At 40.7% G+C, this 144,179-nt stretch overlaps 2 protein-coding genes and 2 long non-coding RNA genes across 5 annotated transcripts in view; 1 reads left to right on the forward strand and 3 right to left on the reverse strand.

Moving 5' to 3' along the window:
- The window catches only part of raver2 (ribonucleoprotein, PTB-binding 2), a 93,893-nt gene extending 90,159 nt beyond the window's left edge, over nucleotides 1-3,734 (reverse strand). For both annotated transcript variants that reach the window (XM_082511902.1, XM_082511903.1), the window contains exons 1-2: nucleotides 3,541-3,734; nucleotides 2,209-3,447 (exon numbers count right to left, since the gene is read on the reverse strand). In XM_082511902.1, coding sequence (XP_082368028.1) covers nucleotides 2,209-2,481 — 273 coding nt within the window. In that variant the 5' untranslated portion in view covers nucleotides 2,482-3,447; nucleotides 3,541-3,734. The remainder of the gene's footprint in view (nucleotides 1-2,208; nucleotides 3,448-3,540) is intronic.
- Nucleotides 3,735-11,779: 8,045 nt separating this feature from the next.
- On the reverse strand, nucleotides 11,780-113,136 carry cachd1 (cache domain containing 1). Its single transcript, XM_082510092.1, has 27 exons — nucleotides 112,504-113,136; nucleotides 77,591-77,653; nucleotides 68,129-68,277; nucleotides 57,085-57,191; nucleotides 45,744-45,870; nucleotides 43,139-43,283; nucleotides 42,832-43,045; nucleotides 42,594-42,743; nucleotides 39,584-39,853; nucleotides 38,552-38,701; nucleotides 35,866-35,989; nucleotides 35,657-35,774; nucleotides 33,552-33,720; nucleotides 33,317-33,459; nucleotides 32,363-32,544; nucleotides 31,472-31,582; nucleotides 30,362-30,484; nucleotides 29,649-29,748; nucleotides 29,426-29,542; nucleotides 28,810-28,970; nucleotides 28,433-28,519; nucleotides 26,087-26,203; nucleotides 22,762-22,913; nucleotides 22,074-22,235; nucleotides 21,318-21,395; nucleotides 20,049-20,150; nucleotides 11,780-15,224 (listed from the first exon to the last, which is right to left on the reverse strand). The coding sequence occupies exons 1-27, from the start codon at nucleotides 112,750-112,752 to the stop codon at nucleotides 14,974-14,976; spliced, it is 3,921 nt and encodes a 1,306-aa protein (XP_082366218.1). The 5' UTR covers nucleotides 112,753-113,136; the 3' UTR covers nucleotides 11,780-14,973.
- A 5,690-nt stretch (nucleotides 113,137-118,826) lies between these two features.
- LOC309691994 lies at nucleotides 118,827-121,435 on the forward strand. The gene is made up of 4 exons (XR_014272187.1): nucleotides 118,827-119,133; nucleotides 119,492-119,644; nucleotides 120,011-120,101; nucleotides 120,684-121,435. It is a non-coding gene; the product is annotated as an uncharacterized lncRNA (long non-coding RNA).
- A 5,723-nt stretch (nucleotides 121,436-127,158) lies between these two features.
- Nucleotides 127,159-127,763, reverse strand: LOC309692953. Its single transcript, XR_014272533.1, has 2 exons — nucleotides 127,424-127,763; nucleotides 127,159-127,335 (listed from the first exon to the last, which is right to left on the reverse strand). It is a non-coding gene; the product is annotated as an uncharacterized lncRNA (long non-coding RNA).
- Nucleotides 127,764-144,179: the final 16,416 nt, after the last annotated feature.

Consider the following 144,179-nt stretch of genomic DNA (forward strand, 5'->3'; position numbering starts at 1 on the left):
CAAACACACTGTACCCTTCCTCTGTTCCTCCCCTTTTCCCTTCCCCCACTTCTCCCCTAAAATGAGGACTGTCAACGGGGCCATATATCTGACACAGTCTACTGTGGACACACACATACATGCACATGCGGCCTGCGATCGAGTGTTCAGTAATGGGGCAGTGGGAATGAGGGGAATGGGGAGATGGAGACGGCTGGGTGCTGCTGGGCCTATCAGTCGGGTTATATAAGACTGTAATGAGGACTTTCCTTTGCCATAAATCTATAACCTCACTGAAGATAAAATACAGTAAACACCAGCACTTAGAGCATCACCGCATCTCTGCACAGGACCGAACGAGAACAGCTGCAGGATTTTATGTCTTGCGCACTAACAAGATGTCTCCGTTTCAGTGCTCGTGGGAGTCAGATTGTTTATTGACTGATTAGTCTTGATTAAGATGTTAATGAACTGCTTAATAAATTAAATCAGAAAATTAGGGGGAAGGGGGCTCCAGGTGGTGTCTTGAAATCGCATTTTAGCCCAACCAACTGTTGAACAGTGGAGTCCAAACAAATGAGAAAGATGCAGAAAGTTCACGTTTAAGGAGCTGACACAAGATTTATGTTGGATCGTTCTGACAATCACACCCAGAGGCTGCTCCACACAACGCCATACTCGCCATAATGGGGACAGTATTTATGAGTGCTGCGATGTCATTTGAAACGCTTTTGTTTTTTCCCCTCTCCTATGCTGCTCATTTCTGAAGATCTAAAGGCCGAGCTCGCGTCAGTCCAACTACATCACCTTCACTTCCACCAGTGGAAACTCACACCGTGTCATGTCTCAGTAAGAGACACTCCTGCAGTGCTCCTTTAAATGGACAGATTTATGTGGCACATTCAGCAGCGCAGGACTTCACGCCACTGAGCTTGGTCTCCCCCCCCCAGCACATCACGCTCCATCTGACAATGTGGGGGGAAAAACCACACACACATATACACAGAGAGAGAGAGAGAGAGAGAGAGAGAGAGAGAGAGAGAGAGAGAGAGAGAGAGAGAGAGAACTTCCAATTTTGCTGCTTCACCTGATCCAAATGACCCTCCACCACCACTCCACTTCTCATTTCTCACACACACCATGCATTCTCACCCTTCCTCCCCCCTTTTCTTCCACGCTCACCGCGTAAACACCCGGCCGAGGTACTGGCACTCTTTGGCTGAGAGCCTCTCAAAGAATGTGCGGCGGTACAAGCCTGAAGGAATACACACCATCAGCGCCCTCAACACGCTGCCTCATAAAGGCTCGCGGGCTGACACAAGTGATGGATCACACTTAGCAGGAGAAATGAAAAAAAGAAAAGAAAACACTCTGTGGTCCTCGGTGAACATGCAAAATTGAAATGATGTGCTTTCTGTCTTTAGGAAATTGGGGGAAACTGTTTAGAACGGGCAAAGGTCAGAGATCAGGGATCCACACCTGTCGTGGCCACAGTAGAGTACAGTATTTGTACAATATTACAACAGTACAACTTGCTGTCGATTGCCAGTCTGCAGATCTGATGTTAAACTTTACGCAGCACAAAACAAAAACACGCAGAGCGCATAAAGCTAAAAGCAGAAAAGGCCGCATGCATTTCATGATTTAATCAGAGTGTCTGCAGACGACAGACTGCATTTTGCAGCGTCTCCTCCTGCTGAAAAACACCCCACTTTGCATCATTCTGGCTACTTTCCCAGGAGCTCACCTGTTACACGAGTCTGACTGCACACAAGTCAAATTCAGGCACACCGTTTCACTTATAGCAGCAGCCAAATGATGCACTTCCAGCTACAGTGAGGTGAGACCCATGGGAAACGCAAGTCACACAGCAAAAAGAGGAACTTCGAAGTGACTCTGCCCGTGGATCCCCCCAATCAGAATCTGACATCATGTTGGAAAAAACATGCAGGAAAGATAAGTAAGCTACATACAATGATAAGTTTACCATGAGCTAGTCGGATACACTCGGAAAGTTCCCTGTAAAGTTTATATCTGATCAGGAGGTGATGTGGTCAAAGTCATGACCTGAGACCGCGATCACACTCGCGGGTGTCAGAACTAAGCAGTGAAATGAAGGTTAAAAGGCTTAAAGCAGGAGTCCGTGCGAGCGTGCGTAAAATGTTGGGGGGGGGTGAGAGAAAAAGAGCTCCACCCTGTTATTTCTCCACCGTAAACTGACATGTATACCTGGTTGGTGGTGTCAGGCGGCAGGTTCTTAATGAGGATTTTCCTCCTGTTGCTCAGCTCCTTGCGAGTTTTGGCCAGCCTCCTCTCGATTTCCTCGGGCTCCAGGTCCGGCAGGTCACGGAGGCTAATCCCGGAGTCCGGGGGTTGCGCTGCCGTCGCCTCCTCGTCCTCGTGCTGCCGGCTCTCGGGGCTGTCCATCTCCGGGGAAAGTGCGCTATCCCGGGCTAGAGAAGAGTGAACGCTCGGCGGCTGGATGGATGAGGCTGCCGCCATCTTGGGAAAAGTGTGAGGAAAGCGAGAGAGAGAGAGAGAGCAGGTGGGAGGTGTGTGTGTGTGTGTCGGTGGAAGAGAGAAAGATTAAAAAAGAGAGAGAGAGAGAGAGAGAGAGAGAGAGAGAAGGAAAAGGACCGACAGCCAACAACACACAACAATACTGCCAAATTGCTCTGAACTATTTCTTTTAAATCTTCGCTTCTGTATTTGGCGTCAGTTTGTATTCTCCTGTTTCTACTCTGACCGATGATGAGCCGTGATAAAGAGCGGCAACACAGCAGAGCTACAAGGTTTAGATTAACGTTACATTAAACATAGCATTTGTTTAAAACGGGGCGTTTAAGAGTCGCTGTCATCTGATGAATGAAACTTGTATATGGGCACTTTGACGCACACATGGTTCCCAGCGTGTCGGGCTGCACTCCGGACTCCTGGCGACCCCAACTGTCCGTTAACTGCATAGGAGCCAATCATCATTGGTCAGTGCGGATTAGTGCGCTTTTGAATTGGCTTGCCAATGTCGTGTCGTGTGGCACCAACCTGATCCTCCAAACTGCATATGTTTCCGGATTTTTAGGAGGGAACTAAATTATTATTATTTTTATTATCGATCACATATCGAACCTGCAGAACGCTCTGTCGTCTTCACCCTGCACCAAAGTGCTGTATGTGCGCACATTTCTTATTTCGGTGCGGCGGCCCAATTACAGCATTTCTTCTTTTGGTGAAGAAGAGAATTGGAGAAGATCCGCCAGAGCTTTCCTGTTCCCCATGTGCATAATGTTACCATGAATGGCTGTGTGCCTTCCCTACTTTCTACCCAAGTGATCCAGTGAATGCCAGCCCAGCCTGCGCGCCTGCCTGCCCACCGTGGGTGGAAAGCTGCTCCTGGCAAACACAAGGGGAGCAGAGCTCCCTGCCGAGTCCTCACAATGCCCGTGTAGCTTCCGCAGGCAGAATGAGTCGCTGAAAGACACACACTGTATGCTCACACTCATAAATATGCACTTACATTCACGTAGGCACACAAACATGTCAACAAGCGCACAATCAACCCACTTAGAAAATGTTTAGAGCGCGCTTATTGCCGGGGCCCTCTGAAAGAGAGACGGAGAAATCAACCTCCGTGTTCTCTCTCTCTCGCCATCTGTGTGGAGCGTTTCTTGGCAGATCGAAGTCCAGACAATCACAGTTGTCGGTGGGTGAAAATGATCTCGCATTGCCAAGTGGCTGAAGCAGTGTAACCGGAAGGCAGCGAGTGTATGCAGGCTGTTTGTTGCTTAAATGCTTCAATCAGGCGTGAGCGCAGTCCACTCCAGAGTGGAAAGGCCAAACCAAAAAGAAGGGCAATTTGTGTAACTGCAAATAGAAGCAGTTTATAAGTCTGCATGCACTTCATGCATCAGCATGAAGTGCATGCATTACTGCTGGGAGCTAAGAATCCAAGGCGCAAAGTCACACTGTGTCCTCCTGACAAATGCTCCTGAAGATGCAACCTGCTATGTATCAATGACGGAGTAGTTCACACACCAGACTGCCAGACTGTACTAAATATCTTAAAGGAATGCATGACAGTTATATCCTTTATTTAGCAGACACGAGGCTAAAGAGATCACCTTTTTTTAATAGAGACATAGCCAAGAGAGTGGCCCCAGACTACTGATCGTTTTAAATTCAGTTGTTAGTTCCATTCCTCATTGGACACTTATCATCTTAACATCGGATATCAGATACTTCAGCTCAAGTAGGCCTGCTACACAAGCTCAGTATCTAGCTATTTTATACCATCTCTGTGGTCTCTCATGACGTTACAGGTGCCCTTAACCCAAGTCACAAACTTATCATCATCATGCAGGAAATCAAGCTGAAGCAAATGCCCCTGAGAAGTCGTCCTACATGTAAACTGTGTTTTGATCCAACTGCAGCTCATACAATAGTCGGTACTGGCTGACAGATTGGGGGACATGAATCATTGAGCAGTAGTTCTGTGAAAAGACAGCAAGGACTCGCTTGTCACTTGCACAGGCTGATTTTAGAGACGCATGAATCACTCCACTAAGTGCTAAACAACGTTTTCCATGAGAGAACAATTAATTTGTTCTCTCTGTCCCCCTGGTGCATACACACACACGTGCCAGCACCATCGTTTTACACTTAGAGACACACACCGACACACTTAGACATTAACTTGTGTCGGCCTGTAACCTCCTCGCATGGTTACACAAACTCTGTAGCTATCTTTCAAAGCGTTTTACCTAGTCCCATAATAATAATGCGCTCTGCTACACAAACCAAGGGGGGAAAAGAGATGTTGGTTGCTCTACAATCTTAAAAAATATATAATAATAAAACACAAGAGCCCTGCTGGTGCTTCAGTGTGTCAGCCAGTGATTCACAGCCCCTTTTGGAGTGGGTGGCAGCAGAGAGGAGAAGGAGAGCGCAGGAAAACGTTTGCTGCTGCTCGCTGGGATTGAGAGTGTGAGGGCGTGGGTGGGTTGAGTGGCTGAACAGGCAAAGCAGGCACCTGGGACGAGCTCAGTAGGCGTGAGGATGGATGGGAGGCAATGAGAGGGATTGATGAGGAGGAGGAGGTATCAGGAGAGTGAGGGGTTAACCCCAAATGCTGAAGAGTGCAATGTGATTATGGATATGTCATCCTGTGCTCCTGTCAGTAATGCATGAGCTGATGCAAACAGCTGGCGTAACGCTCTCGTGAAGGATCAGGGATACAGTGTGGTGGCGTGGCTGCTTCCTCTGATGGCATAGGAGAGATTTAGGGACATGTGACCTACTAAAAACAGCTGACCTGAACACATGGAGGACAATATGCACAAGAGCTCCCTGCCCAATTCTTGTCCTAATTACAGTCATAAGCGTACCTCTTCATCATTACATGGGGAGAGTTGCTTTTATGTGGCAAGCAAGTGACTGAGTAATGAGAAAGTCTCATTTTGTTAGCATTTAAGTGGCCCTTGCTTTCTAACCAAGCATAAATGTGCATCTTTATCCCCCCAAAAGCTCCATTTAGATGCGATTTTACAAGCTTGCCTTAAAAGTTGTACCTTTGAGCGGGAGACTGTCATTAAATCCTTAAGATTTTAGTGCAGTGTTTATTTGTGTGTTTAAAAAAATCCATATGCTGAAGGGACTCCAAAGCGTTTTAATTTGCTTGCTCGCGCGACTTGAGATGATCACACAGCAGAGATGTTTTCTTGGGGAAACTGGGACTCTGAACTGCACAAAAATATGCTGCAAGTGCATGTCTGCTGTACTAGTTGGCAGAGCGGAGACTGACTGAAATGACCCGAGGGTGCTTGGACACGAGCTCGGTGCTCTAATTCAGAGAGTTTCCCTGGCAGGGAGCAGCAGACAGCTCAGGAGAAAGCGGCACAGCAGAGGAGATACGGTGACAGTGGAAAAGAGATAAAGACAGCTCCATGTAGGAGTGGTGTGAATGAATGCAGACAAACTGATTAGGTTTGTGGGACATGGAGACAGGCAGGCAGACAAGAAATGAGGAGGAAGTGCCCACCTTCTTCAGCTCTCAGCACTGCTGAACTACATCCCTGCTTCCCCAGTGTGCACATCTCCATTTCCACCTCAAGGTTAAACAGCATACCTTGCTGTACTCTATAGCCTTCTCTTAAAATAGACAAAACTACACTACCATTAGATGTATCTGGATTTATGCACTGATTGCTCTTGAAACAGGCAAAGTAAATCTGACTGGACTAACAACACAGCATTGTACTGTTCATGTTTTTTTTTTTAATGTTTTCAGACAGTCCAGACATGAAAAAGTAAGTGAATTCACTTCATTCAGTTTTATTTATATAGCACCAAATCATAACAACTGTCAACTCAAGGAGGTTTATTATGTAGGCTAAAAATGTCTCAATATTAGAGGAAAAAACACAACAATCAGGTGACCCCCGATCAGTAAGCACTTGGCAACAGTAGGAAGGAAAAACCCCATTTTAACAGGAAGAAACCTGTGGCAGAACCAGGCTCAGGGAGGGGCGGCCATCTTTCACCATCAGCTGGGGGTGAGGGGAAGGAGACAGAACAAAAGACACACTGTGGAAGTGAGTGGAAGTTTTAAATTAATAAATATTAATTAAATGCAATAGTGTTATATAAAAAAAAGAAGTGAGTGAAAGAAATGTTTAGTGGATCGTCAATCTTTCAACCATTCTGATGTTGACTGACTTTGGTCTTCTGTATCAGTGTCTTGTATTTATCACCCACCCTTCCTAAGCTTCAGGTCGTGGACTACAGCTTTGGTATTCGTCTACAAAAAATCTTGATTAAATTCGGAATTCTTTGTTCCCTCAATGACCGGAAAGCTTTTAGGTCTTGATGTAGAAATGCAGCTCCAAACCATGATGCTCCCTCCACCATGCTTCACAGTTGGGATTAGGATTTGGTATTAATGCGGGCAGCCCTTATCGCTCTCATTTTCCTTTAAAGTGAGAAATTTCAATTTTGTCCCCATGTATAAACAGGTGTTTATTAAGCAATATTTTAGCTAGTTATTTTGCACGGCTTTTGCTGTTACTCCAGTGTTCTCTTATGTGCACGTTGTGCTCTCGGTGTAATATTTGCAGGATTTTCTCCGTAGTGAGAACAGAAAAAGTCCAGAATTTTCTCAATTTGTAGATATGTTGTTGGGATTAAAGCATGTTTCATACAATATATTTTTTTCATGAACAGCAGACTTTGTCTGAAATCAGTTTGTGTTCTTTTATTAATAGACAATCAAGAAAGCATTAACAGAGGTCTACAACTTCAAGGTCTCATTAGTTTACCCACAATGTGTTTGTCTAGGATTATTCTTTATTAATTTGGTGACTTTAACCAAAAGTATTTACTAGTGAAAGGAGCATACACACATAATTCCAGTTACATCTACTTACAGTTGCCCAATAATGCAGAGCAAATTTATTAAGAGTGCATATTTTATATTTTAATGTAAAACAAAATCAGTGGTAAACAATGGTGGGTAAAGGAAAGTGGAAATTATTTTGTAAGCAGAAAAGACAGAAAATAAGTTCAAGGACCAATGAGTTGTGATGTGTTGGACATAAATGTTGACTAGTGCTTAAAGCCTTGATTTCTTCATACCGCTCTCCCACTAACCAACCAAAGCAGCTTCGTGTTACATTGTTTTGTTCGAACTCTGTTGCCTCTCCATCTGGGGCTACTTCCCAGATCCCCTGGCAGAAACCACCATATGTATAGAAAGGCCACATAAATAACTGATAGGACCTTCCAGGCAGTACCGCTGTTCTTCTTCCTACAGCCTGTGGCTTGACCTATGACCAGAAGCTTAAAACATATTGAAAAAAAAAAAAGCCACAATCTGCTTTTTCCTCCGCAGGAGCTAAGTCACCACTTTACTTTGCAACGATCGATTTCTTAATGTGGGGGTCAAGAACTGAAATAAATTAGAGCCGAGGTTCACCAGGATATCAAGAAAATCTTTCGATGGAGCTATATGTGCTGTACCTCTGGATTTGTGAGTGTAAAGGATGATACATTTACTAACTAGGTGATGTTTCTAGAATGTACACAGATTTTCGTTGTTTTATTGTGAGAAATAATTGCCATCTGCAGAGCTATGCAGAACAAATGAATCGATTTTTATTCATTATTTAGACTTCCAACTGGGTGGAGGCTGGCTTTCATCCACCTCCGTCCATGTTGAGCAGTCTCTCCAACTACTGGGCTAGACAACAATGCCAGTTCAGACAGTGCTACGTGTCATTAAAACAGGGCTCTCCAAACAAGGGCAAAAAGCCTCTGAAGAGCAGCTTTTTTGGAGTGCCGGTGTCCTAAATGTGCACGCGTGAACCGGAGAGAATAGCACAGGATGAAAAAGCATCAGACAATATTAGCCTGCTGTCAGAGAGTGTGAATGCTGAGCCAGGTATTGAGACAACGCAGACACACACTCACAAACACACACAAAATCCCCTACATATAATCTCCCTGGCTTACTGAGTGCAGGGTGGTTTGTGGATGACCTGTTCCATGACCTTCTACAGTAAAAAGAAATGGTCCCAGTGGTAATTGAAAAACACAATTAGCACCATTTAGTTCTAAATATCAAAGCTGGGAATTTTTTCTAAGTGCAGCTTTTGTGTTTTGCACTAATTATACTAACTTCTTGCCTTTTAACTGCAAATCAGTTGTCTTTCTTTGCCTTGACAACAATTCTGATGGCAAAAGAACCAAACGGGACAGGCAAAAAAACAGAAAAACAAAAAAAAACTGCAAATCAGTTTCATTTTATTTTATCTAATCTGTTTTAATACTTGGTTATGGACGTCATTGCTTCGTCTCAGGCTGTGCTTATAGATTCATTTCATTGACATTTATCTAAGTAATACTGAACAGCAAACTCCCTTTAGGCCAGATTATGTCATAGCCCTTGATGACTTTGACTCTACAGACTTCACAGTAGCTTCAGTGACGTTATTTCTGACTTCTGTTGTTATTTGGCCTTAGTTGCACCGACAGTCTAGTTAATGTGTTTTATCTTTATTGTAAAAGTGATTTGTATCTTAGTGAAACTACCTGATTAAATGCAATTTAATCAGCTTGGGAGGATTGTGCAATATCGGATTATTACATATGAAAGTGTGTCCTTCACAATTTTATTTGACTGCTTGTTTTTTATATTTCATGCTTGACAAAACATGTATTGTGACGTGTTCAGTGTTTTTTTTAGAGCTCTAATAGACTACAACTGTACGGCACCTCTTATTACAAGCTAAAGTCTCTACAATATAAGAAGGAAAAGCCTAACAATCAAAAGATCTCCTCACTTGGCGACAGTGGGGAGGAAGAACACTCCAGCAGAAGCAGGCTCAGGGAAGGGCCTGACTCCAAGATTACTTACGATCTAACTGGATACCAGGTAATGTCATCCAGAAGCATTTCTGGTTAGATGCCATGTTTCTAGGATTTTTAGGGCCAAACAGTAATCTCACTCATTTCTTTGTACTGACTAGGTTCTGTATTTAAATATCAAGTGTCTCGTGTTCAATGCACTGTAATTGTTCAATGACAAAGTGAGACCTGACATCTTTGCTTCATACATTGTTTTCCAGCACCTCTACTCTATGACCACATACACTTCAGCTCAGCATGACTAGCTCTAATCAGTAAGTCAGGGAGAAATTAGCTTCCTCTCCTCATGGCAACATGCAATGTTAGCCATGCAGGAATGGCTTCATCAGTTTAGAGTCAGGGTAAAATGGCTAAACGGTTAGTTTTATGACCAGACCCTTTAAAATCTAAAAGCACAGGTTTACTTAGAAATGACAATAACGACACTTTCATTACAGTTTCCTAAACGATGTCAGCAATTTGTCCCAAAAACTAGGCCACCGAAATCAAATAGAGCCCGTGCTTTTTAATGGTGTCATACACGTCAGAATACCTGCTAAGACAACACTTCTGCACAGCTTTCTGGCTTCACTTCATGCCTTCACCAAACAGTGATGACACAGCAGGTGTTTAAGCAGCTGCTAAATCACTTTCCTTCAGGACTTCAAAAGACTGCACTGTTCTCCCATTCACCATTAGCAACAAAAAAAAAAGAAAAAGCACTAACCCAAGAACAATGATGAGGCAAGTTAAAAGGAGTAAGTATCCGAGCGCTGATTGAAACTGCACCTCCAAGTGAATCCACCATCTTTCTTCCTGTGAATGCCAGCCAGTTGTTTCCTAATAACTTTTATTTGATAGTGCAGTATTGAAGGGTGGATAGGAGGGAGTGGAGAGAGACTTGGAGAGGACATGCCGCTAAGGAACACAGGTTGTTAATGTATATGGTCACCTTCTCAGGGAGTTTCGCAGTGAGGTAAACTGGCGCCCCACTGACTCCTTTTTTGTGTATGTAGGAAATGTTTTTTTGTGTACTTTGTTTATTGTATGTGAGATCTACAGCAATGACCGCTTCTATAATATTTTCCCAGGGGTAGGGAAGATTTCTTAAAGTTGACGTTTGGACTTATTTACTCTGCTTTGTTTCCTCTGTCAATGAGCATTGTAAATAATTTGTCTTTAATTGGAAATATGTGTTGTGATACTGAGGCATGAAGTGCAGGCAGAGTGCCTTTTCCAGGGAACTCCATCAGTTTATTTTCCACTCATCAAAGTCTGTCCCGAGTGGAGAGCTCCTGAGTGAAAGTGCTAAAGGCTACAGTACAAACTCCATCCTCCCATGCCCAGCTTTACAGCAGCAGTGCAACATCTACAACATACAGTACAGCACTTTGTTAACCAGGCTTGCCAGAAATAGGTGATAACTTAATTAGCACTCCACTATATCGTACACTACCTCATGTTATCAAATGCACTTGATTAATTGACCATAAGTGTGAGCAGAAGTTTGCAGTTTTATCTATTATCAACTGTTGAGCACGGTAGTGGTGTTGATTTTGGCTCATTGGCAATCACAGAACGTGCAAATTTGAGACATTTAAGCAAACTATTTACTCATATAAAGAATTCTAGACTGAAATGTGAGCTAACCTGACATCTAAAGCTCGTCTGAAACTGGGTCATGCAACAGGACAATGATACCAAACACAGCAGCAAATCTACAGCGACACGGTTAGAAAAGAAAAGAATCAAGATGTTGCAATGGCCCCGTCAAAGCCTGGACCTCAGTCTGATATAAAGGCGATGGCAGGAGCTGTGTGTAAAGTCATTTCAAACTGGGCCATGTGAGAGACTCATAAAATGATTTACTTTCAAGCTGCTGCTGCTAAATGTTGCTGTACAAGCTATTGAATTATGCTTAGTTTTTCACAGCACTGCATGCTAGTAGTTTTTTTGTAGCTGTACAAAGAGCTGCATGAAATCTAATAAAACGACACAAGTTTGACTGAATGTGGATCTGTGTGCGACAGATGTGCCGCCATTCTCTTTTTTCTGACGAGAAATATCAATCTCATCTTTTCCCCCTTTCTTTTGAACCTCCAGCAAGCAGTGCAGCAGCAGCAGATGCAGTTTCACTCTATTCACCCATTGAAGAGCATCATAAACACTGAGCAGGAATCAGAATGCCACAAAGTGTAGGTGTAAAATGGACTTTATCACATTCACATTGCAATAAATCTCAATTTGATAACTTTATATGATACATGAGGTGGGGGGGGGGGGGGGGGGGGGGGTGACATACACATGTTCCTTCAGTACATTATTTGCATTTTAGAGTGTTCTGTATATATACTTGTTTACAACAGCTGCTAAATACTGATTAAAACTCTCCTGGAAAATAAGCTTTTAATGGTGCACTCACTTTTCAGGAAACCCCCCCCCGTTTAAAAGAAAATACTGTTGAGACTGCATTTGTTCTAATAACTGAATTAACGTACCGTAGAGTGGTTTATTTATTTTGGGGGGTGGGGGGGGGAGGACAATTTGGAATATCAGTCAGTGTTTGTGATCTGAATTCCTTGCAGGTGGGTAAATCCGGCGTCATTACGAGCTGGCAAACGTCTCCTGTGATCCCGGTCATGAGCGGGAACCCTAAACACGAACACGCACCGAGACAAAACGGGCACACGGTAATGTGTCAACTCTGTCAGAGCCGTCGAATTATTTAGCACTTGTGCAGATGAAAGTGTAATGGGCTCACACTGAATGTGCAAATGTAAATATTCTCCTCAAGTGTCAAATGCGCCAAAACGACTGTAAATGAATACGGGCGAAAGTCTTAAGTAGCGCGGCGTAAACTCTAACCCACTACAAGGCAGCTGGATCGGTCATTAGTGAGTGACAAGCTGTGTAGTACTGCTGTGACGAACCTACACGAGCGCACGAGAGAGAAGTTTTCTTTAGCATTTCCAAGACACAAAACACGATAAAACTTTTAAAAACTAGAAGTCTTTTAAACATAAAAAGTGTGTATTAATATCACCAAGTACTGACTTCCATCCAATATGGACCTAAAGAAAAATAAATCTCCCAAAAGAACCCAAACAAAACACATCCGAGGCATCCAAAAAAAATAAAAATGAGACACCATAAACAGAACATATCAACCCAAATATCTGAGCATCATTTGAAGCATACATCATGTCTTAACAACATAAAACGATGGAGTGTACAGGTTATTAATAGCTATTTGTGACTCCGTATTTACACTTCATAGTGAATCTCTGAAGAACAATAAACATTTCGGCACCTGAAAAGGCGGAAGGGAAAAAAACAAGACACGGATGCCGCACTGACGTGATTCGATCAGCTGAACAAACCCACAAAAGCACAGATCGGGTCATGTGACTCTTCATCTCAATAAAAATAAGTGGATTTCTTGATCAATCATTTTCACCTATAATTCTCTAATACTATGTTGAAAAATAATGCATTCAATGAAAATGCTCCTGGTGGATAGTCATCCTTTCATCACACACACACACACACACACACACTCACACTCACTCACTCTGTAAAAAATACATTTTTGAGTGGTTAACCACAGAGGAGCCAACTGATGGGGTGTAACCTCTGTAAAACAGCAGCAGCATCTCCTTTTCCCTCTTTGACGAGGAGACTTCCATCTTGGTTATCTTGGGTGGAAATTTAATTCCGTTTTGTATAAAAATCCGCACAACCCTAACAGACACACACCCAGAGCATTAGCTTAGCCTCAAAAGTGAAAGGTTGTGATAAAACAAGAAGCACTCTGTACTGGTTTTTCTTATTCAGGCAGACAGAGTGGACAGCACTCATTCTCTGTGAGGGTCTCTGCTAATCCTCACACACCAAATTCCCAGCAGTGATGAAAGCCAGGGATTGTCTATTCTTCTGTTTTTCTTTTGGTTATGGTTTCTTTTTTATGCGCTGGTGTCGTCCTCGCCCAGTCCCCAGGAGGCTCAAAAAAAGGGCAGCGAATACAGAAGTTCTACCTCTCGAAAACATGACGAGATCACAAAGAGGATGTTTTCCAGCAAGTCTGAACAGGAGCAGATCTCCCTACTGGGAGGCCGCTTTAAGGTACGCCAGAACAAGATGGTGCAATTCAACACAACAGCCCTGCTTTAACACTGATCTTTAAAAAGCTGTAAATATTGGTGATGCTTTCATAAAGAAAATACTTTCATCATAAAAGGTAAGGCTCTAGAGTAAGAAGTGTTTTCCTACTTGTGTACATGAGGGGGGAAATGTCACCTTTGACCTCAGCATGGAGAAACAGAATCAAATGAACAGTGAAATGAAGTGTCATAAAAGTCGAATTTACAGCAGGACTGTTGTGCCTGGACCAGTGTACCTCATGGACTGACCGCTGAGTGCACTTAGAAATGGGGATCCAAAGGAGATTATTCAATTATGCTCCTGCTGAAAGAAAGTAAACAGAACATTTAAAAGAAAATGCAAACGAGCTGCACTGGAATCCCTCGGTCTGGTAAAAAAAGAAATGAGAATAATCCCTGTTATAGTACTGATATTCTTAAAATTCAAAAATAAATTCACAGATATTTTAAGAAAGGAAAAAAAAAAAAAAAAAAAACAGAAAAATAATGAGTCCCAAAAATTAATGCACTGGTTGCAGGAAGTGGGCCGGTGTGTCTGATGCACCCCGACTGCTGTCATATTTGCGCTGCTTTCCTCTCTTGAAAATCTACCTTTAATAAATAGTAGAAAAATAATATTTTCCTCTTTAAAGTGTTTCTTCTTGCGTTTCTGTGAATATTGAAGCCTTTTCTTCCTACTTTGAAGTTCACAAACATTCATGGAAAAGTCCAGATATCGTGCCACACTGCTGTGTGTCAGACCAGCAGCCACTGCTTTGGATAAAGGCAGCTGCTTTTCAGAGAAAACAAAGAAAAAAAGAATAAAACAAACTCCAGAGCTTCTTCATGGAGAGTAAAGTTGAAATAGAGGCTGTTTTAGAATCTCACTAGATCCAGTTCACTTTTCAAAAATGCAGTATTTTCACTCCCCTTCAGAGATGTCCCACAGTTTCCATAAATGTTCCAACCTGTGTGGAGTTCGGGATTTAGCCCTGTTTTAAAAAGGGGTCCGACATGAGTGCTTGTACTGTAAAAATCCACTGGTCCTGGAGAATAATAACAATCTTTGACCTGACCCCAAGAAGGCTTTTAGCTTCCAGTTGTGTCCCGTCCTCAGTGAAAGCCAAAAAATGGGCTCATGCAGCTTTTCTGTTTGCGTCTGAAGGCTGTTACGTGCTCTTAATCTCGAGTCCTTCAGAAAAATAACAGGAAGTCCCACTTGGTTACATCCACTGGCCCAAGTGCGGCCGCGTACACGTGTCCGCTTTTAAATGTGGTTAAATGAAAGAGGGCTCAAGACTGAGATGATGGCACAATGAGATCTTGAAGCGTCACTAAGTCTACCTGTGGCGTCTCCCTCCAACTGTGTGTGCTCTCTACTTACACACCACTGTCTTTTTTTATGTTTAATAAAAAACAAAAACAAAACAAAAGAACAGTTCCGGTCCTTTCAGGAGGATCAGCACTCTGCGTCCACGCTGTGCACCGTCACCGCTGCTTGCAGGTGATGCGTATGGGTGTGCAGCGGGTGGTGGTGCGCGTGCGAGTGCCGGTAGGGGTGGAACTTGTGGCTGAGCAATGCCGCCGTCTGCGGGGGAGTGTCCAGGTCCAGGTCGTCATCGTGGTTGCCAACGTCAACGCCGGCCGAAAGCGGGTCGTTGTTTCCAGGCGGATTCTCGCTGTCCTCCTGCGGGCTCATGGTGCTGTAGCCTGGACACAAAAAGAAGTGCAGAGGATGGAGTTATTTCACAATCCTTTCCCTCAAAACTACTGGGCAATTTTAAAATCTTAAGCAAAAAATTCTTAAATATATGTTTCAAAGTTTGAAACTAAATGAAGAAGGCAGCGTGGCAAAGCAAAACTAAACAGTCCCTGCACATGTGGACCTGTCGGTAATGACGCCTGCGCTCCGCTTTAATAGAAATGGGAAGGCACCATAAAATGTAACAACTCAGCTAACTAATGACGCTCTCCGATCGTGAATATTCAGCACAGAAACGTTCCCGTGAGCACACGGCAGCTCATAATGTTTCTGAGTGCAGTACAAGCTATTTGACGGCACTATTTGGTGGCATTTGATGGCACATTAACAAGTAAACATTCCCCAGGGGCTTTTTTTTTTTTACTCCTTATGTTTTCAGCTCAGTTTGAAATAATAACAATTTAAAAAAAAACATGCATATTTATGATCTCATTCTTACACATCTCGCACACACGTTTAGCCCGAGGAGGCAGAAAAATGGGCCGACATGGCTCCTGGTGCACAATGCTAACTGAACTTAGTAACAGGGAAGTGCAGTCACTGAGAAACCATATGAGAAGTACATGACAGGCCGAAATGCACCGACTCCAGAGGTCACTTGTTGACTGCTTTAAGCTACCATATACTGTAGCTTTGGGTTTATTCATAAAGGGTCGTCACAGCAGGCAGCTCTTCATGTTTGATTGGGCAGATTGTTTAGACCAGTTGCCCCAAAGATGATTTGCGTCTCCTCCCTGGGATCAAACCGGGGACCTTTTGGTTGTTAGGTCAATGTGTAATGATTCTCACAGATTGTGGACTGCAATTATTTGCATCCTGCCCAGCAAAGCTTCTACTTTGGGCAATTTCTATAAAATAAATTCTCTTTAGTAATTATTTCTGATTTTTCACCTAAATGGAAACGTTAGATTATAAATGGGATCTGCACCACCACCCTGAAGCCCATAAAAAAGCATCTAAAAACACAGTGTGTGACTAAAAATGCTTTTTTAGAGTCTATGTGAAAATAAATCCACATTCCTTAGTCCTTTATCTCCATCTTTTTCAGCTTCTGAAAAGACACCAGCCGTGCTGCTCTGTGGAACACCAATCTGTTATTACTGTTTGAGTAAATAACCCTGTAAGCCTGAGAGCCTCTATGATTATATTTATAGAAAAATCACTGTCATTTTGGATGATGAAACATTAAACCTCCAGAGACACGCGAACGCATCTGTGGCACGCGGGCTGCAGGCAGTGGGGTTAGAAGTATGTGTGTTTACGGGTCTGGCCCTGCGTTAAATTTATGTCAGAATAACCATTTTCTATCTGAAAAACATCTGACACTTGAACATCTAAACCATCAGAGAGCGATCAGTTTTGCAGGGCTGCTGGGTTCATATTTTCCAGCAGCAATCCAGCTTAATATTTGCTATACCAAAGCCCAGGTCCAAGCCTACAATTACTGCTGCTCACAACAGTAATGGTAACCTACTGATGCTAAAAAGCCCTTCACTCAAAACAATAAACCAGTCATGTTAGAACTCTACTAATGCAGTTTTAAAAAGTTTTTTTCATAATTTAATGTAAACGTTCATATCTTCTTATCATTACATCATTATCATTACAAATAAAGTGAAATATTTCAAGCTGTCTTTTGTTTAATGATTTTGGATTATAGCTCATGAAAACCAGATATCCTGAAATAACACCTGTTATCATTACTATTATAATTATTATATCTTCTTTAAAACAAATTTCAGCATCAATCCAGTGTGGCATTAAGGTGATGTTTCTCATCTTCCTCTTAACAATAACCAACAACTGGTTCAGGTAAGGGAATGACTTGTATGTAAGTTTATTTATACTGTTCTTTTCCTGATCCTCCAAAGATTAGCTGGCCTAAGACAACAGACAAAGAAGTTCCAGACATGGAAGGTGCCAACTTTGTCACAATTTTTCCCAGTTTTCCCAAAAGCAATAACCCAGTGCTTCAGGTAAATCTACCACCAACTGTGCACTGCTGACCATTTACAGCTGCACCAGGTAGAGGATATCAAATCCTACTTAATGTCATGAGATGAAGGGAGGCCGAGCTAAACTACCATGTTATTATGCCTTGAAGATAGAACTGCAATTTTTCCTCTAACAACTTTAAACAGGTGAAAAACTTGGCAAACCTGTTTGCTTTCTTGGTGAGAATTAGACAAACACATTGATACCACTCTCATATGGATGTTAAGAATAAAGCTCTAATAACCAATTAGCTTAGCGTCAATATAGAGTAAAGCAACTAGCCTTCGTGTCGTCCAAAGTTTATAAAAAATAAAAATAAAAAATCCATTATGGCTGTCCTTTTTTGGTCACTGCTTCTTATAAAGCTAGTTGCAAAAATAAAATCAGATTTGTCTTATGGGGAGTTTGGTGCCAGACTTCTGTATGCAGTGATTAGCTAACTTAAGCTAAGCTACTAGCTGCTAGCTATATAATCAAAAGTTAAATTTTAGATCTTAGCTAGAAAGCAAATTCAAAATTTCAAACTATTACAAAACAATACTTTTTAATAGTTTAATCCTTACTTAAAATGCTCTATTATTATTATTAATAGTAATGTTAAGTGAAGTGTCTGACCTGTACCAACATTTTAAAACTCATGCCCTTCCCTCTTTCAGTGACCAGGTAAACATGTACTTTTAAACACTGTTCAAAATCATATTTAGTCGTAATTCATTAGTAATTAAGCTTTTTTGTCTTATAATTTATAGGTAGATTATACATAAATATCAATGTAAACAGCCGACAATTATATACGCGATACCTAATACAGGATGGGGCCACTGCCATTCTGTCTTTTCTTAAAGGTTAAACATTCCTATTCTAGTTCTAAAGGTTTGTTGGGTTACATAGCATTCAAATGTTTGAAGTACAAACAGACTGAAAATTGCCAGGTGTGTGGATTAAACTTGGAGATTATATGGCTATATGCAGCACACGTTCCTTAATGGCTGGTTTGAACTGTTGCCTGGAAGCTTATCCTTAAAGCGGACCACACAGCAAACAGAGTTTGTGCGTCATTCAGCAGATTTAATGGTCTGTTTTTGGTGATCTGTATATAGGCTTGTGTGCAAGTCTGAGTGACTGAATAATGGTGGGAAGGAACCTTTGACTGATGAGAGACAAGCAGCAACTTTGAAGCTAATAATGCTTGTGTATGTGTAAAGTTATATTCGCTAATGGACTAACACCCACTCTTTCCATTATTTCTTACTCATCTTCCTCTCTCTTCCTGTCCTCTTGCCCTTGCTTTTTACTTATTTCATCATTTTTGCATCTCCCCATCTCCCCATTTGTTCTCCATGTTTCATTTTACAAACCCTCCCCATCTTCAGCTGCACAAAATATTAAGACTGCTTGTGGTATTAGCCAGTTTACATCATTGCATTACACTCTAATCTTTACGGCAAGAGTATGATAATCAAATGTTGTATCAAATAAATACATCTAATCCTTGAAAAACTGCACGAAAGAGAGGTGGAAGTAGAGAAAAAGAACCACATTCCACTGTTCCTACAATCAATACTGTATGCAGCACACAGCAGACAAGCTCGTTCTGTTACATTTTAGCCCACTCTCCTCTCTTCATATTCATCCCTCTTCTCTCTGGCATCATCAGTTATGCAACATCTAACCGAGACACTCACTGCCAGGAAGTGGAGTGATGCTACATGTAGGTGGTAAGTGCCCATGTGGGTGAAACTGTTCATCCACATTGAGCGTCAGACTTGCGAGTTCTACAAACGTTAACAGTGAACATGAGCAGCTCTTCCAGAGCTAAAGATAAGAGAAAACACGGTTCAGAACTGTGATATAACAAAAAGAACAAGCCAGGAGATGCTCCAAAGCGCAGGAACTGAGAGCTAACTGCAGATCTGTTATGACACCATGTAGTTAAATGAATCATTTTAAGGTTTTATATTCAATAAAGTACAAACTTGATTTCATGTTGCGTCGCTGCTTTTAGCCCAGGCCACTGTGACAGACTTTTAATGGGCAATATTTATCCAACATCTTCAAACTCTTGAGCTTTTTCCAAGTCAGCAGAGATACTGTGATCCTCTGTGACCCTGGGGGTCTTTCTCCTAGACGATTATGTTCAGCAAACCTCCTGATCGTTCCCTTAAACTCTAACCTCCTCCTTTAAGCACAAAGGAGAAGCAGCTTTAGTGGCAGATTACTCTGAAGCAGAGCTTGCATGCAGTCTGCCCTTCACTTCCTGGACAACTCATGCAAATGAATATTTATATGTTATAGCAATATTCAAAATGTACATCTATAGCAATATAAATATAATCTTTGCTGGAGGCAAACTCATGTGAGTAACACTTTATAAAGTACAGTATGGTCCACTTTTGTAACCAGTGGATAATTCATTTTCCGTAAACAACTTTCATTTAGGCTGAGTTGTTATACAAGACTTACACAGAATTAAGGCAACTATTACTTAAATTATCAACACCCACTCATTACAGGCTTCCTCAGCCACCATAATGACTTGACTGGGATCAATTTAGGCTTTTTTGCGCCAACCTTCTTGAAACTGCAACTATCAATAAGAATCAGGAACTCTCGAAATAGTTAAATCAGTGGTTTTGTTTTGACACAGCATTGCTGACATTTCAGGTATGACTGACTCAGTTCCGCTTTCCATCAGCACTGACATACAGCGCTGTCACAGCTGCACACAGCTTCATCGTAAATATCCAGGTTTCTGCGTGCCCAAATGGTTCTCTTACCATGGTCACTCTCTGTCCCGGACCGCCCCCAGTACCTCCGTCTCCGCTCGGGAGTGTGAGTGTGTCTCTCGATCACTGCAGCTATGAATCGAGTATTGCTGACTGAAAATAAAAGAGAGCAAATGGGTCAAGAAGATGTGCACCTGTGCTGTCAAAAAGTAAGGTTCTACATAAATGTACAAAATGTTCATGATACAATACACTATGTAGCAAAAAGTATTTGCTCATCTGCTTTCACATGCATGTGAACCTCCCATCCCTAATTCATTGGGTTTAATATGATGATGGCCCACCCTTAACAGCTTCAACTCTTCTGGGAAGGCTTTTTACAAGGTTTAGGAATCTTTCTGAGAATTTTGACTATTCTTCCAGAAGCCCATTTGTGAGGTCAAAAAGACAGACGAGAAGGCCTGGCTCAGAGTCTCCCTTTAAATTCAACCCAAAGGTGTTCTGTTGGGTTAAGATCAGGACTCTGTGCAGGCCAGTCAAGTTCTTCCACACCAAACCCGCTCATCCATGTCTTTATGGACCTTGCTTTGTGCACTGGTGCACAGTCATGTGGGCCATCTCCATATTGGGAGCAGAGTTGGGAGCATGAAATTATCCAAAATGTGTTGGCATGTTGAAGCATTAAGAGTTCTTTTCACTAGATAATAATCCCACACCAGACGAAGAAGAGTGATTTGTCACTCCAGAGAACAAATCCTCTGGCAGTCCTGTGGTGGCGTGCTTTATACCATTTCATCTGACACTTTGCATTATGCTTGGTGATGTGAAGCTTGGATGCAGCTCCATCATGGAAGTCCATTCAATGAAGCTCTCTATGAACTAACCTTGAGCTAATCACATGAAGTTTGGAGGTCTGTAGTACCAGACTTTGCAGAAGGTTGGTGACCTCTGTGCACTATGCACCTTAGCATCTGAGGCTCTGTGATTCCACCATTTTGTGGCTGACTGTGGCTGTTGTTCCCAGCTGCTTCCGCTGTGTTATAATACCACTAACAGCTGACTGTGGAATATTTACTAGTGAAGACTGGATTTATCAAACATGTGGCATCCTATCAGTGGCACACTGGAATTCACTGAACTGCTGAGAGCAACCCATTCTTTCACTAATGTTTGTAGAAGCAGTCTGTGTGCCTAGGTGCTTAATTTTATACACCTGTGGCCATGGAAGTGACTGGAACACCTCTATTAGATGATTTGGATGGATGAGTGAATACTTTTGGCAATATAGCGTAGATCAGTACGACATCAGACAACACTCACTGATTCCTCTGTCCTCGTGACTGTCTTCATCCCTCTCATCTCTTTCATTATCAAGGTTGGACATTCTCACCGACATTTCTGAAGCGACGTGGAGAAAAAGAAGAAGAGTAAGAATGATGAAAACAAACACATGAATGTGTGTGCATGTGGGAACTGTAGATATTCAGTAGGCATTAGGCTGCACCCCCAAAAGCTGCAGCTTAAATTGCCATGTATATGTGGTTTGGTGAAAGCACTGACACCTAAGTACACAAAGCTGAGTAACTCTGAATCTATGAGCCAAATGCTCAGACTAATACCCCGTGATAACGTAGCCACACTCTCCACTATTCCAGGTTGTTTACCAAACTTCCAGACTGAAAGTGACTTGGACTGAGGAGCTTTAATGAGGTTGTAATCTTGTTTGATGTTTTTGTCAATATTTCTGTGTAATTACACAAATCATACAGAAGCAGCAGCTGCTGCTGTGCTGATGCTAATGTCAGCTGTTTAGCTCCAGCGGCACTCGCCAGTTGCTGTAGCGCTTGTTAATCACATTCCTTTAAGGCTGTGTTTTTGTCTGTTCTTTTTTTTTTTTTAAAGAAATGACATCATTTAAACTAAAATAAACATAACAAACATTGTAGTTCTTGTAACTTTTTTTCCAGTGTTACAAATACAGGCCAACCAGATGCACTTTCACAGCTCTGAGATTCTCCACAGCTTCACAAAAGGTGTGTGACAAAACAAATATGGGAATTTATGCATTAGTCCTACCCTGCGCAGCTAGCGGAGACATGTGCTGGTGCGAGCGCCTGTGAATCTGGTGTCTGTATGCATACACAGCCAGCACCAGCACCATGATGCATCCCATAATGCCCCCAGCCACTGGACCCACAGGGGCGCTCTTGATCATGTTCAAAGAGGCTACCTCCTCATCTGCAGAAGAGAGAACAGACAGAAGGTTTTCTTTTAAAGAAGTCACAAAGGATTTCAGATGGCTCAAGTAGAGACAATACAACAAGCCAGTATCAAACAGCTCGGGCTCAGATCCTCACTCCTGCTGAGATGCTGGTACATTTTCTCCCTCGCTTCTATTCTCTCGTCAGTGTGAAGTACCACTGAAAAAGCCTTCAACTGCAGGAAGACGGCCAATTCTCTTTCCAAAGAAAATTACCAGGCAACGGAAAAGTTTCAGGGAAAAATATAAATCTAAATAAAACTGTTGTCTTAAGGACCTGAAAGAAATGATTTAACTTTGACTTCTTGTGCTGTTGCTTTTTTCATCACTATGAAGGTGCCCTACAGAGTATTCAATAAAAAGGCCTCATAATGGTTCATAATGGTGGGCTCAATCTACAACTCTAAAACATTTAATAAATATGTTGATGAAGCCAAGGGTCCAAAGAGGACATATATAATAAATTGGAAAAAAAATCTCAATTTCTTTGGGTAAAGAACTCACCCATAAGCCCCAAGCCATCTGCATAGGGACTTTTGGCACCAACAATGCCGCCGAAACACTCCTTCTGCAGGGCACAGTAAGGCTTGTCGAGGTGAGTCTTCCCATCACTGTCCACCATGCACCACTCGCAGTCCAGCACACCGAAACAGTCACTGAGGACGCAGAACGTAGATATCAAGCAGTTGATGCATTATATTACAGTTTGGCAATAACATGGAAATAACAGGGACTGACAATAATGAGGTAATAAAGTAATATACACATTAGGCTACCTGATTCTGCAAGCCCTTGTGAATAAGGGAGCAGCTGAAAGTACAGTCGGTACTTGTCTGACTGCGATTCATAAAAAGCATTAATCAGATTCATGAATCTAATATAAGGCTGAAATTTTTTTGCAATAGTGTAGTGCGAGATAAAAAGAAAAAGTAATACTGACGAAAGATACTTCAGTAGCAATGAAGCAAAACTGTTCAGCAATAGTAGAGTAATCGATATGGTAAAACTCAGTGCTTCAGTTGTAATAAGGTTATTTTGGTGCAATAATGTATTTTTTTTATATATATAACTATTATTACCTAATAACCTGATAGTAGGTTGATTAGACCGTATTATACAACGCAAAAAAACAAAAGAATCAAACTGGTTACTACCTTCAAAATAAGATTTCTCGAAAGGCAAAATAAACAATTACTATATGACAGCCCTCAAAAGCATTCTTCCGGTTGTTTCCAAGTGAAATAAAAACAAAAGTTACAATTTATTAATTTCATCTGTTATCTGGAAAGTCATTTAATCATGTAAAAACCAGGTGCAATACCCGTTACTACTGCAGTTTTTCCATAATGCTCCAAAACAGATGACGACATAAAGTGTCATTACAAATAATTACACATAAACTGCTCACAATTTAAGGAACACTTAAAAACAAAAACAAAAAAACCCCAAAAAAACACATCAGATCTTACTGGGGGGAAGAAAATTATGCAGCAAGCTGGGCCATTTTGCTAAAATGATACCGCAGCAACTCAAAATGATACTCTGTGGTTCGCCTGACCCTTATGTGCTGGTATTCATGCCTGACAATGTAACCAATTACACCGGTGCAGGGTCTGACAATCTAGGGTTTCATTCTGATACCTAATGGCAGTCAGGGTGTCATTGTCTAGCCTGTAGAGGTCTGTGCGTCCCTCCATGGATATGCCTCCTCAGACCATCACTGACCCACCACCAAACTAGTCATGCTGAACGATGTTACAAGCATCACAACGTTCGCTGCAGTTTTTCTTCTTCACAAGTTGCCAGTGGTGGACCTGCCAATTCATGTTTTCTATGACAAACACCAATCTGGCTCCACAGTGCTGGGCAGTGAGCACAGGGCCTTCCACAGGGTTAAAGGTCTTCCACCTCCCTGTCCAGCTCTCCTGGAGTAACTCCCTGTCCAAGTCAGGAGGTTTCCACCTGTAAAACCATTCCTTCTTTTGGGGGTTGTCTCTTGTTGCCACTCTAGTGAATCTTTTGTCTATTGTATCAACACCAAAACAACTGGAACTTATTAACCCCTCTGCTACTTAAAAGTTTAACTGACTTTACGCTGAACTCTTATTAAAAGTGTTCCTTTAATTTTTTGAGCACTATAAATTGCAACCTAATGTCCACTATTACCATGGTTTTTATTTTCCTTTCAGTTGTTCTGATAGCTCCCCAATTAGACTCCTGCTTGATTGCCTTAGCGATGTTAAGTCATGGATGGCTCTAAACTTTTACAATTTTAATGAACGTAAAACGGAAGCTATTCTGTTTGGCCCGAATCGTTCCTCTGATATCCCTGATGTTGACCTTGCTGCTCTGACCCCTCACCTGAAGAGCTCGATTACCAATCTTGGGTTAAAAATCGACTGCACTTATTTTTGAGGGCCACGTGAATGGGGTGGTGAAATCATCATTTGATCAACTCAGGCGTCTGTCGAAGGTTAAGCCGTTTCTTTCAAGGCGTGATTTGGAGACTGTTATCCACGCTTTTATAACCTCACGCTTGGATTATTGCAACTACCTTTTAATAGGGGTTGGACTGGGCACTCTGACACGCCTGCAACTAGTACAGAATGCTGCAGCACGGTTTTTATCTGGTAGAAGGAAATTTGAGCACACTACTCCGGTCCTGGCCTCCCTGCACTGGCTTCCAATTGAATTTAGGATTCATTTTAAAGTTCTTTTATTGGTTTTTAAATCCTTAAATGGTCTGGCACCTGCATATTTGTCTGATTTGCTGAAGCCCTATGTCCCCACTCGTTCACTCCGGTCAGCTCCGGTCTTCACATTAGGCAATCGACATCAGTGCTGGTTTTTGTCAGGTTTTGTATTGTTTATTGTCATTTATGCTTAGAAATATTTAACCATATATGCTTAGAGGTGTATAATCGATTGTGTAGTGATAGGATGTGTGATCCTTAATAGTCTGCAGAGACGTTGTGTGCATTCCACAGTGCTCTGGCATTAAGACCCACACTCTGGGAGCATGGGAGAGGTCGTACCTTCTCTTATTGTTTTATGGTAGGATAAACGTATCTATATCTGTTTTAGTCTAAGTGCCTTTTGTTTAGATGAACTGCTGGACTTCCAGACCAGCAGGTTTAGGGAAGTCTCACTCTCACACACACACACACACACACACACACACACACACACACACACACACACACACGCACACACGCAAGGTACTCTTTGTTTGTATGTAGACGTCATATGTTAATGAACCTATGTATATTCATGTAACCTCAATAAAAGAGCAGTGTTATGGGGGAGCGGACGAGAGCGACTGGGGTCAAGCGAAGGAACGGCGTTTGTCCGGTTCTCTCCCGTGCACGAGAAACATGAAGAACTTTGCCTACTCGTGTCTTGTTTTGCTGTGTAGCAAATTGTCCTTAACGTTTCAGCGAATAGGTTTACACTACAAACCTATCAGTTTTTAAATCCAGATTGAAAATGCATTTTTATTCGCTGGCTTTGGATTCAGTGGTTAACTGACTTGTATTTACTTATATTTTATTGTTTTTGCTATGTTTATTATTTTTATCGTATTTATTATTCTTATTGTGTCTCTTATATTTCTATTGTTCAGCACTTTGGTCACCCTTGTGTGTGTTTTTCTATGTTGTCTATGTTTGGTTTATTCATTTTAGTAACATTTGACCACAATTAATAAGCATATTAGTGATATTATAAAAGCATGTCATTTTAAAATGCTCTTTATTTATTCATCAGCTCTCTATCACTGTGCTGTTACACCTGTCAAAGTGTACCAAATGTGCAAAGTTGGTGTACGTACCTGCTGGTGTATCTCTGGCTACAGCGGGTGTTGATACACTGGGGCAGTGTGTCGTGCAGGCTGGGATCAATCACATTCAGACTGACAGGCTCTTGATGCACCTCACAGCTGGGATTCCTAAGAAAAATACACCAAAAAAAAGACACATTTTCTTGGTCAAAACACAAATCAATTACATTAACTAGACAACCCGAATCCTACCATTAAATATGATTAAACTGGGGAAAAAAAGATCATAAAAAAATAAAAATCAAAGCACGAGCACACAAAGAAATGTCTTCACCATGTCAATCAGCTCTAATGAGACACGTCGATGCTGCCAGACAAATTCAGAGGGAAAAAAACTGACAGTGAAAAAAATTTAATTGCACGTCTTCCTGAAATAAAGGAGAAATTGGCATTTTAAACATTGACATGCTGTCAAAGACTGCTGATGGCTGATGAAAGGAGGTCAGTGTAATAAGGGAGAGAAATGTGAGAGGCACTGTGAATGATGGATTGGATGCAGAATGGCTCAAACAGTAAAGGAAAAGACCTGGAACAGACAGAGTGATGCAGCAGGAAAGCAAGAGATATAAAAGTGAGAAACACCCACAAACATTTGCACGGGAAGCTTTCAAAAAGTTTGAAGCGTCACGCGCGCACGTCTGCAAAACACGTTGAGGGAAATATGACAGGAACTCTTAACTTAGAAATGAAGAAAGCAGGTTGCCTTTAAAACACCACATGCAAGCAGGAAGGCTGGAGAAATGAATTTTACAGTCAAGAACCCTTTTGTCCCATTCCTTTAAATCTAAGATCAAAGCAGTGTGATTTTCATCTGGGCTTTTAAAGACCGTTTTGAAGCACTTCTGGCATAAAGGGAACTGAGGGCTATGTCTTACACCAAGCTGCATCACTATTTGACCAAGAAGAAGAACAAAAGAGGCATCATCTGAAAGTTAAGAACCAATAAAAAAAAAAAAACAAGTTCGGCCTCAAGAGTGACTGAACTTAATCCTGATAAGATGTGGGAGGATTTTCTCAACTACCTTGCAAATAGTGTGGCATAGCTCCCTCTAGAATGACTAATGCGCTCTCTGGTGGGTATCTCACTGCTCTGCAGTCACTGGGTAGTTCAGTATGCAAGCCAAGCATGTTTTCCTAATACGGTCATATAAAGGCATCTTGTGTAAACCATTGACTGTTTTCTATGACATTATTTTCAGATTCTGTAAGCGCTGAGGTCAGCTGTAATTTCTTTCTGCTGTCATTTGTAGCTCATCTTCGGTGATTATAACTTGGGACAGTATTATCGCAGATGTATGATATACCTGCAGTAATGCAAACTCGCCGGCTGCTTCATTACGTAGATCCATTGAACTGCAGTATAACACAACTATCTAATCTGCCAGTCATGTGACAGCAATTCAGTGGATTTAGCCATGTAGTCATGGTCACGATGATGGTCAAACTGAGCATCAGGATGGAGAAGAAAGGTGGTTTAAATGACTTTGAATGCAACATGGTTGTTGGTCCCAGACAGGCTAATCTACCATCTCTCTGTTTACAGAGATGATCCGAAATAAAGAGAATATCCAGCGAGTGGCAGTTCTCTGGGAGAAAAAGTCTTGTTGAGGTCAGAGGAGAATGGCCAGAAGACCTCTTCAAGCTTGTAGGAATGGAACAGTTTACTCAAATAAGGACTTGTTACAACCGAGGTATGCAGAAGAGCATCTCTGAGTTGGGCTACAGCAGCAAAAGACCACACTGAGTGCAGCTCCTGTCAGCTAGGAACAGGAAGCTGGGGATGCAATTCACACATGATCACCAAGATTGGGCAACAGAAGGTTGGAAAAATCTTTGGTGGTCTGAGGAGTCTCCATTTCTGCTGCGACATTTATGCTTGATCCATCCTCCACACCCTATCTGAATATTGTTGCTGACCAAATCGCTTTATGACTACAGTCGAAGGATCTTGGAAAACTTGGAAACTACGATAACCTGGATGACTGAGAAGCTTCACAGACATGACTACAGTGTACCAGTCGTCTAATGGCTACTTCTAGCAGGTCAACACAACATGTCACAAAGCTCAAATCATGTTGAACATGACAGTGAGTTTATTGTACACAAATGGCTTCCCAGTCACAAGATTTCAATCTTTCCAAACCCTTTCAGATATGGCCGCACGAGGGATTCACGATTCTGCATCAACCATGTGATACCATCATGTCCAAATGGACCAAAATGTCTGAAAAATATTTCCAGATTTCCAGAATATTTCCAGAACCTTGTTGTGTAGTGGCATGAGCAGTTCTGAAGGCAGAAGGGGTAAAGTGTATGTGCTTTAGACAATGTACCCACCTGTTCTCAGCATTGGTGAGGTTGCCTGTACACTCATTGACCTCCAGAGGGCACTCACAGGGACACTCGCACTCATTCTGCTCCATTCTGAACAGCAAACAGTTAAACAGCAGATCAGTGAGAAACTTGTATTCACAGTTTGATTCAGACTTAATGTTTGCTTAATCTTTAAGCAAATTCCTTGACTGAAAAAGTCACTGTGTGACTCCTGAACCTGTGCAAGCTGCAGCATCACTGCTGCATCAAACTATCAAACTCTGGGTGTTGGATTCGTGCAAAATCAGACCCATTCTTATTTTTCAACAGGAGCATTACTTTATGTTAACAAAGCATTAATGTGTCAGAGAGCTAAACGGTAAAGAGAATTCGGTACTGACCTGTGGCAGTTGAGACACAGCCGGTCTACCGTGCTGCAGGCACAGAACGCCAAGGAGTCGCACGTCTCGTTCACAATGCCGGCAAAGGCGTTGGTGCCGGGGATTCTGGTAAGGCGGTATTTAGAACAATGGCTACCATGGACCAGGTTGGTGAGGTCCCCCTAAAGGAGAAAGAGTTGGAGAGGTCACTCTAACCTCTACATCGCTACACAAATCCATGGAAAATCAATATACTTTTTAATCTTCTTTAAAAAAAAAAAAAAAAAGGTGAGAGAAACTTCAAAACTGCACACACTAAACAGAAACTTTGAAACAGAAAGAGCTGCAGAAGTTTCTAACACCAGCCTCAAAGTGCTTTTTACCCATGTAAGGATGGGCAAGATGAAGACAGAGACTGTTTCATTTCCAACCACACACAGACTCAACAGAGTCACAAATAGCAAACAGAAGTTTGCAACAGCACGTATGACCACGAGATGGCAGTGTTACACTACAAGATTTTTCCATATTGCTATGCGGGGCCCAGAGGAGTGTGTCTGTTTTTGCTACTACAGTATGAATGCTATGAAAGTACACATTCATACCTCTAGTTATGCTACATTTTTATGCGACTCACCACAATGCTGGTGTTGAATTTGTAGAAGCGCTGGACTGTGCGGTCACTGAAGCTGTTGCAGAGGTTTTTCTTGACAAAGTTGGGGTGGTTTAGGATGTCATTGGCCACCAGTGGCTCCTACCAAAGGAAAGAAAATAGATTTCATTAGAATTATGACAATATCATACTCCTAAAGGTTTCTATCCACTCCTATTTCCATGTTAACTTGTGTTTGTGCATTTACCTTGTGTGTGATGTGCTGTTGCTCTGCTGGGGCATGACCTTTGGGGTCAATGAGAGTCGGGTGAGCAACCAGGTACCCTCTGTCCTCCATTATGAAGCACCTAAAATAAAAATGAATAAAACTGGCAGTCAGGATCAACTTAATGAATTCATCAATTTAGTCGGTACTTCGTCAGAACATTGCCATTACTGAGGTTTTCATTCAGAACATTTAATTGCTATTTCTATATTGTATTCCTAGTCTATATAACACAGCTCTGTTCTTCTCCCCACTGTCCCTTGTGTGTTTTTCCAAATCATGCCCTCTTGGTTCCAGGGGCTGATCCTGTTTTTTATGACCCATAAACACCAACAGAGTGAGCATGACAGAAGAAGCAAGAGAAAGTGGAGAAAGACAGAACGAAGAAGTGAGGGTTGGTGGGGGAGGCAGGTGTGGAAGAAGATAGATGAAGAAAAGAACAGACATAAAAGCTGGGGAAAGTATGTAGAACAGAGGCAGGAGCAACACTACAACTCCAGCAGGAATGTTGTGATAATCAGCTTATGTCTTCCTCTGGCTTTCTTTATTCTTCACGCACAGCCGGCGAGTTTAATTCTTGCTCAGCCGAACAGAAATTTAGCTCCCTCACACAGAAACTGACACTGAAAAGAGAAAGGAAAAACTTGCATAGAGAAGAGAAAAGAAGGGAGCCGCACAATCCATCCTCTTTTTACCTGATCTTATTGCCTTTGTCCTGGTTGCAGATGGGCACCAGGTCCAGGAGGACCTTGTAGAAGTAGCGAAGGGTGAAGTCTATACCCATCACTGCAACAGCGTAGCCAGGTGCCATTTGAGAGCTACGAATAGACAAAAATACACAGAGAAAAAAGGCATTTAGTGGGGTTTGAAATTCTGTGGAAAGGGAAAACAAAATCTGGAAAAAGTCCGTCTTCAGGATACTTGGCTTCCTACTAAGGATCCCTACTTTTCTATAGACCTTTTAAACACACAAAACAAGAAAAAAACATAACGCACTGCTTGATCTCCTGAAATCAGTGTTTACTGTAGACTGTATATTATGCTTACTGAGGCGAGAGTACAACAGCACTAATCCGGCCTTATCTCGCACACACTGACGAGGAATGTTTGTGTATGCTAAACACTTGCACGGACTGTGGTAAACAGCTCTTTTACTGCTGCAAGCGGCACTGTGGCTATCGCGGTGATTTGCATTTGAAGCTCACTGAACTCGAAACAAATACTTTGAGTTCAACCACCGCTGCAGCCCTTTGAAGTCTCTAAGCCTAGGCCTGATTCTACAAAATATTCTGCAGTCAGTTCTGTGATAACTGGCCAAAGGAAATGGTGGAACACTCGATATATTATTTGGCTTTTCCTTTTTTTGTACCACCGGAAGTTGGTTGCACTATGCTGACTTGGCTGAGGGCACTCTGAAAGAAAAGACACTTGAAGACAATTGTGACTAAGCCCAGACCATTTGGTTACAGGATGTCATCTCGCTTGGAAAACAACCCTATAGCACAGAATGGTCAATGGGCTCCTTAAGTTTCCCTCAGATTACTTCCTGCCTTCAGAGATAGTGCAGTCTGGCTAAGCTGACTTCTGGGCCGAGAGCCTAGCTGCCCACAATGATTGTTCTGACTCATACCAACAGTGAGTCTGCTCTCCAATATCTAATAAAAAGAGCTGGCAATTTTTACTTGACTTTTGCTCTGGTGCAGTAAAATATAACACATTCTGCGTTTAACCCCCCACCCACCCACACCCCTGAAAAAAAACAAACAAACAAACAAAAAAACCCCAAACATAACCAGTGCTCCCACCTGGAGGCATGGATGGTGTGGCTGATTGTGACAACGTATCCGGCCCCGCCCACATCCAGGTACGGCCCCGTGAAGGTGATGAGGCCAGGGTTAGCCACAGCATGCTGGTACCTACGCAAAACAGCACACAGTCATTGGGATACAACATGAAGTGATTCTTTTGCAGTTCCCAACGATAACTCAACTCAACTGTGGCCATTGAAGGAAATGCTACAGGAAACACTGTTCTTATGGGTTCTAAGGGGAAAAGTCATCAACACAAGATCTGCTGCAGTGATTGTGAGATTCAAATAGCTTCAGAATCCCTAAACTTACATCATCTGGGAGCTGGGAGAGACATTTGCAGTCTCTTTGGTCTCTCAGTCAGATGCAAGCAAGTACATTTTGTTTTAGGCCTGTTTTTCACTAATGGAGAACCAATTAACATCACTGTTGACAGGAAATGCACCTTTCTAATAGCAAAACCTAATCTTTCAATGTCCAAACTAACTGAATAAAAAACAAAAAAGGTTAAGACACGAAAAGACAATACTCAAGACTTCAAAAAGAAAATCCAAACAAAAAAAAACAAAAAACAAGGACATCAACACAGGGAATGTCCATCTTTTATGTACAGTCTGATACATAAATGGCCTGATTTGGGGAAAAGAAAACACTTGACCGTTTTTTTCATAGATCTTACTTTAATGTTTCAATAATGAAAAAAAACCCTAAAATTCTACATTTTGTAAACGTACTAGGCTTATTAATATTGGAAAACATTATCTGACACACACACACACACACACACACTTCTATCTCATACTTCCTTTCTGCTCCCTAAAAACACATGCACACACATGCCTTCAGCTCTTTTCTCCTCCTCTTCACACCCTCCAAAGTAACCCTCACCATTGTCTGCGGGTTGGGTCGAAGGCTTTGTCCATCAGAGATCCTGGGTAAATCCGGAGCACCCCACTGGGCGTTGCTATGTAACGGCGCACAATGTAGCAGTTGAGGGTACTCATTTCCATTAGTGTCATCCACTCATCCGTAACATGACTAGTTGCCATAACCTCGTTCCTGACAGAGGACTATAGAGAGGAAAGTATAAAGGAAGAGAGAGATGGACAGTGAGGGGCAGGCAAGGAGAGGAGGAAAAAGTGCTGGACTGGTGAAAATTTCATTTGGGTTCGTCTTGAATGCAAAGTGAATAAAAACTCTTGGCAATTTGGATTTCAGTCAGCCCATAAGGAAAACAGAACTACAGCTAATTTTAAAGGCACCCTCCTATGATGTGCCTAAACCTGAAAATATTCATCCCATCTCTGCTCAGGAGTGTTAGAATAGTGGTCACAAGGCCAGAACAAAGCTTAGAAAACCACCATTTAGTGATTAATGCAACTTGATTAGGCCTGAAGCCCTGAAAAATCACATCCCACTTTCAGACAAGCTTCTAAGTTTGAAAGGGGTGATGAGGTCACTGGAGGGGGTCTTTAAGACTAGCCTGGGAATCAGCGTTGGGACTGGGGCCTGGGAGTTCAAACTCAAACTCCCCCCAGGACAGGAATGCACACAGAATGCCAAAATCCATGCGGGAGTTTTGTCCCCTGTTTTAAAGATGCAGCACATCGATTTACATGTTTTAGTTATAGTCCCAGTGTAAGAAGCCTGACAATATGTTTAAGAGTGTGCGTACTGGCAGGTATGGCACTTTGTGAATGCGTGTCACTCGACTGCAAGGCTGGCTGTTTGTAACAGTAAATGACCGACTGAGAACCTTCACAGACACCGCGGTAAATGACATTCAGTCCGTCCTTCAGTATGAACTGTCTGTGTGTTCTCAGGCTTTTTGTCCTCAGGTACCTTGAGGCCTGGGTTGGCTATGAGCCTGGTGTTATCACTCAGGTAGGCAGTGTAGTGCTCCACCATACGCTTTGTTTCTGGCTGACTGAGATGCTCATAGGGTGAAGAAAAACTACCAGCTGCCAACATCACAGTTGGGGACTCTGAGAAAGAAACAGAAAGAGGGACAATCAGAGATGATAATCAGTGTTTTTACTTGAATTATCACATTAGTCCAGCTCTGTGCTCTTCCTACCAACGGTGGCAAGCTGTTTAAAGTGCAGACAGGAGCTGGGCTGACCCAACAGGTCCAAACGATGATAGAGCAGCTTGGAGCTGGGAGCTGTGTTCAGGTTTTTCAGCTGCTTCACTGGAATCTCGGGCTGAATGTACACAATGCACAGGATGAACGACGTGTCCTGAACCTAGAGAACAAGCCAAGGAGAGAAGGGAGCTTAACTTTAAATTAAAAAAAAAAAACAGATTAAGGCAACAGTATTCCAAATAATTCTTTTAAAATCATATTTTCAAACTTCCCTAAGCTTTCTCTGGCTTTCAGTCCTAAGCTTCTTCATCCCGCCCAAGAATTAAATTGTCATTGTTCCCAAATATGAAGTTTAAAGCAATGCAGTTTTAATAAGTACTAAATAAATAGGAGTAAATAGGAAATGTGTCTGCTACTACTGTCAGCCTTTAATTAAAATTAATACTAACTGGAAGTGCTTATTTTTGTTAAACTGTGCAACAAGTGCTCGCTAATGTGTTGGTAAGAGTGGGCAAAAAAATGAATGCCTGATTGCACTTAAGATGATCCATTCACTGTTGTTTTTCATGGGGCTGAAAGGAAAATCCGGAGTATTTGATGCTCCAAGCTCCAAACAATGCCACAGACTGCAGAGAGAAGGATGTACTCACTGCACTTTCTCGAATCGGACATAATATCCGACGCTCGTCTTTTGCGGCCTCGTGAGCTGACCAAAGGGAATATGGTGTTACATCTTTGATGAAGTCTAGCAGTGGTTGAGATTCTGACAGCACCCATATATACCAGCTCTGTTTTCTGTGTTTCCCATCAGTTGCCACTGCCAGAGATTTATGGGCAGCACACAAACAAATGCGCCCGCTTTAGCAACCGGCTCTAAAGGAATCCCACACAAGGCTAAGCCTGCTCTCATGATCCCCTCCCCTCCCTCCCAAATAAATGATGCAGCACACTCAAATGTACAGTAGACAGTTTTCAGAACCACCCAGGAGATTTATGATTCAAATTAGAGCAAACATGAATAATGATACAATCCAAAAAGGGGCCCTCGTGGACATATTATTTGCACAGCAAAAAACAGATTGTTTGGAGGGAAGAGACAAAAATAAATATATTAAAAAAATATTTTCTGTTTTCCTTTTTTCTGCCTCTGGAAAGCTCGTTTAGAAAAAAATGGAGACTGCTGCCAAACTCATGGCAAAGGTGACGTGTTGGAGCTCTAATGCCTGAAGAAAAATAAATAAATGTCAAAACCTTTTTAAAAAGCCTAAAGTGAAATGTCTAAAATTAAGTGTGATATTTCTGCTCCTGCCAAAAAAATAATAATAAACAAATTGACATGTCAAAAAGCAAAAAGACTCGCGTGAGGCATGATATTATTGCTGTGCAGTTCCTCATCTGTTCTTTTAACATGACACTTAAGGGCCTTGTGGGAAACGTGGATCCGAGGGGACAAACGAATTTCCCAGAGGAACCCACCCGAGGGATTAATAAAGTTCTATCTAATCTAATCTAATCTAATCTAAACAGTTTCTGAGAGCTCTTGGTTTCATTCAGACGAGCTCGTTTAAGGTGGGGCCGGTGGAGGTTTGGTGAAGACATAAAGGCTGGGAGCATAATTTCTATGCTGCTTTAACACAATGAGAATGATAAAGAGCTTTGGACCGCAACGGGAGAGACGGGGAGAAAGTAAATGAAATCTTCAGTGCACCAACCATAATAATGGCTCATTGGCCCAGAGCACTGACTGACTGTGTAAGCTTCCCTTTTGGGAGGCACAATCATTTTGCCTACACTCACTCTGTCCTACTGCCATTGCTCTTAAAGTACTATCCTCTTGTTCAATGTTGCATTTACATATTTCTTTCCCCTCTGGCAAGGTTCGAATATACACAGAGAGTAAAATGAAAGGGTCTGAAAAATAACAAGACTTCTTCTATATTTGGATGAAATAGCATTTAAACATAAACACGTCTTTTTTTGGGTGTGTGGTTGCAGATGTAAAAGAGTAGCTGAAGTTTATTGTGGAAACTAAATGTCACCAGTGACCAGGGGGCATTTGTTTAGCGTTTTTTTACCTTATCCTTTGGGGAACCTACCAGTTTCCAGGCATAGCTGACATTGTACGCATCCTTGCTGTTATCCCTGAGACGGTTGGTGTGCCAGGACAGAGAGGAGTTAAGGGGCACTTCAATGATCTGACTGCCCAAAGGGAGACTGCAAAAACAAAAAGCCACATAGTATAGTGCATATCTATCCACCCATGGCTTTGTTTTGTTTTTAAATTCATGCAATTGTCCTTTCTTACCTGAGGATGTTCTGCCGGACGGCAGGGAACCCTGGGATGTTCTCATAATGGATAATATCTGTGTGCAGAGGAGGCTCTGTCATCAGGTAGGGCCGTGTCAGAGAGGGGTGCATGAGGGTGTAGCCTGAGAAATTAAACAACCAGTTTGCAGTTACATTACACAAAAGCACAGACCAACACAGTAAAGCAGGATCTGAATATATAATTAGAAATAAATACTGCAGCGTTAGTAACGATACTGTTATTACTCAGCGTTAAGTCATACTTTTTGCCAAATTAATGTGCAAATCATAGCCTAGATTTTCTTTCCATTTCACAAAACAATGGATGCTTAGACTTTACAGCAGGGATCAAACCAGGGTTGATTCTAAAGATGCGGCCTTCCTGGAAGTAGCTATGTTAATTTCCTTGACTAATAATTTTTATCACAGATGTCGTCAACAACCAATTTTCTCCTGATGAAAACAAGACGACAGCTAAATAAAAACTCATGCACGAGCACAAAAACGATGACGCAATGGACTGACACGGTCTTCAAGGAATAAAATCTAGATGAAAATGTTCTGGAGCGACGAGATCCAATCAGAATTAATTAAGCTGTGTAAAGAGGCAGGACAGGTTTGGATGCGATCCAATCAGAAGTTATCTCTTTCTGCAGCAAGGTCAGATATTTATAAACCAGTAAAAATGCTACAGTTTGGGATTCCAGGTGAATCTGGAAACTTGTTTCCATTTATAAAGTAAATACACTCTGAATAAATAAATTATGATATCAAGTAAACTATAGTAAGGCCACCTCCTCCGAGGCTTAATAGAGGAACAATCCAAGACTTTAAAGTTAGGAAAGGATCATTTCTGCTGGTTAGGAGAAGGAGACGTCTTTAGTTACTTGTCACACTTTAAAACTTGAAGCACAGCCTTTACCAACATCTTAAATTTCCCTTGTGCAAAATTACAGCATCTAGCCTTGAAAATTGCCCTAGTGGCAAACAGTACTTTGTGGTACTGTGATAAACGGCTCTTAAGAAGCAGTAATCATTCTGGGAGAGACAATAAGCCGTTTTATATGTGCTGGTGCGAAAGGCCTAAAAAAAACAAAATCTTGGAGTTTTGTGTTTGTGAGTATTGTATATTTACTGAAAGAGAGTGCAGTGCGTAATTTTAAGATTCACAATTGTGCACTGCGACAACTACAGTGCATACAGTATATACGCACTTCTATTAAATCCATTTTAGAAGCAGACTTGTATACTGGTAAACACATTCTCCCATATGAGAACGTGTAGCAATATTTTAAATGTACTAATCTGTTTTCAGCTCTGTACTCCTGGAGCTTTTTGTCAGCTGCATGTTTACTTTAAACGTATTTACCTAAACTCTAATTGGCAGCAGATGATTTGAATGCCAGCTAATAACTTTAATGGGACTCATTTGTCAGCGTTTACAGAGTTGGAGCACTAATAACCACGGCACAGTAATAACTTGTCATTTGATGGCATATTTATTACAATAACAGACATTTTAGATGAGGGGGGCAAAAAAGAGACTCACCGAAAAGCACTCAATTCCCAGAACTGGCAAAAAGCTAATTATTGCTAGCTAATTAATAGTAATAGTAAGAAATATGCTGAACATGTTCACATGCTTTCCCTCAGCTCTCTCGAATTATTACTCTGCCTACGACTCACTCTTTTTAAGCTCCTGAAGCAAAAAAACAAACAAAAAAACCACACAAAAAACAACACTTAAGCTATTTTTATTTCTAATAAAAGTGCCTCCACACCCACTTCTATAGGTTAAGAGTTTAGGTTAAATTCAGTTGTACTTGGGCATATTCATGTTATTTATTTATTGCCACCAACATATTTAAAACATATTAAAAACAAATTTTTCTAAAGCCTGATTTTTATTCTTCATGTTTTCAGCTTGTCAGGAAGACAAACTCTTCATCAAATATTCCTTGGTGTAAGTAAAAGGTATCACTTCTAATGCCATTTTGCCATCTAGCAAAACGGTGACTGTTAAATGTCATTTCTGTCCAGGCCCACAGAGCACAACCTAGCCATTTCACAGCACCAGTAATTGAGTCAGAACCCCCTCAGCCAAGGCCAAGACAAACCAAGACCGGACATGAGCGCTATTTGTAATTTGGCGTGGCAATCCACTGAGGCATGGTTCGACAAAGTGAAATGCCAAAGGAATGCCAGTGCTACCTACAAGACGCCAGCTAGCCTAATAAAGCGTAATGCCTGTGGAGGAAGCTGAGACACAAAATGAAGTGTAATTCCATTTAGAAGCAAATAAACAACAAAGTGTGCTTATTTAAAAAACTGACTAGTTTCCTGATTGATATTTGCTGTGCAGGCGAGGCCAAGCAAAAGTGGCAATGTGACACTTGGATTTGCTCCGCTGCGTTTAGCACTACCTGGGAAAACTGTTATTACTGCACACGAAGAGAAAACGAGTCGAGAAGAGATTTGAGGCGGACCACAACAAAAAAGTCTGGCTGTAGGTAATCCTGCCGATTCTTCTGCGATCATGAAAAGACACGTGTGTGTGTGTGTGTGTGTGTGTGTGTGTGTGTGTGTGTGTGTGAGTGAGTGAGTGAGTGAGAGAGTGACAGAAAGAGACTGGTTTCTGATGAAAAGGTTTGCACTAAGCTGATTACCACCTCTGTGTGACTCACCTTTGTTGTCAATAAGGAAGGTGTATGACGCGAGCGAGTCTTGATAGTATGTAACATCCTCCAAGATGTACGCCAAGTTCACATCCACCCCAACCACTCCCAGGAGCTGGTTACCAAAATAACACGGCCGGCTCACAGTCATAATAAACCCTGTGGAAAGTACAGGCAACTATGTAAGGTTCACTTCAGGTTTAAGCTTACCACACTAAGCGCTTTTATGAATGGGTGTAAATAGGTGAATGAGGCGTGTTGTATAAAGCACCTATAAAGTCCTCCAGGAGAGCAGAAAAGCTCTGTATAAGAACCAGTCCACTTATCATTTATATAGTGTGTCAAATCACAGCTGCCTCAAGGCGCTTTATATTGTACTTTATATAGTAAATAACATTAAATAATACAGAGCGTACAATAATACAAGATGATCAACGTCTGTAGAGTTTAGCTAGCTGCTCGGCACTGTATTGGCACACGGCACTGAATTGGATAACAACTTAAACTTAGTTATAGCACTTACAGAAAGACATCTACTGCATTTGCATTTTTTACCCACTGCTTTTTAATCCATTATTGCACATTTAAATATGCCATATGACAGAACAAAATCTAGAGTGTGATTAAAGTGGTGGCTGGACTGTTTTACATTTTGAGAAGTTGAGGCTAATAAAAGATTAAATGTGGTGTTGATGCCGTCAAAAAGGTCTCAACTGACCTAAATGTGAGGATTTCAAAGCTAATCAGGAATTAGAGTAACTCAACATGATATTACTTCCTCGTGATAAGTATGGTATCACAATGCAGGGATTTTGTAATAATCCGCACAATGCATTTATCTTTTAATTATATTTACTCACTGCACTGTCATATTAATTTTGTTGCAATAGTGTGTGCCCATATAATGACGTGTTCCTTTTTTTGCCTTATTTACTTATTTACCACTACCATGAGGGTTGACAAAGCAATGGCTGCCAGTTGTGGTTCAGCATCAGTTCAGTATGAAGTTTCCTTTGGTGCAGTTCGGGCCACACTACTCACCATCTCCCATCGGGTCGGTGTAGGGTAGGCTGAAGCGAGCCAGGTCAATCATGCGATTGGGCAGATTGATGTAAAAACGCCCCACTGTCGTTTCCAGGTTGCTCAGTTGGTTCAGCACCATCATGCTGCCCTTCACCACCGGCATTACTGAAGCTCCTGCTGACCCAGACGAGCGGTCTCGGTCAGATGTTCGGTCAACGCCGTACTTCAATGAGTTCTGCTCGGCGAGGTCCCTCAGGAAGGCCAGCTCCTTCAGGCCTGTAATTCCCTCTGCAAGAGGAGGGAGCGGTGTAGAATATGAGCGTAAAAAAAAAAAAGAGTAGACTCGATGACGGAATTTGTTTGATTTAATCAAGCAGGGATATTAGGAACAAATCCATAGCAGATGGTTTGGCTACAGGACTGTTGGACAGGGTAATTGTGCAAATCAAAAGAGCAGGGAGTGGTTGAAGCGGAGCTAAAAAGAGTAAATAGTTCTTCACTAAAGAGTGCATGACTCAAATTCCTATTATAAAAAGGCAACCCACTCTTCTTCATGTCCCTACGAGCAACAAGACAATTCCTTGAAGGAGTAGGAGAAGAAGTCACATCCTTTCCACCAAACGGTCAGTTAATTCAAAACAATTTCAAGTTCAATTTTTAGCGCAATGAATCTTTTGGTCATCAGCAATGAGCTTGCGTCATCTGGATCATAACTAACACTGCCATCAAAATTTCAAACTGATTTGCCATCACCAGCGAGCCCCAACTTGTGATCCTGCATCGTGATCTCTATAAGCTTTTACCTGTACAGTCCCATGCATCTGCCAAGCCCAGCTGTCATCTGTCAAGCTCAGAGATTGTGACATAAACGAATCCCTCATCGTTTTAAAGAAAATATACAATTGAGACCTTAATGCACACTTCAGACCATCTTTCCAAGCCTCATAAGGTCATTTAGACGAGGACGAATAACTGTGGCTGGCCCTGACAGCTGTGACATGGAACATTTGGCATCTGACAACCTATTGGGAAGGATAGAGCAAGTATCCAATCGCTGAATGGATTACAGCAGAATTCCTTTTTAATGCCAGGGCTCTGCTCCTGTGATCATTACACTGGGCCTGACAAGGGAGCCAATGCAGCCACGGGTGGCAGTTTCAACCAGAGTGGATTTTTTATCCACTTGTATCTGTTCACTTTAACCTGTGAGGGAAAAATGTTTGCAATCCATCATTCTTTTCACCTCCTTTGTTTGGTGTGACTGCTATGACCTGACATTAACAAGCTTTTTCATTCAATCTGACACAGGCCTGCACGAGAAAAAAAAAATGAAATGGTAGATGTGCACCATATACCAACTTGCAAAATCAATGCTCCTTTATGTTTCTACCACTACCAAGAGTACCTTTAAACAGCCTAATATTAGAAGAAATTGAGTTTACTGCAAGATAATTCTGTGAAATCAACACTAATGTGCAACAGTAATGTCCCCCTCAGTTCCCATTTCTTTATAGCTTGGTTTCTTGTAATAATCCTTTGAAAGTTATCTTGACCAATAGTTCCAGTAGGTTTCCAGGCCAGATTCCCTTGTTTTGTTTTTTTTAAATGCCAAAGATACCACATTTTGACAAGCATAAAATAATACTTTTGAAGAGCAAAGTGACTCCTGACTACAACTCAAGAACTGTCATATCATATGGAAAGCATCTGAATGGGAATGGCTTCATTTTTTTAGTATGACAATGATCCATAACAGCAATAAAAGCATACTGGGATAGAAAAAAAAAGAAAAAAAAGAATGGAACCAGTAATAGTAATATCAGTAATCAGTCATGGGTTGGCCTCTCCAGACTCCAAAGAGCAATAAATGTCCTTCAAAAAGCCTGGAGAACTTCTCCTGAAGAGTACTTCTCAGGAATAGAACAATAATAAATGATTATATGATGTATTTTCATGTATGTTTGCACGTGTCAATGAACTGGTTTTCACAGCAAAACAAACAAATGAGGGGTGACTCAAGACTTGCATGGTACTGTACTGTGAACTCACTTGTGGGTCTAAAATCAGGTAATGGCTAAAAATATCTCATATATCAGTGTATTAGTTGGTTAGTAAAGAAGAAAAAGAAGTGTATTCTCTGTTTTGCATGACTAAGGTTTACTTCCCCCCCCCCCCGATCAGAAAATATGGCGAGCGGTTTATTTTTAAATAGTGCAACTGTTAGATAGCATCAACATGTCCAGTGGAGATTCGAAACCATATTCTAGCTGACAAGACAGTGTTTTGGTCAGAGTATCAGACATTGTTTTGGTAACAGAGGTGGACAACAGAGACAAACACAGGAGACTGCTAATCTCCTTGAACAATCAGCACTTCACATTTGGCAGGGGATGCAGGGAATCAGACTCCCACAGCAGGCCTTTCAGCTGTGTGCAGCAGCATCAGCAACAATACAAATGTTTTTTCTGAATATGCAATGCTAATAAACTCAGAGGAGGATAGATTTCTGCATCCTTTTCATCATCTCCCTTTAAAGAGCCAAGGTCCTCTGTCAGTCACACAGAGGGTGAGCAGCACGCTCTTTGAAGTCTCACTCTCTCTGCTCTTAGATGTACCTCATTTCCATTTCTCGATGCAAAAATAATTTGTATTAATGGTGGACTAAAGCAAGCGCAGCAGACACGGGTGTACGTGTGATGCAGAGGGAGACGGGAATTAGGAGGCAGATGGAAGGACAAGGACAAATTTAGAGGAAAAGGAAGCGTACTTACTGCACAGGCAGGCACAAACACAGAAAACAAAAAGCCTTTGAGGTTTTAAAAGCACCTCTCTAACCTTCAGTCCCAGCAGAGCCAAAAGGAATGAAGCACCAGATCAAGAAGTGTAGAGAAAAAAAAATACACGTCCAGAGGTACGGTAAATAGAAAAACTGAATTTCATTAACTGTGTCGAATAGTTCCTTATAACAGAAAACCTGACTAAATTAAATGTAAACATTCAGGTGAAAAATAATAAAGTTTTCACCCACCATTCATGAGAGCGTACGTGAGGATCATGACAGAGTTGTTGAGGTGCCGGTTCTCCTGCCGGACCACACTGAGCGTGGCTCTCTTCACCAGCTCTGATGATTCTCGAGACGTGACGCCAGATGACAGGTAAATGATCACCATGTCTGTGGCTGATACACAAACGCACGTTTGCTACTATCAAACTCAGTGATGAAAACATGCTAAATCTACATTAGTGTCTTCTTATCTGAGACTTACTGCTCTGTTTGTTGTGACTGGTGGTGTTTCGAAGCAGCTGGAAGGCCTTCTCGAAGCCAGCTGCATGCTGCGTGGCTCCATCAGACGCCTTGACGTTCGACACAAAGGTGCTCATCTTCCTTTTCGTCTCACTGGTGGCTGGAGACAGCAGACTTTTGTAACACTGGTCTAGAGAGCAGGAGCGAACGGTCTCTGCCACCGAAAGTACGGAGATCTGGGAAGGAGCAAAAGGGCCATCAAACCAAGAATGATAAGAGATGTAAATACAGATGCCTGATAATGAAGAAAAGCGTCCCCTTTCACAAACCTTGTCATGCTCATCTATGGCATTCAGGATAACAAGCGCTGAGTCCTTGGCGATCTGAAGCTGGGTGTCAGTTATGGAGGCTCCGTGGTCGATCATAACCACAATGTGTTTAGACTGTGGACGCACTGCAGAAACGTACACAGGCCTGCGCAGGTACACACACAGATACACAAACGGGATATGGACAGATATATGTTTTAAATTATAAACATACTCTGTTGCCTAGCAGTTTCATAGTTTTAGAGGAAGTCTGGCACCTTCTTCACTCTATGCTGTCATTACAGAGTTGGTAACACTTTATAATACAGTCTGCAACTGTGACATAACTCCCCTGTAATTAAATGAAATTTCAATGAATTTTATTCAAAATTACAATTTAATGATATTCACCTACAAATAGTTAAAGGTAGATACACAGAAATAATAATACTGTAAGTAAATTTAGGCAGTACATAATTAATTGTAAGTAATGTGTAAGTAATTTTACATAGTGCATAACCTCTGGGTGCTTTACAGGAAAAGATACTGCAAGTAATTTTAAGTACTACGTTACTTTTGGGTAATTTTGCAGAAATGCAATAAGACATCCATCATACACATCACAGAATGAATAGTTTATGAAGATGTTAAAAAAATTAATGCCATAATACAGCCTGCAAGCCAAAATGCACATTGTATTAACATGTGAAATGGAATAATATTTATTTTCCTTCAAAATTAGGGTGAAATTGCACAGTACTTGTATCATTTCTGTGTCCTTGCCTGTAAAATACCTAAACTTAGGCAACATTCTATATTACTCATGTACTATATGAAATTACTTATACATTACATACAAATTATGAAAACTAATTATAGTATAATTATTTTTTGTTTCTTGCACACACCTGATTCGTTACCCTCTTACTCTAGTGTACATATTTTTAAGTATTTGTAATTTGCAATTTAAAATAAAATGCATCGAAAGTCTATTTAAATATAGGTGACTCACACTGTTAGTTGTGGACCATATTATTCAATTTTCAATTTTGTTATTTATATAGCACCAAATCACAACAACAGTTGCCAAAAGCACTCTATATTGTAAGGGAAAGACCCTTCAATAATACAAAGCAAACAGAGAAAAGCCCAACAATCATGACCCCCTATGAGCAAGCCCTTTGGCAACAGTGGGAAAGAAAAACTCCCTTTTAACAGGAAGAAACCTCCAGCTGAACCAGGCTCAGGGAGGGGCGGCCATCCTCTGCGAGCGGTTGGAGATGAGGGGATTACACAGTGTTACCCAACCTGCAGCTATATAAAAAAGAATCATCCAAAAGTAAGGATGTTTGGTTAATAATGCTTGATTGTGGTTGGGGTTTGAAGAAATATGACAATATTTTGAAATCCAGCAATATGACCTGTCATCAACCTTCTCAAAACAAAAACACTTCATGTTTTTAAACTCAGTGAATAAGGACTAAGAGTCTAAGTCTCAACAAAACAAAATAGGATTTATTGTTTACATCTTACTTCCCCCCCTCTCCACACACCAACTGAATTTGTTTTGGAAAAGTGAGGCTACAGTTGTCTGACGACCTGCAGCATTTGCTATGGAAAATTGCACCTCTAAAGAACAACTACCACCGTGTGTGGCTGTTGTCGAGTAATGACATGTTTCTTTCAGAAGCAACTCAAGCAACATAGCGTGAAAGCATTGGTTTGGTCTTAAAATACTGCTTACTGCAGCTAAGTTTCCTAAAAAGTTGGGATACTGTGTCAAGTAAAGAAAAGAAAAGAAAAAGAAAGAAAAAAAGAACTAAATGTTTAATTAAAAATAGTACAAACACAGTATATCAAATGTTGAAGATTCGGCTGCATACCGCTCATTGATTTGGTGAGACTTGTCATTTGAGGTATCACTGTATGTGTTATGCTTGTATTATAAGCAGGTGGAGCTGCAGAACGGTGCAGACTGTAGGGGGTCAGTGGCTCTTTGTGTGTGGTCTGCTGGACAAAGCGACACTAACACGAGTGATGTACTCACAAAGCCTCATTCATACTTGAAGCAAGCCAAGCAACGTCATTTCTCCCATGGCTGCACGCCAAACTCACTGACTTGAACAGCAATGGGAGAAATAAACAACAACAACTCAAAAGGAATATTAAAAAGAAAACAGAGGCCAATGCGAAATGCACAAGGGAGCATGAGAGAGATGGCTTTCAGCAATGGGGTGGGGTGGGGGGCGGGGAGAAGGAGAAAAAAAACCCCATAACATTGGAGGTGTGAAATTCCAGTAGGCTTTAGTGGTAAAGAGCCACATTCCTACCAATGGCATGTGTGGTCGGGGTGTATGAGGGCAGGATGCCATCAACATGCCCTCTAGGCCACCCCACAGCAACTGGCAGAGGAGGAGGGACGGAAGGCGGGGAGGGGGGTGGAAGAGGGTGAGGAAGATGAAGGCAGGAATGAGCTGCCGAAGCATCACACTTGAACAATCTTTTCCATTATTATGTGTGACATTTGCTGACAAAGTGCAAGTTGTACCTATAATCTTATTTATTTACATTGAAAACAGCTGAAGTACAACAACACGTGTTATAAGCGACAGTGGCTGTTCTATACCTGCTGCGGTGCTCGTAGTTTCCTTTACAGTGGAACTTGTGGGCGGGGAAGACTGTGAAAATGCCCTCCTCCGAGCTGAAGTACTGCCACTTTATACCCGGGTTGGACTTCAGGTTGTCTGCCAACACTGCAATAGGGAGAGAGCGAGTGAGAACAAGGAAAAAGAAAAATACATTACTAAAGCTGAATGGGGCAAATGGGAAAATATGTAGTCAGAAAGTTCAGCATACTTGGAAGCTTTTCTTGTTTGGATTTGGCGTGCAAGTTGTGAGAAACACTACATATTTCAGGAGTGAGACTGCAAGTGAGTGACAAAGCATCTACATGAGAGATCAGCCCTAAAGAAATATGCTACATGATATGTTCATGCATCATTGCAGTGATGTTTTACATTTCAATAACACCTCAACGCCTGATGGCGATGATCATAAAGTGTTGCTGGTCATATTGTCCTGTCCATAGTTCATAAGACTGTATAGCTCTTCCAGGCACTGCATTAAAAACTGAGCATTAAAAATACATCTGACCTGATTTGACTTATAGTATCTCGCATGTTTAACACAATGAGACAGACATGTGCAGCTGCTACAACACAGGACAACATATCTAACAATGCCAGCGCTGTACAGGAGGGAGAGTAGACAGGAAATACTCTCCAGAGAACAACCCTGGATAATCTAAACCGCTGTTGCACGCCACTACCTCTCTCTCTCTCTCTCTCTCTCTCTATTACAGGCCTCATTAGATATATACATAACAGACAGAGAAATTCATAACAGATCAATAGGCAGGCTTGCTTACATCTTAACATATGACAAGGACAAATACATCTGTTTAGGCCTGGCTATACCATACACAACTGTGCCAGCATAAATTAATGAAGAACAATTTCAAATTGTTAAACTACTGGTTAAATTTCTTGTATTTTAACTCTGGCTTTTGTCTGAAATTAGAACTCTACTTATGTGATACAGTCTGCTAAACATAACCAAGAATCCTGGGACCGGTCACGTCAGATGGCTCCGCCCCTCCCTGAGCCTGGTTCTGCCAGAGGTTTCTTCCTGTTAAAAGGGAGTTTTTCCTTGTCACTGTCGCCAAAGTGCTTGCTCATAGGGGGTCATATGATTGTCGGGTTTTTCTCTGTATGTATTATTGTAGGGTGTACATTACAATATAAAGCACCTTGAGGCGACTGTTGTTGTGATTTGGCGCTGTATAAATAAAACTGATTTGAATTGAATAGAAAAACAGCTAAATTTGCCCCCTTTAGTCACGATTATACTCAATTATACTTACAGGGACAGCTGGAGTCATAATGTTCAAGGAGTCAATCCTGTTATGCTTCTTTTATACTTCTTGGGCACATGTGTACTCGATTCATTGTAATGTAAATTCTCAAAGGACGAGCCCGCGTTGTCAGGCAGACATGTGGACGCCTACAATTCCAATCGCACTCACTGTCGAACAGCAAACATTTATGCCACCCTGACCCAAGCGGAGCTTCACAGGCCTGTAAAGCATAGCTAAGGCTTCAGAGGCACTACTGACCTATTCACCAGCCTACTGTGATAACACTGTGTGAACTGTGATTATATTTTTAATCAGAAGAAATTAATACAAAATACTTTTTTTTTTTTAAGAACATGCTAAAATTGGCTATTTGCATCATTACTAACCCACAATAATTATAAGGTTTTGGGGGGTGGGGGAAGTAAAAAGATACACATACTATTTTATATTTTATATATTTTATGTGAGCATATAAATAATATTAGCTGTTATTATACGTTAGCGGATATATTGTTAGCAAAATATTTTACTTCCTTAATGTCCTCACCAACCCTGAGAACTCCAGTATTGGACAGACTCTAGAAATAACAGCCAAATACAACCTCTGCAGAGGCCTGAAGCCTATTTGCTTAAAACTAACAGAGTGATTTTTTTTAAACTGGGTCACAAAGTCAACAGTATCTTCACAGAGACCCCATCACAAAGCCAACAACTTCCTTTCCACTGACTGCAACACAAAACGGCCTTTCACAATGAGGCGTGGGGTGGGGGGTGGGATGAAGCTAGTGAGACACAAATAGAAACTTTGGGTCCTTCGCAAGGCAAAAAACAGAGACAGAGAAGAAATAGACCGTAACCATCAAAGTAGGCTTCATTAAAATAATACAATGCAGCTGTTAAAACAGCCTTTGATTGATTAAAATACAGGAATGCAGACCAGCCGTGGTGAATCCAATCAGCCTCAGTGTGCCAAAGGAACTAACAATACTATTATAAATGAACAGTCCTCCTAGTGTACATCTACATTTGGCAGCAGACTGAAGGAAGTAAGTAACACAAATGGCCATTTTGAACAACTACTTTGGTTTTATTAGCCACGCAAGATTACAATCCTTTTTTTCTTTGTAAAGACTTTAGTCTTACTGGAGTGTTTACTTTTTTAGCAAGAAATAAAAAAAAATGATTGTGGTTTTGTTAGCAGCTCTACTTTCTCACCAGCCATTTTGCCATTTCGCTGACTAATTCTTGTTATTTGTAAGATTTTTTCCATTACCTCAAATTGGATTTAAAATTACTTGTTAATTATAGCTACAGTCTTTCCCAGACATGCTAACTACCAGCCATTGCATGTCAGCTGGGTTTCTATGATCCCCAAAATGTGGTTCTTGGCTTGTGATCACATTAAATTAATCACCTGCTAAAGAGAACCTGTTTTGACCTTCTCCAACCTTCCAGATACATTACAAACCACAGTTGTTTTCCCTCCTCTAAGGGTGGGACGGAAAAAAAACCCCAAGCCAAATGTTCAACTAACGCTTAAACAAGTTACAGAAAACAGATAAATCAGAGAGCTGCTGTGAAACTGTCCAAGGGTCAAACATTATAAACTTCAACGCCAGGCTACATTTACTTTGCGAGGAACGTCTTTTTGGAGACATAGCAGGTTTGCCAATCATACATCATCCCTGCCCAGCCACTCCATCCGTCTCTCCGGGCTTCACATAAACAGGAACCACTCAGTTGTGTTGACAGTGGAAGAAGGGTTCTGTATACATCTGTCAGGCTACAGTACTCCATTCTGCCACAAATGTTTAGATCTTCCTATTGAGACAAGCTAAGAAACTGGAACTAAATGAAAGCCATTTCCTCCAATCTTAAGATAAGATAAGATAAGATAAGATAACCTTTATTAGTCCCACACGTGGGAAATTTGTTTTGTCACAGCAGGAAGTGGACAGTGCAAAAGTTATGACGCTTACTACTCTTGACTATCAGCAAATGACCTCACTTACTATGATCCAGATATTACACTTCCAGTGGCACTCTCCAAAGTGTATCCTCATTCTAGCCCCACTTTAATATATTTCTTTTTGAGGAGATTGTAGGAGAACTTTTTAAAATGCTTTCACAGCAGCATTTATTTCCTGTGAATTTCTGTTTTCTTTACTTACTTTTCTACCAAATAACTTTTGTATGTAAGAATGCAAATGTTTGCCTATAGCACACATTAAATGGTCTGTAGCCTGCCAGTTTGAGTCAATGAGGTCTGAGTGCAAAATCAGCTCCAGCTAATCCAGAAGTCAAGTGATTTCACAACTAGTGACTGCTCCTGCTCAGCTTCCTGTGCTTTTCTCAGGCAGCACACTCCCCTTAACCACACAGACACTTTCTCATTATTGTATATACTAGAATGCAAACCATGCAAACTATGGAAAATGTTTAGATTTCTCCTGTTTAGTAAATATTATATGTACTATGTGTTTTGTGTGAGAATTAAAGTATTTCCTAAAGGTGGGAACAATGACATACAACTGCTGCAAGCAGAGGTGGGTAGTAACGAGTTACATTTACTTACGTTTTAGAAGAACATATTGTTTTACCTTCATTGCACCATACTTTTTACTTTTACTTGAGTACATTTGTGAAGAACAAACACTACTTTTACTAAGTTATATTTGACAATATTTAACTTACTACTTTTTAAAAATAATTAATTTCACACATTGGATAATACTACTAATAATGGATCATGCCGCCTGGAGGCTACCTGTAACTCTTTCACCAATCAGACGTAGCCATGCAGTCTCATGACCAGATATAAAAGGCAGGCCGAGCAGCCCAAGCCTTTCAAACTAGTGGACACAGACTGAAGAAACACATCAAGAAATGGCAGAGGCAACTGTCTGCACCAAAACTGAAGAGGATAAACACCCTTGGCCACATATACAAAGCATGTTTCGCTTTAAAGGAGTACAAAAGAACAGCTATATAATGCGATGTCTTCTGTGTGAGCCAAAACAAACAGACATTTCAGCGTACAAAAACTCAACATCTAACCTGAGGAAACATGTCGCGGTAAGTTTGGTCTAAATGTCTTTTTAGCTATGCTTAAGTGGTTAACACATGAATTAAATGGCTAAATTTAATGACCTAATAATTTCATTCTGGTGTGTTGCGGTGAGGACACTGGTCCCCGAGGACTGGAGCTTTGCACCCATGGGTTATAGGATCACAGTCTTAGGCCTTGTCCACATTAAAAATTAAATTTTAAAAATTGTGCATATCCAGAATCACTCCCTTTCTCTCCTAGAAAAACATTAGAATAGTAATTAAGCTGGTTTAATATTTTTCTTTTCTCCACAAGTGACTTTTGTCTTGACTCTTTCTTCAAAGAACTACAGTTATTAAGGTGTAGAAGTTTATAAAGATTATAAAGGTTCTAAACATTTTTTGAAGCAGAATCTATTGACTTGCACTGCTTAGCCTTGCATATGTTCTTATTTTTAACTTAAACTGGAATTATGTGTGTGTGTGTGTGTGTGTGTGTGTGTGTGTGTGTGTGTGTGTGTGTGTGTGTGTGTGTGTGTGTGTGTGTGGAAACTCACTTAATGTAGGCACGACTTTGGTTTCTCTTCCCTTTCTGTCGTGTTTGGATCAAATCTGACTGATTTACAACTTAAAACACACAAATATTGTGTTTTACATCTGATTGCCTCATGATACCTTCCACACTATGCACTTGAACATATAAAAGTGATGATCACCTCTTTGAATTTTGAGTGTTTTAATGAACATCTGTTAGGACTTCTATTAGCACACGTAGTGTTCCCGTTCAAAAGTGACCAACATAGAAAATGAATGGGAATCCACCCACTGAACTGAATTTGGTGGTGAAAAATGGTTTTTATGCTAGTTGAACTCTCCAGTTTCATTCATCCCCCACCCCTTACTGTAGCACTCCCAGACAAAATTGAGTGGTCTGTTTTAACAGCTCTTAAATTAGCATAACAAACATTTTTCACCACCAAATTCAGTTCAGTGGGTCGTTAGTGGGCCATTCAGTAGGTCGTTCAGTGTGTCTTTCATTTGGTCATTCAGTGGGCCGTTCAGTCAATGGCGGTGGGGAGGTGAACACGACAGGAGGGTTAAAAATATGGGAACATTGTTTTTTAAAAAGTGTATAGAAATTGCTTAGTCACATGTAGTTTCATGGTCTATTTTTTCTGCCAACAGAGGGTTCTCACGCCACCAAAATGAAGATGTATACAGAATTAATGGACCACCACAGAAAACGAAAGTCGTCCTCTTCCACCGAGCCACCTATGAAGAATGCAAAACTTACAGATTCTTTCACTGGCTCTAGGCGGGTAACACAAGCAACGTTTGACAAGCTTCTGCTTACGTTTGTATGTGAAGCCAACCAACCATTTTCTATAGTTGAGACATCGTCCTTCAAGACTATGATGGAAACCTTGCAAACTCAGTGTACAGTAATGACAAGGAAAACATTGTGCTCAAAAATACAAGAAGCTGCGAAGAACATGAAAAGCATAATCATCAAAAAACTGAGCACTGTGAACTATGTTGCTACCGCAACATACTGCTGGTCTGCCAGACAGCATAGCTACTTGGGAGTGACTTGTCACTGGATAGATGACATCTCTTTTGAAAGGCATTCTGCTGCACTAGCTTGTAGACCTCTTAAAGGTTTGCATACATTTGATGTTCTTGCTGCAGCATTAGAAGAAATCCATTCAGAGTATCACATCAGAGAAAAAGTGACCAGGACGACAGTGGTTCAAATTTCTTGAAGGCCTTTCAATTATATGGTGAGGAGAAAGAGGAAGAAACAACCAAATGGCAGGAGGATGGTGGGTCTATCCTTGATGATGCAGAAGACAGTGAGTTAGAGGTGGAGTGTCAAGATGTCTTTGCTGTTTTGAATGACAACACAGGTCTGGAGTACCAGCTTCCAAGGCACCAAAAGTGTGCGTGTCATCTACTCAATCTTATATCAACAGTTGATGCCACTGCTGCAGAAGCTACCAATAATACATACAAGAGGCTGTCTCAGAAGAAGCTGAGGAGGCTGGAGTCATCTTGCAAAATGTGTAGACCTCTTGTTGATGCGCTGCGGGACGGGATCCAGAAACGTTTTGGAGAAATAATGAAAGACCCTGAGATGACTGCAGCTGCAATACTTCTACCAAGATTCAGAACATCCTGGTCCACAGAGGGAAGCATCTTAAAAGCTGGTATATTTATCCATTAAATTGTGAGCCACTAGATATTGACTTATAATGACTTTCCTTGTTACTGTAACTTGGGATTATAGTGTTAGTTAGAAACAAACATCTCCGGTGTGATAAAAATCTTTCACCAGTAGCTCGGCAGTCTATACAGCACAGTAATGCACAGACCTAACCATACATCTTTCCACAGGTCTGAACTTTATCAGAAATCAACTAGACACAGAGCTGGATGAGGCCAGCACAAACAGCAGCCTATCTGACGAAGATGTCTTCTTTGGATCCATGGGGTCAGGAAAGCCAGAAGCAGGGGAGCTGGAGAGGTACCTTTCATGTCCATTCACTGGAGTGGATCTATTGCAGAGCTTTCCTCACATCAAGAAGCTGTCAATCAAAGTCAATACAGCTCTTCCTGCATCTGCAGCCTGTGAGAGACTTTTTAGTCAGGCAGGACTCCTGTTCACTGCCAAACAGTCACAGCTTCACAGCAAGAACCTTGAGAGCCAACTGCTGCTGAAGCTTAACCATCATTTCACTGAGTGAAGAAACTATTTATGGGAAAGTGAGCCCTCTTGTATGTACGTCACATCGTGGAAGTTTGTATTTGTCTTTTATAATTGGTTTTAATCTGATTTTAGTGTAGTTTTTATTTGCATCATTTTATTCTGTTTGTATTGCATGTTTTTAGTGTTGTTATATGACATTGTGTTAATCCACTGTGTATATTGAGGTATTTTAGTATACAAAGAACATTTTATAGTTTTGTTAGAATTGCGTTTATCTATTCCTGGTGAATTTTACTGCAGATGTTTGTTTTGTTTCTTGTTTTTAGAATTATTGTTTTATTCCTGCTGTCCACATTGGGGAATAAACTTTTCCTGATTATACCTGTCGCATCTCTGTGCTCTGTGTTTCTGATTCGCTTGCTCCCTCTTTGTATTTAAAAGAACCACCCCTAGTCTGACATTCTTTAGCTTTAGTGTCTACACACATATGTTGAAGTTGCCTTGTTCTAATGTTTTCTGTAGGTACTGGTTAAAAAAGCTTTGTTGTTAAAAACTAATCTGGAAATTAGAATTGTTGTGCCTTATTTTGTTAATGGTTTTACATATATTCTATTTGAAAATACTAAAAATTTGTGCATTTCTTTAAACAAACTAAAAAAAAACAGACATTACAACCAGTTACTCAGTACTTGAGTAGTCTTTTCCGATCCAATCAGCTTTAGATGGCGACTTTTCACTTTTACTTGAGTATCATACTACATGCCGTAATTAGTGTCATAATTAGTTTAGCTAAAGTCATATGAATGCTGTGTAAGTAGAAGAAAACTGTTATTTGCCAGCTTGTCAAAGATGGCAGATTGCCTCTGGCATGCTAAATATGAGTCAGTATATACAGTGGCACTTAAGTTTAAAGAGAGTTAAAGGTGCTGAAAGAATATCGGTATGTACAAGTGTGCATATACTTCAGATTGATGGATGAATTGTTGTCACATAGCATCTTTAACCTAGACAGTGGCTATAACTTCTTAAAAGACAGCCTACAAAAAAACAATTCAGACAAAGGGCCGAAAATGGATTACTCCAACTTGTTGGTACTGATATCTCCAAATCCATCCACCATCTTTCCCTTCAATTCAACAGAAAATGGAAGGTAGGAGGAGAGAGAATGGACAAAATACAATAAACTCTCCAATCAGCCCTCACTCCTCCTTCCTCTAACTTCATTTATCATTCTCTCCCTCTCAATTATCCCTTGCTCTCACCCACACGGGCCCTCCCTCCCCTCTGTGGCTGCTTGTTTAGACTGGGCCGAGACAAATGGAAGGGAATGAATACACTGAGAGTGTGGGGGTCAATGAGGGCTGAATGTGGTGGTGGTGGGGGGGAGGGGTAACATGAACTTGTCGTGACTGACTCGTAAGGAAAATAAAACCCTGACGATGGTGACGTGTTATGAATGGCAGTCATTATGAATGGTTTACAGAAAAAGTACCAGGGTGGGATATTTGGGGAGGGAAAAAGCAATTGGGTGAAGGCAGCAATGAGATGACGGAGATGGGTTATATCCATGGTTTGACTCAGATATGTGGCTAAGTAAGTTAAGAAGTCCTCAGAAAATTTTTGGGATTTTGCAGCAAACATTAGATTAGAAAATATCAATTTGTAGAGCCAAATCTAGGAAGCTTTGAGTAGTAATAATTATTACTCTCAATTCCGCACGATACTGGCTCCACAGAGTTGTTGCTAACACAGTCGCCTAACAAATAAAAGATCTCTGCTTCAGTTAGGGGAGGAGACCCAAAGCCTTTTGGGGTTGTGTCAGGAAGGACTAGCTACTAGGGCAACCCGTGACTAAGGGGCATTATGTGGACATAATAAATGAATGCATTTTTAATTGTTTTTTTTTTTTAAATTGGAAGTTAAATTGATCATTACAACTGGTCAACACAACGTTGGATGGCAATATTTTTAAAATACTTGTAAAAATGTCTCTCAGTGATCAGTGAGATTTACCTCTAAGGCCAGCAAAAAATGAAAGTGCAGCTCACTGAATAGCTGGAAGTGATTTTAACAAGTGACTGAGTAAAACTGTAAAGTTAATAGACATCAGGAAACAGGTTCAATATTCTGGAGTCTGTGCATATACTTCTTTTCTGGAAATAGAGAGCGCATGCTAGGGAGCAGAACTGGGGAAAACAAAGCAGCAGGAGGAAAGTTGCCTTTGCCTGCCTTTAGTCAATTTTGTCCATTTTATTCTTAATCAAATACAGAAAGACATGCAGTGCAGACACATATGGGAGTTTTATGTGGTAGTATTCTGCAATGTGCTTATGCAATTTGGAACAAGGCAGGGAGAACGCCATAAAACTACTTTCCATCACTTCTAATAGCTACAAGGGGAGTTTCGAGGTTGCGTACAGCATGTGTGCAATTGCATACGATTGCACCCGATTTATGTGAGCTGATGAAAACAAAACTGAGAAGCCTTTTTTCAACAGGATGATAACACATAAAGTGCGAGTGCAACTGCAGATGAGAGATCAAAGTCGAACAGAGTACTTTGGACACAGACAGCTTATTATTTTAATCTGACATCAATTATATATTTTTTAAAAACACTGCAGAGGCAAAGAACACACATTCTTAATTTAAAAACTGGGTGCCATGGCAACTGCTGGCAAATGATTGCCTGCTTCAAATAAAGTCAAAAAATGGCTTTTAAAAGTTTGAATGCTTTAAAAGTTGTGTGTGTCTGTGTGTAATTTGTAGAGATGGCACGATACCACTTTTTTATGTCCGATACCGATACCATAAATTTGGATATCTGCCGATACCGATATGAATCCGATATAGTGTTTTTTAATCAACAAAACTGTTTTTTTTTTTAAATATCTTGCTGCATTTTGTATAAGTTCATACTCAAGTTTAAAACAACAACTACACTAAAGCTATTCTGTTATACCTATATGCAAAAAAAAAATATTTCATAGTTCAGCAATACTGATCAATCTAATAAACTTAGACCTACACCATCCTCCCTATTCTGGTATTTTAAAGAGTACTTAGCGTAAATATTAAGCAACCTAACTAATAGGGTTCCAACTCCCAGCAACAACAAAAATAAATAAAAAATAGGGAACCACCCCTCACGCTCCACCTCATGATGCTTAATCGACGTAATCAACCTTAATTTGATGCAGTGTGAAAAAAAATGCACAGAAATCAATTATTTTTCAAGAAATATTAAATAGATTCAACATCTTTCTTCAACAAAATTGCAGACTGCACAGATGGTACCTTCCCAAAGGAAAAAGTACTATAGCTTACTAGGGTATATATATTAGACTTAATAGTTACTATATACAGTAATTGACTTCTATTCATTTTACATCAAATTAAAACTTTGGGTGTAAGATTCGGATAATTATTTATTAAAAGCTCGACATTTTAAATGAGAATAAGAAAGAAAAGTATGTCTTTGTGCCCCCTTTTCCCTGTTAATGCCCTATCGGCCCCCCTGGCTAAACTTTGCTAGATCCGCCCCTGCACAGTTACCAGCCGTCAGCTACGTAGAAAAAGATCCTCGAGTAGAAAGTAATAATAAATAAATTCTAACAACAGCTGATCAAGCTTAAACGTGCTGCTGTTGTTCAGCCGCTGGTTTCCTCTTTCTGGTGCAAAGTGGGCCAAAAACAAACCAGAGACACGGACTCGCGACAGAAAAGCCGATCAGCTGATCATTAAGCAGTTTCATGATTGAAGTAGCAGCCAGAAGAGGCAGTCGTTCCATATATCGTTTGGTAAGCTTAACGCAGGAATGCTTTACAAACATTCAGAGATGGACTTACACACTTGCTTTACTTCTCTCGGGATAACTTTGTCGGAGATGAAATGCCGGGTTGCCATCGAAGCGCCACATGCTATCCAGACCACCGACAGGTCCCGCATGCCACAGCCGCTCTATCACGTGATGCATACGGCTCCGACGTGCTAACGTTCTGAGGTGAGTTACGGCGTGTTGCAAGTTTTGTGAGGTGCTTTCGTGATATTTAATGGATCGGATTACATTTTTTATTTTTCTCCGATATCCGATCCAGTAATTTAGGTCAGTATCGGACCGATACCGATACGTAATATCGGATCGGTCCATCTCTAGTAATTTGTTAAAGCAGGCCAGCTCATGGACTACCAAATGATAGTTCCCTCATTGGATCTGTATGTACCGTGTGTGTGTGTGTGTGTGTGTGTGTGTGTGTGTGTGTGTGTGTGTGTGTGTGTGTGTGTGTGTCAACAGACCTGAGTTGAGGTCCCGTCCGGGGTTGAAAGCTCGGTTGTTGACGGTGGGGGAAAGTCTGTCACAGCAGATGGTCTTGGAGACATTGATATTGAAGTTTCCATCAAACCTAAATGCACACAAACAGGCAACATTTTAGAATTTATAGAGCGTGTGTCCAACTCATTTGTTGTTGGAGCTGCTCTGGCTTTTCTCTCAGCACAGATTTACAACTGCTCCACCACTTTACTTCCTATAAAACGAAAACCTGCAGATGTGCACACAGAGCTCATCAGACTTTAGAGAATTGCTTGTCGGCCTGCTAAATATTGATATTTACCAAGATCTACATAAATTGCACAATTAATAAAAGATATATGGCATGTGGAGACATAAGATCAATGAACATGAAACGTCAGCTGAAACTAATAGATTATGCTTTCTTATATTTGAGCTACACTACATCACTAACTGAATCATTTGTTGCTCAGACCTCTAAAGCTGAAGTTTCAGCTAGTGAACAATACTTTCCATTGAAAACTGCTTGATTCCCGCTTTTTCCTCTAACAAAGCTAATGCCCAGTTCCCTGAATACATATGAATGTGATTCTAAGAAGGGCCGTCGGCCTAATTGGATGATTCAAAGCATCTGTTAAAGCGCCCCAACGTCTGCTGTTTGTCTCCATGTCAGACGTTTCATTTTTCCCCTCATTCCCCCCCCAGTGTCATTTTGAACAAAACACTACAGTGACCACAGTGAAAATGCAGCTTTTCTGTGGTTGTGGAATACACACTTACCAGCCACTTTGTTAGTTACACCTGTTCAACTGCTTGTTACTGCAAACATCTAATTAGCCAATCACACAGCAGCAACTCAACATGTTTAGGCAAGTAGACATGGTCAAGGCGACTTAATGAAGTCCAAATCAACCATCAGAATGGAGAAGAAAGGTGATTTAAGTAACTACAAAAAAAGACATGGTTGTTGGTGCCAGACCCACTGTCCTGGGTATTTTAGAAACTGCTGATCCACTGGGATTTTCCCCACACTGCCACCCTACGGTTTACAGAGAATAATCTGAATAAGAGAAAAAAATCCAGAGTGTGCCAGTTTGCTGAGCGAAAATGCCATGGTGACATCAGAGTAGAATGGTCAGACTACTTTGAGCTGATAGGAAGCCAAAAGCAAGCTACAACTTAAGCTGCACGCTGAACCTTGAAGCAGATGAGCTACGGCTGCAGAAGACCACACAGATTGCTACTCCTGTCAGCTAAGAACAGGAAACTGACGCTGCAGCTTGCATAAGCTCACAAAAATTGGACAGAAAAGTGTGAAAACATTGCCTGTTCGGATGAGTCTCGCTTTCTACTGTGACATTCAGATGGCAGGGTCAGAATTTGACATAAACCACACAAAAACACGAATCTATGCTGCCAGGCTAATGATAGTGGTCGTGTAATTGTGTGGGGGATATTTTCTTGGCACACTTTGAAGCACTGAGCACCAACTGAGCATCATTTAAACACCACATTCTACCTACCGGTACATATTGTTCCTGACCGTCAAACCCCTTATGAGCACAGTGTAACCATCATCTGATGGTTACTGCACTTAAACATGCCAAGTCACAGAGCTCAAAGCATCTCAGTCTGGTTTCTTGAACACATGAGCGCCGTTGGGATGTGGCATAAAGGGAGATTCACAATATGGATGTGCAGCCAACAACTCCGCAGCAACTGTGTGATTCTATCGACTCAATATGGATCAAAATCCATGAGGAATGTTTCCAGCATCGTGTGGCATCTGTGTGAAGAAGAAAGGAAGGCAGTTCTGAAAGCAAAAAATGTGTGAATTGGGGGGGGGGGGGGGGGGGGGGTCTAACAGTACTAGCCAGGGGTATCTAATAAAATGTCTATGGGAGCACAGTTGGTAAATTTATGTGCATGTACAATGATAAGGTTGGAGCAAAGTAGAGTTTTTACAGCCTGACAGGGTACAACGTTGACTGCTCAAGCAACATGTTTGTTTAAGTCAAATACTACCTAAGATGAAGTAACACTATGCAGAAATTGAGAAATGAACAGGAATCACTTCTTTTCTTTTTTTTGGCAGAGTTAGTTATCGCTATGCATCAGTGCAGTTTAACAAAAACACAAATATGACACAATGTGAAAATTCAAATGTAAATAGGCTTTAAACATATATATACAATTACAATGGGTGCACGCTAACAAAACAGTAACGACAGTCGAGCCAATTAATACCAGTGTCTGACATTCCGAGTTCAGCTTAAGGTTATGCTCAACATGTGAAGAGATTAAAGTGGAAAAGAATGGTGGGTGGGCTCAGAGAAGAAATGCTGACAATAACCGCCTCCATCATTTACATCAACAAAGCAAACTTCCAAACAAACAGAACCGCAGAAATGTTTGGTCACCGTATTGTTCTCAAGCCCTTGTGACACTTTGTGATACATGTCAACATTTAATGAGGCCACAGATTTGAACTTTCTCCGCCCAAACCAGACCAAGTAGCCGATAAAGAAGGATGCAATTAACCAGGAAATGTAAGCAGATATGTGGGCCAGACCATCTTCAGTATTTATAGTGTCTGCTCCTTATCTTTTTTGAGGGCCTTAAAAAAAAGAAAGCGCTCTAGATGGTGGTGGTGAAAACGGAGCAAGGCTTCGGGGTCTGACTGATCTAACACAGTGGAAAAATGAGTGGGAAAAGGGGAAATTTTGGCAAAATTGTGATAAGAGTGCACTAGTGTTCCCAAAATGCAGATTCTTGACTGTTAGCAATCAGGGATAAGACTGATGTCATCAGTCCAAAAAAGGATAAGCAGCATTCTTTTATCTCAAATCACAATGAGCTTTTAAAAAGCCAATTAAAAATAAAAACTCTTGGAATTCATCATTTCCTACACAGCTGCTTGCTTTTTCTTCCTCATTAGGCCTAGCTCTTTAACAAGTCCCCACTGGAACCTGGTGTGATGCGGCTCTACGACGGCACTGTCCTTGAGCGCACAAAAGCCCAAAAGTATTAAAGATGTCAAAAAATGAAACGTCGCACATGACCTATCAGTTCTTTCTCACCTGTTTCAGCGCCCAGCGACAGCCTAAAATGAGCTACATGTACTGTTCACTCTAAATGCTGGTTTCTGCCATACCCACAAAACGGGGGTGGGGGGTATGCAGAGTAGCAGGCTGTTCTGCACCGCACCAAGCTTTGGTGCTTTGATCCATGCCTCCAAGTGGACCTTGCCAACCCCCCCACCCTCATCTGGGTTAGCAACATACAACCACACGTGTGCACACATGTAAACACACACTGTGCACACTTTTTGGCTCCCTCTGCTTGCAGACCTGGCACTGGCCGTTGCTGATTGACGGGTCCTGTGATGTACAGGCTGCATTTGAACTCCGCTCATTTAGAGTCCCACAAGGCCAAAGTCATTACTATTCTCCTTCAACGCACTCTGCATAGAAGGGGTGGGCAGAGACGCTCGGCGAAATGTGTGCCAGATAAAAAATACATTTGCAGCTGCTTTGAATTCCACATCAAAAAACATGCGAAAAAGAGAGAGGGAGAGCTGGGAGGAGAGCTCCGAGTCTGATCAGACATCTTAATGAGGGCAGAGAAATCCGTTTTCCAAAAAGGTCGGACACGCACACACATTTTTTATATTTCATATATATTTTAATATGCATGTATACATATACACACACAAAAACCGACAGTGATAATCTATCAAACTATCACCCAATATTGTTACAAGGCCTCTGCACAATCCTTTACATTATTCTTACATTTAATAAGCTTATTAACAAATGCAGAGGTGTGTTCTACAGTTACAAAATCATCAGTAACAATCACCTTTTTTCTTACTGGGGCTGAGTTTGTACCAAAACCAACCCTCCCATTTCCCTCCTTCACAGACTAAAATGGGCAGACTCTTCTAAATAAGGCAGCACCTGCCGTTTTCCAGCCATTTTTAAAATCTATTATATTAAGTTGCCCCCTGCTGCAAGAGCCACGTATATCCGCAAAGCAGGCAGTCCCAAGCCATTCAAAACGCCCAGTGAGAATAATTACCTTGAAGGGGCTTGCTGTTGCGCGAGCCCCAACGTCAAGAGTAATACCACTCCTAATGTGTTTGCAGTCCCTCGGCGGTAGCAGCGGTAAAGCTGGCAACATGCTAGCAGGAGAATTGAGAGCGCTTGAAGACACGTTCGTGTATCTGGCTCTCAATGGCAGCTCTACCGAAACGGATTCAAATGAAATATCAATAGACAGAATTGATTTTGGAGGAAAGTGTGGTGTATAGAAACTACTCTACAACAGGGGACACAGCCTGAAGTGAATTTTTGATGCTATGCATTTGCATTGCATAGACTGCACTAAAGCAAGATGTGTCTCTGGTGTCCCCCGTGTATGAAAATGAGTGTGGACAAGTATTACCAACACCTCAAAACACACGTGCCTTTACCAAGAACTTCAAAAATAAAAAAATCCCTAAAGCAATGACAAGAAAAACATGAATCTTTTACTACAAAAACTTGATTTACTGTAGGGTACTACACTGAACTGTATTAGTCTATACAGCTGTATATGATCAATTCATAATTCGGTACAAAAAACTATGAATGTGGGAGAAATGTTGCTTGCAATAATGCCAAAATAGCAGGTTGCTACTAAGTGTAGGCTTATAAAAAGCAGAGATCACTTTTTCAGTCCAGGGAAATTCTGTGTCCAAATGTGGCCTGTTCAGTAAGTAATAGGGTATGACTCGATGAATCCGTTGCCAGTTTGTAATGATTGTCATGCTCCTCTGCTACGCTGCTCACAAGAGCAACTGCTGAGAAATGTAAGCGCAGGGTTATTGTCAATCAGAGCTACATCAGAATTCACATGTTTACAGTTTGCAGCCACCAAGTGAGTCACATCACATACAGGAAGAACCAAAGAGTGGCAGGGGTAAAAAAATAAATAAAATAAAGTTTCATTTTGCTCATGAATAAGTTAAATACACTCACCAGCTTACAAGCTTATTTTCCAGCGTGTACTGCGGAACAAGTCAGGACAACTGCCAGACTTAGATGTACTAATATTTATCATGTATACAGGGGTGTGTCCCACAGAATACATACGATCAAAATAGGGATGGGCCGAATAACTGGGATACTGGGGTGTTGATTTAGACACACAGAGTTGGATAACTGAATTTGTTGTCAAAGACTTTTCCTTACACTTCACAAGTGCTTCTAGTAAAATCCTCAAAGCCCAAACGCTCTATTCAACATTTAACGGGAGTGTTTTTTAGGCTGACTGCATAGCTGTGCACCTTCACGCATAGTAACTGTTTTTTGTTTGTTTGGTGAAGAGAAAAAAATCTAACCACCACGCCTCTAGTTATTATATGCAGTGATAACAAGGGAAACAGGGTTGTGTCTTTTAGTCATATTAGTTGCCAATTTTCAGTCAACTTGCACGCTAATTGGCTTCAAGGTGGACATGGAAAGCTTTACTAGGCTGTTTGATTTGCTATTGTAAATGAGCTGCTGGCTACAGCTTGGCGCACTACTCCAAAAATGATGTCACATGTGGTCTTTAATAAGCACCAACGTTTAGGAGATTTCACTGCACTACTTTTCAAGTGCTCGGGAATAGCAACACTGACTAAAAACACATTCATATTAGGGATCTAATGGAAAAAGTACTTTAATGATGAAAATATGCACACACACAACACACACAAATTGGGGGGTTCTATTCTAGTTCTTGGATTATTCTTTTGGTTGGGAGACTTGATGAGAAATGTGAGATCTTGGAGAAAAAGAAGAAAATGATTGCATCTAAGTAGTTTGTCCATAACACCTTTTAATGGTTTAAATCAGGTTTGTCAAACATGGGGTCCAGGGGACAGAAATCAGCCAGGCAAAGACTCAAATATGGGCCACTGGACATCTTTGGAAAATGTGAAGGAGTACATAGATTTTAAATTTTAACTGTAGTTTCATGGGTTCTACAGTTTTTATTATCAATAAAGACACAAAACACACACACACGCGTCAGGTTTTCATATCTTATGGGGACATCTAATTGACATGCTTTCCCTAGCCACTTACCCTAACCATCAAAAATGTATGCCTAACCTTAACCCTTAGCATAAGCCTAACCATAACCAATTGTAACCCTGACACTAAAAATACATTTTGAGTCTCAAAAATGTCTTCAAACTCGTGGGGACCGGGATCTTGGTCCCCACAAATATAGTAAACCCCCCCACAAAGATATGAAACCCCCCCATTAACGGGGTGGGGTGGTGGAGATAGAAGAAAGTTATGACAGCGGCCCAGCATTTACACCTGTTAGGGTCACTTAACCCTTTAAGACCTACCATAGAACCAAGTCCGCCAGAGCTTATATTATATTTTTACATGCTGTGGAGCCATTTTTGGGAGCATTTCAAGTTGCTATACATCAATACAACCATTATAGCCCAGATTTTAATAATATGTATTCATTAAGTGCATAGTAATTACATAAATTGCAAAAAAGTGCAATAAACTACAAAAAAATTGAAAATCGTTTTTGATTTTTTAACATATATTTGTAGTTAGAGAAATTTAAGTCTTATCCCTCAAAACTGTAAATACAAAAAAGTTGCACAAAATAGTTTCCCACCACAGGAAATTTATTTTGAGTGTCTTCATAGTTTTATTTTTGAAATACACCAATTTTTATACACTGCAGGAAAAATGAAAATAAATATTATACTGCAAATTTGCAAAAAAGCAGCATATGCATCAAAATAAACTATTTCCAGCAGTGCAATATGAGTCCTAAGAATCCCAGAAACGACACAGAAAGTCATAAAGTCAAAGATAACTTTTAAAAAGAGCAGTATAGGCCCTGAGGCCCTGATCGCAAAAAAGACTACATTTCCGCGAAAATGACGTCACTTCCGGTTTCGGACAGGTAATGGCGGAAATGCAAAAGTTCGCGCTGACGTCTATTCCAACGTAGGAAGTGTTTTGAACAGCTGATCAGATCGGTAAAGCGTGTTTCTGGAATATTATGTTTTTGTTCCTGCAAGCGCTTTTTATGCAGTTTTTGCAAAGCTTTATGTGGAAGGAAACCGTGACCTAGGACAAACTGATGGCATCAGATGTAAGTACAACTCCTCCGGTTTCATATGCAAAAAAAATTTTTGCGCTAGCTTACGTGGTTGCAGTGCTACTGGGATTTAAAAATAGTTACGCATAACAGAGCGTTCCCGCTCCGATCGGCTCTAAAGGGTTAAACAACCCCCTCCTCCTAACCTGCCTGGTGTTTAGCCCTCTCCTTCTCTAACGTGCAAAGAGATATTATGATCTCAGTGACACCACGAGACTACAAGATAAGCTTGATGTCATGTCCCAGTAGCTGATCACCGGCGCAATGTATCCTCTTGAACTGAACTGTAAATCTGCCGACAGCTCGGATAGTGAGAATTCTCCTTCAGAAAGAGGAGCTCGGTATTAACACCATGCTACCATTGATCCGTATGTTTAATTTATGAGTGCAGGTATTAGAAATTCTGCAGGATCCCCACCCAGCCCCACATGATACGACTACACAGTGTAAAGCTATCCTGCGGAGTGGCCTTAAGAAAGACTTTTGGCATCGTTTTCAGCAATTCTGCAACACAAGAAAAATAAATAATAAATAAATATTAAATAGTAGTGATTCTGCCCTCCAATTTAGACACAATCAGTTGCATATGCCAGTAGAATTAAATATTAAGTCATCATTAATGAAAATGGAGCACCCTCAGCGTTGAAGGTAACAATAGCCTTCATAAAACAGCACCATGAGGGTTACGGAGAAAACTGTCTCCTCTAGAAATTAAATTTGTTACAATCTTTGTTTCCATCAAGTGTCATCATCACCTCAGAGTTTTACTTCTCCGAATACTTTGGTGTATACCAAAAAGTGCCAGCTTTGTGTTGTTATACTACAGGCGCTGCTTAAGCTCTGCTCACTGATGTTTGACACACTGCTGTGATGTGGGCATGCCTGAAGGCAGCAGCAGTCTTTAGGGACACACTGCCAATTTTTTATTTATTTATTTTTCATTGTTTTACCTCATAAAAGTACGTTTGAGGATCACATCCGTGGCATTTTCTTTGAACGGCTCACTTGCAGCTCATCTTTTCAAGGACTACTGGTGAAATGACACCATTAAGTGCCATGCATGAGATGCTCCCGTGCACACTTCTCACTTTTACATCTGCATAGCAGTGAAACTGTTGAAATGAGCACCTGGAGATTGGATGTTAAAAATACAAACATACAGGGGCTCATGCGCACCATTCCAAACAAGCAACATACATTTGCTATTTTCAGGCCGGGCTCGTCGCTGAGACCCAGCGGTGATTAAAGCATACCACTGGCTGCTAAGCGCTGCCCTTGGTGGCCTCCCTCCGCAAAACGATAGCCTGCCTGCCTGATGACTAGCAGACACCCTGTGAACCACCTGATCCCCCACTACTAAACTGGCTGACCTGACTGGAACCCCGAGAAGCAGCTGATGCCCAAGACTAGTGAAGGACACACTGAACTGGACCAATTCTGGGCTAACTCCTCTCCGCACATATTCCACAATGTATTTTTGGCAGCAATACGTGTTTTTTGTGTGTTTTGTTTTGTTTGTTCTTTTACATTCAAGATAAACAAGTTTGAGAGTTTGGGAAGTACATTTATCTGTGGCAACGTAACGCAAACAGGACGGTCAGGAATAACAGGAAACTCCTAGCCTGGATTTCTCAACATAAAGGAATCACACGAAGGGTACCTTTAAGGAGTAAAAACGGCTTCACTCTGCTCATCCAAGAGGCTTCATCAGTTCTAAAAACAAAAGCTGGAGAGCTCCAGGTATTTAACCCCTATTCGGTATCGTTCCCTTTGGAGGTGGTCGTTGACCCACTTGTAGGTCATGTGTGTCATCACACGAGCCAAGGTGTGAAAAAAGGTGTGGGTCATTATCATGTTATCAACTCAGGTCACCCTAGGCAAGTTGTGACAGGGGTTTGACGTGCCTGGGAAAGGATATAAAACTGCACTGTAGGCGGCTGAAATACCCAGGTTTAGAGGAAGTAGATGTTTTTGTCAAGAAACGGTTACACCAAAAACTTTGAAGTGAAACTGCACAGTGTTGCTTTTTCCTCCCAGTTTGCGCTTGTATCAGATACGACATGTTATGCTGCATAAAAAGAGCCAGTCTAGGCCGTGGCCATTTCCAGCGTTGAGCTATTTGCCTGCAGGCTTTTGCCGTAACGCTCAATATATCAGGAAATGCACAACATTGTATCGCAGAGACTTCAGTGAGAAGATTGTTAGATCCACGAGCGAGCACCCAGTTAGGTTAGATAAGCATAAAGTCTGTAAACAGACATAAGCAGCTATCTGCTACTGGTATGACTGAAGCCTATTAAAGTACACATACGCTGTTTGTTGAGCAAGTACACAAAGGGAATTGTAGACGAGCCGCAGTTTCGCCGGAGGTCATAAGCCAAGACGCTTTTCCTCACAACCAAGCAGAGAAACCAGATTTCCCCAAACCTCTTAATTCTTTCTAGAAGTTTTTAAAGAAAACTTTCATCAGCGAATAATTATTTTCCCCGCATTCAACAAACAGAGCACCCGCTATCTTTTAGAAGATAAGGCATAAGCCGTTTTAGATATTTTATTAAACTGCGAGCGCTCAAATATATGAAAGCAAAACAGCTCTCTGCTTCCCCCCCCTCCCCCGAGGAAGAGGCTTTGAAGTTAGGGATCCATCAGATTCGGCTTCAGTTTGGTATGTCCACAACCAACACCACAACCCCCCCTTGCGAACTCCCGCTGCATCATTCTATTATTCTCGTCCAGGTCTTGCATAATAATTTTTCCTCAGCATTTTTTCTTTCCTGTGTCCACAGTTTTAGAGCTGCATTTTAAGCACGCATAATGGGCTGATAATGCAGCACATTTGCGTGAACGACGGTTACATGTAAGTACAACATGTTACACACATGTTTCATCCTGAATTCAGCTACAGGTGGCAAATGGCCCTGAGCCAGGTACAACCCGCCTCCCCTCCCTCTGCATCACAGGTGGACAGACAGGTGACCTTGCAGTCTGTGGAGTCTGCGGTGCAAAGACTTCAGAGAGCAGTAACCTGTAGCGTCGGCTGATAAAGGGGAGGGAGGCGGACAAAAATGGAGAAAGGAGGGCGGACGGGAAGAGACAGCTGCTGCTCTGTAGATTAGAACTGAAAGCGGCACTTTCTCCCTTTTTCTCCGAGCTCGGCTTTGAACAGTGTTTTCCCCCTGCTCGAGCCGATGATTGGCCAAAAATCTGATTCTACTGTACGCTGGGCCAATTTGAACCCGTCTCAGTATAGGACTTAACTCTGACAGATTTAATCCAAAGCTCAGCTTTAAATATATATGTAGGCATTTTCCCCCAAAAACTTCTCTTATTTGTGCTATATATATTATATTAACCCAGTAGAGCCCGACTGGATTTTTTTGGTCATTACTGCTGTTATCATCAAAGCGATTTAAAAAAAAGAAAAAAAAAAAACAAGCAAAAATTGAAATTGCCATTCAACCTCCACGTTTTTTTCTATAGATAACTCCATGCCGTCCTTGGCTCCAGGTCCCATAAAACTTGTAGTTGGGGTGCAGTGCAGAAGAGGTAAAACCAACCTTTTAATTTGTTCCATCTTATGGTTAGAGTTTTAAAAAGCTCCCATGTAATCAGAGCATGACGCTAGCTCAAGGCAGCAAATGATGCGATTTAAATACGGCTATAACTAATCCAAGGATGATCAAAACAAGGGAGAAATGGGGATTTGTGTGTAGCTGGCCCATAAAACAATGCATAGAGAGCTTGAGTGCAGGTGCTAACAGTGGGAGGTGAGTTTACAGGCACAGAGTGAACCCTCCTGCAGAGACTTTGGTGTGCGTGTTACGAGAGACACACAAAGGAAACGAGGAAAAGTGGTAAAGTGATTGTAAAGAGAAAGCTACTCACTCCATCATTGATGCTGGTATGGCGCAGCAGTCCTGTATGGCAGTAAGCGGAGAGGTGAGGTGGGCGGTGTACGAGGCTTCCACCACCTGCTTGTTCCTGTTCACCACATCCAGGTATCTGTTAAACTTCTCCCGAATCTTCTTGGCCAGCTGCACAAAGGAAAAATGAAAACTGTGTCAATAAGACAAAAACTAATGGTGACACATAAATAACCCCCGCCCCATTCCCACATGCCTAATCCAACAGACAACTTTGCATTTAAAACTACCAGCTACTTGGTCTGCGTGATTCCAAGTGGCAGTGCAAGGAGAGGCGAATTCATATTAACAGCACGTTTGTGTGGCTCAAGTTTCCCACTTAGATCTAAATCAGGGGCCAAATATGGCGCCAAAGACGGGAATGTAGTTCAGGAGTATGGTGGGATCCCATTTGCTAAAAATTCAGTCACACATTTCCTCCCCCTGGGATTACAACCCACAGATGTGAGACAATGACATAAGTTTTGATAGCACTCTTTTTGCTGATAGTTGAAAGAATTCCTTATTTAAAAAGAGCTGCTCCACAAGGTAGAACCACATGTTTGATTAGGGAGACTTTTTACACCAGGCGCCCTTCCTGATCCCCAAAGGGGATCTTTGGCTTGTGTAAACCACTACATTTTTGTTGATAGTACGAAACATGATTAATGGTGCTAGTTCTCGGATCGCACACATTTGTTTCTTATAACCACTTCACTTTGCAACAACAGAGTGAAAATTGATTGGTCAGAAAAGCTATTCATCAGCCTGATAACAACAATTCACCATTGCAGCAAATGTGTGGTTTCATACTGCAATGCAAAAGTGTACTTCAAACAGTTTGTACACCTGTGAACGTTTACCTGAAATTGTTCACATTCTCAAGTGAAACAGTCAAACAGAACTTTGCAGTCAATAACACAGATTGCGGAGCTTTTACAAAGACACAAATACAAGCAATGCCTTTTAATATTTTAAATAGTTTATCCGTGTTTAACAGTTTGTGGGAGGTCCAAACAGTTTACTTCCATGTGTGTTTACTTCCATGACTGATTGACTATTTCCTTTTCCCCCTGCAGTGGCATATGCAAGTAAATGCTGCTAATCAAAAGGAGCCATGAGTTTTTGTGGCTTCTTTCTCACTGAATCTTGTTATCTTTTCTCTCTCTTTGTCTTTTTGCTGCTTTGTCCTTAAAGAAGTTTGTTTGACAATCACCTCAGCTTTCCTCTCAGCCTTCTTTTAATATAAATGGATAACGTCTATGTTTGGCGCTCCTACAATTTATATATATAAAAATAAAAGAAACATCAGAAAAAGGACTGTTCTAAGGCACAAGAAAAGTACTACAAACAATGTCACCCATGTCCTCAGCTTGACACAGCTCATTTGCTTCATTCAGCCCTATTTTTACGAAACTCCAAATATGTCGGTTGGGGGTGTGGCTGTACGCTGTTGTATAAACGTGTAAACAGGGAATGACACCTCCAAGAATCCTGACATAAAGTGAGCCCCTAAATACACATGCGCGCAGACGTACACAACTTAATATTCATAAAAGGAAGCTGAGTGATATCAAAGCAGCACAGATCTGGACCTGCTTAAACCATAGCAGAATGATGGGGATTTAAGAACTCAAACGCACTCCACTTCCACTAATCACATCTTGCATAATTTAAGAAAATCCACCTAAAAATACAACAGGTGTGCAACTAGAGTGAAACGTAGGAGCTTGTGGCAGCTGCATGCAAGTATTTGTGGTAAAGAACAACTGCAACATGCATGCATTTTATTGCAACACATTTTACGTAGCACGTTTTTTTTCTCTCTCTCATCTCCTTATGCTGACAACTTTGCACAATCAAAATCAAATGTTTTACCATATTAAATGTTTTTGAAATATGCATATAAAGATCCCCATAAATTTCCAGTCAGTTGGAATTCTGTTTTAGGGTATAATTTACTTTTAAACCAATGCACAGAAACTGAGAAGCAGAGGAGAAACATGGGGTTTCCAGACAAAGGCAGCAACAACAGCTAATTCAGCTGTGTTTACTGGAGCCCTTCATGCTGCCCCCCTGAACAAGCATACATTATACTTTTTCTTTGAAGGACTAGGCTCTGGTTGAGCACACAAATCACAGTGCTCTTTCAAAACAGGGATCCAGCTCTTTGGGGAAACTAATAACCAGCTCTGTAGCAGCCTCCTGGGGGACATTAATAACCAGCACACCAGCAGCTCTTCACCAGTCACTCCTATTCTTGCTTTTGTTTGCCCCAAAAAAAAAAAAAAAAACCTTGAAAAGATGGGGAATTGTTTGGAACTTCCATCTAACTAATGTGAGGCAAGACATGTATGTAATCTGTTATAAATTGCCCTGTTAACAAGCCTTTTTCTTTTCCTCACTCCCCCTTCAGATCGTCCATAAACCTTTTTCCCTATTCTGATTGTACAATCATTCAAATTCAGCCATTTATAAACAGTAACTGCGGCTTTTAGTCCCAGGCCAAGGTGAACTGATAGTCTTATGATGCTGGTGGTCATAATTTGGCATAGGATAATTTGGAATCATGTTATTAAAGAGGAACTATTGTGCTTTGTTATTGTTTTTACAGCATTTCTAGTGCACTGGTAGGTGTGGATGTTGAACCTGGTGAAACTTTCCAAAAAATAATGTCAGAGTATGTGCAAGCAATTTCTGTGAGCCAAAAGCTCAGGTTTAAGACCAATCTAATTCCTCATTTTCAGTTTCTTGGGTCCATATGATGCTGAAGGAAGGGGATATCCTGAATGTGTCATCTAAGACAGAGCCTTGGCTAAGAGAGCACAAACCTGACATTCAAACCTTTCGTTAATCAGGAGCAGCCAATCAGAAGAAAGCTGTCTTGTGGCTCAGTCACAGTAAAGTAAAAGTAGGATGGCAATCCCCTTGTGACTAGGAGAGAAAAATTAAATTCGGTGATCAATTGCAAATAGCTGTAACAACCAACTAGTCACCCAAAGGTTTACCAGGCAACAACCTCAACCTCTCAGTGAGCACTTTTGTTCACAAACAGTTTGGCTGGCGGTTGGCAACCCGTCTCCAAACATTTGTGTTTGGTTAAGGTTTACAAATAATTGCCGTCTACTCAAATTTACAAGAAGAGAGAGATTTCCAACACTCTGCAGTAGGTCTGCACAAATTCAATTGCAACACTTCTCTCTACAATAGGTGACTCGACTCAATGGGTCCTCAACTCCTTGTGGTTATATTTTTCTATACTATTGTTTTATATATGTTACAGTAAGGTTGTTAAGCACTCATATTGCAGTCACTGTCTTGTAGCAACTATGTCAGTATTTGGCAACAGATTTACGCTTTTCCCTATTTGTCACAGTAAACCACCCTATTATCACAAAGCACTTCACCCCATTAAGTTGCAAACGTATAGCAGACTGACTTCCAAAGTCACTTCTGAGAGCAGTTGCAGGGCTGGTCAGAGTCTTCACATGCAACAAGTTGATTGTATACGCCATAATATTTCTGATTGTACCGAAGTCTCCAACCACTGTTTGCTCCAAGTGTTACGGAAGCATTAAAGGACGGCAGAGAGGGATCTACTTAATCGAATTCTTTCATCAATGGCTTGCTGCACAAAGGCCGAGCATGGGATAAATAAGGATCATTTTTAACAGTTTTGGAGAATGCCATGCAAAGTTATAAATAAAAATAATTTTACAATTACTTTCAAATCTTTTGGCTTGTCAAAAGATTTCCTTCAAAATATGAGCTTTTTAAATCTTAAAAGCTTAACATTTTAAATTATGGTGATATACTGGTGCAAAATTGATATCAAAAAGAAAAAAGTCTAACTGTCCAAAACCTTATAGATCGAACTAATCCACAAGTGGCATCTAATTATTTTAGAGAAAATAAAGATAAAATAAAGTAACAAAATCTTCAGATAATGTATAGTTTTCTATTATATGTAAATTTTAAGAATGAAAAACAAATCAGTAAATACTTTCCAAAGTCACTTTGAGTCACCTCAGCCTTGTTAAAAACAGAAAAAGGCTTATTCCCCACAGTACGTGGATCCCTTTGTTCCCGTAATTACAGCTGCCTGAAAAATGGCTGAGATTGAATCCAGGAAAAGGGAAATACACCACGACCCACTGACCGCTTGTATGCCTAATCAGCTGGCCGCTATTCCAAGGGTTTTAGGAGGGGCCTGAGGCACAGCCCGCAATTATTGACCTTCCACCGCAAGGAACACGAACACCAGCGTGACCACTCATACAGGGGCAAGAATTTAAATGCACACATGGACACACTCACAGTGAAAATCAGTTGAAGTGAACTTTGCAAGAAAAGGAAAAATAGGCCAGTGTTCCGCTAAGAAGTGTTTCCATAGCTGGAGGAGGGAAAGTCACTCAGAAACCAAAGCTCGAGTTTTAACAGAGCGACTTAAAAGAAACCAGAACCTTCTAGCTGTGCAAGTTCAAGCTCATGTTACAGTCTGCCCGGTGCAGCCAAAACCAACCTGTGCTCTGCAGATTAACCACTCTCCCCAAAACATACAACTCCTCTCTCCCATCTCTGACCCATCCAACCAGCATATGGAGGGTTTGCAGCACCCAGTGGGGCTGGTTGCGCCACAAAAGCAGACTGAGTGGAACGGATGTTCGTTGAAGTCTCGTGTTGGACCTAATGAGGTTTGCCAGTCAGCCTTCAACCACAGTCGCTGGCAGCGGCATTTGTGGCAAACCAAAACTTACTTCGGAATGTTGGGGTAAAGGACTAAGCGGGATGCAGGTCTATTCTGCAAACCTCAGCCATTATATAGAAAGTTAACAGTGCATGGGTCGCCTCTGCTTGGATAAACGAACCTCTCATAAAGGACTTGTTGCTTATAATGAGGGTGAGAAGTTTTCCAAGGCTATTAGAGTGCTGACTCGTTCCTTCTGGACATAATGATGTAGGTATTCAGCATGACTGGAGAAAGTACATTTTAATGTGTGGTTAACAGGTCGATTGTAAAAACGTTAAAGTCGCAGCACGTTTCAGAGATGAAGTACAAAACATTTGACGGCTCAAATCTGTTAACGTGGCGGCGTGGGTGTGGTTCAGTTTTATGCTAATGTTCCGCTCAGCTTCACTCATACATTTCCATAACACTAAAACCAGCCACACACAACATGTGCAATAATATGTACTAATATGCACTGCAATAGCCCTGCCATAATCTGGACTTTAGCATAGACTGAGATGCCGTGTGACAGATCACCTGTCTTAGAGAAGTACACAATGTTAGGGTTGTTAGAACCTGACCGATCTTGTCTGGGATAAATTACATTGAAAAAGGTCATGGATGGGTTTTGCTGCTGATTCATCAGACTAAAAAGAAGCTTTGAGGCTTCTGCCAGATTAGGTTAGGCATAGTGAGACAGTGAAACAGAAACTGAAAGGGAAGATTTACATTTTTAAAAAAATCTTATTGACATTTAAGGCATTCTCCAAAACAATCATCTTTTAGTAAGCTGGGCACAACTAAAGATATTGAAGATGTGCATTACAGTCATAGTAAACTTGCCCTGATGACTTTTAAAGAACAATCACCAACACAGTTAGCGTGAAATTAACCAATAGGGTTGCACATTAGGAACGGGTTCACAACAGTATTGCAGACTATAACTATGTACTATAAATACCATCTGATGTCAAGCTAAAGTTGTTTACATTTATCCTTATATGCCAACAGAAACCCAATCTAACTTTTCTTCTCAGTGTAGGACTATAGTGGCAAGCCAATAAAATGTTAGCAGTTCGCACCTGAAATGAGGGAATAATCCAAACCTAATTTCTCGACTTGAACAGAACCATTTTTAGCTGTCCTTTTACTTTCATTTCTTAAATGTCACATCGCGAAAAGGGCTCTGCCTGGGCTGAGTGACAGCTCCAATGCGTTCCCGAAGCCAGAGTGGCTCACTGAACGGCAATAACATTGGAAAATGTAGTGTGCACACACACTACCCATTTGAGTTCAGATATGCAGATTTAAGGTCATGAATATAGGATAAAGTACTGATCACATACTTTAAGGGATCTGGTACAATTTCATTTTTCTCATTTTCAGAAAATCCAACAGACTTTTGAGCCTTTACTTACTTAAGCCAACAGCTACAATCTGAATCATGATCACAAAAAAACTGATTAAAGAAATTGAGGAAAACAGAAAAGGCTATGAGACACCCCACCTCAAACTTCTGCTGGTCCCCTTTTGACTGCCAAAAAGCCCTGACCTGTCGAGGCATGGACTCCACTACACGTCTGAAGGTGTACTGTGGTATCTAGCAACAGCTCCTCCCTTGTGTTGTCCTCGGGTCAAAAATGACCCATAGGTGTATGGCAAACAAGTGTATGGGAATCCCGAGGATATTACAAGGGTTAAGACCTGCAAGTTATAGGGCGGGACCTCCCTGGATCTGAATTGTCTACCCAGCACATCCAACAGATGCTCGCCAGGTGTTCCCCAGGTAAGCAAGACACACATCACAGCCATCCACATTATGTTTAAAAGAAAAAGTGACCCATTATTGCAGGCCACCTGATGCTCATATGCACGTTGTTGGCACTTTATGCAGTGGACAAGGATCAGCATGGGCTGATGGGCAGCTCACGACCCTGTCGCTGGTACACTACTGTTCCTTTCTCGGATCTCTTTTGATAGTGGTTCAGGGGGTTGGGAAGCTCATCTGTAACCGGAAGGTCGCCGGTTCGATCCCCGGGTTCTCTGTCCTGGTTGTTGTGTCCTTGGGCAAGACACTTTACCCTACCGCCTACTGGTGATGGCCAGAGGGGCCGATGGCACAATATGGCAGCCTCGCTTCTGTCAGTCTGCCCCAGGGCAGCTGTGGCTACAACCGTAGCTGCCTCCACCAGTGTGTGAATGTGAGAGTGAATGAATAGTGGTATTGTAAAGCACTTTGGGTGCCTTGAAAAGTGCTAATAAATGCAATCCATTATTATTACTGAGCACTGTTGACCAGGAACACCCCACAAAAGATGCAGGTTTGGAGATGCTTGGACACAGTTGTGTAGCCATCACAATTCAGTCGCTGTCAAACTCGCTCAAATTCTTACGCATGCCCATTTTTCCTGCTTTGAGGACTAAATTTGCACTTGCTCCCCAATATGTCCCCCCCACAACCACGTGCCATGATGCAGAGATAATAAGTGTTATTCACTGTGTATTTTGTAGTTTGTATTGTGTGTGCTGTACTTATTAGTATACCACAATGTTTCGGCCCCGACCTCACCACTCACTGCTGTGACGTCATCAAGGGAGGGAAAAGCAAATATGAATGAGATTTTTTTTCCTTAGGGAATCTCACGAATGAGCCCTACAGCATAAACAGCTTCCCTCAGTGAAATTTACAAGCACAGACAATAAGCTAAATATAATATAATATGAACTCGATGGTAGTGGTTAATCTGCTACCTCATCAATGCGTTCTTATTCTATAGTATAACATATTTATAGACATTTTTTTAATTTTAGAGCCAGCATTAGACAATGTTACATTTTATAGCAAATTTCAGACAACATAATTTTTATACCACGTTTTATATTAACAACTTTTTGTGTGTGATGGGCATTTTTTCTGTTTTTCTTTTTTTGTTGTTTAAAGAAACACATAAAATAAGCACATAAATAAGCAAACAAACAGAGAATAAACATGTATTCATATAAAACAAACAAGGGACCTCTTTGTTTTACTCAGGTTGCCCTGCTGTATATTAAAAAGTAAGAATGAGAGCTCTCTGGAGGAGAAAAATCGCTTTGGGGTTGTGTGAGGAAGGGCATCCAGCATACATAAAAATCTGCCAAATCAAACACGCAGTACAACCCACTGCTGTGACCCACTGTGAATAAGACCAAAATCAACTTTTTAGGGCAACTAGAAAAATGTGTCATTTCTTTTGTTAAGGAAAAAAAACAAACATTTAGCCTCCTTTTTAGGCAGCATCTGCCACATCTGGCATAGGATAAAACATTAATGGTTGCCAGCATTTTTAATTATTGACAACCACTCTGACAGCATGTGTTCAACATGGAGAACACACTCACAGGAAAGACTGAAAGAAAGCCAGACAGGAAGAGGGAGAACCTGTGTCATCAGAAAGGGACAGACATCTGTGTGCCTGTCTAAATAATACATTTCCAGAGGAGAAACTCGAAGCTGTTAGAGGGGACCCCTTTGCAGCTCCTTGCCTTCTGTCTTTCTTCTTGCTCTCTTCCTCTGTAGATACCATCCTAATTGAGCCCTAGCTTGGCTCGGGGACACGGACACACACAGCTATGCCAGAGCTGTCATCTGGATTAGCTGGGGCCCGACTCAAAAGGGTTTCAGTGAGAATTTTTGCCCACTCTCTTAGCCAGACACAGACATACAGCAGCTACAAATGAGCCCACATTGAGGACCTTTTGTTCTGCGATCGCTTCTTGTTATAGCACACCACACGCAACGCAAGTTGGAAAGCTAAGATTTATTGTTTTTTGTTGGACTTTCTGGAAACACAGAGGTTGGAATTGTTCAACTGAAATTAGCGAGACATGTGTTAAAGATCATAATTGCGACTATCCTTAGCAAGAGGCACTCAAAGATGAGAGACCACTGCCGTTGGCTTGCAAGCTGTTCAGAAAGGCGGCTTTTCTATGGAGACGAAGGACGAAGAGCGCTTTAAAGCCAGTTTTAGCTGCCTGTGGAATCGTAAATACCTGCAAGGTGAGATAGTATATATTTCGCAAACACATGCATGAGATGACACACTGGAGCACAGACAGAAATAGTCGCGGGAGAAATGCAAACAAACATCAACCTGTCTGTTCTTGCTGGTGGCTGTTTACCAGTCTGGTGTTTACTGTCACTCTTCCAAGATCCCTCGTGCAGTAGTAAAATACGCACACACACACAAAATCAAATCGTGCCTGATGTGACATAGGATGCCAGGGATTCTGTGCATACTGTTTTTTTTTAATTCACGACCAAAAAAAGCTCTTGGATTGGGGGATGGTGGGTTCTTTTTTTTTTTTTTTTTAAACAAATCATTCATTTTCTTTTTTTATTATTCTGTCTGACTGAAAGCTATGTGCTCACATTGTGAGCAGAGGGAGATGGGAAGACAGAGAGGGGGGGGGGGGAATGAGAGAGGGAGCACAGACAAGTGGAAAAACAGGCAGAGAACTTCAAAGCCAATGAGACAGCAGCCACAGAATTTTAATACACCCCCTTTTTCCTCTGATGGCTGGTGCATGTGTTCAGCGCTGCTGGGCTCAACTCTGCACATGACAGGCACCGTCCATGGCGCGCACAGGCACGCCACGCATGGCCAGGAAGGCACGCACGCGCACACACACACACGCACGCACGCACGCACGACAGAGGAAGCTTTTGTTACTCACCTGCTGAACTTCTGTCTCTCCGTTTGATGTCTTCTCGGTGTAAACGAACGAGCTGAAAATCCTCTGTAAAGAGAGGGAACCAAGCAGAGAGAGTGACGTTAGATCACGAGGAACGCTGATCGAGATCCAAAAACTCAAATCCATCACTTTAAAGGAAACCTTTTTCATTAACAAACTGTAAAACTCAGTCAAACCAGGACCTGTTCCTGCGTACATGGCATTAAAGCTAATTAAGTTCTCTAGCTCTAATAAAGCCATCACCGCGGCTGGGTGAAGAACTACAGGGAGTGCAGAATTATTAGGCAAGTTGTATTTTTGAGGAATAATTTTATTATAGAACAACAACCATGTTCTCAATGAACCCAAAAAACTCATTAATATCAAAGCTGAATGTTTTTGGAAGTAGTTTTTAGTTTGTTTTTAGTTTTAGCTATTTTAGGGGGATATCTGTGTGTGCAGGTGACTATTACTGTGCATAATTATTAGGCAACTTAACAAAAAACAAATATATACCCATTTCAATTATTTATTTTTACCAGTGAAACCAATATAACATCTCCACATTCACAAATATACATTTCTGACATTCAAAAACAAAACAAAAACAAATCAGCGACCAATATAGCCACCTTTCTTTGCAAGGACACTCAAAAGCCTGCCATCCATGGATTCTGTCAGTGTTTTGATCTGTTCACCATCAACATTGCGTGCAGCAGCAACCACAGCCTCCCAGACACTGTTCAGAGAGGTGTACTGTTTTCCCTCCTTGTAAATCTCACATTTGATGATGGACCACAGGTTCTCAATGGGGTTCAGATCAGGTGAACAAGGAGGCCATGTCATTAGTTTTTCTTCTTTTATACCCTTTCTTGCCAGCCACGCTGTGGAGTACTTGGACGCGTGTGATGGAGCATTGTCCTGCATGAAAATCATGTTTTTCTTGAAGGATGCAGACTTCTTCCTGTACCACTGCTTGAAGAAGGTGTCTTCCAGAAACTGGCAGTAGGACTGGGAGTTGAGCTTGACTCCATCCTCAACCCGAAAAGGCCCCACAAGCTCATCTTTGATGATACCAGCCCAAACCAGTACTCCACCTCCACCTTGCTGGCGTCTGAGTCGGACTGGAGCTCTCTGCCCTTTACCAATCCAACCACGGGCCCATCCATCTGGCCCATCAAGACTCACTCTCATTTCATCAGTCCATAAAACCTTAGAAAAACCAGTCTTGAGATATTTCTTGGCCCAGTCTTGACGTTTCAGCTTGTGTGTCTTGTTCAGTGGTGGTCGTCTTTCAGCCTTTCTTACCTTGGCCATGTCTCTGAGTATTGCACACCTTGTGCTTTTGGGCACTCCAGTGATGTTGCAGCTCTGAAATATGGCCAAACTGGTGGCAAGTGGCATCTTGGCAGCTGCACGCTTGACTTTTCTCAGTTCATGGGCAGTTATTTTGCGCCTTGGTTTTTCCACACGCTTCTTGCGACCCTGTTGACTATTTTGAATGAAACGCTTGATTGTTCGATGATCACGCTTCAGAAGCTTTGCAATTTTGAGACTGCTGCATCCCTCTGCAAGATATCTCACCATTTTTGACTTTTCTGAGCCTGTCAAGTCCTTCTTTTGACCCATTTTGCCAAAGGAAAGGAAGTTGCCTAATAATTATGCACACCTGATATAGGGTGTTGATGTTATTAGACCACACCCCTTCTCATTACAGAGATGCACATCACCTAATATGCTTAATTGGTAGTAGGCTTTCAAGCCTATACAGCTTGGAGTAAGACAACATGCATGAAGAGGATGATGTGGACAAAATACTCATTTGCCTAATAATTCTGCACTCCCTGTAAATGTGTCCGCTGCAGCCAGAACTGGAAAAAGTCTCAAAAGAATTTGAGGCCAATTCTTCAATCGGAACCTCATTCCCTTTATTTTTTATAATACTTTAAATTACAGTGAGGTGAATGTTAGTCTGCATTTTCTTGCCGCCTGTATTTAGTGCTCCTTGATTGGCTGTTTGTGTTTAAAACTGAAATCAAGAAAGTACACTCTAGAGCAGAATATGCTAGCACAATTACAAAACAAAAAAAAGCCACGTGAGAAGATTTTTCTAAGACCAGATATTTGGATTTGTCAAACAGTGTCAGCTAAGAATAGTTACATTCCATCCAGCGTTTAGTTGCAGGGTTCAGGCAGCCTGTTGCATATTTTGGCTCCTTGGCTCGTGTGAATATAGTGAAAGCATCATTAATGTTACTTCTCTGAGTTTTGAAACACCTACAAGTTGGATGAAGAAGAAGTTATATGGGGGGGTTCCCGTTGTTGCATGATGATGCTGTGAGACTACACTGAATTAATAGCATCCAGCTATCTTCATCAATCAAGAGATGAGGAGGAAAGAGAAAAAAAAAAAGACAAGGTAAACACCGGCTGTAGTGCTGTTGCATTACTCTGTTGAGACGAGTGCGTCTGGATCCATTTTATTAGCGGCCCAGAGAGAATGATAAACCTGACTACCTGCCAAAACATAGTCCTGTCAACTGCATCAGTTTCTCAGTTGGGAGGGGAAACGCCTGCCCGAGTCTAGAAGTCAGCCGTAGCATAAAAATGAAGGTTTTTATGAGCTCGAATTGCAAGATGATGTTAAATTTCCCTCCCTTCGCCTTCTAGGCTGAAACATTTTTAACAGTTCCTGATTTATATTGTTGAGCAGAGAGGATGTGGAGTGGTGCATTAAGGCATGGAGAAAATGAGTCCGGCTGTGACCTCAGCACTCAGAGAGCCCCAGAAAAACATTATATGAGCCGCCTAAATACGGACCTGCTCTGACACACAGAAACATGCAGACATTTATTCAGATGGTCTCTCGAGTCTTGTATATTTGCTCTCTCTCTCTTTTTCTCCTACTTATTTACACATACACACTTGTTAAACACAGACACCGGTGCCATGTGTCAGCTACAAACACAGTACAACTAATGTTTGTGTTGAGGCAGCAGGCGGGCAGGTGTTTCACGGTAAGCTGCCCCACCGTACACAAAGCCTTAAATTGTCTGGTTTCTACACTCCAACCATTTCCTGATGCCTGTCCACACCTTTTGTCAGACACATTCCAGAGGACACCAATTACCCAGATTGCAACTTAAATAAACTAAACCTGGATTTGTGTTACTATGGACTTATGCCATAGTTAGACATGTCTCTGTTTCAGGGTATATCTGGTGACAAAGTGAGCTCAGTTGTCAAGCAGTTTACGCTTTAAGACATTTTATTATTGGAGATATTGTGCCTCAGCATCAGAGGAACCTTTCCTTTAACACTTGGAACATACAGTACAACAAGAAAAGTATTGGGCCACCTACACACAACACCCGCATTAGCTTTTTCTAAAATTCACCCACCCTTTTGTACCTATAACAGCATTTGTTCTTCTGCTAAGGCTTGCCATAAGATTTTAGAGAGCGTGTCTATGGAAAAAATTTTGGCATTGTGACTTCGAATACTCCCATTCTCCATTCTAGTTCATCCAAAAGGTGTTTGACGGGGTTGAGGTCGGGGCTTTGTGGGGGTCAGTTAAGTTCTTCCACACCAAACTCATCCAACCGTGCCTTCATGGACCATGTTTTATGCACTGGGGCAAAATCATGCTGAGACAGAACTGTTCCCACAACATTGGAAGCAGAAAATCATCCAAAAATGTCTTGGGAGGCACAAAGATTTCTTTTCACTGCAACTACAAGGCCCAGGCCAAAGTCCAGAAAGAAAATGATTACGCGGTACGGCCAAACACTTTTGCCTATATAATCTATGCATGCTTTCCTCCCTTTCTTCCCATTGTAATTGGAACTGTGCTGGAAGTTTCAAGTTAGAAACACAACAAAGGATGATTACAGGATGGGGGGAGGGCTCCAATGCTTATGTACTAATAAAGGGTGTTGGACAGAAGAAGACCAAGAGACTTGTTTTGGGATGGGGGGATTAAAGTAATAGAAAGCAGAAAATCAGCAAATATTTGCCACTCTAACTAGGAAATAATGTAATCTAATAAAAAGGACAAATATTGTCAGCCAGTGATAGAGACACACAAACAGATACAACTGTTCGCTGAAACCTCTGCACAATGCTCTCTTCTGATTCATAATGAGTCTTTTCAGCTTATACTGGTAGATTAAGTATGAAATGACATTTCTGACAATTCAATTATTTCCAATATGGCTTATAAACACTGGCTGGAATAAACACACAATTTTGAGTTTTGAGTGTGTAAATGGGAGTCAGTGGTCCTCGTTACTAGTGATTGCTTTTGTGCATATTCATTTCATTTTACAGAGCAAGTCACTAACACACAAAACACTTTAATTGTGTTATTACAAACACACGAGCACATTTCACTACTGAGTTATTTGCAAAGTGCAACACCAAGCCCAGACAGTCTACAGTTCCACGCCCTTCTTGGGTGGGTGGGGGACGAAGGTCCAATACATGGAACTGTCAAATAAACACGACCAAAGTACACTCAAACAGAGCTTCCGCCACTTAGCAGCAATCACTTTTAAAACTTAAAGACTGCAATAACAAAAGAGAAGGAGAAAGGGGGAGGAGTAGGCACTGTGAAGGGGAACTACGTGTTTTTCCATTTAGCAAGCAATCTTGAGAAATTGCGAACAAATCCTGAAGAGAGCAGAGCGGTTGTTGCTGATTAGCCACAGGTTAGCCGGCTTTCCCCCCAGTGCCTAGAGTGTTTGTTGTTAGAGCTGCTTTGCGGTTTTCACAGCTATGGAGCAGCTGGAGAGGAATGCTCAGCTCTGAAACCTGAGACGCCTGAGGCTGCTCGGGCCACCACGGTCCTGTGGCCTCCTGTGACCCACAATCACACATGCACAAAACTGGAGTACCAGGGGACACTCAGACTTCCCTACACACCTTGTAGCTTACTCTGTTGGGTAAACCTCAGCATCATGAAAGAAGACAAATTACAAATACCAGAAAATGACACAAATGTTCATTTTAGATGTCTGATGCACAAGGGGAAGGTTAAACAAGACCTTTTTCAAACAAAGAGCATTCTAGTGGAAACTTTGGAACTGTGTTAATGTTTAACCGTGTGTGTGTGTTTTTTATTTTAATACTTTCATTCAATTGAGTTTTATTTATAGAGTGTTAAATCACAAAAACAGATCCCTGTGTTTTAAATTGTAAGGTGAAGACACTATCATAATAGAGAGAAAAGACCAATGAAAAGATGACCCCTATGAGCAGGCACTTGGCAACAGTGGGAAGGAAAAACTCCCATTTAACAGGAAGAAACCTCTGACAGAACCAGGCTCAGGGAGGACCACCTTTTCCAAACATCCTCGTTTTATTTTGAATGCTTACACTCTTTTTTTAAATTTGCTTCAAAATTATTAGCTCCCCTGATGCCAATTTTCAGTTGGGTATCTTTTTTGCTTGATAAGTTGTTTTAAGTTTCATTCACATATCCTGACAAATTCTATCTCTATGCTTCCTTTCACCTTGAGGAGATTGATAGTTCTACACACACTAAGGCTTTCCCACAGCATAATGCTCCCACCCTTGTGTTTCACTGTTTTTTGGGCTGTACACTCCTCCATTCTTTCGCTATATCATCTCTTAGGTCAAAGAGCTCTAATTTTGTCACATTGGACCAAAGGATGTGCTTCCATTAAGTATAATCTCTCACCAGGCTGTCTTTAACATTCCTCAGTCTAACTTAAAGGGGCATCTTTTGTAGGAGTGGAGCTTTTCTTGGTCTGCAACCTCACGGTCCATTCCTGCATAGGGGTCTAATGATTTTCATCATTGAGACTACAATTCCTGACATGGCAAGTCATTCAGTAGTGTCTTGGCAGTTGTTCTGAGGTCTTTAGACACATCTCTCACTACTTCTACTTTCTTCCTCTGTCAGGCTTGTTCCGCGCTGTGTGGCTCTCTTTGATACTTCTTGATATTTCTCACTCCAGTTTGTGACACTTGGATATGCTGTGATAACTTTGTATATCAATCTCATGTTTTGTGAGCAAGCCTTAACTGATTTATCTTGCTTTGCTGAAGTTTGTCTGTGTGTAAATAACATACGCCTCAGTTTCAGCTTCATTTCACAAGCTGTGAGCACTACAAAATTAAAGCACATCATTGCACAGCAATGGTCTGTGCTATAGCTCAATAACAGTCAGTTTTGCAGGGGGCTAATATACTTCTCCTGGTCCTTTTTGGCGTTTTGTTTTCACAAAATAATTCTAATTCAAAACACTTTTTTGAATTATCCCTTGGTTAAAGTTCACACAACAGTAAATGTTTTCCCTTGCCACTAACATACCAAATTGTCTTACGTTTAAAATTTGTGATAAAAGAGTTTTTTTAAATAACATTTGCCTTTAGTGACAAAATGTCATCCATACATAACATTTAGATTTTATTGCACTGCTGCAAGGTCCAAAACGCATGTCTCTAACGACACATCAAAAAGGCTAACCCTGGCTCTACATGGGAAGCATTGCATTCAGATGACTTGTGCATTGATTGCAGAGCTCCAGCCTTCGACTCATTAGGCCAGATTTTAAAGCCATTCACCATGGGGTTAATCCTAGACACAGATGAGTGGTTCCCAGGAATGCCCAAACCTTAGTGGAAGCTCAAACTGTAAGCTTCCACTAACTAAATATAGGGACTTGGTAGCTTTTCAGAGCTATGGTACATTTACTGTGGATAATTCATGTAGGCTGAGACATACAGGGAAATACTGCCCTCACTTATGAGAATATCTGACTCCTTTAAACTTTTTCACTGCTTTATTTATTTTCTCAGTTGCAGGAAGAGAAAATGATTAACACGTCACAGCCTTTTGCAGTTCTAAAGCAGACTCCCTTAGGTTTCTCCTTAACTTTTGCATCCTCTTTGCACCCATCTCATATCAACACTGGAACCATATGTATCCATTTAATTAGCTCTACCACTTCATCTCCTCAGTCAGGCCCTCTTGGGGATGTCAAACTACCATAAGAGGCTCTTCTTACTTAAAAGTGAGTCTTCTGTTCCCAGGGATGTAGGGAAGAAAATCCAGACAGAAGACTGATGACACCAACCACATGATGGAGACTTAGAGAGTCATTCGTGTAGGTTTTTTTTTTTTCAAAAAGGAAAAACTAGTAGTAAAGAAAAAGACTGCGGAGAATAAAAATTACAGAAAGGCAAAAAATAAGGAAGATAAGAAGCAGAAGTCGTCAGATTGGGAATGAACATATTAGCAATTCATCGATCTTCAAAGAGTGGGGCTGGAATTGCACAAGCAAGCCTGTATACAAAGATGCGCACACACACACACACACACACACACTCTCTCTCTCTCTCTCTCTCTCTCTCTAATCCTGTCTTCAGGGCTGTCTTTAGTGGTCCGTGGTTCATCGGTGAACACACTACAGGGCAAACTGGGAGCCTCACTGAGACACAAATTCATATTCACCATGTGCCAGCTGAATCAAATAGGTATGACTGCTATAAAAAATAGAAACTGCAGAGTGCCTTTGTACATGTGTGTTGCTCAATCTACTGTAAGAAATCTCCATGAAGGTGAAGGTCACATTCATCCACAGACAATTTAAATCCAGCCTGTGTAGATGTGTTGGAGCTGTAGGGCCAGAGAGACTGGTTTCCATATAGCTGACAGATAAAGGCTTAATATTAAAGCCCAAGGGACAGTAACGGCTTCTTCCTCCATGCTGCTGGTACACAGCTTCTCTCCTTTTTTTACCCTCTCCCTTGCTTCCTCCCTGCTTCCCAGCCAACTCCCAGCTCATGGCACTACAGAGGGCTGGGGGCCGAGGATGCAGCATTAGAGTTCCTCCTCTGATGTGTGTGCACGTGTGTTTGTTTTCCCCCAGACCCTTGCCATGTGTTTATCCCCATCCTCGCCTCCCATATTCTTTTTTTTTTCTGAATGCTACAAAGTCAGGAAACAGGCAACTGGAGGAGGAAAGGCAAGGAAGAGAGAGCAGGAGCCCAATTTTTGTATTTTCCCAAGGCAGCCAAAAAGGGCTGAAATAATTATACCTGCAGTTTGCAGCTCCACAACACACAGGTCAGAAGAAGAGAAGTAGAAAGCCTAAGGACGTATGCATTTCCTTTGGGGGTAAACCTGGTGCACTAACAGCAATGTTTTACAAAATATGACGAAGCTCCTTTTAATTCTAACTATCTGCAGCTCAGTGAGAAGCCAAATATTAAAAGCACTTCTCTAGTCAGAGCCAAATGCCGCATATTAACGAAATAAAAGCACTTTTATTATTATTCAAATCAGTAAAATAAATGTGATTAGATGGGAATTAAAAATGATCGAACCATGCTGCAAGGAATTCACACCATTTACACAATCACCATCTCACCACGCCGGTCTGTTAATTCACAGCCAGATCAGACCAATCCAAGTCCTATAAGTAGCTCCTGACTGATAATGTCACAGCTATGGCTATCCAATCTTCTCAGGTTAAACTTTTACAAGCTGTTTACAAGGCTTGGGGTTTTTTGTTTTTTTTTGTTTTTTGTTTAAAAGTATGTTAAGCCTGTCAAAGATCCAGTCTTACTTTTTTGATTCATTTCTATGCATCAATGTAAAAAAAAAAAAAAAAAAAAAAAATGCCTTCAACCATGAAAGAGGAGGAGAAGAGGGAGGGAGTACAGTAAGAAAAGGCATGTCAAAGATGGATCTCTAAATGCCAGTATAATGGCCATAGAGAAACCAAACCCTCACTAATTAAGTGCGTCTCCATTTCAACCCAGTGGAGCAGGTCGGTTAATTAAATGACCGTCCGTCAGTGTCTGCCAACTGCTTGTTGCTGCATTGGGGTGGGGTTAGGGCCAAATTAATTTGTGTGAATCTAACTAACAGACAACCTGAGGCGATAGCCCCAAAGCCCAAGCCCACACACTGTGTTAGTGTGGGGAGTGCAAGCGTGCACTTTAGCTGCTTTTCAAAGGCTTCTTTGCAGTTCACCATTTTCGGATTGACTGGGGTAGCATTTTCAATTTTCTCAACATGTAGTTATGTCCTCTGAATGTTTATGTTAGAAAAGTGTGTGTGTGTGCTGGGAGGACTGCATACACCTAGATTTTATATCTCCATAAAACAGCTTTTTTTAAGGAAAGCTTTCATTCCCAGGATGCACTTGGAACAGTCCTGATGTCCATTCTAAATTCTTCACATTTATTCAGCCCGGCAGCTCTCCAGGCCCAAGCACTGAAGGTTTATCTCAAGACCAAAGCTTCAGAAGTTAAGTTATCCTTATTAGCCCACTGTTCCTGTTCTACAAAAACTAAAACGAAACAAAACTATGACGAAGAGCAAAGGAGAGTGCAGAAACAAAGTTAATGTGGCTTTACCTGCAGAAATCCATAAATCTGGATTGCAGTAGAGATTAACTGTGATCTAGTTCTGTACTGATGAAAGTTCTTTGGAAATGGCCAAATTTTTAACTTTTAATTTATTTTATTTTTATTTTTTTTTTTGGGGGGGGGGGGGGGGGGGGGTAATTATTGTTGATATTTTGGTAAATTATATGTAGGATTTCTGAGGAACTGAGAAAAATGCCACTTTTTTTGCATTAGTGAAAACTGAAACCAAAAAGTAAAACCAGAGGTATATAAAAAAACAAATTTGTCTAAAATAAAATAAAAAAATAAATAAAAACATTATGCACTCACAAAAATAAGAAATAAGATCATTTTCTCATTTTCAGTGTTTATTTAGACTTGGAGTGTCTACATGACAATTTTAATGCTAAGCATCTGACATGTGAGTCACCCGCTTTTGCCCCGTTATTGATAACATTCAAAGAAAAACTGAAACTGACACTCAACTCATAAAAAAGGCAAAACTAAACATTTTCCATCTATAAAATCTAAGACGAAATGAGCAAATCCACAAAAATGAAAATAAAAACTACTTGGGAAACAAAAGTGTAATAAATCTGCTCTGATCTATTCCAAGAAAGGAAACAAAGGAGACATATTTTCAGCTTGAATCTTTACATATAATTCACCTGACATATGCTGGGGTGTGTGAGGGGAGCCGGTGCCTGTACTGATAAATTCTGACTGGACTTTCTCCAGTGTGTCCTCCAGTCTAATGCACTGGGAGGGTGAAGCCTGTCAGCTATAGGGTGCTGTGGTGCATTGAAAAAACAAACCCCCCTTTTTTTTATCCAAACAGCATGAGGCCTGAGAGAAAGAGAGCGAGAGTCACCACCGTATAAACCCTAACACTACCCACCACCCCTGGGCCTCCCCAAGAAGCTCTCAGTCTCAGACTGGGAAGTTTGCGCTCTCTCCCTCTCTCCACCAGACAGGATATAATGCTTTCCACATGTGAGAGAAAACAAGGGAGGGAACGGAGGGCGGAGGAGTAGAGGAGGGGGAACAAGAAAAGCTAGGAAAAAGTGGGGCTGGGTCAGACTAGAGCAGTAAAGAGAGGAGAAAGATAGAAGGGAAAGAAATGCAGATTGAAATAAGCTTCGAAAGCTAGAGGACATTTAAATAAAACTAAGGTCGCAAAAAAAAAAAAAGCTGTCAGATATTAACATTTGATCAACTTTGTTTCCTTTAACTTTGGCAGATAATAATGAAGTGGCAGTAATGAGTAACAGAAGACTGGCATGAGGACTTGTTTGTGGAACGAAATAGTTTTGCCCTCATTTAAAAACAATAGCTAAGCTGCATTTCAGTTTCATTATTTTATCCTCTCTTTCATCAACTTAATGTTGTGCTTCCCCACAAAATCTAGAGGTTGCTATTTCAACAGAACAAACTGGGAGAGTTAAATAAACAGAAAACAACTGCGGTGCAGCCATGTGGTGGACATTGTCTTTGCTATTTCACAAAATGCTTGTAAGTACAGTAGACAAAACATGGCACGGTAAAAGGTGGAAATGTGGCCTAGCACTAGTCCACACTCAAGAACACTGACATAACCTAGCTACATTCAATTCAATGTGACTCATTTTTATTTATACAGCGCCAAATCACAACAGCAGTCGCCTCAAGACTCTTTATATTGTAAGGTGAGACCCTACAATAATAGAGAGAAAACCCCAACAATCATATGACCCCCTTTGAGCAAGCGCTTTGGCAACAGTGGGAAGGAAAAATTCCCTTTTAACAGGAAGAAACCTCCAGCAGATCCAGGCTCAGGGAGGGGCAGCCATCTGCCCCGACCGGTTGAGGGTGAGGGAAAGAAGACAGGACAAAGACAATTATAATCTACATTATCTTAAAGGCAAGATCGGCTGTATCCATGTTTGTGGTATTCCAGGATCATTAATGTTGGTGGACACTGGCAGGTTTTTTTCCCCCCTACAAATTTTCCAACATTATGACAATATCACAATAACCAGTCACATATAACAATGTGATTGGTCACTTTCAGCTTTGAATATCTGGGACCAACATTAATTATGATTGCCCAGAAACAACACCAACACAGGGATATTGGAAACACCTATCTTAGGTCTGGCAAACAGTGTTAAAAAATTAGGACTCAGTTGTCAAGTGTATTGTGCACTAACCGCTGGCAGAAATGAGAAGGTCTCAGATACAAAAATAAATAATAATAATACTTTTTTTTTTTTAAAAAGAAAGAAACAGTTTAAGAAACTGATGCAACTACATCCTAGCACACATCACTCAAAGGTTGCAGTTTTGTCCCATTATCCGGCTTCTTCCTCGTAGCACAAACTGTGGGGTGTGCCTGTCAAAGTACATGTGGTATGAGGCTTTGGTCACAAGTCATTACCTTATGGTTTTCACCACACGAGGTCTTTGAAGTCAAGGCAATCGAGTCATTAAAACAAGGCCTCAGGCCACAGCAACCACACACTAACAGCTGACTAATTGGATATACTGAAACCTTGTGAAAAATTAATTCTTAATAAGGACGTTGCTAACTGTTAATAAAAGATTACATAGTTTTAAGGATGGTGCAAAATGTACAATCTTAGAGATTGTACATTTTGCACCCCCCACACAAACTATATTTTATTTTATATAAATATAATACGTGTCTGCAGTGGCATCGGGCCTGCAGCGGGTTATGGGAATAACATCTTGCTGCTAAAATGGAGCCAATGTGAAAATGTTCCAAAGGCTGATCAGAGCTGCATACCTGAGCACCCCCATTAAGCTGATAAAATCTATGGACTAAAAGAGGGCGAAGACAAAACCACACACACACTGTGGTCAAATTAGTTTGAACAAAGGAACACGTGATAATGAGAAAATACTGTTTTTAGAAGTGCTTTGATTTTTTTTCTTTATATCAAGACATTCAGAAATGACTTTTGTTTTTTGTTAAAACACCACTGCAGGGCTGCACAGTGCTTGTTTGTTTGTTTGAATGAACAGGCACCACGTTAAGAAGTATACTTCATGACAAAAACACTTGTCAGTTACTGTATTAATCAGGTTATTAAAGGGTTATCTGATCAATACCTTCAAATAATAGTAACGGTAGGGCTGCTCAATTAATCGAATTTTAATCACGATTACGATCTGGGCTTTCAACGATCATTAAAAATGACTGAGCCGATTATTAGCCCCTCCCTCATTTATCCGCGACACCTTAAAGGCCGGTCCATGAAAATATTGTCAGGCATAAACCGGTCCGTGGCGCAAAAAAGGTTGGAGACCGCTGATTAAGAGGACCCGAGGGAAGCTCGGAAAGCTAAGCAGAAGTTATTTGGAGAGTGACTGCCGTTGGTTGAAAAGAGAGTTTAAAAAAAAACTTCAGTGGTGTTGCACACTATTTTATATTATTTTTTTAAAGTCATTGTTAACCCTTTAAAGCCGGTCAGAGCAGTAAGCTCCGTTTTGCGTAACTATTGTTAAATCCCTGTAGAACCTGAAACGCGTAAGCTAGCGCAATAATTTGTTTTGCATATGAAACCGGAGGAGTTGTACTTACATCTGATGCCATCAGCTTGTCCTCGGTCACAGTTTCCTTCCACATAAAGCTTTGCAAAAATTGCAAAAATTGCATAAAAAGCGCTTGCAGGAACAAAAACATAATATTCCAGAAACAGGCTTTGCCGTTCCTATCAGCTGTTCGTAACACTTCCCACAGTGAAATGATGCACATGCTGTTTTCTTTGCAAATTTGCATCATAGGATTGTTTTTTGTTTTTCCTGCAGTATATAAAAATTGCTGTATCTCCAAAATAAAACTATGAAGACACTCAAAATAAATTTCCTGTTGTTGTAAACTATTTTTTGCAACTTTATTGTATTTAAAGTTTTGAGGGATAAACCTCTTAAATTTCTCCAAGTAGAAATATATGTAAACAAAACAAAAGCGATTTTCAATTTTTTTTGTAGTTTATTGCACTTTTTTGCAATTAATGTACTTACTATGGACTTAATGCATACATATTATTAAAATATGGGCTATAACAGTTGTATTGATGTATAGCAACTTGAAATGCTCCCACAAATGGCACTACAGCATGTAAAAAAAATAATATAAGCTCTGGTGGACTTGGTTCTATGGTAGGTCTTAAAGGGTTAAATAAATATCGTCAAATAATCGTGATCTCAATTTCAGTGAAAATAATCGTGATTATCATTTTTGCCATAATCGAGCAGCCCTAAGTAACGGAGCTGAAAAGTGAGGGAAAGGGCGAGTCCTTTCCTGTTAAGCATCAGCCACACTTACATTGTACTACATGTCAAGTATTTTTTTTTTTTTTTTTTTTAAGAAGTTCATCATAAGTCAAAAATAAGGTCTTGTAGATTATCCCTTTCAGAAACTACAGCTCCCAGCGAAATGACAAATGACCCACCTGGAGCCAAGAGGCGGCACAGAAACCAAGCAGCGTCTCCAAAACACTTCACCTGTGGACCGGGCTTCAACCACCTCAGCTTGCCAGTCTGGCACCACAAGTCCCAGTCACACCCTAGTGGTAACCCTGGCAGGGCGAAAACTTCATACCGACTCTTGAGCTGAACTTGGAGATCTCAAAAGAGTGTGTGAAAATGCTGAGATTGACAAAATGTAAGCCGCTGACCCGCATGGCTCAAAGGCCTCATCACGCAGCACTAATAAAATTTAAAACTTGGGTTTCCCACTAAGAACCATCCCCCCCATCCACCTCCCTTACAAAAAAGTGAAGGGACAATCAGATGGGGCGCCTGCGCTGTCTGCACAAACTATCTTGGATCATCTTCACATTCCTATGCTGTTCACTCATCTGCAGGCGCTTTCACTTGCAGTTTTTCAGGCATTGATGAATGCATTATTAAGGCACAAACGAGCCACAAACGTCGACTGAAATTGTCAACATCATTTGAACCAGTGCTAACTGACTCCCTAGTCACTGTACAATATAAAAAAAAAACTAAAAAAAAAAAAACATGAATAAACTATAGAGAGGAAATCAAATTATGCAACAGCCCTCACTTATGAGAGTGATACAGAGATTCATACGAATAAAGATACATTTCTAGATCATCATGCGTACCGTAGGCAGGTAAATGTGAGTGGGTAGGAGAGATGGTAAAGAGATAAAGAATAATAAGGGACGACTCCTTCTCCTGGGGTGGTCTCCTTCTCAGGTTTCTGAGCCTGATGTGAGATCATGTCTGGACACTGTTAGAGGGTCATGGGGCTTTGTTCTAAATCATGTACTCTAAAGGCAGTTACATGGACTGATTAACCAAAGCGAGGATCGCTCTAAAGGGAAGGTTAAACAACACGACACTGGATTTGACTTTGCAAAGCAAAACTAGCACAGCTCACTGCTGCTGACTAGGGCTGCCACGATTTGTCGACTAGTCACGATTACGTCGACTATCAAAATCGTCGACGACTGATTTAATAGTCGACGCGTCGTTTGAAGCTTTGTAAGATCACAAAAGACGCAGGAATAAGTGGCAGGATTTAAGAGTGTAATAACGGACTGAAACAGAAGATGGCAGCATTGCATGTACAAGGATGTCAGCTACCGTTAAACCCCGAAGAAGAAGAAGAAGAAGAAGAAGAAGCAGCAGCTGTGTCCCAGAATTCATAGCGCGGCCCAGCGCAGTTTCCAACAATGGCGGCAGCTAGTTAGTTTTAATGTTACTCTTATTATTCTTTCTGGGTCACAAAATAAACGTTTAACATATTTTCAGGCGAGAATGTAGCTGTGTAAACCTCAAATATCTGCTCAGTTTATCAGGACACCACATATTTTCAAAAGCGCTCCGACGTTTTCGGAGACATCTGTTACCCACTAGCTCGTTAGCGAGCCGGGGGCTAGGTCACTAGCACGGTGAGAACACCGGACTCCCCGCAAATCGTTTTCAAACCCACCGCCGTCTTTCGCTACTCAGGTTAAATATATATGAGTCACTTAGATAACTTAAAATGTTATTGTTTGGCTTTTTTTTTAGTATTTTATTTGTTCCTGAGTAAATCAGTTTGTCTGAGATTAAAGTTATAGTTTTTACACAGCTGAATAAACGTCAAGCAGACAGCTGATTATCAGAAGTGTGAGATGCTCCAGAATATACTCCAGTGTCCTGTTATATTTTAGATAGCAAGGAGTTTATTAATCTTCACCGAAACAATCTGCAAATTTCATTAAAATTCAATAAACTATCATCTTGTCTTTATTTTTAGTTAGCACAGACCTTAAACACTTAAAGCTGTAAGCTAATGATAGTTATATAAGAGCAGATGCTGCTGGTGCAATAAGCTGTAGTTTTACGTCTAATGGATGATGATCTGATTAGTCGACTAATCGCAAAAATAATCGGTGACTAGTCGACTATCAAAATAATCGTTTGTGGCAGCCCTACTGCTGACACTTGCTGGCATGACTGAAAGTACTGATTAACCCCAACCCGTTTGACAAAAAGCAAACAAGATGTCAAATGCACAACTTTTTGCAAAAGGTATTCATGAAATTGTAGATGCAAAGCTTGATATTGTGTTAATATGGATTTTCCTGGTAACAGCAGTGTTTTAAAGTGGATCTATGTCATACCTGATGTTAAAAGAGAATACACCAAATCGCAACGACAATTGCATCAGGGTGCTTTATATTCTATGGCAAAATTCCTACAATATTAGAAACCCGAGAAATCACACAAACCACTATGAGCAAGGGAGGAAAAAAGAAATCCCTTTAAACAGGACGAAACAGTAGCATAACTAAGGGAGGTTTCAGGGTCACCTGATCTAGCCCTAACTAGAAGTTTGTTTGTTTTTAAAAAAAAGTAAACATAATGTTACAATATGACTGTACTGTAAATTTAAACATATCACGACTCACCCAATTTGCAATGCGGGCCCCAGCTGTGCATGCAGGGAGCTGAGCCTGAACAGTAAAAATGTGTCATTTCAAATATAGATCCAGAAAGCCGCCACTAGCTACCACTTTCCGCACATTTTGAACCACAAAATGTTTTCAATCTTTGCCTACATAAAGCTTCATAACATGTAAGAGGTCTCTGTTCTGTCAATGCATTGATCTTAAATTGAATGTCGTCTGTGTTAAGCAGACTTGGACAAAATAAATCACCACACACACCTTCCTAAAGATTCAGTGCATGTTAAACTAAATGTACAAAACACATTTTCCTGATAAAGCAACAGGTATCAACCATAACATACAAATGACAACGCGGCGAATGGATTTTTCATAAATGCACTGTTATTAAGACTGGAGGTCATTACAGCCTGAATAATGAGTGCTGCAGTGTAACACAACATTCGTCTTTATGGCATGAGATGATTAACTGGATGCAGGATTTGTGTTGGCTACTTTTGCGTGCCAAGGGAGGTAACCTGGGAGCTGTGGTGAGGAAGAAAAACAGCGAACCCATGCTTGGCCAAATTACAGAAATATATAAGGACATTTATGCACAGTCATATAGACGTACACATGAGGATGGAACAAATAACACAGCTTGAGACATCACACGTTGAGAAGTTTGTTCATTCTTGTTTGACACCTGAACGGTTTAAATTGGCAAACGCTCTGTGTCTGTACACGAGCGGATTATATAAAAAGGAGGACAGTTTTTGAGTTGTGACCCTCATTTGCGGCAGGAAACCTCACTGCCAAAGTACACACATAAAATGCACAAACACACAAATTTCCTCTTTTACCTGTTCAATTTGTAGGAAAACTATCTCACAGGATAGCGACCCTGCCTGACAGAAAACGGTGAAGATTAGTCTAGGCCAGGGGTTGGCAACCTGCGGCTCTTTAGTCGTTATAGTGCGGCTCCGTGTGGTTTGGGAAAATAAATTTGTCTGTTTTTTTAAGTAATTAGCTGAAGTGTATTTTATTTATGTTAATTCTTTTTTTTAACTTGTACTTCTAAATTGGAAGATTATTGTGATATTGAAACACAAACATAAAATGATATTCTATTATTTTTTGATCGCTCAAAATAAGCGTCGCACTTGCGGAAGCCGATATACCCGCCGAAACGCCGTGCCTTTATCGAGACTTTCAACCCCAGGTAGGCCAATTATGGATCTTCGGATCCACATTATGTCGGCAGCTGTTCTCCACCGTGAACTATGTTAAAAACAAACACCGCTCACGCCTCACAGATGACAGCTTACAGTCCTGCATAAAGATGAAAGTGACTTCGTACAGCCCCGATTTCCAGACGCTGTGCGCAGAGGTTCAGGAGCAGAAGTCCCATTGTAAACCTATCACGGCAGACCCGACGATGTTTGCATGAACAGGCTTTTCAGCATCTCTTTATTGACCACTTTTCACACACGGTTGCTGTACAGCCGGCTGTAGCTTTTCAGCTCACAGCCGCACAGACGTTAAAGCGGCGAGGCGTGATTGCGGGTGCCACTCAGGTGCGTCCGCCTCCACTGCAGCGCCTCTTTAAGAGTTCAAAATGTGTTAATTACATAAATAAAATTTTATTTATGTCATGATAGAGAAATATAGAGAAAATTTAATTTTCTCTATAGCAGTTCATGAATTTCATAAGCAACACACCTTAGTTGTTCACACAAAGCATAAAGGTAAAAAAAAACAAAAAAACAATATATACAGTGTTATCTTCATTTTAGATGTCAAAAAGTATTTGCGGCTCCCAGTGTTTTCTTTTGCGTGGAAATTGCTTCCAAATGGCTCTTTGGGTGCTAAAGGTTGCTGACCCCTGGTCTAGGCAGAGGAGGAAGAGAGACATAGAGAAAGAAAAAAATGGAAAGGAAGAGAGGATTAAAGTAGGAAGAGGAAGAAATGAACAGTGATCAAGCAGATGATGACACAAAAGTGACCCATGATAAAAGCAGGGAGAGCTGGTGTTTGAGGTTGAGAGTCTGAAGAGATCAAAGGCCGAGAAGGAAAAAGACAGAGGCAGAAAAAGAAATGCAAACAAAGAGAGATTAGACATGTGCACCTGTTGGTTTTGGCACGCGTGGAGTGCAGTCGATAGGCCCAGAAACTCTTATGTAGACCTTTGGTTAGGGAAAGAAATACGACTTACAGCGAGCCCAGTGATTATCTTGGACCTAACATAGACCTTGGACTTAAGATGTGATCAAGTGGTTGGCACATTGGCTTCAAATCAAACCCAAACATGCTGCAAATACTTGTATGTCATATGTTTTCACATCCATTACTCATGAGTAATTAGCAATGTTACTCACCCTTGTTTCTTCAAGTTTGTCTGCTTTTAACCAAAGTTATGTTTGTAGAGTCACTGTGTCGAAATGATTCTACCTTCATAATCACGCCTTTGAGATGCAAGCTCCTTAACTGAACACTTGCACCAACCTTAGCTAAATCAAGGCAGGTGGAAGAAAGGCTTCAAATGCAACATGAGGAGCTGCTGACGGCAGAATTAAAACAGACAAGGGGAACAAATGAGAGCCAAACCGTTTTGTTTTTCTAAAACACAATAAAATATATTTATTAGTGAAAACAAATAGTAGTAGTCAGACTTTAACAATCCTCTCTCAAGCATGTCTGACTCTTCTGATTAGAGTGTATGCAGCTCCCATTTATGTCACGTAGCTCAATCTAAAGGTAGCTTAGCTAGATGGCAGGCTAACTAATAAAATAAATAAAAGAAACTGATGACGGTCCATTCCACTTATTCATCTGTGGTGAATAAATGCATTATTTGGCATTTGAGCATACATTTATTTAACTAGCACAAGTGGAATTATGCTTACAAGCTAACTAGTGCTACATGGTTACGTTAAAATGTGCTGAGTAATATTAAAGTACATTCAGGTTTATGTTTAAGTTCTGAAAGAACTTTTTCCTTTATGAAATTTCCATTACAAACGCCGCCTCTATAAGTCTGTACACACTGGTGGGAATAACAGCCATAAATTACAGTAGAAAAAACACTATTATATGAGTCATTTCATCTACAATCATAATCTATTTCACAATCTCTTATTTGCCTGAAAACCTGGATGGATGGATGGTTTGAAAGACTGCTTAAGGGCAGTAGGTCTCAAAAATGGTAGGTGGTGAAAATCTTTGAAATGAAAAATATGCATCTGTTTAACTAAACTGTTTTCTCGGTTGGAAATTTGGATTAGATTACCTACTGATATTTTTGTTTTTGTTGTACTTGTCATGTTGTTTCAATCCAACATGCAAGCTGAATAAAAATAGAACATTCTTAATTTTTTGTCTACAAAAATACTCAACATTTTATTCAGAAATTGTCGGTACTAGTTTTTGCCAGGTCAGGTTTTTTTGTTTTTGTTTTTTTTAGTGTGGGCTCAAATGTGGGACTTTACAGGGCCGATTATCTAGGTAATAAGATTTGAGATGCAGCTTCATGAGAAGAAAGGGCAGTGATATGTACTATTTATTTTTCTCCCTATAGCACTTCTTACCAGCAGCCAACTATGTGTTTTGTTTTGAATAGACACACATATGAGATTCTCTTTAGCTCAGAATTGAAACAACTAAATTCCCGGAGGATAGGCAGAATGAGTGAGCACAGATGTCGGAAAGGGCTAATACAAAAAAAAAAAAAAAAAAAAAAGGAAAACAAAGCAAGCCATCTCCCTTATTAGCCATAAATAAATGAATGAATGAATCATCTGGAACTGGCTGAATAAAGAGAAAATTTAGCCTCTGGCAGATTCTCCTGTCTTTTGTCAAGTCTGTGAAGCAAAGTGTTCTCACCCCAGCAAGTACAGGCCTATTTCCTGTATGGTAATTTAAAGAAACATGACTGCCAAGGTGTTTATTTGTATTTTTTAAATACCTGCAGATACAGATTACTCACATTAAATTGAGGAAAAGGAATTAAACCAATGCATCAATGTCAGTTTCAACATCATAGGACCTACAAGCCTGCAGCAACTTAAAGTACTATTAAGTAAGGGTCCAACCTAGTTCACCTGAAATTTGTGCAAATACAGAATTTGAGTTAAAAACCAATATGAACTCTCCTATATGCAAAGGATATAGATATATAGTAAATCCAAGGCACACACACACACACACACACACACACACACACACACACTTTCATCAACATGTCAACTGTTGGGGGGGTGTCAGGGTTTTTTTTGTTTTGTTTTTTTCCCTGAGCTGTCTAAACATCGAAAACCTCTCCTATTCAGATTCATGAGTCGATCGCTGGTGTGTGCAGAAGCTTGAGCATGAGTGCTTTCAAAAGGGAGAGAGAGGGAGAGAGTTCCCCAAGGACATTCACAAGTTTCTAGTATGTAAATGGAAAATGGCTTTGCTGCTGTAAAAGCCAGGAGGGGGAGAGACGTGCTTCTTTGATGATGTATGCAGGAGACATATGACGACTCCTCTCGAAGAAGATTCACCCATTTGGCATTCCTGCTGCGGCGGTCAACGTGCTCGGTTTGGCACCTCATTAAACACCGAAATAATATTCACATTCTAAGAATGGGTAGGTAGATTATATGAGTCCATGATTTTACACTTACTATAAAAGTCGGTCTCATTTTTTATTTGAGTGCCTTACTTTTTTTTTTTTAAGTCAAAATTAGATCCACTGAGTAAGTTAATCATTTTATTTGTTCCTTCCTTATCTCATACTTTACAATATACAGTCACATCACTAAAACTAACCAAGTGCAGAGGAGTGTAAATCAGCACGCCACTACAAATGTGGGCACAAACGCACGCAGACGCAGACTACACCACCAGTGAACACAGATACCTGTTCCCACAGAGCTCAGTATCAGCCTAACAGTGCTTTCACACATAGACCAGGTAACGCAGACAGACTAACGTTTCCGGGAAAGGTAAGAGGTGTTGGCTGCACTCCTGTGACTGAGCAGGATTAAAAACTCCTACTTGCTTCAGATCAAGGACAAAACACCATCAAAGACTTTCTTTATTTTGCATTTGTGTGTGTGGTTAGTGTTGCATTTGTGTGTGTGGTTAGTGTTACAATTATTCTTCAATTTTGCTAAACTCGAGCTTTGCAACGGACTATTTCCATCTTTTATATACAGCCTATGTTTTGACTCTAAAACAGGAAGTTCCATGTGGGAAAATGGCTAAAGGAACTCGCATTTGGCAGAGAGCCGTGAAAATGCAAGCCAAAGACAGACGCCTGTATGCAAATTAGTCATGACGCTCTCAATTCAGCTTCACTGAAATCATCAATGGGAGCACGCGGGCACATTTGCATAGACTTGCAAGCATTCGAAAGCAGCAAAACCTGTGAAAAATCTCACGTTTTTGATTGGGGTAGCACGGGCAAGGCTATTTGTAAATCTGAAAGGGATGAACCTCAGACACATTCTGCCAGAGCAAATGAAACATGAGCTCTCAGCTTTGTCCAATTCCCAGGCTACACAGCCTGAGCACATTTTCTGAAAACATGCATTATTATATCACAATTGTTTAAAAAAAAAAACTAAGTCCATAACAAGTGAAGAAAAGCTGCACATTGTCACCCTGTTCGCTTGCCAGTTAGATACCAGCAGAAAACCTGGCCAGCTGACGTACTGATGCCTGGGCTGGAGTATTTGAGAATAATTGGCATGACACCAGCCAACCAAGCCTAAAACAAACCTGGTCTACTGAAAAGTAAAGATCTGGGAAACAGAAGTGTGGAAGTCAAGAGAGGATGAGGAGGAGTGGATGAGACCGGATAAAATGAGACTGTAGTGTTCTTGTAGAAAGCGTTATAACTGGGCTTCTGCCAGAAAAAAACAAAAACTTTAAAAAGAAAGAAATAAAGGAGACAGACCAGCTTGCTTGGCTATTGACTCAACATTAAGACCTCTCAGCTAGAATGCCAGGACTGATTTCAAAAACACGCCGTCTGTCTGTTGGATGAGAGACGTTTTCTTTGTGAACCACAGATTTTCTAAATTCAGGAAGTAACGGGGGACACGATCTATACTGAAAAGCAGTAAAATCATTTAAAGGGATTCTCCACAGGTTACGTCACAGAAAGGATCATGACATTAAGGACTGGCTTGCAGGTTTTGGGTGAGTACATATAAGTGACGGTATAGTCAGAAGAGATTCAGGCTGTAAATTGTACAGAAAAACATGTCAGAAACCTAAAAACAGTCTATTCATACTACACCAATACACATCAACAGTAACAGGTTTGTTGAGCCTGACCACAAGTTGACACACTCAGAAAGCAGGACATGCCAACTGTTTGTTACAACCAAGTCAAACAGGAGGAGATCACATAGAGAACCTGGACAGACGCACTTAAGACAGTGTAAACAAGCATAGGATAACTGGTAAGTTTCTTAAACTCAACGCCTACAAGTGAAATGTGCTGCAAGAACATCTTAAGATGGTCCCCGTGCAACAAGAGCAATATGACTTTATGAGTCAGACCTCACGTGAGACATTATTGGTCATCAAATCCCGACTTGACTAAAAAAACCATTATATTGTACTGGCGCAATCTATGCGAAGTGTACACAGTACGCCTGGATTTTTCATTGTTTATCCAGGGAACAAATATCATTTTGCAGTCTTTATTTCAGAGAGCTGCACTGTTTGGCGATCTTGAGTAAAGCTGGCCATCTCCGTGTCAAACACTGAGGCCTGTTTGGCCTAATGCTCATGTTCCATTACTTTTGAGTCAGCCTAAACCAAATAAACCACTCGTTTAGTAGACACATATCTGAGCTCAGAGACACTGATAGCTAAACACAGTTGTGCATGTAGCTTTTTATGAGTCTCCATGTTTATAAGACTTGTGTATGTGTGTGTATAGGCAGACATAAAGATATGGATAGCACCAGAGCGCGACAGTAGGGATTCACACGCATTTGGAACAGTTAAAGTGGTGTTTCGGAGTCTACCAGCATTTCATCTCATGCTCAAAGCTGTGACACTCCTCCTTGCCTCCTAATTAGCGAGCTGTAGCACATTTTCCCCCTTTGCCATTTTCTGTGCAAGAAAAACAACAACGCATTTCTTTTCATCTTCCAACCAGCCTTGTCTTACAGAGACAGACGGAGGCAGAGAGTCCAGAGTTCAACTCATTAGTCCAGGTCACTTCCTGATTCATCTTCAAAGCCAGCAAGCCAGCAGCGTACAAAAGGCAAAGGACATGGTTTCACATGCCACCACCCACAGACACAATTACACCATGAATCAAGAGAAGATGAAGATGTTCGAGAAGATAGGCAAAGAAGTAGAAACAGTGAAAGCATTTTTAATCCACTGAAACCTGAAGGCATAAAGATCATACTTTTCTTTTTTTTCCTGAGGTATTCCAGCAATGCTGAAACCAGTGCCACAAAAACCCAAATGTCAAAGTATCTCTAGCATTTACAGCATTATAACCATGGACTTTACTGTCTTTTAGCTCGTTATTTTTGCTTTAAAGACCAATTGTTTTCATGTTTAAAGGTCAGTCATTGAAACAAAAGGGTGTTGAGACCAAAACAGAGCCAGAGGCCCAACGTTGCTAATATTGCTCTGTGTTTGATGTATGGGGATGGATTGCAGACAGACTCCAATGACAAATATTTGTGTTCTATGATCGTACTACATATTACTAGATATGTACCACATTTTAGTTCACGTTGAGGCATTGTAGTGCAATGGCTTAAGTGGACAAAACTGTGTGGTTACTACCTGGACATCTTTAAATGGAGCTGGAGGCTTGTTGCCTCCAATTGCCCAAAAATGTAATCACTGCTGCTTTTCACAAAATAAAATCAAAGGTTTACTCGGCTACAGTACACCTTCTTCATATTGTGTTTTAGTCAAATTTAAGGTTGCTTACCTGTGAATTCACACATGCACACACTATACACGCTACCACAGCTTTACATCGGTGCACTGATGGGCCTTGGGCCTGTAAATTTACACAAGGTTTCCATGTTTTACTGTCTCGCAGTATGTGAATAAAGAAGTTAGACCACCTCCATGACCCTGCGACCCTAGAGTTTGGGAGGCGTCTTACAAATCCTCAGAAACTGAGAGAAGACTGCTGCCACTGTGCTTTTGTGTGTTTGTGAGTGTGTGTGAGACTCCACAATATGAAAGCCTGCCATTTCTTGGCTGCGACCGATTCACACGATCTTTTCTACTCTAGTTTTCATTCCAACCCCCAGCACCTACTTTAGCATTTTCTGTCTATGCTCTGAACTGCACGCTGCCTTAAAGCGTGCTGTTACTTATGCGCAGTCAGATCTCCACCCCCCCCTCCCAAAGAAAATGCACTTACCATATACAAAAAAACCCCAACAAAAACAAAAAACTGCAACTAGGCATAAAAACATGGGTGAAAATTTGAGACACCCTCGGAATAAGCGCTCCTTAACAAAAGTAAAAGTTGGGCGATTATATATGCGACTCAGAGCACCGAGAAAGAGGCGTAAGCAGAGAAAGAGAAACGAGGGAAAAAAGGCATGCAAAACAGTCTGATCTGCTTCTCCACAGTTGGAGCTCCAACTCTCCTCATCAAGAATGTAAAGCCTCTTCTGCAGGAGTGTGCGCATGCATCCGTGAGAGTGTGTGTGTGTGTGTGTGTGTGTGTGTGTGTGTGCGTGCGCGCATTTTGAGGGGGATGGGGACCATGTTGTCTGGGGGGCAGGGGGAGTGGGAGCTGGTCCCCGTATTCTCTTTGCCCTCCCAAATGGGCATTTTGTTCACTGCCCCCCTTTGCCTTCACCACAACCCCCGCCCCTTTCCTTTCCCCTCTCTCTCTCTTATTCAGGCGGAGTTCATTTTGAGTCTCGCCCATTGTGGCGAATGAAGGGACTGACTTGCTAAAGGGTGGCCTGGGGTCCCCTGGCTCACACTGCCAGGTCATCTCCTGTTGGAGCTAACTAAGTAACACTGGCTGGAATCTAGAAAAAGAAAACACAAAGCTTGGATCACCAATAAAGATCCTCTCTCTCTTTCACACATGCACACACATTCATTGTGGCTTATGTGTGTGTGAGAGAATTAGTGTGTAGAAAAGAGAGGGCAGAGGGAGGGTGACGGCGAATGGGACATGAAGAGTGAGAGGGGTAACAGAGAAAGAGAGAATCATTAAGAAAAAGTGAGAATGAGCCGATTAAGCACAGCCTGTTAATTAGTTCTTATCACTAATAAGCAGAGGGCCGAGTTAGCTACTTTTGCTAAAAACCTGGAGCGCTGCGCAACGACAGGATTTAGCTCAACACACAGGAGATAACTGCGTGGATAATTTCAGTTGTCAGGAAAGTTGATGATGAAACTATACAAATATTATATACATTTGGACCAAAAGTTACTGCTGGATTATTGTGGTCTCAATATCTTATGTATATCTCAGTGTTTTGTCACACGTACTGTGGTTAAATCAGAATAAAAGGTTACGCAATATTGTTACTATTTTCACTCAGTTTGGGAAAGCTCAGCTTTTTTAAGTGTTGCTTTAAAAAAAAATATAAGCCCAGTCGATGCGTTTCCTACAGTAGATGTCAGTCTGCAATCCCTCCTAACAGAAAAAAGCGCTGACTGGCACAGAAGCCAAGCACTATAGACAGGATCAGCTCCAACAATTGAATCTTAGCCAACCAAAAGAAATACAGATTGAGTGCGTTCTCTGCTTAGAGATCCTTCTTTCTAACATGGGCCCAAAGCCGTTGCAAACTTGTGTACGCTAGAAAGCTTCGCTGATGAAAATAGTAGTTTTATCTTGCACAACACATGAGTTTCTGGTCTACCGCTGCCTCGACTGAGTGGTACATTTGTGTTATTGTGTGCCTCAGATGTTTAGTGGGTTAGCTAGGATCCAAACTTACATTTGAAAAACACAAAAGTATGTAGCTTTAGACCTACAAGGTAAAAATTGCGAGTGCGATGGATTTGAAAAGAGTTCTTTGTTTGTTTGTAGTTTGCACAAATCAACAAAGTGTGTTAACTGTTGCCACGTGTCATTGTAGCACTAAGTTCACGTATACCCTAGGGTTGTCATGACACTAGAATTGCAAAATCCGTGCTAATACCCAGTAAAGCAGTCCATACCATCTGATACCACGGGATAGAGTTTGAACCCATCCTCCAACAACAGAAGGAACGGCAAAGAAGTTGTTTCTTGAAAAAGCCAAGTTGTTCATTTTTAACAAATTTTCCCAAATTATAAGATAGATTTAACAAAATACGCACTTAAGATCAAGTTTAAAGGTTTTATTCATTTCTATAATTTTTTTTGATAAATTCACTTTAGATCATGAAGGTCAAATGTAGGTCAAATGATAGAACTTATTAATAAACAGAGTACAACAAACAAGACCATACCTAACATCACTGTGAAAGATTGAACTGGTCACTCCCTGCACTTTAAAACAGACCTCACAGCAAAAGAAGAAACAGATTTTAAGAAATTATTGTAAACGTAGAAAAGTTAAAGTTCATCATCTTGTCCACATCTGCCGGCAGCCTCTCTCTCATCCACTGGTCACACTGCTCTGCCTCAGTCTGCAGCTCTTTAGGTGTGAAAACCCCATCTGATTTGGCTGCTCTGCTCCGGACAAGTTTTCAAAACTCAGGACCATCTTCTCGGTTCAGCAACGTTCCTTCGCTGCTCTGCACAGCCAGTAACATGTCCAGTTGTCCCCATGTCCATAATCTGCTCCGTCACAGCTCAATATTCCACCTGTTATTCATGTTTTATCCATCTACACTGAGCTCAGCTGCTATATTAATGGTAACAGATGGCTATTGTGTCCAATGTGACTATTGGGCAATTGCTAATAGATAAATAGTGAAACTAGTTGACATTCATATTTCAGGGCTATACTTCTTTATTTAAGAACATTTAGTTCATTGTTCTGTGAATAATGCCAGATGCTAGCTCTACCTGCAAGTGGCCCACTTAGCTTTATATCAGGTTAAACCGATAAGGACAGTATGTTTACAGCTTCCTAATCTAACTGCTTAACTTCAAAGCACTGCGACAGCAGCCAAGGAAACATTCCATCGAGATTCTTAACAGGAGCTTGGCATTTTAGGAGCAGGTCAGGAGGAAAAAAAAAAAAAAAAAAGAGAGTGTGCAACCAAAACAGTTACAAAAATGTACAGGCTTAAGAGGCTGTGGGGGAAAAAAACAAAACAAAACAAAAAAAACACAGCAAAACCAATTTCAGTCAAAGCCAAACTGAGAGGCCCTCCTTTAACTAAGAAATGTGGAAAACGGATCAAAAAGCGGTGAGTTAAATGATCTGGCCACGACAGTACAGACAGATTTAAACCACAACAGCTGGTGCAGAAGGAGAAGAACATCAGTTTCATGCTTTGTCCTGACCGCTGTCCAACGGGAGCCAAGAGGCAGTGCAGCAGGCTGTACTTAAACTGGCTGAAAATGTAAAGGGATCTGACCGAAATGATGGAAAGCTGTATCATGTAAACGCTCTGGAAAAAAATATATTTCTTTCCATAAAGCTCTTCCAACAGCCTTGCAGTCCAAAACGACTCAAACACAAAACAATCTACAATTTGTATTTACAAGTCAAATTTTACAACCTGACATGGATAACTTAGAAAATGTCACTTAAAACATGTGGAAAATTTCTCTTTTATCTGCTGAAGGAAGAAAGTTTTCTATGCTCAACTTTTTGATACGCCAAGTACTCTGGTAGCCCATCATTGTCTAGTATGCAACTTACGCAAGTGTGATGTGGAAATGTGATGTACTAAAGCCTTTAGTGCATACACACTGAGAACAGACAGAAGATAAACTTTTGAAACCAAGAAATGTGCAAATCAGACTGTGGACACCTTTTTTTCTTTTGAGAAAAAAAAAAGTGTGAATGGGAGTTTGTATGAATCTCAAGTTTCATCAGTGATCTTTCAGCCTGGTGCTGTTATGAAGACATTTTCTTAAAACTACCACACAGTCAAATTAGCACTGATCCAAAACCACAGGCTTTCATATTTGAGCACCATGCATATCTGCACAAATGTAACAACAGTCCACCCAACAATAGCTAGACAATAGGCATTAATTTAAAAGTCTGAACTAATAAAGTAAAGTCAACATTCCCACCTCTGGAGCCACGTCAAAAAATAAAAATAAAAGAAGATGGCCTCCTTGGTCATAATCATATTAAACAGTAGACTCTAATAAGACCAATAGATGCCCTACCCAAGCTAAGAAACAATAAGAAAAAAAAAAAAAGAGACAAAATTATTAAAAATGACCTCCTTAAATCCAGACAGCTTCTATCTGACAGTAATACCCAACTCCTAGTTTGATCCAAGAATTCTAGGGACCTCGCAGCGTTTGGTGTGTGCTCGGTTTAGAAGCCAGACACACTGTTCTCAAAGGCAGTTTGGTTATAAAGGGTGCCTGAACCCCTCAGTGGCTGGAATTAGGCCCAAACACACAAGCAGCCATTGATTTAATAAAAACTCTTTACTCTATTCTCTCCTGCATTGTAACAGAAGTAACAATCGACAGAGCTGGGCTGCTTCCCAGGATTTTGGACAGCCCAAGAATTTTGAAGACCAATGTGAAAGTCATCCCAAGTTTAAAACACTACAGACGTTGCTGTGGGACCTTGCAGCTGTTGGCAGAGAGCCCTGTTTTTTTCCAGCAAAATGAACAAAGGAAAACAAATTCTCAGTTTCGACTGAACAGTGCAACTTTCAAATTATAGAAGAAAAAAAAAAAACTCTTGCCAATAAATGTAGACAGCGTATAGCCTCGAATGTGCACGATGCTCATTTGCAATTCAGCAAGGATAAAAACAATAAAGAACAAAAAAAGAAAACATTAAAGCTGCACACACTGCAAAACATTGCAGCTTGAAGTTATGAAGTATTCATGCATCTTCAGCAACTTGGGAGCAAGAATCTAATAACTATGTTTTAAAAGCAGGTAGTTTTAAAGCAACAGAAACTTTTCTGTGCAATAAAAGCTTGGGGGAAAAAAAGACACTGTTAAAATGGAAAAAGAACAGACAGTCCAGCACAGCCTCAGGGGGCTCATATACCAATGAGATGCATCACAATTTATGGTCAGAATGAAAAAAGAAGAAAAACTTCTGGCCTTGCTATTCAATTCAAGGTCGACTAATTCACAGCACTCCTGGTTCTATTAACCAAACACATAAAAAGAGATCGGAGGGAAAGGCAAACAGTGCATACCATTAATGGGATGAGGTTAGAATCCAATCAAGGTTAAACAAAGTAACCACATGTCACATTAACAGAGATCGTTAAAAACCAGACAGGAAGACTTTTAACCCATTCCCCCATAAATCCTATGGTTGAGCCGCAAACACCCAAGAATTTTACTTTGCTTTTAACATTTGATCTTGTGCTTGTTGTTTCAATGTGGATACTTTCTTTCTGTAAAGTGTGGGAAAGCTTAAAGTTGTGGTCTTTAGATAATAAGGATATAGAACAATCTGAAGATTAGGCTGCGACAGTCCATCAATTCTTCTGAGCACTTTTCCAGTTCCACGGCCACAGGGGGACTGCAACTTATCACAGTTGTCATGGGGCAAAAGGCAAAGCCCATCACTAGGCTAACACAAAATGACAACCATTCAAATTTACTCTGCTTCCACTACTTGAAATTCTGTCATTCGTATTTAGACCTTGGCCTACTAGGGTAGCAACAAGGCAAGACTCAATCCAAATTAGTATTCACTGTCTAGGAACCAAGAATGTACGTACCAACTCACGAGCCAGTCTCCATACAAGGTTAGAGCTGAGCCAACGAAAGATTTTCCTAGTTGTTCCTAGTAAAATTAATTCGTTTATACATTGGTTCACCTCTGCTGGCACAAAATAAAATATTAATTACAGAATATCGGTTTAAATATGTGAACTGCATTTTAATTAAGTGAGACAACTGGGTTAGTTCACATTTGCTGTGACGACTTTACGATCTAACCCTGCTCAGACTCACTCATTTAAATGCCAGATAAAAAGAACAACAAGAATGCTCAAGAGTTCATCAGAATAAAATTTTACTGCAACATCATGCAGAGCTTCTGTTTGAATACTTGCATAATAAACATAGTAAAGATGGAGGAATGAATGAGACTGTTTCCATCAGTGAAACAGTCTCATATTTTGTCATTTGCAGAAGTACACTTACTGAAAGAGAAAACTTGGTCGCAATACATAACCTCTGTGCCCCGAAGAAAGGGAACTAAAAACAGCCCCATTATAGCTGGAACAAGGCAAGAGCAGAGACGTGCTGAAAAGACACTGAAAAGCTCATATTCCCATTAGATGAGGACTATTGAAAATAAAAAGTTCTATAAGACACCTCTTCTTTCATATAATCTGGGTTATAATCAGCTGAAAATGCTCTCAGACTACCAGGTTCCAATCTGAGCAGACAGGCTGCACAGTGGCTCACAAATAAATCGTAATCATGTTGTTAATTGAATGATCTGCTTCAACATGCACACTTAGAGAAGGCTCAAAGTCAAAAGAGAGAGAGTGTGGATGGGGAATAGTAACAGTCCCAGATGAAGCGGTGGGCCTGTGAGGCTCATAGTAACCTTGACTGAGCACAGAGCCATGCAGGCAACGCAGTAAGAGGCAAGAAGGCTTTGAAGCTGTACTGCAGAGAGCCTAGCAGGAATTCTGATGTCCTGCTGTATATCCTCAAACCTTCCTCCTCCCCCACCCTGTCTCTGCAACTGATTCAATATAAAGTGAGGGAACGGGAACACAGGCCAATAAAAGAGAAAGAAGAGAAATGGGAGCAAGAAGATTAGAATAAAGGTAGATGGAGACCGAGAGAGACAGAGGAGTGCATGTTAAATCAAATCAAGCCAAGTCTAGGTTAAAGAAACCAACAAAGTGTCAATCTCAGCTCTGTTACCATTGGACTGATCCCAAACCAGAAAATAGCAGAGTGAAGACATTGTCAGAGCTACCCCAACACAAACCTTCACTACGCTATCAATATTCAATTAGGGGGCCAGGGATAAATGGACGAGCCAGCCTCAGGGGTTCAGCCTCAAACCATACTGTTGTATGAGGATTGAGGCCCTTGAAACTAACACAGTGAAACTTTCTTTATAAATAAGCAGCCAGTAGTGCATACATGCTTCTCAACGTTAAAAGCAATCAGGCTATGTACGTTTAACATCTCTCTTTACTGCATGTTTACAAGTGATCAAGCCTGTTGCTCCACTTACTGGTCAGTTTCTTCCCCTCTGCTGTTGGACACATGAACAATAACCGTATGACTGTTCCCACCACTAACACATGACCCTACGCTGTGTTCACTGCATCACCCCATGTTTGGCACTGATCACCACCTGCACTCATGTATATATCATGTATATATCTATCTACTTAGCACTTTTAATTCTTATTCTTATATTTTTTTATGACAGTATGTTTGCACTGAAGCACCGCAGCAATTTCCTAATGTTGTAAACCTGCTCAACATTTGGCAATAAACCCCTTTCTGATTCTGATTCTGAAAAGTAGCTGCAGTCGTGTGTTTTGTAAGAAAAGAGATTGAATTTCCTATCGAGATCCAAAACTAAACTTGCCATCTTCAGCCTTCTGCTTAAGCCTGCAGGAAATTGAACATGAAAAGCTCTATGGGTATCTAAGACCTTCTCCTTTCACAATAAGCAGTCGTAATGTAGAAATCTTCATCATAAATTATTCAGGAAGATATGAAACGTCTCAAAAGGGAAAACTGTCATCAAGTTTCTGATTGATACGTTGCAAACCTGCAAAGTCTGACCCTACCTACAGTAGGGTTTCACCACTAAATCAAATACATATATATTTATATTTATATTAAGAGCAGACCTGTCAGCGTAAAAGCATCAGCTGTAAGCCCTCAAGTCCCCTGATGACTAAGTCAATGACAGAGTGAACAGAGTGACTCAGAAACACCGATGAGAGGCGAGCCTCAAATTACACATCTGCCAGAGAATGAGGGGTGGGGTGCAGAGGGGTACAATTACATTTTAAATGGGCATGCTGGGATGCTCACTTGATGGCAAAATCCTCAGATCTCATCTGAAAAGGCAGCGCGTGAACTCGGCACATAGCTCAGTGGACAAAGAAACCTGAAGAACTCCTTTAAGAGATAATGAGGGCCAGCTGTGACTCAAGAAATTAAAGACTTTTAATGAAAATCAGTGATTCTGTTTGGATACAAACATATGTGGAAAAGATTGTTTTTCTTTTAAAGAGAGAAAGGGACAAAAAAAATTAGCTGAACTGGCACATCTCTGAATTTCAATCAGGCACGATATGAGCACCACAGCCGATGTCCTTTCGTGGCCTGAAACAGACCCTTGCAGTTGTGTTTTCACTGGAAAACCACTCTGGCAAATCTGTGAAATGTGCCACTTCAATTGAAGTAAGTAAAAAAACAAAAAAAAGCTTCACGCCAAGTCAGATTTTCAGAGCTCTGCAACATCTTCATAGCTCAAAACCGTTTTCCCCTGACACGGGGGAAGGATGCCGACTGCTGAACACTTCATTTTGTACGCTGCTGTATGAATGCGAAATTAGTCACGAGAATCTAAGTGAGGCCGACAATAAGCGGAGATCATTTCGTATTAATTACATCTTTGTCACTGATGGAGGCGTTTTACTCTCGTTTGAGGGGAAAACAGCTATTAATTCAAAGTATTCACACCAACAGGAGCTGAAAACAAGAATTGCACAGGGAGAGGGAAAAAAGTCAGAGAAAGGGAGAGCGATAACGATGGAAAGAACCAGAAACGGGGCGGCGAGAGCACAAACTGGAGCTCAGGGAGGGGATGAGCGGTGACAACAGCAGATCCGGTGGGATCAGAGGAAGCCCTCAAAGCCGACTCCCAAAGCTGGGATGAAGGCGGCTCAGTGTGGAAGCAGAGAAGATGAAACACCATTTGGGGCCGAGGCCCCCCCGCTGCTGCGCCTCTGTGTTCGGGGCCTGCGAGCTCCTCTGCCTCTGAAGTGCTAAACACCTCCTTCACACCCCTGGCACTGCACCCTCCTGCCATTTGGTGATTTAATGCAGCACTGCACGGATGGATGATTATCATATAGTGCATTTACTCGTCTACTGGGGCTGTAACAATGCAGTCATTCTCACTGATGACTCTGGCTTCTTTTTAGAGTCGAAGCATTTTTTGTTTGGTCACTACAATACTAAGAATGAGTCCCCAAAAATGCTCACTTCAGTATCACACAAGATGAACACAAATCTGCTTGCAAGATGGAGTGATTGAGTTTGGAATTTTTGAATGAAATGACTTCCACTCTCCAAAGAAAGATCTGTCTCTCATGTCCACCGACTCGCTGTTGAATGGGTTCATTTCGGCTGGTATCTCATGAGATCAAAACTCCAAAACATCTGCATCTTTATTTTGACTGTGACGCTTGCTTGGCGGACAACAAACACTGATCACGACCAAACTAATCCCTTATCTTGAAAGCAGTCGGCGGGGTGTCTTTAGAAGGCAATGAAGCACACAGCTAGAAGCAGAAAATTGTGACAATTGCAGATTTCCTCCTTTTGGACCTGAATATTTTTGGTGTTTTGGGGCTTTTAAATAGACAGAAGGACTAAGAAGATGTGACCACAGAAATTTCAATTTTGTGGAGTTTTATTAATTAAATTATTAGACAAATCTACAAAAACAAATTCTAAAATTGCTAAAAACATTGCTCATGAAGAAAACATGTATCAGTGGCAGCTTTAGGTGCAATCATTTGTGCTAGAACTGATGCTGAGAGAGTGTGTTTCTATCCACGTGAAATCCAGGCTGTTTGCGTTTAATCATAAACCATCACCAGCTCTTTCTGGGGGAAATATGATTTTCTGGATGAGCCCATATGCTGCAGCAGATTGACTTGCGGGAGATTATTTATCAACCAGGTAAAAGATAAACTCGAGTATGTGCACAATGACATGTGCTCAGGAGCACACAGCGGGACAGAGGGCACTCATTTTTAAGAAATTATGACGTGCATTATGAAGGACACTTTGTCCCGCTTTTTGTTGGCATTTTCAGGTAGCGCGCACAAAAAACAAACACACACAGAGAGTGTAGTAATAACTGAAGGTATTGGAATTTAAATAAATTTCATTATTACTGGGACTACTTAAGAGCTTAAAAAAAGAATAAAAGGGTAAAACGCCAGCCTTTCAGAACCTCAAACCTCCGGCGTGTTCATGTCCCAGATAAACGCGTCCCAACTTCAAAGAGCCTGTTGTTACACTGCAACATAGAAGCTTATTGTTTCGCAACACTTTTAACATCTCTCTCGACAAACTATCTTTTCTGCGGTTATGAGAGTATTGTTGTTATTATTTTAGTTTTGCGCTGTGCAGGCCTGTTTTAGAGCTCCTGTTTGCGCCAGAAAAAAACCCATTAAAACCCGCTCCAACTCGCTCGACGTGACACGAGCGGAGGTTATCTGCTTTGCACCCAAACACATTCAGCGGTTCTTCAAACAACTTGGTGTCTTTTATTTGTTTTATTTAATTACCTGCATAGTGAAGACTCCCAGCTCCTGAGAGGACAGCTTTTTCATTTGTTCGGCCAAGACTTGCGCTTCTTCCAGGATGGAAAACTCCGTCTCGGCTCCGCAATATCCACTAGAAAGAGCCAAGCAGATTAACACGAAGCTCCGCGAAAAAGCCATGAAGCCTCCGCGCGAGCCAATGTGTTTATCCCGAAAAGCAGCGCGCGCGTTCAGTCTCAAAAACAGAGGTTTCTCCGCTGACCGCCTCGCCATGATGGTTGAGGGGGTTTACAAACTGGAGAAGCACGGAGTCAGAACGGGTGGTTTTGAGGGGGGGAACTTCAAGGGAAACTACTTTTACAACTTTGCAGCGTAGAGTACGTGTGCCCTTTCTCTCCGGTACAAGTCTCCAGAATTCCCAGCGACACAAATCATTGCACCTCCTTGAAATCCCTCCAGAGAAGAAAGCAAATCCATGCGGGGCAGGGAATATGTTTATTCTTTCTTTTCTTCCCCCTTACGTTGTCGGTGTTCCCTCTTCGATCAGTGGCTCCAACTCCTGGAAGTCTGGCAAAGTGTGTGTGAGCCGGAGAGTCACCACAAAGGGGGTGAAAGTAGTAGGCGTGGAAACACCGAGGAGTCCTGCCGGCGCCTGGATCTGACGATCAATGGATCAGGCTTTCGCGATGCCTTCAGTAGCTCCGTGAAAAAGAACACCGCCGATATGAAATAACCCTGTTTTATAGATAAATACGATGGGAAGAGTTTTTATTTCTCAGTCCCAATTCTTCAACGTGTGACAAAACAGGTTTATATTCATATATGAGTGGTGCATATAAATTACTGCTCAAAAACAGAGAAATCTCTTTAATTCGAGGTTCATCGAAAGCACCATCACGCCTTCAAAGATTTCTTACCAGTCACCAAAAAGGGAAGCGCCTCTGGGGAGTTTCACAATGATTTATTATTTTTAACTCTGTATTTTATTTATAGACTTGAAAAAATAATTAATCTTTTAATGGTTTAATTTCAGCTAAAAGCTAATTTTATCGAAATAACCCAAATCACTGATTTAGGTTGAAAGGCCCTGCAGTGCAGTGTGAGACAGCGACCTTGTATCCATAGGGATGAAGCAGCTTGGATAACGTGCGTTTCTCTCTCTCTCTCTCTCTCTCTCTCTCTCTCTCTCTCTCTCTCTCTCTCTCTCTCGTGTGTGTGTGTGTGTGTGTGTGTGTGTGTGTGTGTGTGTGTGTGTGTGTGTGTGTGTGTGTGTGTTATTGAGAGTTTAAACTGTCAAAATCTGCAATGCAGGTTTGAGTTAATAAGATACTGTCTGACCAATAATCCCTCAAATTGTAGGTATTATGTATTTACTTTTATCTTCAGTCTAATATCCACCACAATAGTTTTTTTAAAAGGTTAATATTCTTATTATCTTGCATTTAAAACACGATAATCGGGATGAATTAATAAAACTCATGGACTGTTTGTCTTGCTCAGATTTGCTCCTTTGTGAAACAGGGTCTTGTGATAATTTTGAAACAAAGGTACCATTAATGCAATATATATACTATCATAGGGAGGCTGAGACCTGCTTCCAAATGAGTGTTAACCTCTTGAGCAAGCAAACATAGTAAATTGGTTCCATATAATGGATTGTGCTTTTACATCTCTGTGAATGAACTGGGTACTATAACCGCGGGAGCCTCCACTCCTACAAGAATCCAGTTCCTGTTTTCAGCACAGCTTCAACTGTACTTGGAGCTGAGTTGAATTGAGAAAAAGCAGAAGCCTGGTGTATTTGGGCAATTCATATTTTGATTGCTGACTGCAAAATAAAGTGTGACAGATAGATCATTCGTTAAAGAATGTTGTGATCGGGTCTGATAATTTGAGGCTTTTGAAGTATAACAGCGCTCCGACTCGTTCAACAGCTGACCTCTAATCATTGCTCTCTCCCTCTTTCTCTGTCTGTCTGCCTGCCGCTCAGCTTCCTTGGACTGCAGAGCCTATTTGATTTGCAGCTGCACAACTGGCCTTTTCCCAGCCATCTCATGGCTGCTTGTAACTTTTCAGAGATTTTCTGGTTAACCAGCATTGCACTCAGGCACAAAATGCCTGCTACATGTCTTTTTGATGAAAAACAACTTCGGCTTACATTGGCTTAATCTCATTTATGGGCTTATTCCAAAGGTCAGTTTATATATTTTCCCATGTAAATTTGAATTCAGGGGTGTTAGTGATATTTTTAAAAAAAATGGCCTCAGTGTGACATTTCACTTAAGCATGCCTTTCTGTGAGGTGTTTGCATGTTCTCCCTGTGCCTGTATGGTTTCTCTATGCCCCTCTCTGTCTTGGCTCATGCAACATGTCCAGGGTGTACTCTGCCTCTCACCCTATGAGAGCTGGGATAGGCTCAAGCCTCACTGCAACCCTAAATTGGATAAGCGGTTAAGAAAATGCATGCTTTTTACATCAGTTTAAGTGTAATGTCGCTCTGGTAACACTGGCTTGGCAGCCTCTTACTGAACAGGCCTGCTGTAAGACAATAAAGTCCAGGAATCACTTCAAAGTGATTACTAGCCCTGTAATATTAGCAATTGCTGTGTGTCATTTTCAGTTAGACAACTGACTGAGGTTTTGGGTGGGTGAGATGTTCATTGGTGTTTGATGGGATTATTTGATGAAGGAAGATTGCGTGTGTAGATACAACATGTTCATTTTTATATTTCCTCCAGGAACAATTAGGCACTTTCTGTCAAATCAGTCCATAATTTTTAGACTGGGTGCAGAGTAAGCTCGGACAGCATAAAAACATTACATCCAGCTCTCGTGGTCACGTAATAAGGTCCTCAGTGGCAGTGTACCACTTTATAACTCATTCACAAAAAGATTTTTAAAAAATCATCTCTTCTGCCTTTTTTCCTATACAGACTCCATTTTTCATTACTGTGTGTTATGACCTAACAAGAAAAAGGGGTTACAAGAATAAGCAATGACATCAGTTCTGTTACCCAAGAGTATTGAATAGAGGTGTGCAGATTGCTATGGGACTGATACTAGCACAATAGGATCGTTACTTTGTTTCTATCTTCTAAGTTTAGTATACAAGGACACTTTTACATTCCAGCACTCCAAAAAACCCAGTTTCAAAATATATTAGAAGCTGAAAGGCTTGTTTTGCTGTATTAACTAAATATTTTAAAAAGAGAAAATCATAGTGATTTAGTAGTCCTTAAAGTGTGTTCAGAATTTGCAAATTAATGATGATTCAGCTGCTCTTCCCAATGTAAGCTTGCTTTTATAGGTTAAAAGTATCGATATTGGTGTGGCCAATACTGGTCCTGTTTTCATCACTGGCGAGAGTTTAGTTCTTTCTTTAGTGTTTTTTTTAGATGCGTCACTTTCTAGACAGCTGGCATCTTTAGGTGTGTGCATGCATTTTAGGTTTCAGTCACTCACTCAAACGTGTTTAGTCATGGTTTTGATCACAGTGTAGAATAGACGCGCTGCCAGATGATTTCACAGGGAAGCCAAAATAACTTCAGCGCCTGTCCGCATCTGTCAAGCTAAGAAGTATTTTTAGTTTGGGCTTATTTGAAGAAGCAAAATCAAGACACATTCTTACACCAAATGAAGCGAATGAAAAAGTAAAATTATTTAGGGGGTTAAAGGCAAAATGTTGACACTGTGGTTACTGATGATGCTTCTGTTTGATGACTTAAGTCAAATGGGTTGCACTGCTTATCAGATGCAAGTGTGATTGATTCATTGGCTGAACACACAGCTTTGCAGGCCGTAGTCTGCGTTAGAAAGGTCCTCGACTCCGGACTCGGTTGCCGTGCTCCTGAATAGGTCGTCTGTCTGTATCTTTGGCTGAGGACTCCGTCAGATGTTTGTGTGGCTGTCGGATGCTTTTGGATACTTACAAACACAAGGAAGTTTGTTGAGAGGTTGTAGTGTGTGCATCGCATACATTATCACTTCCCCAGAAAATCCCAGTGTTCCAGGCTCTGTGTTTTTTCACCTTCATCAGGCAAGAGTTTTAGTTGTTCTTTGCTAGGGAGAAAATATTTAAAGATCCTTGCACAAATACTGGAAAGAATGTCAAAATTAACATAATTTGAAGCAGAACTCAGTGGCTCAGGGTAAAATAAAAAAAATGCCCAAACTATTTAAAATTATTTGGTCAGTGTCACAGGCTGGGTCTCTGACCCAGCGCTCTGAGTTCATGTTTGTATTTGTCTCATTTTGTTATGTGATTCGTTTTGTGTCATTTCCTCTCTGTCTTTAGTTTGGGCAGCTTTTGTTTATTGTTCCTCTGGTTTTCTATGTTTTGGGTTCTTGTATTTATTCATTATGTATTAGGTCTGTTAGTTTGTGCTGTCATGTCTAGTTTTAGTGTTTCCTGTTTTATTCTGACAGTGTCATGTGTTCTTTGTTTATTGTATTTAGCTTTCCTCTCCTGGTCCTGTCATTAGGTTTATGTTAGTCAGCTGTTCCCCTCATGTGTCTCTACTTCCCCTGATCACCTCTTGTATGTATTTAAGCCCTTTGTTTTCTGCATGCCATTGTCGGTTCGTCTGTTTACCTCACCTCAGTCATAGGTCTAGTTTTCGTCTGTTATTTCCACGTTAGTCATAGTCTTAGCCTGTTTATTTCCACCTCAGTCATAGTTATAGTTTAGGTTTTGGTCTCAGTACCGTTTAGTATTTTGTTTCTTAGTGTCTTGTCAGTTTACTTTGGTTTCCTGGTTTACTCCTGCAATCATCCAAATAAAGGATCGCTTTCTGTTTAAACCTGCAACACCTCGTCCACATCTGCTTTTGGGTCCTGTTTCAAAAACACACCGGCGTACCCCGCCGTGACAGTCAGTTCTGTGCTTCTTCTTCTTTAAAGCCACCAGCAGGGCTAACCTCATCAAAGCTCTAGCGGTGGTGAGAGAAGTGTTTGAATACCATGTGTCTGCATGTGTGTGCGTGCGTGTGCGCGCATGTTTTCATGTATGTACATAAGTGCACTGCTGTGGCAGGCGCATTTACTGCAGTGATGTAGAAATGAAGTTTGTTTGACAACTTGACTTTTATTTTTTCTTAAAAAAAAGGAAGTGATGTCAGGTGTCTGAGCCAGCAGTTATTCAGTTGTACTGATCAGTCCTGTCACAGATTGTACACATTGTCTAGGAAGAATGCTGCAGTTTGTAGTTTGGTAGTGTGGTAATGCACTAGCTGTGTGCAGAGGTCACTCAAACAGCAATATTTTATATTATCAAACAATTTTGGTCTGCTGCACAGGATTCAGTAGCAGACAAGTTTAGCAAACATTCATAGGAGGAAAGAGCAATATGACCACATTTTAGTAGTTAATCTTTAATACAACATAGACAGTGAACATCTCGTCACCTGCCAGATAACAAAGTTCCATCTTGAAGCCTTAAGTGGACCATTTTGGCCATCATCATTTTGGTGCTTTGAAGCTGGCCATGATCAGTGAAAGGTGGATCTGACTGATGCTACGTCCACACTAGCCCGGATAAATTTGAAAACGGCGTTTTCATCTGAAAACGCTCTGCGTCCACACTATTGTTTTCAGTCGTTTTTACAGAGTTGTACGCAGTGGCGGTCCTAACCTGTTTGGCGCCCTGGGCGAACACACCCTCTGGCACCCACCACCACACACACACACACACACACACACACACACACACACACACACATATGAAGAGAGAGAGAGGCATAGTATGCAAATAGCTACCAAACAGCCATCATAATTCGTCATACAATGAGAACAGAACAAATCAACAATTGACAATGACTAATTAATATTAAAATCTGTAACATAATGTATTGTTTGGAGTTTAGTCTGTTACTGTTGCTATTTTAACCATTTCTTCTTCACTGAAAAAAAGGGACTGGCCATCTCTTGGATTTATGTAAGCATCTTGCATGCATTTAACACAATTGCCTCATGTTTTAAAGTTAAATGTAACTATATAGTGTAAAAACTACATGATATGCAGAAAGGGTGTATTAAATTGTTCATATCATGTTCAGGTGAAGTAAGTCAATAAGATAGCAACGTTAAATCTCGTGAAACCACGCGTGATTTCATCTCGCGGGCTTTGGATCGTGGTTTAAAAAAGGCATCCATCTCAGTCAAGTCGAGCAGCCAATTCTACGTTTTTGGTATGTCTTGATTTTTTGAATTCATTTTTACCATATTTCAGCCAAATGTAGTTAAACGTCTAGAGTGTCGCCATGTAACATGCTAAAAAAGAGCCGTTAGCTTATTTGCTGTTTTATCTGTTGTCAAAGAATTGGCGCTTTTTCATTTGAATTTGTCGTAATATCACATTAAACCTAATTACGAGGCACTCATAACATAATTTGGTTTTCTGTGTGAATAGATTTGTCAACTGACTCTTCAGTTACATTGTGTATTTACTGCACCGTGGTGTTAGTGAGATTTTGGACATTGAACAGCTTTAGCTAATATCATCAGCGGCATTATGCTAGCTTACATCCCTACCCCTCCTGCCCTCACCTGCTGTCCTTTTGTTTTTGTTTTTGTTTTTTTTGCTGCACATTGAGAGACCACATCTATTCTGCATTTCACCAGGAGTCAGCTGATGGATTGTGGGTTCAAGGTGTTATGGTAAGAAAGTATATTCTATTTTCGTTTCTGTAACTTAATTATAATAGGTTTTTTATAATTATTAGGTGCATGCATACTCACCCTATTAATACAACTGAGAGATCCAAAATCTGCCATAGGTTTAACTTATACCTGTATGTATTGCCAGAAAGGTGATTACTGGACTCGCATTAATGCACACTTGAACTGAAATGAGGTTGTAACTTGTGGGTTGTTGGGTTGCAAATCAGAAACAAACATCTTTGGATTTTTTTTAATCCCATAAGATCTGGAAACACAGTTTTTATTCAACAAAACATTACTGATTAACCAAGCACAGTGCCTGCTGTTATTTCAAAATAATTTTATGTCATTTCAGATAAAATGCAGCATTCCAGTGCATCCCAACCATGCCTTTACAGTCAAGGTTTCTGACGGAGCTGAGTTTTTCTCTGACAGTCTGCTGAAAGTGTTTGCAAAGTGATCAGGGGAACAGGGCACAAAGCTAAAGGATGTAGCTGCCATAATGACAGTAAGAACTTTAAAATTCTTTAACTACAAAGTGTATATGTATTGCATTAGGTCAGTAAAAGATTTTTATGCTACATCCATTGAAACAGTCAACTATTACCTGTGAGTAATGATTCCACTAAAAGGATGCCATAATTTTCGTCATGCATTTACTGGCCCACTGAGAAAAAATTATCTTTTTTTAAAAATAAATGTTCTGGAAACTATATATCCATAAAGTTGATGTCAAACAGGAACTTTTGATATTGCTTTGTAGATGCTGGTGTTGCATGTTGACTGGTTTAAAAAGTCAAGAGTTTTTGTCTGGGATCATTTTCTTCTGTGCTACTGAAAAGTTCACAAATATCTGTTTTCTTTGTTATAATAGTCAAGGATGACATTAATGCTCGGAGTCCCTCATCAAAGTGCTCCGCATCTGTGTGAAAGACAATTGCAACATCTTGGTGCAGGAGTTCATGGTGAGTGTTTTATGAGTAGATTGTGGCTTTGCAACATTTAAAAATGCATTTAGTTATCCACTTGATCCTCATTGGACTGGTTAGGACCAGTAGTCCTCTTTAATAATTTGAAGTTCACATGAGGCCTGGTAGTGAACTCGGCCGCCGGCCCTTGAGGCCCCATCCCCACCCCTGTATTAGGGGTCACATCAGTGTGAAAAAACTTTAAATTTGTCATTCTAATGAACAAAGGAAAATCCCACCAATATTTATATTAGCTTTTGTTTGAAAAAATGACCAACTGACCAACAGCTAACCAAATTGTGGGGCTGAAAGTCTAAATTCTAACATCTTCTGAGTGACATAGCCTGGATTTCTGATGGGCCGGTGTCTTTCTAACAAAAACGAATGTAAAATTATGTTTTTCACCCTCTCTTAGAAACTCTGTTAGACCATGAATGGCAGCATGGCAGGCCACTCTTTGGCTATAGCTATTTACTATGTTGCTTGCATTGGTTTAAATTACTCTAACATTAGAACTGGTAGATTCAAAAGAGATGAGTTTAAAAAGGAATCTTAAAGAAATGTTTTGTGTTTAACCAGGACTTGACTGAGGCCACTGCACAGATTGAGAAAACCACAATGAACATCTGTCTCCAGAGGATGCGGCAGGCAATGACTTTTCTGATGTTGTTCTTCAAGATCTGGATAACGTGACCTTTGCAGTAGCCATGCTGTTTGGACCTTTTTTATTCCTTCAACATGAGTTACCCATCACAACTCTGCTACACTTTTGAGGTGATTCAATGGGTGGTAATGGAGTTGGATGCAACTCAGCTCTCAAGAAAAGCTCACAACTAAGACAAAACTGCTCCTGCAACGAAGCTCACTGTTATGCATGTGAGGTGACCAGCTCTAGGTGAGAGGACATTTAAATCTCACACTTGTTCTGCTGCATTTTTGAAGCTCAATTCCAGGAACGGATCGCAGGGTTCATTTTTATATACTCTGCAACTGCCATGAGGACGAGCCGTTTTTTGTTGTTGTTTGTTTTTCCTTTTGCTCTGTACAAGTTCTGTTTGTCTGTTTGGCAGCATTTTTAAATTTCTCTTTGTATTTTTTCTTTCTTTTACTAGTGAAGAGATGTAGCGTGAACAGTTATACAGTCTAAATATCCCATATGGGTCGTGTGAAATGGTGTTTTCAGTTTCATTCAGTTGAAGTAAAGAACGTTGAATATTTCTAAGTGTGCTGTTTTGAACCAAGATGTCACAGTATGATCAGTGCTGTAATTTTTGACAGTCACTGTATCAATGTTATTTTTGCGTCTCTTGAATAAAGGTTTTGACCTGCAAGTGCTAATTTCTTTAGTTATTGGGGTAAAATGGGTAGTGTTAATAGGAAGGTGTTTGCCAATTCAGTAACCTAATTTAATGTTAATGGAAACTAACATTACCTCAAATTGTTTAGTTATAATTGTTGTTTAACTGAATCTTGAGGTTAGAGGCCTTAAATAGAATGTTTTGTATTGTTCTTTCCCAACATTTTTCAAAAGAAACAGTCCAATTTCTTTGCTGTGATTGATTCCAGAGAACACGGAAGAACTGACATTATTTAACTGTTGATTTATATAGATTCAGTAGAGGAGTAATGTCAGTTTAATTCTTTACCTACTGCAGTGAAATTAGACATGTTGTTTTGAAAGGTTACTGGTGGATGCCAGCAACCATCTTGGAAGAGAACAATACAATCTGTTATAAGGCCTCCATTTGAAAATTGTGTATTTGATACTAGAATATAATAGCAAAATGTAATTTGAAGATAACGTAGTATTTAAGTGACCAAGTAGTATTGGGTAAAAGTTATTGAATCGTGTTGGGATAACGTGAGAAAATTGTGAAGGATTAAAATATTCCAAGAGCTCAAATTACTTCATCAAAACATGTTTAAGTCACATTTTATCAACACAAATTGCACAAGTTTATTGAACATGAATAAATTGTGTTAATTTAATTCAATTGTTTAAGTTGCTGCCAAAGCAAAACATCTGTGTGCAACAAATGTCCACCATTGAATTAAGTAAATCCAACAACATATTTTTTTCAGTGTTGGAGCAACTGTAACCCACATAATTTCTTTAGGCATTAATAAAGTATTCTGATTCTGATTGTTTCAGGATGACCTGCCATTATCCAATGACACATTTGCTTACCTGCATCTTCTCCTCCTCTTCTTTTCTATTTTTTCTAAACTGAGCACCTGATGGATTTGAACTTTTCTTATCCATCTTCCATTGGTTTTAATTTTGCACTCCAGTATGAACACCCATCCCCCATATCGAGGATCACCACAACATAACCTAGCACACCTACACCTTAGTTCACAGATTCACTTTGTCTAAGGTTTATTTCTGGGATTTCAGACAACCCAGGATTCAGATCATGAATACATAATGGGCTTGGATTTACATCATTATGAATGAAATGTGCTCTATTTGGAAGCAGCAGGGCCCCTCCCCTTTCGACGGGCTGTGTGTGAGACTTTAAATCATCAAACTGTAAAATATAAATTTTAAATTGTTATTGATCCCTTTATCCCGAGTCCTAAAGTGCATATTTATTTTCTTACTCTTCTTATATATATTGTTTGTTTACTTGCACTGCTGTAACTGGAGCCTCGTCGTCTCGTCTCTATATTCTGTACTGTAGCGGAGTTGACAATAAAGTTTTACTTTGACTTCAGCAGCGAGCAGGCGCACCAAGGGCTCTCGCGCTCACTTTTCGCGTACAGAATTTCGAAAAACATCGGTGCAAATTATAAGTCTGTATCATAATGTCTGGTGTTTTCGTGTTTGTTGGTTTGTTTTTATTTTGTGAGTTGGTTATTGGATGCTGCTCCAGCCAGCCAGAGAATCCCCCGCCGCCCCGCCCTCTCCTCCCTGTGCTGCAAGCAGCAGGCGCGCCCTTACTCCCAGCAAATGGGCGATAGAAAACCAATCAGTGCCTATGCCATTCCCAATATGCACTGGCATGACGTCGGGGCAGCATGAATACGAGCTATTTTTATTTATTTATTTATTTTTGCCGAGGCCCGTGATGCCGCCCCCCACCACGAAAATTTGAGAAAAAAGAAAACAACTGCTTTATAATGCCCTCCGCTACCTTAGTTTAATTGGTCACATGACTGCATCACATGACTAAAATGTGTCATGTTTTCAAGGCTCCGGTTCGATGTCCACAATGTGACACAAAAACTGTGTTTTCAAATCTATCCGCTTTGGAGAGCGTTTTCAAAACGCTGCGTTTTCCTTGACCGAAAACACCGTCTCAGCGTGGACGGGAGGCCAAAACGGAGAGAAAACGATGTGTTTTCAAACAAAACTGTATTAGTGTGGACATGGCCTGACTCTGACTCAGGCATCCTTTCCTTTAATGTTGGTTTAATGGCCATGAATTCCAACATGAACAATAATGATGTTGCCAATGAGATAGCATGAACTCATTAAAAAAGCATGTACTGAGGTCACAGTGTAGGTCAAGTGAGAAGTATGGTCATTTTCCTGCGAGACAATCAAACTTCTTTTTGAATCCAGAGGAGGCACCAATGCTCTCCTTGGCTTGAGTTCAATAAAGACTAAATATCAAAAGGGCCACAAATGCAGTGTCTACTGTGGAGCAGTTGCACTGGATTGCACGAGCTGTAGTTACAGGTGTGGAATGAATCGGCAATGCATTGTCAAAAGAAGAAGCCTAAGGGGATGGATCACTCTGAATCTATTTAATCTGGGTTTTGTCAAGCCTATCCCAAGCCCTTTCACCAACCACAACATTTTTCAATTAAAGCAAGGAAAGAAAGTTTGTATGTAACTGTAGCTGTGTCCATTTTGATGGGATGGGACACTTAACAAATATTTGTTTTCTCTTGATTCTGGTCGCTGGGGTTTGGATCTTTTGTGTCTCTAATGGTCAGTGTTTGATTTTTCAACAGGTAAAATTAAATATATGTTACAGATAGTTTTCTGCCTTTAAATATGGCAGCATTTTGGAGCTATTACAACAAATTGCAACCACAACTCCAGCTTGACATACTTACATTGTTTCTCTTTTTCTTTTTTAAACATTTATCTCTTGGATCGTTTTCAGACTGCAGCTCAGCCAAAAGTGGCCCAGTCTGTCCGTGAAACTGCTAATCCCGACTGGCTGTCTGACTGGCATGTCTCTTTGGAGAGAGCAATGCTGGTTTACTCACAGACAAATATTTCATTACACAAAAAAGCAGTTAGGGGGTCTTCATTAACAGAGACAGAAGGATTTGTTTTACAGGATTACCTCATTTGCATTTTTTTAATTACAGCACAGGCCCACAGAACCACCTGGTTTGGGATGATAAAGGAGGCGAAGAGGAGAAACTGAGGCTGATTAGACCAGGATTCAGGATTTGTGAATATATTAAATTACATTTGGGGTGAGATCCAGCAAAGTCCTAATCACAACAGGAAGACTGTAGGGTTCCACATCTGGCTTCAAAGACTTTGACTGAAATTTCTGTTGGCATATAAACAGAAGGAAACATGGCTATTACCCGTGGAAGGGTTAAACCAAAACCATCTTTGAAGCCTTATTCTGTGAGGTTACACAGCTACATATATACAGAATGGTGTTCTGGTAGAGTAGGTTTCTCGGTGCGTGGGAACTAGAAAATACAACAAATGGATTTTGTCATGCTGTGTAAATAAAGCCAAAGCCAGATTCAGTTAATGGAGCATACACTGCAATCACTAAGCACGGGTGTTGGTAACACAAAGATATTTACAGTGAAAGACTGAAAACAATAAAAGCTTCATATAACACTGGAGTCGTGGTCCACCAGTACAGGACGACAGCTGGACATATAAACAGATCCTTCCTCAAGCGATACTCAGGCTTCCATAAGGTTATAAGGAAATCTGCTCATGTATGATGCAGAATGATTGTAGTTCATTCTTTAAGTGTAGGATGTGGATACAAGTAGAAAGGACTTGTTTGCTGGGTGACAGATGAAAGGGGAAAAGCTTTGACAGCATGGCAAAGAGTTAAGGTTGCTCCTTTGTCCCACTGAAAAACAACACCGAGCGCCTCACCCTTCGAAGGAGACTGATTTCAGCTGCTTGGATCTGTGACGTGACACTAACTAGAGCTCGTGACCGTAGTTGAGAGTAGGAATGTTGATAACTTTTATCCTTTCTATCTAACATTGTAATCCTGGCCGGAGTATTCTCTTTCAGGATGGGAGTGACCCCAAATACAGGACGCAGGGTGTTGCTGGATGATTTGATGAGTATTAAAAAAATGATCTGAATAAAATGCTCTTTAAAGTCACCAGATCTGAACCCATTTGAAAACACAGCTCAACCAGAGATACATATCAGATGCTGGGCTGACATGTCAGTTGGTGCAAGGGCAAAGCAAAAGGATCAGCAGGCAAGAAGATTACACATCGATGCTGGTCTCCTGTAATCTGTGAGTTTCCTGGCAAATCACAGACAACTCTAGAAATCCACAAACTGCATTTTGTACTTTGTTTTTTTTGTATAATCTACTTTAGCGTTCCTGTTTTTGAAGATTTTTACTTTAAAAGAGGCAAATATGTCTCTTCTGCTTGCAGTACATCTGCTTAGTAAAGCCAACCCGCTTCTATCTGTGGGTTAAGTGGTGTTAATCTTTTCATCTTATTCTCCATAGGAAAGCTAATATGTATTTCCTAATATACTCCAATATTTTTGCCAGTGTTGCAGTTTTTGTTCATCTGAAGGCGGAGTCCCATTAAACTAACCAGATGACTGAAACGCAGAAGACATTAGGTCATTAGGTAATAAATTGAATAAAATGAATTTGCATCACGATTTTTCATTTTTGCTCCGGATGGAGCAGCAGGAGACGCCTCCACAAAGATCTCTTTGATGAAGAAAGTCTAATTTAATTTTGACAGTAATTTGGCTGTAATAACAATCAGTCACTGCTGTAAGATATAAAAAAAAAATGTAATCATGAAATATGTAAATTAACACTGATGCAGCATCAACCTTAGTTTACTAGTCATGGTAAGGTGACTTATGGGAGGTATGAGGCTGCATGTCAGTGGTTGTGTTACATTGCATGAGTGTCCTTACCGCAGCACTCTTCCCAGCTGGCCCTGGGTCGCCTCAAACCACTTGGAGGGAATGTTTTGGGTACAGCTGCTCCTCATACTCCTCTTTGCCTCAGACAACAGCATCATCGTGTTAAGGAAAAAAGAAATCATCATTTATCTGATGTTTAGGTCTCATCAGAAAGATGAAGGGAGCAGCAATGTTTCAGGGTTGGTGCTAACTTCCAGTTCAACTTATGACACACTGTGGCTCATATTTAGGCTCATAATTTAACTGTGGAAACAGTAATTAGCACAACAGGACCATTGTAAGACAAAATGTGACACTTGATACCACTTTCTCAAGAACTCTAAGCACCAATTACATTTGATAACATGGAAGTGCAGAGGAGAGATCCTCCACGACTAACCTGATTTTCTGTCTCGATGACCATGGCGCCGAGGTGATTACTCAATTGTAAAAACAGAAGGAATTTTAGACATAAATAACCTCTGAGTTCCAGCTGACATGAACTCATTGGCAGCTTCTGAGCTTGAGCCTCGGAGTCTCTGGGCAGCCATCCATCAGCAGACAGGAAACGCTCCAGGGACAAACTAGCTGGACCCAGTTCTTTTTTAATGCATGACAGACCCCTGCACTTCGCGAGGCCACGAAAGGAGGCCGGAGCAGAGAGAAACGAGTCAAACAAGCAGAAAGGATCACATTGTTCTGGGGGGTCTCAGAAAGACATTATGTTTGTATGACCTCGAAACCTGGGTGTATTATAACCATCGACCTTTATGATAGAAACGCTGATCCCCCCCTCACCTTTAAGATATCTATTTAGAAAAACCCTCTGACAAGACAACAAGAACCACAGAACAAAAAAAGAAAAGAAAAAAAGAGAAATTGTCACGGTCTGGAGGGCAGACCGTGGGGATGTGGGGAAAGGAGGACCCAAAACGCAGACTCTGCGATGCAAACAGTGCTCTTTATTTACAGTGGAAAGCTGTAAACACAATAACTCCCCGTTGCTCCCTCGAACCCCATGTGCGTGCTTCCCTCCGACGTCTGTGCTCGTGCTCGTGCTCCCCGCTGTTGTGTTACTGCACACCCTGTGCGTGCTGCACTTCTGGTCCCTCGTTTCACCTGCAGGACAATACAGAAGCAGCCGTTAAACACTGAACCCGCGCGCACACACACACACGATCCGCACTTCCTAATGCTACACACTGACTTGGAGTCTTAGCTTAATGATCCCGCGCCGGTGGGAGCTCCAACTCTCTCCTAAGTAGCTCCCCCGACGAGCCCTGATCACCAACAGGTGTGGCATGAACTTCAGGTGTGGCCAGTCCTTCCGCAGGGCCACACCCCTCAGGCCTGCAGGTGGCTGAGCTCCATCCTCCAGCCACACCCGCAGACATACACACCCATACCCTGCCTATACATATGAGTGGGACACAGACTAACACAGCACAGTGCAGAAAAACACACACATCACCAAAATAATAATAACAACAATATCAACGGGAGGTGAGTCAAAACTGCTCACGGACCCCGAGTCCTCCAGAGCTGGGTCCGTGACAGAAATCGCTACTGTTGGATAATTTTCATATTGAACTGAGAATATAAACAGCAAGTGAAACATGATTAAAAGCTCATATGAACAATGCCTGGCACACCTTTTTTTTTTCCTCAAAAAAAAGACCCAATGTAAATGTCTAGCTCAGGAAATCTTTATTTGATTGTAGTTTATAGCTCTTGACAGATGGATTCAAACAAGTTTTGGTTTGCACAATCTAGGGTCATAACTTTGATTAAACTGCAATAAAACTGCAGTTTAAAGTGATCAACAATCACTATTTCTAAACATTCCAAAATTTAAAAACAAAAGTGGAACTACTGAAGACCTGAATGAAGGTTGTGGGTTTGAATCCACTGGCTTCCAGGGGCTTTTTTTGTGTGAAGGTGAGCATGACTGGTTGCCTGTCCCTCTGAGTTAGACTGGTGGACCGCCTCTCGCCCCATGAAAGCTGGGATGGGCTCCAGCCACCATGTGATCCTCAGTTGGATAAGTGGAAGCAAACTGACAGATGGCCAAGTCTGCTTTTACCTTGAGCCTTACATCTTTGATCGACTGCACCCGAGCTGGCCAGAGGTGGTTAGATGGTTAGATTTGCACAAAGATATGAAAAGTTGTTGCCATAGTACTTGTTTTTAGGTACCACAAATACTATTGATAAAGGAAATACTGGACAATAACTACAATATTAGGTATGTGCGGGTGAAAACAGCCTGCTGTGACTTGTGAAAATAAAAAGTAAATGTAGATATTCTTTGTGCTTGAGTCAGAGAAGCAGGGAAAAGTTGGAAGACAACAAAAACACCCATTTAAATGGGACATTTAGAGGTGAGCAAGTTTTCACTTCATACCAACAATATCATGACGAAATCCCAAGATAGCAATAATATTACCATTATTGTAATATGTTACTTACTGTTGCAAAGCTGTATATTAGTTGGGTGGGGGGTTAGTTGTATATTACTGCAGTTGCTTTGATAAAAGGTGTATTTGATTAAAAGCTAAATTACTGGAGAAATCAAGTGCTTGTGACTGCTTTGCAAGAAAATTCATGGCAGTTTAATCCGTTCAGATATTGCTATCTGAATCAATAAGTCGGACCAACTATTTCACAGAGCAACAAATAAAAATCCAGATAGTACAAATTTATAAAACACTAGTATGTGAAAATAACATCATCAAAGCAGATCACATAAACAGAAATTAAAATGGAAGGTCTCGTAGCGCTTTATCCGTGAAAGGATGAAGATGTAGCCTGTGCCTAAAAACTGCCTGACAGTCGATGGAAAACCAGCAAGACCACAAAACTTCATCTGACAAACACGAAAAAGGAAAACAGCCCGACTGGGAGATGGATCTGATTATGAATGGAATTTAAGATCCAGCGGCTATGAAGTGATGGCACGTCAAATTATAGGGAACAAGCCCCAAACATCAATCCAGAGAGACATGAAGAGGCCAACTCCACTACCATCAGATAAGACTAAACCAATCATTTCACACAGGGAAACTGAAGCGTTGGCTGCTAACCCTATCGGGTTTTAATTAGCTGCAGTGGTGCCCGTCACTGAACACGTCAATGTGATCTCGGCCGGACAGCAGCAGCGTCCACGGAAGAAAAGTGAGGGATGGAGCAGAAAGAGGAATGATTAGGATGTGAGTCTGCACCCACTCCTCCTCGGCTGACATCAATTTTTATGAATACATTTATTACATTTCTCTGTGTGTATGTATGTGTGTGTGTGTTTGAGGATGGGGGCGCTGGGTGGGTGGGGTGGGGCTTTAAAGCAGGCACCATGCTGTTACCATGGCAACATGAGTCTTTGAAGTTTTTGCCCCCCCTCTTTTTTTCTTTTTTTTTTCTTTTTTTTTTTACAGCTGGATATAACAACCAGATCTGCTCTGTTCTCCTCTCAGCTTCTATCCCCTCGCTCACCCCTCTCCCACAGTCACTCCTATTGCAGCATCAAAATTTTTTCTCTTTGAAGACTTAAGCCGATTCCAAGTCAAACCCAATGCTATTTCTGGCTCTATTCAAGACTGAGGCTGTGGCTTTGTGCAATGCAGTTTTTGACATGTGAGTGCGCGAAAGATGGCAAAAAAAAGGAAAAGGAAAAAAAAGAAAAGAAAGACAAACATGACTCGGTGTGCTGGTGTAAGAGAGAAAATCCTGAAGAGAGAGACGTATGAATGTGTGCAGAACAACAAACAAAAACAAATAGTTTAATTACAAAGCTGCCAGCTGGTCGGGACCGATAATGAGACATGTTGTTTCACTGAATGTATGACTGTGAGTGTGCGTGCTGCATGCGAGTACAGACACAGACCTTTAAAAAAAGATATCAAAAGAAAAGGAGGGGAGAGAGAGAGCAGGGAATGGAAAGAAGACGGCGGGAGCAGAGGGAGAGGAGAAGAGATGAAAGGAGGACAGGAAGAGGCGAGAGACAGGAAGAGGAAGACAGGAGGAGGCAGTAAAAACATGGCATGTTGCCTCATCATTATTTCAGATCTGTGTCGTACATAGGTAAGGATAAAATATTAATTATAACTTTTACTTTCTACTTATACCAAACTCCATGCATGCAAGTCAGTATTCACTCCTGGATCAGTTTTATGCTAAAAACAGCTTTTTGTGGGTTTTGAGGCTTGAGTGGGCAGTGAGAAAAAAAGCCCATATGGCTTTGATTTAACAGACTTTGTTCCATTTTTTTTTTCAAAACATGCTCTTATGTAGATTATTACACAAGAATTTTTGTTAAATATAAACGCTGACATCAGTGGATATCAGTGCAGAGTTATACAGTGTATAACAAACTTATTAGACCACCTGTTACAAGAACAGGAAAACAAATATTTTTGAAATATGTCAAAAGCTTGTTTAAAATTACAAAAATATGTTGTGAGGGAATACATAATAATACATTTAGCACAAGCAAAAAGTATTTTAAGGACATAAAATTTGGGCAAACAGCTGGGGTGCAGGGTATCTCCCGCAAAAAAGCAAGTCCCAAATAAATTCAGCAAATAAACTGCAGTCTTGTTTTCATACCTATACTTGAGCTGGCACACTCGACCTGTCTGTTAGAAATTAATATTCAAATTAACATTTGAAATAACATCAAATGCCATTGATAATAAAATATCATTCAACCAATGAAATTAATTTATCTGTTAATGAATGCATGTAAATAGCTAATTTGGCATATTCATGGAAAAATAATAATTTGTGTTATTATTTAGTTTTAGTGTTTTTTTAAAATAGCAAATTAACAACAGAAATCTATCTATCTATCTATCTATCTATCTATCTATCTATCTATCTATCTATCTATCTATCTATCTATCTATCTATCTATCTATCTATCTATCTATCTATCTATCTATCTATCTAATCCGTGGATTAACTATTAAAGAAACATGATTTCTAAAAAAAAATGATTTAAACATGAATGGATGGGGATTGGGTAGAAGTCTTTAAATTTGTTAGGCTCTGTGGTTTTCATATATTTATTTAAACATTCAAAAATTAATTAAAATTAATTAAAAAAAATACATGTAAAATTTCCTTGTAATTTTGTTACACAAGTACATATACAAGATTAAGTCTGCTCAAATCACATTTACTTGTTTTTTCTTTTGTACATTCAGTTCATAGCAAGCACATTGTAAGTAAAAATGAATTACTTGAATTAATCAGCCTTTGATTTTATATATATTAGTTGCATTTTACTCAAAATAATTTCTTTATTTTTTGAGGGGACAGGAATCTTTTTTAAATGACATTGTATGAAACAAAAACATGGAAACAATTGCTGTTTTCACTGCTGCCTGCATCTACATGATAAATTTACAGATTGGTGGCCAGCTTACAAAATGCATTAACGATGTTAATGATAAATATATATTTCACTGTGATGCAGTGGTTAGAACTGTCACACCACAGCAAGAAAATCCTGGGTTTGAATCTAGTGGCCGCCTGTGGTCCCTCTGTGTGAAGCGTGCATGTTCTCCCTGTGTCTGCACAGCCTCTCACTGGATTCAAACACTTGTATGTTCGATTAACTGGTGATTCAGGATGAAACCTGCCTCTTATCCTATGCTAGATTTTAATTTTGACCTTTTAATGTTAAGTTTATCATAGCTTTTTCAGGCTTCATGAACTGTAGGTCTAAGTAAACTGCATATATTTACTTACAGAATTACACTATGACTTTATGGTTGCTGCCAAATATGATCATATCCAGTTTAAAAGACAAATCCCCCCCAAAATTGTTTCGCATTTTGACCAAAATGCCAAACTAGAGGCTTTAAACTTCCATCATTTATATACAGTATGCGGTACAGCCATCCCATCACTTACATAACTCGGGTTGTGGGGGAGCCTATTCCCCTATTCATCGCTAACAGGCCCCTACTGTGCAGACACAATTTCCCAAAATGTCAAACTGTTTCTTTTAGAATCAAGAAAAAAAGAGGACAGACATCCATTCAAGCCTTTATCTCCAGGAAAAGGGAGACCTATCATAATCACACATCTGATCTCCATGGTGATCCTGCACATTCGGCTCAAGGTCCCTTTCAAGTCCATGTACCCAAAACGCACTCGTTGCTTTTAATCCAAACCAAGGCTTTTCCACAAAAGCGGTTTTGTTGGGACTGCAGTAATGCGTTTGTCACTGATGCAAGAACAGATAAAAAAAGGAGCGTTTTCCAGAACACTGAGCTGTACAGTTGTATCACACCCAGACATGCTAACCATACAAACATGCATATTTTTTGTTGCCACACATTTTCACCTGACATAAAAACACCTGCTGCCCACTGTTTGTCTTTTGAAATGAAGGCTAATGTTGCAGCCCAGACAATGGTGTTGCAAATAACACATTTACAGTCTCTGACTGAAGTTTTGCTACACAGCTAGAAATCTGAGGAACAGCTAAAACTGCTTTGAGTATTATGGTGAGTGTTCCCTTTTATGGCACTTGCATTGCTCCACCATGATTACATGCTGCTGAAGCATTAACTATCCCCACAGAGAGTGGGTTGATTTCTGTGCAATCAGACTTTAAGAAAAATACTGGGTGGTCTATCCCATGGTCAAATGATTCATTGCACATGTCAGGGGTATCACACATAAGAATCGGAATCAGCCTGGCAAAGACTCTAATCCGGCTCACTGGTTGGCTTTGGAAAATAGGAAGGAAGACATGAATTTTGGACATTTAACTGTATTTTCAAAACAGGTTTTACAGTTTTTCTTACTGATAAAGACCTCCTCTATAGCCATCTTTACTACACCAAAGTAATTAAAGTAATAGATACACAATTAACGACAGAACTGTTCATGGCTATTAATTGTATACTATAGAAATTTCTGTTTTGTTTAGTTTTTTTACAAAGTAGTATATTTTCTGTGAATATAATCAAAACTTTGTGTTGTGTAGGATTTCCTTATCATGTTGACAAACTGAAATGTACTGCAGAAATTGTGCTCCTTTATCGCCGAGATAACATGCGTAGTTAAACTTCTTTGTGCCGACAAAAATTGGAAATTTCACTGGTCCAGCCCACTAGAGATCAAAGTGCGCGATGTCTGGACCTACGATGTCAAACGGGTTTTACATCCCTGGTATGTGTCAATTTAGTCCAGATATAAATGAACATTAAAAAGTGGTTTTCAGCTGGTCCCTGTGATAGATGGCTCACCCATGCAGGGCTTAACCTGCTTTTTTTCTTTGAATGACAGCGGGATGAGTCGATGAGGAAACAATGGTGGAATGGGTTTTCAGATGCTGTTCATTGTATTATAAATCATTCATTTTTTTATTCTAACATTATGGCTAACTGAGGGACTATTTAATCAGTAAAACGTCATATAATAGAAGAAAGAAATCTCATCACATCTCTCAAAGTCTATGCTGACATCTTCAAATTGTCTAACCAAAATGTCAAAACTCATGACTATGATACAAAATGGCAGCAGATCAGTACCTTTTGAAGTGCTGGAAATAGAGTTTGTTTAAAATTTGTACTTTTTACAGTAAACCCTTTCATGCATGAATTATGACAACCTCAATCAAGATTTTCTCGTACTCATACTCAAGTATTCGTACTCATCTTTAGGCATGAAAAAAAGATTTCTGAACTTCATTTTTTTAAACATGTGCTTTTCAAAGAGTTTGTTACAACAGACATTTTAACTTATGAATTTGACACACAAATAAATAATATACGCAGTGTAAAAACTATAAAATAACAAAAATATATATATATTTAAATATGACAATATAATAGTCTCTGACTATATAAACTATCACACACTGATGTTATAGTTTAACATCAGTCACTGCCACCCACTGGCTGTCCAGTGGGTGGCAGTACAACAACTGATTAATTATTTTGTTCATGCACGTTTGTAAAAATATTCTGAGAACACAACATTCTGTTCCCTCAATAAGAGCACAGTCAAAATAACATCTGACACATTCACAATCACAGAGACACGAAGCCCCAGAAGAAGACAGAAAAAGTGTGATTTAGACAAAAAACGCTGTCATTTCTTCCTGTAGACATACAGCACCTGTGGACAGTATTGTTTTTGGATCATCTGTTTTACACATTTTACATATATGTATAAAATCCGTTTTATATATAGAATTTTATGCCCAACAAAATGCATTTTTTCTTTTCCTATTAGGGTGATTTAAAACAAGTTGGAAAATCTCTTTACCAAATTAACCTCTATGCCTTTGCCTTATGTAAATATGTAAATATGTAAATATGTAAATATTTCAATATGTAAATGTTATTTTGTTTTTTTTTTTCCAGTCTGCAAAAGCAGAAAAGGTGCAGCATTAAGTTGAATATGTAGCTTATGCTCTACAGATAGTTTTTTTTTTTTTAAAAAAAGCTCTTATTTTGCTTCTCATCAGCATATTAATAGTCGTGTATGTTTATGCATGTTTGGAAAGAAATGAATCGTTTCACAGTGACTCAGAATCTGCAGGATCCAGGGGCCCGACCAGCCTCCCCCTGCTGCCTCAGGCCAGGAGGGGCCCCAGCGTGGAGTGGGATCTTAGACTTCAGGGCTGAGTGGAACCAGACAGGGTTTTGTCAGAAAGGAGTTGAAGTGGAGATGGGAGGGGTGGGCGGGGTGAATAGGCAAAGAGTGGCAGGCCTTGCCCTTGGAGCCCCACAACTGATACACACAGATGGAAAGCATTAGCCCTCCATTCGAGCACAAAGATGGATGGATTATTAGATAGAAAGTCTGAGTGGAGTTGGAGAGGAGAGAAGGAGAAGAAGGAGGAAAAGGGGTGTGAGTGTAGGCCAAGAGACTGAGAGGAGATGAGACGTGCATTCACATGTAAAAATGTCGAAGAACTCTGACATGTAAACAGTACATGATAATTAAAAAAAACCCAACACATATGAGGAGGAAGGAGGAAGACCATATAGAGACCGGATCTTAGTAGAAACGGTTTGTGCTGATTCAGTTTAGACATGCTTTGATCAAGTCAACATATACATATACATATACATTTGTCCAGGATATTTATTCAGTAATCAAAGTCCACATATGTAACACAGGTGATGGAGTGCTTTTCCACTGATACTGAATTTTTATAGGTGAGGCGTCTTTCCCCACCAAAGTGGGTCAGTTTTATTCCAGCCTTTCTTGCAGTGTCACCTACAATCTGGAATCTGTATCACCCTTTTCCAACTTTTTATTAAAGCTACGGCCAGCTACGAGATATTCAAGACTGATGATTTTTTTATATGAACGTAACTTTCTAAAATATCTCTTAGTTATAAATGCTTTGTTGATTGAAGTCTTTACCATCACTTTCATCACTGAGGACTTACAGCCAGATCTTCTAAGCAGGTACAGTATGTGGCTTAAAAAAGATCTTTCACAGAAACATGCATGCATGAATCTGTCTTTGTGTGCATTTGTATACATTATAAGTGAGTCACTCGCTAAAGGCTGTGACCTTAATCCCAGAGCTATTTATGCACTCTGTCTCTGCACATAAACATAAGCGTTCTCTTTACTTTTACATGCTGTGTGTGTGAAGATACCCATCTCTTAACCTCTAACAGATGTTTCTTCACAAAATCTAAGTGTAGCATTTAATACACACCTAGTTTAATTATCCACTTGGTCTACCTTAGTCATTTAAATCTCATTATTTATTTATTTTTATTTTTTATTTTTGGTTTGACCAAACAATCATACTTACTCAAAACATTTTAAGTGTAAACTAAAGGTGTAGAGATGATTATCATGTCATTACTAGAACAAATAAGTGGAAAAACAGCATGAATTTTTTTTTGCTACAATAAATAAATAAATAACCTGGGAAAGGTAATTGCATGCTCTCAAAGTCCTGTGCCGTAAGTCCTGCCTCAATCATTGTCTTGATTACCAAGGAGGGACATAGCAAGATTGTGTGATTAAAACTAAATAACATTACATTTTAAGGGGCACCACGGTGGCACGGTGGTTAGCACTGTTGCCGCACAGCAAGAAGGTCCTGAGTTCTGTGTGGAGTTTGCATGTTCTCCCCGTGTTTGCGTGGGTTCACTCCGGCTTCCTCCCACCGTCCAAAGACATGCAACTTGTGGGGATAGGTTAATTGGATAATCCAAATTGCCACTAGGTTTGAATGTGCGAGTGAATGTGTGCGCGAATGGTTGTCTGTCCCTGTGTGTTGGCCCTGCGACAGACTGGCGACCTGTCCAGGGTGTACCCCGCCCCTCGCCCTATGACAGCTGGGATAGGCTCCAGCGCCCCCCGCGACCCTGAAAAGGATAAGCGGAAGCGAATGAATGGATGGAACATTACATTTGGACTGTGAACAATCAATGATATAAGTACACACGATGGGGAGGACCAAAGCCCTAAAATGCTAAGGCAGGCGAGGTAATAAACTTTAAACAGGAATCCAGAAACCAAGCATGAGGAACAACACACAGGGAGCACAAACAAAAAAACAGCTTGGAGCAGGGCAAAGGTGACGAGACAACAAAGATTGAATAAAAAGGAGGGGTAAAAACCAGAAGTGAAACTAAAACAAGGCACAGGAGGAAAAAGTAAAGCGGGACTAGTACGCCAAGACTAGTACTAAACCGGACAGGGGAACATGGATTGACAAATCTACTTATGCACAGAGGAACTCAAGACAGGGAATAACGAGGAGAGCAGAAACACCAGAAGCATCATCAGAAGAGGAACCAACATTTAAAAAAGGAAAACACACTTTAAAGCAGAAAACAGTATCTGGAGACTGGCTGATTCATTTAAGTGCCCAGTCACCCAGACTGCATCAATGACCAGACTATTATGTTTATAACTCAAGATACAGTTAGTTGTTTCTTGAGATTATATGAGAGATGAAAGGGTGTTGTACCTACAGATATACTTCATCCTACAGATTGATTAGTGTGTAATTATATTACATAACAAATTATTAATTATATATTCTCATAAACTTAGAGTTAAACCAATAAAAATACATAGCGGGAGGTTTCTGTAAGCTCCCACATTGCTCCCATCTTTGTCCCAACTGACAAAGATGGACTTCTCCATTCTGCCTAATCACACTTTATGTATGTGGCTAAAGATCAAACACAGACATAGCACGCCCAAGGCGGAGGATATAAAAAGTCTTTGGCATTCATGTGCAGCAGAGGCAAATTTTAATTAATGCCTGCACCTTCAATCTCAAGATACAGTCCTGATCAAAATGTTTTGTCTCACTCCCATTTCTTCTTGTGGCATGTTGAAGCTCTACTTGGAACCTTGTTAAGATCCAACAATGCAAAATATGATTTTTTTTTTACCATTTTTCAAGTGGTCTTAAACTTTTGATCGGGACTGTATATGAGTATCTGTATCACAATAAGGACTGTTTATTTTTAAAATGACTGAATCATTTTAACCTGAACAGTGAGTGCTTCAGATGATGTTACTAACAGCAAGGTAGATAGCTTCATGGACATACAATTGCAGTGGTGGTTAAATGAGTAGTTTGAACACACCTATCCCTTTACTCTCTCATCTTGACCCTCCCAGTGCGATGAGATGATGCTAGATTCCATCCTGGAAAACCAAAAGAAAACCAAAAGGCCCTCTTGACTCACTGTTTACATGCTGTCTCCATAGGAATCTTATGGTAAAGCAGATACACCTTGATCTCTCTGCTCAAATGCTGTTAAGCCAGACATTACCTCAAGAGCCATTCACTGCACTTTGCCTGTATCCCTTGCTTCCCTACCCCTTCTATTCATCTTGCTTTTCTTCTAAGACTAATACACACCTCTGCTCTTCTTTATCTTCAAAGCCCATTGCAGCCCATTTCATTCTGAAATAAAGGGGCTAAATGAGGCTTCTTTAGCAGAAAACACCCTCAGGGCTCACCTTTCTTTGGTAACGAAGGGAGTGGTCATCCTTAGTTATGCAGGAAGCTGCTTCTCTGGCTTTGAACCAAAGAGATTTAAGCATCAGGGCGAGTCGCACGCATCAGCTAGACTTGTTTGTGTTTATTTAGACATGTTCTTGTCTGCATAGCTGTGGCAGATAATAGCTATAAGTACTGTTTTTTTTAACTGAATTATTTCGGTTGCACTTCTACTCTGCTACATGTCAGATAAAAATATTATACTCTTTATATTGTCTTTTAGATCTATCGCCATACTGGATTTACTTGTCGCTTTTAAGATTCTGATTACATTAAACTATGGGAAAAAAAGATGTTGAAATAAAATAAAATAAAAGTTTAAAACTATTTCCCTAAACCATTCAAAATATTTTCGTCTTCACTTCAACAGAAACCATAGTTCCTAGAAAAGCCACTTGAGGCTGGCTCCAATCTCACTTCCCAGAGATTCCAAAGGAACCTCCAGAGCTGAGAACTTAAGCCAGTACAGAAGGGCCAAAAATGGCAGTTTCCCTACAGTCGGTGCCATTACAGCAGTTTTGCACCAAATAGGTGTCAGTCCCAGTTCATACAATAGATTAGAGCCCTGCACTGGGACCAGACGGTTAAAATAAGACAGCATGTCCCGAGATTGTCAGCTGGGTGGAGAGTATAACTGATCTTACTAATTATGTGATATTACTATGTGTTAATATGCAAGAGGTCCGCCCCCTAGTGTCAGATCTCTCATATGACTCTGCGGCTCAGTTCATCTTATAGCAGTGTTTTTGCCAAAGCACGCTGCTGTTTGCAATTAAAATGCTTCTTACGTTCACCAAACAGCAGCTTCTTTCTAGAAAAGCTAATGAAGATGTGGAATATTTAGCACCTAAATATCCAGATGTTTTCCTCAAGAATCACAAAGAAGCTTAAAAAATAGTGAATAATAGACTGAATTCAACAGATGGCCAGAAATCTGGCTGCAGATTTCTCATATTTTGATATTGTTTTGCCTTCCCACAAATGGCCAAAATAAAGTTCATTCAGACACAATATTAAACAGCTTTTTAGAATTTAAGGAAAGAAAAGACGGTGAAAAGATTCAAATTGAAGGTTGACTGATTAGGGTTTTTTTTTCCTAATCAGCTTGTGAGGTAAAATTCAACACTCCATAAGAAGGTTACATTTGAGTATTAGGTAGGAAAAGTCTGCCCAATAGAACATTATTTTCATTTTGATATTTTATGTTTCTGAACCATGATTCTAAATCACCCATGAATGTTAGCAAGAACGGTCACATGTCCACATGGTACTCTGCCCTACGGCAAATGTTGATTGAACTTCCTGACAATTAGCTGCAAACTTCCCCAAAAAACTAATGGATGGAAAATAACCATTGCTTGCACCTATAATATAGTCACCCAGAAGCTAGTAAACAGGATTTTATTAAAGGACTAGGAATTAAAAAGGGTGCATTTGATAGCAACATCAGTTGCTCAGTCAGCAAGCACATGGTGTATCAGTACTGGATGTACAAATTGGTTTTCTGGATGACACGATGCTGGCATATCCCATCAGCGCAGATGTTGGTTTCTATCAAATACAGATGCCTCCTTTCTTCTCTTCTGTTTCCTGTGCACTCCTCTCTTTGGTTGCACTTGCATGCATAGCAAATGGTTTTGGTTGATGCCTTGGGAGAAATTACATTAAATGGTGTCAGAGCGCGGAGTGTCTGATGTAGGAGTCGTGAGGGTTTACTGCTGTGCTACCGCTGCTCACAGAACACAATCACAAAACAAACTGTTCCAGACCGGCAGCAGAAAATGTTTTGAGCAGTCTGAAAGTCTGCATTGCTGCTAATGACCGACTGTCTTCTCTTTTCCTGCGAACACTCGCAGGCTCATGCTTGACAGGGGGAAGAAAGGACACCTGCACTGCAAAATGGAGCTTCAGTTTTGGTTTGTTTTTTGCATGACTAGTTCATTCAAATGACAGAATACTTATTTAGTTTGTTGGTAATTATATCTTATCTCTGCAAAAGGGAAGAAAAACATTACTAAATATTCTGATAGCATTTTCTGGTCCATGAGTTCATTAACCCTTTCAGGCCTTTAAAGGCAATGAAGCAAAACACCTAGATCAGAGCTGAGCTCTGAGGTTGAACCTGGCAGCGTTGAATGGACCGAAACATAAAGTCCCAGAGGTGTTCTAGAACATTTAGGTTAGGTAAGTGTGAAGTGTCAATGATATCAATTGATCCTGGTACCTAATGGCATTCAGAGTCCTGTTGTCTAGGTTGAGCCTGTTGAGGTCATGAATATGCCTCCACAGACCATCACTGACCCACCAGCAAACCGGTTATGCTGAACAATGTTACAGGCAGCATAACATCCTCCACAACTTCTCCAAGCTCTTTCATGTATGTCACATGTGCTCAGGGTGAACCTGCTCTCATCTGTAAAAAGCAATAGATGTGGACCTGCTAATTCAGGTATTCTGAGGCAAATGCTAATCAGACTCCTCTGTGCCAGCAGTGAGCAAAGGGCCCACTAGATGATGTCTGGCCTTCATAAGTCTGTTTCTGATTATCTGGTCAGAGACATCAACACCAGCGGCCTGCTGGAGGTCAGTTTGTAGCTCTGGCAGATACTGCTCCTGCTGATGGAATAACAATCTTGTGCAGTCGACATAGAGTAGCCTCCTTTCTCCTGGAATGTCCTCCATGGTCGTATGACTTTACTGGCAGACACAGTCTGTATGTCTGTATATGTAGAACATTACATCTGTTATGACATTCATATGCTGGATGACAGTCACTCTGGTTCACTTATTTTTTTTTCCCAATTCAAGGTGAAAGATCTGAATTTGAGTCTGAAAGAAATGAAGTGAAGCAGACAAACACAACCCCGGAAAGGCTACACAGGAGCCATTTTTTCATCTTTGACTATTATTTCCAACTGTTTCCAGTTGTGACTACAGTAATCAAACAGCTAAAGGGCCCCACCACTTGGCCAACAGTGGTCACTGCAATTACAAGGCAAAGACATTCAAAACTGTTCTCAGAAATGGTGATTTGGTGGCCCCCAGTGGATTCACATTGCTATTACAAGTCTGTATTCTTAAAACGGATCGATCATACAACAGAAGCAGCGGGATTTACCAAACATTATTTAATAAATGATTTTGCAATACAAAACATCTGTGCAAAAATATTCAGACAAAATACAAAGCCAAGGCCTCTCTTGATCAATATGCATGTAAACCTGTTATGGGTACACTGGCATTGAAATATACATATACTTTTGTTTCTTCTTACCAATAAAAGACAAAAAAAGGCACTATAATGAATTTTTGCCAAATACAAAAATACCTAAACTTGATTAAGATTCACAGTCTTGTGTACAAGTGGTTTGTGCACTGCTATATTAGTACATAGACTACATAAAAAAAGATGACTGTAGCCACAATGACGGCACCCAATGGTTGAAACCTTCACTTGAGCATTTTCACTTTTATTATTTTATTCTATTAGACTCTGTACACTCATACGGTAGCCATGCCTTATACTATTCTCTGCCTTATTAGCAATTGTCAGTGACAGCATCCTTAACAAAATGAGAAACGTCCTGTATTAAATAAGGCTTCACTGATGTCAAAAATCAAGTGAGAAGTGGACTGGACTGGGGGAGTCGCCCCCTGTTGGCCATCAGTGCAGACTGCGTTGGCCTTGCTTTTTTAAATCTGGAAGCAAAGTCCAGCTTATATATACAGTCTATGTTAGTATTCGTACATCATTTACATTGCTGGGGCTCATGGGTAAAGATGCTTAGGTAGCTCACTCTGCTTTAGAAAAATAGAATTACAAAAACACACAGAGAGGAAAGGCATTTGAAAAATACACTCTCAAATGATTTCAAATAGCATGGAAACAAGAGCACACCCTTCATGCTGCTAATAACAGCCAACCAGCTTCACTACTGACCTCTACTCACTTGAATGCTGAGGAAAACTAAAGAGCAGTAGGATTTATAAAGACAACTGAATTTGATTTTGATGCCATTTTTGCAGCTACTTTTTTCTTGTTGCTACATTTCACGTGTCCACTTACTTTACAACTCAGAAATGCACTTTATTCTCTGCATGTCCTCAGTAAAAACAACCCGGATGTGTTATTGCTGTAGTTAAAACATGCACTCAGGAACATTCGCACCCATAGATTGTTGACTTGACACATTACTGCTGGTTTTCTGACTTTTGTTTTGAGGGAATGAAAGAAGCTTCATATTTGGCCTCTCATAAACCATCGTGGATGGCTGAGGCATAGTTTGTGCGGCTACGAAACTGAGACTCACCAAACACACACTTCATCATCCTTCACTGGGAAACAGACAAAACGGTCAGACTTTTTTTTCAGGTTGTACTTTTTCTGTTAAAAGCTGCACGTGCTGAGCTCCTTGTCAGAATCCTGTACATGTTAATACAGTCGCCACTTGGTGTGTTAAAAACAAGTTGCAATAATATCGGTGTATTATTTGGTATATTATTTAATCTCAAAAAAACAAAATTAAAAAAAATTGGAGATTTCCCGTATCACATAACATGTGCAGGTACACTGGTACAACACATGTGAGTGAATTTCTTATGTGTGTGCAACAGAGGTGTGCAAAATACAATAAACCCCAGAGGGTTACTAAATACATTTACATGTCTTGGTGACTGCAGCTGGAACCTTGGCAAAAAGTGTATGTGTGTGTGTGGAATGCTAGCTACCAGCATTCATAATATAATAGTTACAATAGCAACAGTAACCAGGGGGTGGGGCTTAAATGACAGAACAAAGACAGGCTACCATGATGTCACATGCCAGGCCACCATGATGTCACATGCCAGGCCACCATGATGTCACATGCCAGGCCATAAAAATCTATAAATAGGGGTGCCTCGACACACAGTTGTAGAATTCCCTTGCAGGTGATTTTAAGCTAGCGATTGAATTGTGTTTTCAGATGAAAGCGCTTATAACCTTCTCCCAAAGTAGAGTACTCTTCCTCCACCCAAACCTAAAATGTATATTTCTAAATACAGGGAAGCAATTGTATTAGAAAATAAATATAAAAATGAACACAGGACCATGGTGCCAAGAACAGTTAAGGCCCCATCTCATCGCGAAATGTGCCCACAGAGGCCAGAAGGCGAAAAACCTGAACACACATTCAGGAAAAAACCAGAACACACAGGCATGAAGAAAGTCATGGCTCAACCTGCTTGTGTGGATACACGCAAAGGGGACAAGCAGCTCCTTGAGAAATCTGGACTTGTCCCCTTTTATTTACAGAAAAACGATTACGGAATCGTTCCAGGCTACCTGCGTAGAAGAAAGGCAGAGAAAGAAAAGGCTAAGCAGGACAATGATGCCTGGTTAACAAAACAACAGGAAACAGTTAAACCACTGGCCGAACAGGAGAAACAAAACATTCTCCAGGGCCTAAAGAGGAGGTTTAATGAGCTAAACTTTGAATATCAATCCCTCCCTTTTACTATCTCCCCTTCACAGCACAAAAAATACAATTACAAAATGTTTCTTGAAGAGGCAATGAGTCAAGTTGAAAAAGACATTGCCCTTTTTGAGGAACATAAATACATTTACGTAGGCAGGGAAGATGCATCTGACGAACAACAGTTACAGCGGACTCCACTGCCACCCATTAGACCGAAAAACACAAAGTTGACACCCGCTCCTCAAGTCACACAACCAACGAAAAAGGAAACTTTCTCGACCGACAACCTACCACCTTTTCGTAGGATGTGTGTTCCACCTATATCCAGAAGTGGAAAGCAACCTATTCCCACCCAACTAGGTATAATTCCACGACCTAGTCCTGTCCCTCTGCCACCTATTTGTAAAAAAGCTGAATCTACACCCCGACCACCTGTAAGACCTCCAATGAAACGAGGTGTAACACCCATCCTTCCACCCATTTCCACCAAAA

This window comes from Aulonocara stuartgranti (genome assembly GCF_965226115.1).
Source record: "Aulonocara stuartgranti genome assembly, chromosome: 17".
Lineage (NCBI taxonomy): Eukaryota > Metazoa > Chordata > Actinopteri > Cichliformes > Cichlidae > Aulonocara > Aulonocara stuartgranti.

Bases quoted from the DNA above. Each gene is read 5' to 3' on its own strand.
- cachd1 (XM_082510092.1), bottom strand. From the start codon at position 112,752: ATGGCGAGGCGGTCAGCGGAGAAACCTCTGTTTTTGAGACTGAACGCG. The intron at 38,702-39,583 runs GTGAGTAGTGTG...TACTTTCCACAG, and splicing joins CACCGACCCGATGGGAGATG to GGTTTATTATGACTGTGAGC. The intron at 15,225-20,048 runs GTAAGAGAACCA...TTTTGTGTCCAG, and splicing joins CGGGACAGAGAGTGACCATG to GCTACAGCACCATGAGCCCG.